General features: G+C 40.5%; 8 protein-coding genes across 18 annotated transcripts; 5 read left to right on the top strand and 3 right to left on the bottom strand.

The window, feature by feature from the left end:
* The first annotated feature begins 28908 nt into the window (after positions 1-28908).
* On the top strand, positions 28909-54268 carry slc38a10 (solute carrier family 38 member 10). Of its 6 annotated transcripts, none has more exons than XM_072666745.1 (18): positions 28909-29125; positions 29324-29557; positions 30239-30356; positions 30514-30559; positions 30647-30740; positions 31024-31167; positions 33345-33469; positions 37693-37795; positions 39626-39808; positions 41352-41460; positions 42410-42516; positions 44086-44245; positions 45782-45970; positions 46170-46595; positions 47180-47299; positions 49382-49402; positions 49894-50058; positions 50664-54268. In XM_072666745.1, the coding sequence occupies exons 2-18, from the start codon at positions 29468-29470 to the stop codon at positions 51728-51730; spliced, it is 3267 nt and encodes a 1088-aa protein (XP_072522846.1). In that variant the 5' UTR covers positions 28909-29125; positions 29324-29467; the 3' UTR covers positions 51731-54268. The 6 variants fall into 6 exon arrangements, with proteins under 6 accessions (XP_072522846.1, XP_072522844.1, XP_072522842.1 ...); XM_072666743.1 differs by having other exon boundaries at positions 41349-41460; positions 45785-45970; XM_072666741.1 differs by having other exon boundaries at positions 41349-41460.
* On the bottom strand, positions 52024-58753 carry ndufaf8 (NADH:ubiquinone oxidoreductase complex assembly factor 8). Of its 2 annotated transcripts, none has more exons than XM_072666748.1 (3): positions 58437-58753; positions 58226-58336; positions 52024-52435 (listed from the first exon to the last, which is right to left on the bottom strand). In XM_072666748.1, the coding sequence occupies exons 1-3, from the start codon at positions 58515-58517 to the stop codon at positions 52412-52414; spliced, it is 216 nt and encodes a 71-aa protein (XP_072522849.1). In that variant the 5' UTR covers positions 58518-58753; the 3' UTR covers positions 52024-52411. The 2 variants fall into 2 exon arrangements, with proteins under 2 accessions (XP_072522849.1, XP_072522850.1); XM_072666749.1 differs by lacking the exon at positions 52024-52435 and adding an exon at positions 56901-57147.
* Positions 58754-58998: 245 nt separating this feature from the next.
* On the top strand, positions 58999-64797 carry tepsin (TEPSIN adaptor related protein complex 4 accessory protein). Its single transcript, XM_072667780.1, has 13 exons — positions 58999-59453; positions 59773-59845; positions 59950-60041; positions 60161-60254; positions 60571-60638; positions 60742-60823; positions 61204-61272; positions 61454-61642; positions 61870-62056; positions 62505-62618; positions 63113-63191; positions 63290-63424; positions 63526-64797. The coding sequence occupies exons 1-13, from the start codon at positions 59415-59417 to the stop codon at positions 64078-64080; spliced, it is 1776 nt and encodes a 591-aa protein (XP_072523881.1). The 5' UTR covers positions 58999-59414; the 3' UTR covers positions 64081-64797.
* Positions 64798-65991: 1194 nt separating this feature from the next.
* On the bottom strand, positions 65992-72833 carry LOC140544307 (protein VCF1). 2 transcript variants are annotated; one of them, XM_072667785.1, is made up of 4 exons: positions 72770-72833; positions 69180-69296; positions 68453-68564; positions 65992-68328 (listed from the first exon to the last, which is right to left on the bottom strand). In XM_072667785.1, the coding sequence occupies exons 2-4, from the start codon at positions 69209-69211 to the stop codon at positions 68074-68076; spliced, it is 399 nt and encodes a 132-aa protein (XP_072523886.1). In that variant the 5' UTR covers positions 69212-69296; positions 72770-72833; the 3' UTR covers positions 65992-68073. The 2 variants fall into 2 exon arrangements, with proteins under 2 accessions (XP_072523886.1, XP_072523885.1); XM_072667784.1 differs by lacking the exon at positions 72770-72833 and adding an exon at positions 69922-70212.
* Positions 70292-75199, top strand: LOC140544305 (uncharacterized). 3 transcript variants are annotated; one of them, XM_072667781.1, is made up of 5 exons: positions 70292-70464; positions 71744-72844; positions 73591-73701; positions 74405-74521; positions 74611-75199. In XM_072667781.1, the coding sequence occupies exons 1-5, from the start codon at positions 70455-70457 to the stop codon at positions 74637-74639; spliced, it is 1368 nt and encodes a 455-aa protein (XP_072523882.1). In that variant the 5' UTR covers positions 70292-70454; the 3' UTR covers positions 74640-75199. The 3 variants fall into 3 exon arrangements, 2 of the variants coding, with proteins under 2 accessions (XP_072523882.1, XP_072523883.1); XR_011978236.1 differs by lacking the exon at positions 74611-75199 and having other exon boundaries at positions 73591-74095; positions 74405-74490; XM_072667782.1 differs by lacking the exon at positions 74611-75199 and having other exon boundaries at positions 73591-73720; positions 74405-74515.
* Positions 75200-75576: 377 nt separating this feature from the next.
* bicral (BICRA like chromatin remodeling complex associated protein) lies at positions 75577-85032 on the bottom strand. Of its 2 annotated transcripts, none has more exons than XM_072667777.1 (11): positions 83913-85032; positions 81248-81293; positions 80859-80910; positions 80646-80711; positions 79158-80555; positions 78980-79040; positions 78805-78895; positions 78469-78614; positions 78293-78387; positions 78032-78134; positions 75577-77892 (listed from the first exon to the last, which is right to left on the bottom strand). In XM_072667777.1, the coding sequence occupies exons 1-11, from the start codon at positions 84097-84099 to the stop codon at positions 77405-77407; spliced, it is 2733 nt and encodes a 910-aa protein (XP_072523878.1). In that variant the 5' UTR covers positions 84100-85032; the 3' UTR covers positions 75577-77404. The 2 variants fall into 2 exon arrangements, with proteins under 2 accessions (XP_072523878.1, XP_072523880.1); XM_072667779.1 differs by lacking the exon at positions 83913-85032 and adding an exon at positions 83652-83810.
* tbcc (tubulin folding cofactor C) lies at positions 82947-86461 on the top strand. Its single transcript, XM_072667783.1, has one exon. The coding sequence runs from the start codon at positions 84858-84860 to the stop codon at positions 85887-85889; it is 1032 nt and encodes a 343-aa protein (XP_072523884.1). The 5' UTR covers positions 82947-84857; the 3' UTR covers positions 85890-86461.
* A 1245-nt stretch (positions 86462-87706) lies between these two features.
* prph2a (peripherin 2a (retinal degeneration, slow)) lies at positions 87707-89744 on the top strand. Its single transcript, XM_072667545.1, has 3 exons — positions 87707-88287; positions 88992-89238; positions 89535-89744. Exons 1-3 carry the CDS (start codon positions 87707-87709, stop codon positions 89742-89744), a joined length of 1038 nt encoding a protein of 345 aa, XP_072523646.1.
* The last annotated feature ends 26103 nt before the right edge of the window (positions 89745-115847 follow it).

The following is a 115847-nucleotide window of genomic DNA, read 5'->3' as shown; positions in this document are numbered from 1 at the left end:
TGCATCCGTATACTGGAAGTAGTCTTTAAAGTTAAATTGCGCAAATTGTGGCCATAAAGGGATGGACAATAGTCATAGTATATCACACTAATCTAAAGGGGAAACAAGGAATGGTAGGTGGCCTGTACTAGTATCCCCTCTCAAATCTCATGTCCTGTTTGTTTGTAAGTTAAAACCTAAACTACCACTTCAAGAGGGAACTAAACTGTGTAATCTTGCTGACCCCCCCCCCCCCCAAACACACCCAATTCTTCCTTATGTTGTATAGGGAGAACGTCCCCAGCCATCACAATTCAAAACCTATGACAAGTCAAAGTGAACGAAAGGTCAGCGGAAATGAACTTGTCTCAATTGCGTCTGACTTTATTGTAAGAAACAGAGCAAGAGGTCCAAGTTTTACACTCGCATACATATGCATGAGGCGTTAGATGCTAAAGTAGCGAGAAAAAAGCAAACAGAGACATCTCTTTAAAAACTCAGTGGCATTCACTACTCTTTACATTTTTTCCAGGGTTTTCAAATAAGCCCTTTTATTGCAGCTGTTAAATACAGCAGCTGGGAGCAAGAGACAAGGTCTGTATTGTGGCCACCCGGCCCATTCTGACGCACTTGCTTTTTGCCCTGACTCCTAAAAAACTGCCCTCCTCACATCTGCAGCGCCATCACGTGGCAGGGCAGGCAGCTCATGTGATCCTGGCGCAGTCACTGCTGTTGTTGGGGAGAAAAAGAGAAGTTTGTGAGGGCATCAGAACGCAGCTGCGGGGTTGGGGAGTACTTCAGTCAAGTGGTGGATGTGCCCAGCCAACAATGAACCATCTCTTTCTCCCTCTCTCTCTCTTCCCTCCATCACACTTTTTTTTTTTTGCTGACTCTTATCCATCTCCAGGCCCTGGGCATCCTTTTCAAAAAAGCACGCAGACAAAACCCAGCGTTCACACAATTAGTTCACACAATGACCTACGCCAAGATCCCGAGACCGCGGCTAAATCAGTTTTGTGAGAACAATAAATTAGCTATTTGTATGACTCCATAAAGATACCATTTGAATCTCGTCATTTGCTCATTGTTCCAAGAATGACTTTAAGCTTATAGTCACCCCATCACCAAAAGCACTGGGCAAGAAAAGCATGCCCTTAAAGTTGCTGCAAAGTGCAGCACTGGCAGCACGGGCAGTTGAAGTTTCTGGGAAACCACGGCATGCCTTCTCTTGCGTAACAAGGTGTAAAACAGATGTACATACAAATGACATTATCTTTACACAGCCAAGTGAAAGACATCAGAATGGGCTGACCTTAACCAGAATCTGAAACTTCCCTCATTCACAAGCATTTCAACGTTTACCCTTCCAATGACAGTATTCTTCATAAAGACTGCTTTATGTGACATGGATTGGTTACATTATATGACGAGTCAAATTAAATACATCCTGTAGGGGGATGAAATTATGGCTTTCATTGTGCCTCCCTGTTCTCTGCAACAGGTGGCCTCTCCTTTAGATTAATTCCAAATCCTGATGGCTGTTTTACCACTGAACAGGAAGCCCACGAGTGATATTTCATAGGGAAGGCTTATAAGGTGCCTAGACATTGAGTTTTACTGGTTACAAGAGCAAACACCGCCCTTGGCTAAAGGTAATAGAGCCATCACACACACACACACACACACATGCACACACACACGCACAGTTACTCCGTAACCTGACAATGTGAGCTGAAGATAAAATTTTAGTACCCATGGTCATAATGTAGCAGTATTGCGGGAGAGACCTGTGGACGTCTGTATACAAGTACACACACACACAGGTATATTTCCCCCATCCTCTATTGTCATTTCTTACCGAATCTTTACTTAACTGTGACAATATATACTGAACCCATAAGTAAACCTGGCATAATAAATTAGATACAGGCAACACACTGTGCTTTGAACAACTGGGGCTAAAAACCCTCCAAAATGAGGTCTGGCCATTTCAGTTCCCATTATTCAAAGGTCAAAAGGTCACTTAAATCAGAATGACCAGTGTTAGGAAAAAAAACTGCTAGTGGCAGAAGCAGCTAAAGAATATGTTACAAAACAGCATACAATTTGATTCGCTAAAAATGACTTATATATGAATAATATGAAATTACCACCTCATACTCTACTACAGAGAGCTCTTTACGGCTCTTTAAGAGAGTCATTGTAGGCTGCTGCAGGGATTCTGTCATTTATTTGGGGGTAAATAACAATGTTTATACAAACTAAATGAGGGATGTGTCCTAAATGAAGATAATACTGAAGCTGTGTAAGTATACATGAGTATTGTATTTATTCTATCAAAAATATTTTACAGCACAAACCCCAGCCTTGTGTTTTTTCTTTCAGTAAGTGCAGTACATTATCAGGAAACTGCAGTCAATTATTTAAATAGAATTAATTATTCAGTAACTACAGTGAATTATCCAGCAACTGAAGTTAATTATTTAGTATTTCAGTGAACTATTCAGTAATTGCAGTAACTATAGTGAATAATTTAGTAATTATTCAGTAACTACAGTGGATTATTCAGGAATCATTCAGTAACTACATTGAATTATTCAGTAATTATTCAGTAACTGCAGTACATTATTCAGTAATTATTCAGTAACTACATTGAATTATTCAGTAATTATTCAGTAACTACAGTACATTATTTAGTAATTATTCAGTAACTACATTGAATTATTCAGTAATTATTCAGTAACTACAGTACATTATTTAGTAATTATTCAGTAACTACATTGATTTTTTCAGTAATTATTCAGTAACTACAGTGAATTATTCAGTAATTATTTAGTAACTGCAGTACATTATCCAGTAATTATTCAGTAACTACAGTGGATTACTCAGTAATTATTCAGTAACTACAGTGAATTATCCAGTAATTATTCAGTAACTACAGTGAATTATTCAGTAATTATTCTGTAACTACAGTGGATTACTCAGTAATTATTCAGTAACTACAGTGAATTATTCAGTAATTATTCAGGAACTACAGTGAATTATTCAGTAATTATTCTGTAACTACAGTGGATTACTCAGTAATTATTCAGTAACTACAGTGAATTATTCAGTAATTATTCAGTAACTACAGTGAATTATTCAGTAATTATTCAGTAACTACAGTGGATTACTCAGTAATTATTCAGTAACTACAGTGAATTATTCAGTAATTATTCTGTAACTACAGTGGATTACTCAGTAATTATTCAGTAACTACAGTGAATTATTCAGTAATTATTCTGTAACTACAGTGGATTACTCAGTAATTATTCAGTAACTGCAGTACATTATCCAGTAATTATTCAGTAACTACAGTGAATTATTCAGTAATTATTCAGTAACTACAGTGAATTATTCAGTAATTATTCTGTAACTACAGTGGATTACTCAGTAATTATTTAGTAACTGCAGTACATTACTCAGTAATTATTCAGTAACTACAGTGAATTATTCAGTAACTACAGTGAATTATCCAGTAATTATTCAGTAACTACAGTGAATTATTCAGTAACTACAGTGAATTATCCAGTAATTATTCAGTAACTACAGTGAATTATTCAGTAACTACAGTGAATTATCCAGTAATTATTCAGTAACTACAGTGAATTATTTAGTAACTGCAGTACATTATCCAGTAATTATTCAGTAACTACAGTGGATTATTTAGTAACTATAGTACATTATTCAGTAACTGCAGCAAATATTCAGTACTTGCAGTAAATTACTCAGTAAATTTAGTGAATCATTCAGTGACAACAGTGAATTATTTGGCAATTATACAATTTACAGAACCAAATAAATATTATGTAGTTATAACTGAGAAACTGAACTAAAAATGTCAGCCACTGTTTGACCTTCTCAACAATAGCACGAACGTTAAGTGTTTATTGTTTGAATAGTTTGGCTCCTGACTGATATACTTTGTGAAAACTGTTAAAGCTATAGAAATAAACGTACTTGTGCGCTCACTGCGTTACTATGTTTTAGCAACGTTACACTCACCATCCCGTATGAATGGATAAAAAGACTTCAGTTCGCCAGTTCATATCTTTGCTCATAGTTATAAAGGTTGCTGATAAAGCATTGTAATAAACTCTAAAAAAAACAAAACAACCACCTTCACTTGTTTTCATCTCTCTCTCTCTCTCTCTCTCTCTCTCTCTCTCTCTGCAGCGGGATGTAAGCTCGCATTCAGAGTGGCTGCGCCAAATGTGCGCCAAATTATCAATTGTCATGTAGTTGGTGACAGACGGGCTCGCAGTAAAGCAGATAAACCCGGGCGTCGAGTAATCACCCCTCTACGGAGTTAGCCATTAATTCAGGGTTAAAGTCTATTTGCATTTAGACAAAGGCAGATCGCCCATCCATCACCAAGTTGAGGGGAAGAAGGAGGGGTAAAATACTTCTCTTGTTGTTCTCCTGGGTGCGTTTACATAGGTGCGAGCTAGAACCCCCCAGAGTTCTTTTTTTGAAATTCGACACCTTCTGCAGTTCATTTCTCTCAAAAACCAGAAATATTACTCCACATTCTTCTGGTTATTTCAGTAAAAAAAACGCAGAGGGGGCACCAGATCAAAACATAGCCCCCATAACCAGTTTCCCATGTTGGAGGCAGTTGAGACGCGGCTCATGGTTTGAGGTGTTCTTGAGTGCACCATTTTCCTAAATATATAAAAAATAAAAAAACAGAAGGAGTACTTTTGTACTGTGCCCTGTGTACATTTAGAGTCTGACTGGCGAAAAGTGATATGTTGTATAGACATGAAATATGCCTGACCCTATATTCTTCTTAATATTATGTAGAATGCTTTATGACATGATTTTCATACTTTTATACAAACAGTTCGAGATGTGTGATTGTTTGGGTCAAAATGAGAAGCCCCACGTGACTAGAGTATGTTTATATATATATATGTTTTAGTCATATAGTTTCATCATTTGAAAATGTCATTGTTATTTATGTTCAGATACACCCAGGGAACATTCAAAGCAGTAACCAACACTGTCAGATATAGGTTAAATGAAATGTAAAACATAGCTATATGTGCTAAATGTAGGTAATACGGTCGCGTTGCTGTTATAGAAATGGCAACAGTATCTCGCGTGTCTTGCGTATGCAGGTCCCCCTTAAATGCGCGCGGTGTTTAGTGGGAATTCCTCCTAGCGTTTTTTTGTGAAGTTGGCCAGGGGCTCCCTCCCTCCTGCTTCTGCTCCCCCTCCCCCTCTTTCTCTGCACCTCCTCGCAGCCTGGAGATCCCCTGCCCGCCTCTGCCGAAGCCCTGCTGGCCGCAGGAGCGGCGCGTTCACGGCACTCCGCACCAAACGGACGATGCAGACGCGGTGGACGAACGACGACGGGGACGACATGGCGAATGAGACGCACATCTGCGAGTGCGGCAGGGATCAAGAGGAGGAAGGTGTTGCGAGAGAGCTCCATCGTTCCCCTCGGGAATGGGGGGAGGACTCTGAAGCGCCGCTTTTCCACTCTTCAGCTCCAAAAGGCTGATAAGGACGCGGTCTGTTGTCATTAACGGCCATCCAGCACATATCAGCGCTCATGGCGCGGAGCTGTTCTGGAAGAAAGCTGCTTGCTGTTGCTAAATCAGCGCTCGGGCTGTTTTTCTCACCAAATCCACGTGGAGATCTCCGTCCTGCTACGTAAGAGCCATGGGAAGCGGCGGAGATTTGGCGCCACTTTCAAACCAGAGTCTGGCTCCCGTTCACACTCAGGCTGGAGGGAGAGCAGGAAACACACGAGAACGGGCTTTTTTTTTGTTGTTGTTTAAAAATGAACACAAAGAAAGATTATTATTTCCAGACGGGACTTTTATTCTCTAGGAATCTGTGTTGGAGATCGCATTTCGCAAAGGTGGGCTAAACCTTTTAACATTTAGACTAATCAATAAATAATTCAGTCAGGCTAAGCGATAAATAATTCATTACATTATTTATTTATTTGATTATTTCTTACATTGCAATTTGAACAGGCTATAATTTTAAGACGGCAAAAACTAAAATCAATTAAATTAAAATCATCAAGGCCCTCGTAAGAATCCACTGTGATTAATTCAGCAAATAATTCAGACCAACAAAAATATTTTTTCATTTGTGTTTCTTTTAATTTATTGAAATAATTGAATTGTGTGACTGACCTGCGAGAATATTTATGATATTCATATGCTACATTTATTTTTATTCTCACTTTTTAGAAAGACCGTCTGCATTGTCATTCTACACGCTTTCGTTTTTGGTTTAGATGTTTTAAAGATTTATTTGTAACGTATTTTTTAAAATTGCCCCACTTTTACTTCGGTATGGCCACAATAAAAGTAGTTATAGTACAATTCAGCGCGTCTTTTAGAGAGCAGCCTTTATTAAATAAACTATATATTCGGTTATTTAGAGCGTAATGTTTCTGTAAATTCACAAACTACAAAAACTAAAAATAACCGCTAAATGCAATAATCAGTAATTGTATTAAATTCTCCTTTAGTTGATTTAACTGTGGCTCAGATCATTTAAGCGACACGAATACTGTTTTTAAAACACCTAGATCCATTTCAGAGTGATTTTGTAAAAAAATCAATAAACATGCTGACAATCAATTTTCTATAATTGCGAAATAAAAATGTTTTATCAAAAGCAGCTTGATTTAATCTTGTATTCCTATTTGAATATTAATTTTAAGCGCATTCACTGCAGTCTTTTGGCCCACTTCCACAATAACAAAGAACATAAGAACATGCGTTTCTGTTACACAGAGTCTTTAGCCTCTCAGATTTCTGCACACTGACTGAAATAAAAAGCTTTATGAAATGCAGTCATTTTTCAGTGGATTATTGTGTGTCGTTTTGATCACTATTCTCTGAAACATATGTACACCTATGTAGGTGGGCGCTTTATTTGTAGAGGCTTAGAGCTACTAATCACTAACCGGTTTAAAAGGACAAACAATCTTCATTTTAATTTACCTACGTTTAACTTTAATTACCAATAATAGTAAATAATAAAAAACACGAGAAATTGAAGAATGACGCATATCTTTGCAAAGCCTGAATGTTGAATACTATAAACAAGACTCCACACAAAATTAAGCACATGAACAGTCTGAAAACACAAAGGCTGATTTTCTGTCCGAAAAATAGGAGTATATAAGAAAAAAATACTGTATATTATGTTTCAATTAAAATATTTATATATAATATTTGATAATTATATTAGCTATATTGTATATTATCAGAATTGTGTTTGGATTTCATTTTCACACAAATAACAAATATTACATTGGTTGTATTAAAGCAGTTTTATGCTACGACTAAATAATACATTTTTAAACATTTTAAATTAAGTAAATAATATGCACCGTTTTTAGCAAGTAGTAGCTGAAATTATTCCCATTTACGTCTGACCACAATTACACAATTCACAGAATCAACCTCATAAATAAGCATGCATCTCGTGTATTTCCTTAGCGACTCTGTAATTATTATTATTATTATTAATATCATCATCATCATCATCATCACTGTCCCGTTGTGTTTCTATGCGCTGTGTGCATGCTCTGACCACAGGCCAACTGAACGCTTGTTATCGCGATCTTAAAAGCGATACGCAAAGCTTTGCAGCCACGTCTTAAAAACAGGAGCAAATGGTCACGCAAACCATATTCATTCCGTGTGCCTGGTGTTCTGCTGCCAGGCTCACGTTGGCCTTAAGCTGGAGAGCAGTGGAGAGGCGCTGCAGTGAGGCGCCCACTCTGTGAACTTAATCCATCCTGACCAGAGCAGGAGGGGGAGCTTTGGAGTGCGAGCCGGAGGACGGCCATAACAACAGCACTAATAATCCTACAGGAAAGGGCCAAATGGAAACTGAATCAACACAGTCGCATTAATAATTTCATTAGGCCTTGTTATGGTTAATATGCGAGTGTAATCTTTTAGAATCCCTCATGGCTGCACAATCACACACTTCCGCCTCCAAACTCTCGCAGTGCAGTAAGTGCACAGGCCACGGGCAAGGCAACCAGAGCAGTGGTCAAATAATGGTTTTCTACCAGTATGTAGGCGGAATTGACGTAAATAAAAAAAAGGATAAAACACAATTAGGATATTTATAACCCCTAAATATCTGGAGGTTAGGAGGATAATGCCGGTAAATGCTCTGACTATTATTTTTAGTTAGAGTTCTGATTTTGTAATTGTGGCTTTTAGTAGCCTATAGTTTTACTGAAAACTCACATTATCAGTTCGGGCCAACCTGTTGGTGCGGTTTTCCGGACATTGTTATTGGGGTCCTGCTCAAGTGAAAAGCTTTTTTTTTTTTTTTTTTAATACTACAATTAGAACTACATTTAATCTACAGTATGTGCTGACGCCATTTGTGACCTTTATTTTGTAACCCAGCATACATTTACAGCAATTTTCAATAAACAGTAATATAAAGCATCAAGTGCCAGCTTTTATATGCTAAATAATCTAAAGACAAGTACATTATAAATACTACAAATAACACCACAGAAAATACCAAACTGGAGTCTGTCCGATAAATTAAATAGCCACTGAAATGAGAAGGAGAACAGACACGTAAACGTCTCAGAACTGGTCAGCAAGGACATCGCTTCAGACGTTCAAACCTCTATAATGATGCAGACCTGGATTTGAAGATTGTTAAAAAGGTAAAGAAGGAAACACTCCTCTTGTTACCCCTAAAGTTGATTAACGCACATCACTCTTCCAGCGTGTATGCGAGAGAGAGAGAGAGAGAGAGAGAGAGAGAGAGAGAGAGAAGCATCGGCCTGCTTCCCAGCTAAAACCAGTATGTGACTGTACTCTGCACTAGGCTGCAGTGACCGTGGTCCTAACCATCCAACACGACCATACCCTGCATGGCGCGTTATACAAGACAGGGCCAGAAGCATAGCTGTCCGTTTTTATTTTACACCTAATATGAGTCCTCGATTTTTAGATCATTCATGGACTGAGTTTGGTCATATACTTTTCAGATTTGTGACACTATGGGCCCATGGTCTTGGTCTGTAACACTTGAACCGTTAGATTATTTGAGGTTTTATAAAAGCTTTTATAACTAAACTACGCGAAACAGTCTTTCTTTTTGCTGCCACCTCGTCCGGCAGCAAGCCCTGTTCTCCGGGCTGAGGCCTCGCTCGCCCCCCTGCGGCAGCTACATGTTCAGCCTGCAAATGAATATAATGGAGTCCAACGAGGGGGAAAGTGGAGCCGCCATTGCATTGAACAGCGTCCTTCATTTGCAGCTTTATTGTGCTTTTATTTTTATTTTAAAGTATTTGTCCTTGTCTATCTATAACACTGTCCAGCTGGTTGATGGCACTGATCCTCAATCAATACAAATGTGTCGCATATTAAAGAGCTTCGCCATTAATGTTAATTAATGTTCTCCTGTTTCTCCTGCTACAGTTCATGAGGTTTAAATACATATATGATTTAGTCTGCAAACTTACAAAAAAGACCAACAGGCTGTTAATGTAGCCTAGATGTGTGAGAAATGCACACTGTAAAACGAAGAAAAAGCTCCATGTTGCAGAAGTGTTTGGCTACAGATAAAGAGTTAGCATTGCTCTACGCTTCGGTTATTTTGGGAAACTCGAATGTCATCAGTGAGATCCGAGCATATTACTGGACTTTCGTCTTAGTTTCCTCACATTTCTCACACGTTTAGGACAGTATTCCCCCATGATTTGGCTCGTAATACCTTAAATGTAGTCGTTTTCACACAGCGTTGCCAATTTAGACGAATAAGAAACAGTAATCCAATCCAGTCCAATTCAGTTTAGCAGTCATCCTACCTCGTTATTCGTGGGCATGCATTAGTTTTATGGCCAGTTAAGTTGTTCAAAGCACACACTGATCTTCATTGCTCCTCATCATGTGGAATTTGCTGCAAAAGACGTAACGTTTACCACAGAGAGGCTAAACGACTGTGAATCGCATTTTCACAACACAAACGGGATTTATATAAGCTAGACATACGGGGATTTTTTAGATGTACCAAGCGGTCGTGTCCGATAACTCCTAATAGTAGTAATAATAATAATAATAATAATAACGAGAAAAATACCACATTTAATAATCTTTGTCAAATCTGATTCCTGACCCAGACTTGGCATGTTAAATCCACAGTTTTTAGTTCCCGCTGGTTGCTTCTTTACCAATGCCATCATTTTCTAAATGACATCCTTTTTTTGTAAAGTCATAAATTGACCGATGTATTAACCACTAATTCACGTTTTTCCTTATTATTTGAGTAAACTCGACATTATACTTGTATTTTAAGATTAACATTTTAATCTAATTTACACCTAAAATATTAGATAACCATCAACTTATTATTTGTGTAGATTATTATTTCTGTTCTTCATAGGGCTGAAATAGGTTATGAATTTTATTATTAGCAACAACCTAAAAATAACTTTTTATTTGCTTCAGCTAAGCCAAGCAAGAAGATGTATGTACTCTGGAGTAGGTGCTGTCCCTCAGTGAGATGCCCACTGTCTCTGCTGAACTGTGAAGGTTTTTAACATTTAGTCAAAAATGGCATCTGGTCAGTCAGTGGAATGAGTGAGGCTTGAACCTCACTCTTATTTTATTTTATTGTTTATTTATATTTTAAGTCAAGTTCTATTTATGGAAATACACTCTGGACAGAAAAGGAATGCACGTTCAACAGGCTAACCTGTGTTGGTTATATTGAAATAAAAGTAAAGTTTGAAAGCAGTATTGGCTGAGGGCCAGTGATGAATCCAGGCAATGATCATGCAGCAGTTGTCTGCCTCTGTGATTCGCTTTTGTGTCTATCAGACTGCAGAGGCCTTGTTGGAGCATCTTTAATATAGGTGAAAAATGTGCTAAATGCAACAATGAAGGGTTCTTTGGAGAAATCATTGAAGAACATTTTTTACTCTCTATGGAACATTTCAGTGAACACATTAAAGGACCATTCTTGTAAATGAAGCATGTGGGTGTGAAGAAACATAAAAATTTACACACAGTAAAAATATCTTTTTCTATTTAGAGGTTGTTCCGAGTCAAGAACAATTTAAGAACCCCGTTTTTAAGAACCCCAGTCTCAGGGCCTGGGTAGTTTCCACAAATTTTAATCAAAGCCTTTCTCAAAAATGGGAAACAGAAGATTTAGAAAGAAATGGAGAGTGTAAGAAAGGCTAGTCATTCTGTCATTGCAATACTGCTATCATGTTGATATTATTGTGATAAAAAAAAGTCCATCAGTAGCTCCTCCCTAACAGCTGGTAGGCAGGCAGTAGATGGCCAGGCTTGTGATTTGCAGGGCTCTGGGCTAAACTGCACTCTCTAGGCTCACTGCAGACAATACCCCACTGACGTGTAGGCTACCGGCCATATCTGAAGTCTCAGCCCCCTTCCTCTGCTCTTTGGTCTGCTTGCTCCACCTCCAGTGGCCCATGGCTATGACTGGCAGACAGAGGCACAGGAGATTTCAGTGGAAAGCGCTCTCTCTCTCTCTCTCTCTCTCTCTCTCTCTCTCTCTCTCTCTCTGTCTCCCTCTCTCTTGGTGAGGAATGAGTATTGAGTAGGGGTGGGACGCAGAGTTTAGGAGTGCAGGATCTGTGGGGGTAGGGAGGAGTTGGATTGGTGCTTATTTAATTGGCTGTCGGACCTCCTGGAGTTTTAGCATTTCCACAAAATAGGATGAGCCCCCTCCCTTACACGCACTTACCCCCCAACATCTTTTCCACCTAATGTAATTACGATTCCCGGGGTATATCACGATGCATCGACTCAATGTGCACGCAAAGAATAAAGAGTAGCACAGTAAAGAACACAGCCAACCTGAGTTTAACCCTCTCTGCATTCAGTAGTATGACATTTAGGGCCGGTGGAGGGCCCATTATCATCTGAAGTGGTGTTGCGGCTGCTGTTTCAGCGTTGAAGCCGTTGTAAAACGAAATTCTTCTAAATCAAAGGGCCATCCCTCAAACCAATACATAAATGACCTTTGGATGACCCAGGATTTCTTAATCAAGTCCCAGTCATCCTCCACTGAGGTATGTGTTTATCCATTAGTGCACTGTTCAGCCAGATCGTTTTCTGTTCATGTTGTATCATGATTTTGGTAAGATGTCTACAACACAACTTCAACAAACGATATTTTATGATTGATAACATCTCAGAGGGAAATGTGCTTAAATGAGCTTCCAAGTTATTTAAAGGTACATTCTGGGATTTCAGACTCAGTTTTCTTAAGAAGAGGTTGGGGATTTTAACACATGTTGAATTAGGACTAACACTTAATGAGATAAATAAAAACTGAACATATGTGATCTAGAATTAACATTAATTAATATTCAGTATAAACAAACTAAACTAAATGAAAGTTGTTGAAATATTGAGGTCCTAGACTAAAGAAACAGTGAGGAGTCGGAATGGGCTAGAGAAGTGTCTTTGTTGTCGGCCCATTTCAAGTCTACAAACAATGACAGTTGAACATTTCTACATAAGAGAAAAACACGTTTTTTTAATGCAATGATAGCATAATGGTTCCATTTCATCTCAACACAAATCTGAATATCATCATCATTGTACTCACATGTCTAATGAATATCAAACTACTTCCAGTGGAGTAACATTTCTTTTTTCTGCTGGCAGCTATGCCAGCACATGTAAATGTATCTTAATGGATCCTAAACCCTCATATTTCCTCAATATTATGAGACACAGCCTGACTGGGGGAGGCTCACTAGGGGGCAGAGTGCATTTCCATGGTCGTTTTTCTCTAAGCTCTGTCTCAGACACTCTAAATAAAGGGTTGGAAAAGTCTTGCCTCTGAAGTGCTGTAAGAGATCAAGAGGGCAGGTGTGTCAGCCCCAGAGGAAGGAAGGGCTTTGGGCAGAGAAGTGGGGTTCTTCATGGAGGAAGAGAAGGAATGAGGAGGGGGGAGGGTGCAGGTACACTCTTAAAAGTAAAGGTTTTGAAGTGGTTTGTGGCCTTATCGCAAATATCTTTAAATAACTAACAGTGATTATTACTATGTTATTGTTCCAAAAAGCCCTTTTAGTAAAGTGTGACACCAACTGCTGTTTCTGAGGCTGGAAAAATCACAGAATTGTCTTCCCTTCACTTTACTTATAGCAGAATGATCATAAATAATGAAATGGGCAAAAAGACTGATGGACATGAGAGTGTATGTGTACAGTATCTTTTATTAGATAAATGCATGAGTTTGCATGTGTAAGTAGGCTGTGTGTGTACCAGAAGCAGCACATATAGGCCTAAGGATGGACAAACCAGATGTTGGAGCAGAAGGGGAGGGGGCGAGGAAGGTCAGGCGGGCTTCCTCTCTCGTCCTTTGAGTCTCGCCGAGTCTTTAGCTTCATCTCATTCTCATTCTCCACCCTCTCCGCCTCCTGTACACACTATGCGGTTTTGTATGTGTGTGTGCCGTGCCTCAAAGCACACAGTAGCCACAATTACACATGCATGTGAGGACATGCGCTCATGACTGGAGTCTGTTCAGCTGCTGTAGTTGATCACGGGCTGTTTACTGAGGGTATGTTCACAATCACTGAAAGTACTGCCTGAAATTTCACCTTTTTTGCAAGATTTACATGAGTCAAAACTATTGAGTTTTGGTTAATTAGGTAATGGCAAACTGATGACCTGGGCAGTTCACTATTAACTAAACAATATATTCCTATTTATCACAAAATATTGGAAATGGTCTTGAGAGTAAACTCAAGTGTGCAAATATACTACTTTCTTTAGTTGCTCTCCATGGCACGAAAGGTTTAGTTAAGGTTGCTGTGATCAAGTAGTGAATCAGTAGTTATTATATAGGTTGTTCTCCAGATGATTTCTGATAGTTATTATTTATTGTTTAGTTGATAGGGAAGTATCCTATTCCCTAGTACTAAGAAATTCATTGTAACTCCTTTAATAGTAATGATTTAGGTGTTAATGCAGCACCTTTCATTCGTTACTGATTGTCCCCGCACAGTTACCTATTAACTGTAAAACAGCCTAACAACATGTAATCCAAACAAAACCCTTTGACTGGATCCCTTCTATAACCATTCACACAAGGTTTTCAACTGATCTAAAGAACACTTTTACCAGGCAGAGAAGAATTTGATAATTGAAAGGATTTGTGTGAAAGAATTAAAAGAATTTAAATGAATAATCAGTAATCATGGTTCTATATAAAACAAACCTTTTAACCTTAACTAAAGACACCATTGAACATTTTTACACTAATTAAATTTACAGTACTTCATTTCTTCATGGCTATTTTAAAACCTCTCTTAATCTCTTTATTTAAGAAGTAAGGGTCGGTGGTTAGAGCACCAGGCTTTGATGACAGAGTTGTGGGTTCACTGTTACTGTGTGTGTTCAATCACTGGGGTGCATGTGTGTGTTTATTGCACAGATGAGTTCAAATTCTAACACAAAATGGTGACAATGGGTGTCTTTTCTTAAATAGCCAGTTTCTGTTGTTGTTTTGAGAGTGATATATGTAAGTAGCACCTGCTCTGATTGGCGTTTTTGTGTCGTACCTCAAAAAACACTCTTTATTACTTCAAATGTAAATAAGTGAGGCTGAGCAGCTGTACTTGTGACTGGACAAGTGGATATAGCTTATGGAAAAGTGTTGGTTTTTATGACACCCCAAAGACTGCTATATTATTTTGATCCCTTTAAGGCTTTAAGAACCTCCACATTATGTAGAGTTCTAGACCAATTCCTCAGTCAAAACAAATTAGGAACCTTTATCTTTTAAGAATATTTCTGGAACAACAACAAAAAAAAAAGTTGGAAGATGAAAATCTGGACAGGGCTTATGTATTGATGCGTTGTCTGCCAAGGTGTTACTGCGCTCCTTAGCCATGGCAGACCTTTTGAAGGCTCCCCCTACTGGCCTGACAGCACACCGCAGGCTTATCAAACACTGACCCACAGTTGATCATCAGATGAAAAAGAGGCAGGAGGTCTAAATTCGTGTCTCCTCCACCCCTGAAATATTTCATCTGGCCACCAATAAAGAGAATGTGCTGGTGGGAGCCCCCATCGGGGCTATGGAACAACACAGGATGAATGGGTTATCATATGCTTAAGGAGCTGGAATAGACTGTTTGAAGTGCTAGATATGGTCTGAATGAACAGGGCCTCTATTGAGCCTAACTGAACCATGTGCTGGACATAGATAACTGAGACAGAAAGGAAAATAAATTCCTGTACAAGGGTATGATTTTTCTTTCTTCAGAAAAGTGTGTGTTTACGTGGGTGGGTGTACATGAGCGCACTGAAAGCCTGAATTGTGTATTTCTTTCTTTTAAAATTGTAAAAACTGTCAATATTTCAATATTTTCTTATTTATATGTATTATATTTATACGGCTTGTTAAATGAGCTTGAAGCAAGATCAACAATAAAGTGATGTTTTTGCTGCCAGATTGTGTCAGTGTTGCTGATATGTAGGTTAAGGCATGTATTCCAGCTAGCTGGACATGTGAGTCTAGTATTAACATTAGACTAACCTTCAAATTGTGCCAAATTATAAGAAAGACTGGCTCAATAGAAAGGTTAGAAAGGTCATGTGGAAGAGACCAGACATACCAGAAGAACACAATCTTCAAAGTCTCATATTTAATGACATTATCAAAGAATCTGTAAGGCTTATCCAACAAAACTCGACATTCAAGTTTTTGCCATCTTGTTCACAAACTGGAAGGTACATGTCTAAACATAGCGGAGCGCACCACACTGTGTCACACAGGCAGAGCTCAGCGGTAAACAGTAACACCTGCTGTATGTATAATTCATACAAGACATACACACACACATCCATACATTCATATACAGAAGACACACACATCTGCAAGAGATTTGTACTGTGAATTGATACCCAATCATAAATAACGCGAACATTCGAAACTCATTTAGTTGGCTGGCAGTGACCTCAGACGGGTTGAGAGGAGCAGTGCTTCTTAAATGGAACAGAGAGGTATAAATAAGAGGGAGGAGGACGCTCGGAGCAGAGCTGAGTGACTCCAAATGAAATGGAAGATGATCTTTATATGGCAGCTGGTTTGTTTAGGACTGGGGGGGGGCTTCCCCTCCAAGCCCCCACCCTTTATGAAGGCAATCATGAATACTTGATGCTGTATTCAAGCAGCCCTCATTGTTTCTATCCAATTAAAGATTCTGATAGCAGCGCAATGGAAAAAGAGGGAGATATCTGCAAGTCATTAACTCAAGGGTCATTATGAGGCATCACTTTCTATAGCTGCATTTGTTATTCCATAATGATAAAAAGGAATGCTGAGGGAACGCCATCCCAGGCACTATTTATCAACAAGTGTGTTTAGAAGTTTAGAAGCCTTAAATGAAGGTAAGTTAAAAAACATAAACATTGGCTTCTCTGTAAGCCGATCAGATGTTGGCCGTACAGAACACACTTTATGCGCAAGCTGGAAAAGTCAATTCAGTGGGAATGCTTATGTATATTCCCATTTCCAGCATGTTTCCAAGAACTTTTCAAGCTGTGCATGTAATACTGTTTGTTCATCCAGACCTGGCAGCACTTAAACTGTTTCTTTCACAAGTCCGGCCCACCAATAAAGAAATTCCTCTCCATACAGACACACCATATACCATGCTTATATATCAAACAGCTCTTTTCACATACCCGCCCATTAAGCCCGCCCATTCAAGCTAAAGTTTTAAGAAAGGCTTATACTTGAACTGTGTTTCAAAACAGTGATAATTTACCTCTTTTGGTCTTAAAGGCACAGTGACAAAAACAAATCATTCTGGTACAGAAAACCATGCAAAGGCTAAAAGTGTACAACAGTTTTCTGTTGTGGTATTGTGGATTACTAATAGGCTTTGCAAATTAGCAAAGCAACACTGCAGCCTCTCTTTGGAAAATACACTAATAAAGGTGCTACAAAGAGTTTTTTTGAGCGATGCCATAGAAAGAACCACAACTGGTTCCATAAAGGACCACTTTTGTATAGAAAAAAACATTCAATTGGTAAATAGCATTTAAGTGACGCTCTTTAAAACATTAACCGCATGGCTTTTTAACATGGTTATTTATGAAAACCAAAAGTGGTTCCTGCTTTGGCATCCTTTAAAGAACCATTAGTAGCACCTTTATTTTGAAGAGTGTAGTGTGGTAAAAGTTTTGATATCTCTAAAGGTAAATGTGATTCTGTCAGTAAGGAAAAGAGACACAAGGTACAGTATCACAGCCCACCTAGGGTTAACTGCATGAACACACCTTATCCAATACTTCAGACAGTCATCCAGTCCTTTGTGAACTGCATGAACTGAACGAGGTGTGCTCTTGCTGCAAAAATACTAAGCATTTTATTGCGGGGGCTCCCCAGAACTGCTTTTGAGAATGACGTCATATGACACACACTGTATATTGCTCAGTTCACACACATCCATTTTGTTTTTTTTTAGAATATCATATATATATATATATATATATATATATATATATATATATATATATATATATATATATATATATATATATATATATATTATACATATATATATATATATATTTTTATTATTTAATTTTTTTTGGTTGGTACATTTTTACAAGCTCCTTCATAAAATGGCCTAATAATTAGACCAAAACTGTAAAACACAGAGATGTTTTTCTTCGCTCTTGTAAAGGGGTTGTTTTGGAGAAATGTTCTCAACAAATCAATGATATTAAACAAATTCTACCACACTTCGGATAATGACATAATTCAAGCTGTACTGATACTGAGAGATCCGACTGATGGAAAGGTTTCTGCACTCTCACCTGTTTTCCCTAATTACCTAGTCTTTTGTTCACAAACACATTTCATTTGTTTGCTTCAGTTGCATCATCAAAGATGTCTTTTTCTTTTAGCAGAGCGTTTATGCAGGTATCTCATGGGGCAGCAGTCATATTCCTGTGGATTTCAGTTCAGCCTGGGCTGTGTGGGCTTAAATATTTTGACAAAGTGCTCTTTAATCTGAATCAGCTTGTTTATGTTCTCGCCTCTGCAAAGGGAAACATACAAGAGGAGCCGCTTTGACGAGATTGCATGTGTTTCTTATCAAGGCATCCAGACACACACATGTCCAAACTGCTCAGAAGGCCAGACGGTGCTGCTCCCCCTGCCTGTGAGAGGTAGAGCTGTAGCTATGTGCATGTTAGGCCAGTGCATTTCAAACCATGTCCTGGACTGTACCAGTGTTTCCCGTGCCCTGACAGGCTGGACCCAAACTGGATGCGTTAGAGAAGGGAACACCTTAGCCCCGTTAGCCTGGTTCAGTATTCTAAACCATCTGTTTTTATTAATCACATGTAATCAACACATGGAGCCAAAAGTGTTTTTTTTTTTTTTTCTGTTGAAGAACCAGAATTTTATGAATGAGAAGAGCTTTGCTGAAAGAAGAACCTTTAAAAGAACCTTCACTGACCTGTTGAAAGTTAATGGTTCTTTGGAGCAAAGTCATAGAAGATCCACTTTTCTTTCCCTAAAGAACCAGTTCAGTTACTGATTCTATGATGAATGACTTTTGCAAATAAGAAGAGCTTCATAGAGAGTGATGAACCTTCAAAAGTATCAGGTATCAAGAACCGCCACATACACTCTTAAAAGAAAAAATGCCAAAAAGAGTTCACTGTCCTAGAAGATCAATTTCTGGTTCCCTAAAAAATATTCAGTGGATGGGTCTTTTAAAAAAACATTTTTTAAATGAATGTGTAATTGTGAAGAAACTTTTTTAAAATTTAAAGAACCACATCATTATGTAAATGTAATAGGAATAATCATTAAACTGATGTAGAACACTTGCATTACTTCTCTTAAATCTCTTGTTCCAACATGGTTCTTTGGGGAATCACCAGCAGTTCTTCCATGGCATCACTCAAAAAAACGTCTGTGACACATTTTGCTTAAGAGTGGATTAAACTAAGCAGGTCAGGGACATTCCAACATTGAGAACGACTACATTGGCCTGTTCCAAGCCACTAAACCCACCTGTTTCAGAGGCTTCATTACATGGTCTCTACATCCTTAAAGGGGTTCTTTGAAACCATGGTAGAAAAAAATGTGAATGTTTAAAGGACTTCCACATAATGTGCATGTCTGGAGCAAGACCCATTTAGGAACCTTTATTTTAAGGAGTGCACTCCATATCATCATTCCAAATTGCTCAAATCATCCTTTTCTTTTCCCAAGTTTTCCAACCGCTCTATCTACCTACACAAGCCCTTCACAGTCTTTCCTGCTCTGCTTTTATTTTCCGCTCCCTCCCATCCTTCTCCCGCTCCGGTCAGCGAGGCTTTTGCTGGGTTTCTGTCAGTAGCTGACTGGAGGCAGGTGGAGGGGAGCCCATGTGCTTTCCATTTGCGCAGGGGGGCTGAAACGGCCGCAATTAAAACCAAATGCGCAACCTGTGGCTCGTGCATGCAGCAGGCAGCAGGCAGCGAAGCAGCACACACTCACACACAGAGACACACACACACACACACAGACACACTGGTGAGGAGCAAGGCAAACGACAGCACTTCAGATTTATTGCTTGGAAATGAAATGATTGCCTGAACTCACCGAGCAGATGCAGGCAAAAGCCCTGCGTAAAAAACTGGCCTGTTTTGTGGAGGAGAGGAGCGTAGAATGTTAAAGTTCTCTTAGTCCGGCGTTGGAAGCCCAGAGGCCAGGGTGAATGAGAGGCCAGGCTGAGGTCACCAGTAAGGTTCAGGAAAACAAAAAAAAAGAGAGAGAGAGAGAGAGAGAGAAAGAAATGGAGAAGTTTATACAAGCGGGTGAAGTTTCTGTGCCGTAGCCAGAATGTCTGCTGACCACACTGTGTAGCTTGAGGACATGTAGGCTGTGATTAGAGCAGAGCTGCTAGGGCAGGGCCGGGGGTGAGGCTGGTCAGGTCAAGTATAAGTACACCCACATGTTTCTGTGCTGCATGTCCATCTGCCCAGTGGGCAAATTCACCCTACTTCTGACATCCCACAAGCCCTTTCTCACCCAACACTCTGACCTCACACTGCTCATAATCATCTTTGATCTGTAACTGCTTTCAATAATCCCTATATAGACCCTCTGACTCATTGTGATTCACTTTTGTCCCTATTAGTGCAGCATGTTGGGCTAGTTAATTAGGTTAGTTTTAAATGATAAAGGGGTGTACGGTAGAGGTAAAGTTGGCAGGAGCCAGTCATGTGCCAATATATGCTGACTGCAAGCCTTTTTGCCATGTAATGTCTTTCTCAATAGCAGCCCTGGGAACCCTTGCAATGTTTTGAGTTTAATAAGGTAAAATAAGACAAAATAAGGTAAAATGAGTTTTTTTTAACTATAACTTCTAACTTTAATACTTTAAATCTAATATAAAAATTGTATACACATTATACAGTATTTTGTCTGTATTTTAAAATAACAGTAGGCTACTTTTATAGGTCACTGCATGCTGCCAATCAACTGTACATATGTGGTTACTTGAGCAGTCGTTGCTTGAAGGGGTACTTTTCTTCTCTCTGAAATAGAAGTACTTCTACCTGGTATAGTTTTTCAGGATTCTTTTGTTCGCCTAGTTGAGTAAGTTTCAGGCACAAGCGGCTCATTGTTTTTATTATCTTGTGGCTGTCTGTGGTCAATTTCCTCCGGACTGATTAAGGAGTAAAGGTGTTGTTGGTAAAGGTGCCTGATTTAGGCAGTGCTGGAGAAAATGTCTTGGTACCAAAATCTCTTGGTGCCCATGGCAGTGCCTGCTCGCTGTCAGGGACCAAGAGGGCCACCCACACTTAACCAGGCATCCAAATATTTGCACTCACTGCGGGCGTTTTTTGCTCTATTGTGTGGTTTTGAGCTCAAAGCTGTGCTGAAAAATGAGGCCTTGGCGCGGGCTGCACACGGCAAAGCAAATAGCTACCATTACAGAAAACAAAAGAGTGGCTAGCTTTTTTCCAGGACACTTCAAAAAACAGGGCAGGGAAGAAAGCGTAATGACAAAGAGAAGGCATTTTCATTCTGTAACCGCACCGGCCGCCTCTGCCACGCCGCTGCCCAAAGCTCTTTACCCTGACCCAGCTCTGTCCACCAGGCCGTCTCCCACAACAACCAGCGCACATCACACAGTGCAAAAAAGAGAAAACACTAAAGAGCTACATTTCAGACAGAGGGGAAGAAAGTGAGAGAGAAGACACTAAGGAACGATATTCCCTTGATAGTGCGTCCAGGCAAGGGCTAAAGGAGCCCACAAAGCCTGCCCTTGATCAGGATAGCATAAGAACAAAGCGCAGATTGGGAAAACAGTGCAGGCTTTCATGTGGATGGTTGTGCACAATGCCAGGGCCATTCACTAAACATTCACACACACATATATACACCATATGATAAGTATTGGGACACCTGCTCATTCATTGTTTCTTTTAAAATTAAAGGCATTAAAAAAGAGTTTATTATCCTGTGTTTGTTGGTGTAACTGTCGATACTGTCCAGGAAAGGCTTTCTACTAGCTTTTGGAGCATTGCTGTAAGGATTTGATTGCATTTAGTGACAAGAGAAGTAATGAGGTCAGGATGTTGAATGATTACCACACCACCTCATCCCCAACTCATCCCAAAAGTACTAGATGGAGCACCATCCTTCCAGAGAACACAGTTCCACTGCTTCACAGCTCAATGCTGAAGGGCTTTATACCCCTCTAGCCCATGCCTGGCATTAGACATGGGGCCCAAAGGTTCATGTTTATCTGCTCCAGAGAGTTTTATTCTATTGGTAATACTAGCTGAGTAGCTGAATGCCTTCATTAGAAGGGGTGTCCACAAACACATAGATTATATACAGAGTGTAGATCATATATATTCAGAGCAAAGACTTGCACTGTATGTATATATATATATATATATATATATATATATATATATATATATATATATACACACATACATACAGTGCATTTCTTTGCTCTGAAAGTTACAGCATCTGAAATCTGATTTATTGGAAATGAGGCGATACTCGGCTTTGTGTGTACACAGCATATATACTGTTTTTCAACAGGACGTATAAAAGTAGCATGTTCATAAAAATTAATTACCGTGTCTAAACTGTATTTATTGCTATTTTAAAAAAAGACATTTCCTGTTTAGTGCAGCATAATGTGTTTTTTCTTTGGCTAACCCCGAGCGCTCCAGCCGCCAGCTGTCCTATAGCAATCTCCTCACATTTCTGAACGACAGAACGAGGGAGGAGGAGGACACAGAGCAATAAAAAGTGAGAGTGAGAGAATGAGAGAGCATGGGGAGGGGGTCTGAGATTCCAGCGTACCGGGAGTGTGTCTGCATGTGTGTGTGTGTGTGAGTGTGAGTGGGAGAGGATGCCGAGAAAATGGATGGATGTTGATTCTAACCTGTCACCACTGTGTGGCCATTTGGGCCAATATAAAATCCCTGATGTGTCTTTGATTCCTGCTCACTTCTACTGCTGGCTCTCTGTGAATGGGGAAAGGCGAGCAGGCAGAGATTACAGTGAGAGATATGTAAACTATGCAGAAAAGGGAAAAGAGTTTGTGCCAAGGTTTACATTGCAGGAGAGAGAAAATGGAGCGAGAGAGGAGAAAACGATTTAGGGATGAAAGAAGAAGAGCAGTTGCTGAGTGTGAAAAGTGTGAGCTTATGCCAGCGAGGCCAGTGCTAGCATGGGGAGTAGGAGACTGTGGCCATGCCAGCACGTCTTGTTTGTTGGTAATTAAGTTAGTTGAGGTTTCTGTCATCACGTGCCAGTGAGCTGTGCACCAGGCCCAGAATAATCCCAGCACACAGCCAGCATCTATCTGTATCTCTACACAAGTCATTTATCCAACCTATTTTACAGTTCTGATAATTCTACTGTTTTGTCAGGGAAAAAAAGACAAAAGCTTTATCACTTGTCTATCAATTTGAGCCTGTGATATTGTAGTCTCATGGGATAATGGATGTAACACAGAACAAAGTACACAAATCCTGTTTTTGAGTACAGATATACTTTTTTGTTTAAATATGGCTCCAGAATTGTATTTTTATTTAAAGTGGCCAAAATACATGTATTGAGAATTAAAAAGTAGTTCTATGATGTATAAATATTTCACTGAAACACAATGTTACAAGCCTATTTACAACCCTGGAATTTTGCCTCAAAATGAAACACAATGATTTCCCTTTTACAGAGGGCATGTGGGGAAAAACTCTGCTTTTATTCACTGATTATTCCACTATGACAAAAGCTGCATATTATGGCATCGTTTTAACATTGTAATTATTCCAGAGTCTTGCCAGAATAAGACTGCTGTCACACCAGCGCAATGAGCTGCTAGAAAATGGTTGGTGTTGTGCAACAGATAACACCACTACCTGCCAGTGAGCTACCACACCATGTGGGAAACTGGGGTTTGATTCTCGGTCTGAGTGACTATGCTGCGCTACACCAATAAGAGTCCTTGGGCACCTCTATAATATGAGTAACTCTGGAAGTCACTCTGGATAAGAGTGTCAGCTAAATGCCGTAAATGTAAAAGTAAATGAAAGATCAATAGATGTTAGCCAGGTTTAGCTTTTAGCCTTGCTCCAACTTACTTCCCTGGTTGTCGAGTCTTACCGGTAAAGCTGGTACAGTTAGGTAGTCAGCTTGTTTGGTACAGCTAGTTTAGCTATTGCCAAGTTTTGGGGTTTTGGAATCAGCTCACATCCAGCATGCTGGATTTTCTTTTGAAGGAAGAGTGTTTGAGGGTCATCAGTTTCAGTCCTGAAGGGTCAGAGTCCAGTTTTGTGATTTCCTGCTCAAACACACCTGATTCAGCTGGTTAATTACTAGGTTTGGTAGACTTGTCCGAGCAGGGAAACCTTTTACCTGTGAGGGGCACTGGCTCTACATGATCTGAACTGATGGTCTAAAGCAACATTTATTTGGACAGATTTCTATCACTTACTAATCCATAAAAGTTTTTAATAATAGAAAATAGCGCATTTCCACAAGTGGTGGCGACATGTCCCAAGCCCCCTAAATTTAACCTAAGCTTGGAATTGCTTAAAAATCCACGTACATTATCTCCATCCTTCAAAAGACAAAGCATAATTTGTAAGTTAACAGTCTGTAAAATGTTGGAGGTTGGTTTGCAAATGTAATGGAGGGAGACACTGAGTGAAAGAGAGAGGAGCTCCATCTGTTCCCCTCAGTCAGAATGAAGGAGAGTCAGAGGCCGAACTCAGGTCACTCTCAGGGCAGCACAGCTACAGACACCATTCAAAAGAAATTCATCTGTGGTACAGAGACAGGGGGCAGTAGATGTCCAACTACATTTCCCCTCACTCCTGACCAGCTGTAGGCCATGCTTCATGATGAAGAGATGCTAACCCATGCCATGCGAGGTTCATGACAGCGTGTCTGTTCACTCACAGTAATTGCCTACACTCTGGGCCTCCCTCATTTGATGGTTAGATTCCTGCACCTGATAGTATACATGATAATCTTTGAGTGAGAAAAGACATGAAAGTCGGTTCCTGAAGGAGTCAAGGCCTACAGGGGTGAACTAACAGCAGAAATAGCTCTAGTGATGAGTGGCGGTGACGGTTCTTCTATGGTACACTAATGGGTAAACCGAGCTGAAATCAAAGCATTTTTTCTAACATAACATTTTGCTTCTAAAAATTTTCATCTGTAAAGTTGTCAAAGATCTCTTCTTTCCCAGCAGTCTAATACCTCCTTCTCACACCACTGCCACACAGTCATGAGATGCCTCCTTTCTTTACGAAAACCCCCCACCAAGGCCGTATATCAAAAAATCAGCCGGGTGTTGGCATTCACACACACAACCGCGCTTCATGGAGGGATTTTAATAGGAACAGCTCAGCAGGACCCTACACAGGGGCTCTTTTTGCGGCGACTGCAGGTAACAGGCCCAACCATTGATGCCACTTTGCATCCCCAGTGGCTGATATATGGTGGGCTTAAGGGGCACGCTGTAAGCAGGCTGAGGTGGAGAGATTATATAGATCAACCCATCTGCACAGCTCTTGTCACCCCTCCTTTTTATGAGTTTGTCTTTTTCTTCAAAGATTTACGGTCAGATTTTTTTTTCTGAGTACTTCATGAGGGTTTGAGTGGGGTAAGTTTAGCCTACTTCAGTATGAAACCCTTACTCAGATGCCCTCTTAGTCCTCATAACCACAGGGTTAAGGTATGGAAAAGCACAGAGCAGAAGGAAGGAAGGAGGGAAAGAGGCGGGGGTTTGAGGGAGGGACGGCTTCAGGCCTGTAAAACAACTGCCTGTCAGGCGCAGATGCCTGCCATGTCTGTGCGGAGAGGCCTTTAATGAAGAGAGACACTTCTGCTTTCTCTGAAACACTAACTTTCAACTGCACTTTATCACACACATGACTTTAGTGCGCTTAGCGTTAAACGACTGATAAATGCACAGAATAACCAATCTGTAAAGAAAACAAAGTTCCTTTTTAATTACCCCCCACCCCTGCACTCTGTGGCAGCCAACATTATAACTGTCAAACACGGCATCTGAATTCACGTTCCTCCCACTATACAGTTACCATCCTGTGTGTGTATACAGTCTTTTGGTCTGAAGGCAGTACAACTACAGATGATGTAGAAGATTGAGTTGTACCAAATGGTGTAAATGTCACTCTGACACTTTTACTGTCCACTCACACATGCCAGGAAGATGTGCAACCCCTGCGTGCGACTCTGAGAAGACAAAATCATGTCAACTGTCTGCCCCTTGGTGAGAGATATCTTTATGACTCCACTCAGTTCTGCTCATGTATACTGAATCTGACTAACTCTGTTTTCTGATCCTTAAACCCAAATCTTATTCAGTATTATTTTTGTGAGGGTCACTTATTTGTGATTAGTTAAACACTCACTGATATATATATATATATATATATATATATATATATATATATATATATATATATACACAGAATTTTCCATTTTTACCCATTTTTGCTTGCTATCAACAGACAGGATCTTTGTTAAATATCTATAACCACCCAGAACATAGTTATTTACATCACCAAGATATATAACTACATGTTTTGTGGGTGGCAAATCCTTCAACAGGGTTGGTGGTGCCCAGTTTGTTTACTCTTGATTTCAAGTGTTTATAAAATACCAGGTAAAATTTTGTCATCCACACTCTTTCCATATTCTTGAATTGGCTATGGTTACAGTAAAATTTACAACATTTGATGAATAATTTGGACAGTTCCCTCCATCAGGTGGCCAATCACAGGGTTTTAGCCAACTTTGAAGATTCAGTAAGTCTAACTGCAATTGATTTTATACCTATATATCTTTTTATATGATTTTATTGTCAAGAAAGATCACAGAGTAAATAGTATATGAACAATACTGGTTTTAATTTATGTGATGTTTTTTGTTCATAGATCAGTTCTTTCTACGGAGGGTCTTGACTGATCAGAACCCCCTGAATAAGGTTATAGTGCTTTTGATTGAATTTGGTACTAACATTCTCTCAGGCTTCCATAATAAATGGTACTGACCTTTGGTTGAATGGCATACCACTCTTGTAAAAAAAAAAAAAGCCTTTGTTCCTTTTATTCATGATTATCAACATAATAGCCGTTATCTGAAGCCCTTTAGCACTGCTGATGGTTACGAGAGAATGCTTTAATAGATTTGAGGAGGACAAAGGTAGGCAATGTTTAGCTGGACATGTCAGTCTTTTTGTGTGCGGAGAAGTCCTGCATTAAAAACCCCTTTCACAGGCCTGGTTGATGTGTAATTAAATGTGATTACTGAGGCAGTTTCTGTGTGTCCTTTTTGAGGTCACGCACACACACACACACACACACACACACACACACACACACACACACACACACAAACACACACACACTCCCTCTCTCTCTCTCTCTCTCTCTCTCTCTCTCTCAAGGATTGCAGCAGGTTTCGTCCCCCTTTCTCTGGTTCCTGGGGGAGTCTGTGAGGTTTGGTGGCTGATGGGAAATTTTGTGCATGCCTGAGCTCACAAAGACTCCCTTTCAGTCGTGCGCATGCTTGACCTCTCACAGTTCAGCACTCCGCTTTGTGCTGGCATGACCCCGCACTGACCAGGGCTTTCCCCTGGAGGTCAGCAGTTCAATCGGGTGCCTGTGTCTAATTTCATCCTGGCTAGAGTGTACCCCTCGAATCTGTGCAGCAATCTGCCCCAGTGGTCCACAGTCCTGCCCCCGTCTCCCCTTCTGCTGCCGGGACCTAATTCCAATCTTCAGGGATTAGGTGTGGAGTGACAAGACCCTCCAGCCAATAAGCTGAATTGTCAGTTTGGTTAGGAGGCCGGCGGTACACAATAGCCAGACTTTTCCTGTCTCCTATCTAAACCGGCCCCCTAAAAACAGCAGTCTCAAATCCTGTCCTCAGAGACTACGTTAATGCTTGGTTGGTGTACTCTGGTCACAACCTCGCTCCTCCGGCTGAACCACTAACAGCACAAGAGGAGCCTGTGGGCCGGATTCCACAAAGCTCCTGTTGCAGATCAACATCCCTCATTCCTGCTTCCCTTTCCTGGTCAAATCTCTGTCCAAATAAAATAACAACATGTTTGATCTGTGCAGAGTTAAGCGATGACAGACAGGGGCTGTGATACGATCTTCACGTTTATACATTCTACATTATGTGTATCAAATGCAAGGTTGTAGGACTCATTGAGGTACTAGCTGTGTAAAGAAAATGAAAATAAACTCTGTGGCCGCATTCTGCAGAAAGCCGAGTAAATAAGATGATTCCATTCAATTCAGTTTAGTTCAAATCAGTTTTACTTACTGCAGACATTGGCCCAATCCAGAGAATCCTAAAGAGCATGTGGCAGGAAAAGCAACCAAAGAACGTGAGGAGGAAAACTCAGAAATTGAGCCTCTCCTCAAAGTTAAGAAAGCTGCTCAAAAAAAAAAAAGGAAGGAAAAAAGGTTCTCGTAACATGATGCCGTATAAGAATCATGTTTGGTTTGCAAGAACCTTAGAGGTGTGGAGGAAGTGTGAGGAACTTCCACATACTAATGTAAAGGTTCTCTTAAGGATTTTTCCTAAAGCCATTCGTTCAAGACAAGCATGATTCAGTAAAGCTTTTTTTAAAAGGTACATTATTAAAAGGTAATTTCAAAATGCCTTTATAACAATAACATTAAAATGTAAACAAAGTCAGTCTGTTAATTTATGGGGATTAGTGATTGGAAGCAGACATCTGAAGCATTTTATGTCAACATGTTAAACGAATTACTTGTGCAAGCGCCACATCTCTAACCTGTGGAGACAAAACTGATTTGGAAGAGAGGGACAACACCAACCGTCTTTTAGGCTTAAACTGAGATACATGGTTTCTGCATGAAAATGACAATATGTGGCCTGAGAAGTTGTTTTACAATAGATTTGATTTTTGAGGTTTAATCTAAAAAAATGTTATTGTGAAGAGGTGAATTCTGTTGTATAATTTAACGTTATTTTACTATTATCAACTTGACATATAAAACTAGCTTCATTGGTGATTTTAAGTTGTAAATACAGTATAATGGCTAATCTTGCTCATACTGTGTGGAAGCGGCGAGCCCTGGTTCCTGTCACCACCACTGTCATATGTTTCTCTACAATGCACCATTTCAAACCAAATGACTGTGAAGGGACTTGTTTACGTGTCTTGGGACACTTATGGAGATGTTTTAAGAAGTTTTTGGAGAACTTTTTGGAGAAAAATCGATAAAATTCCGTTTTAAGAGAAATAATTAACTGGCTAAAGCTAATTTCGCCTCCCGTCCACAAGAGGCAGCACATAATGGTGCCCTGTTCAGCCCGTCGTGTATACTTCCTGCTTCGGGGCTAGAGAAATTGTATTTGACAGGGAAGCGTGAATTTGCAGGTAGATTATTTCGTATATCGTGTGTGTAACTGGGGGAAGATATTCAAGAGCACTTTGAAAACATCACCGCTACCGATGGTCACATAGGACATGAGGGGGGTGAACGAACGGACGCGGTTTGTGCCCAAACTCTGGCGGTAGCTCCAACATTTGACCACCTAGGTAACGTTTACTCAGCCGTTTACTTTGAAACACCAGTAAAACCTACTAAATAATAAATAATGCCAAAACGGAAATGGATACATGTTACACCTGTTGATAATCATACGATATACAGCATGTGGCCTCGTTGTTTAGTGTGTCAGGACTGTATGGCTAACTCTGTGCTCTCTGTGTGTATGTTGTGTTTTGCCTCCACAGAGCGCCACGTCACTAACCTGTGGAGTCCAGACTGGACTGGGAGAGAGGGAGACCGGACTGACCGTCTTTTAAGTCTAAATCAAAGAGAGTGAAACATTTCTCCTCAACGTTTCGGATAACAGCTCACACCTACATAAAAGCAAAATGACGTCGTCCAACTGGGGTCTGATCATGAACGTTGTCAACAGCATTGTGGGGGTCAGTGTGCTGACCATGCCCTTCTGCTTCAAACAGGTAAACAGTCCATGACACACGGGTCGTGGGAAAATGGGCTTTTTGCAGTCTTACAGAGCTGAGCTATGTGCTTGAGTTTGCCATATGCGTAGTGAACACCTTTGAACGTGATCGTATTGATATACCTTCCACATTAAGATATTGTGGCTGCATCAGTGTTTGTGAAGCACTCAAGGCCATTATTTTGTCTTGTGTGCACTTTAGAGAACTACTTTTATGTACACACTTTATTAACAGTACTTTATGTCTTATATGAACGAGACATGCATCACTGTGTTCTCATATTAACGCTCATACATACACAGTATGCATATACAGTTTTGTGCAGAAAACTGGGTTGACACCCAAGCACATTATTTAAAACCATAGATCTTTACCACAAGAGAGATGATGTGAGATGATGTGAGCTAGTGTGAAGAACAAGTCTGGCATCCAGGAGAAATCTGGAGCCCCCAGCCGGCACTTGAATTTGTTCAGTTCCATCACCAGCTCTCCTGATTTAACATAAAACACAAGTTTTAATGAACACAGTGATATTAAAACTTTTGAAAAGAGTCGAAAGTTGAAGAGTTGATTATATTATAATATTAGTGTCTTACCATTTAAATAAACACTTTCTGCCCAGAACTTGTGTGCAGTACATCACCATGTTTCCTGTTCTTGTTATTATTGTTTGTGTAGTGTGGTATTGTGTTGGGCACTCTGCTGCTTTTCTTCTGCTCATGGATGACCCACCAGTCCTGTATGTTCCTGGTCCACACAGCCAGCAACACTAAGCGTAGGACTTATGCCGGACTGGGTGAGAATGACAAGTGCAATGCTGACCTTTTGGAAATGACAGTTGGCTGTATTACTGTGTAGCGTCATTTTTACACAGCATGTTTAATTTTCCTTTTTTCTGACTGACATTATACAATAGTTCTGCACAGAATAATTATGCACTTCTTTTTGTACAGCTTTTCATGCTTTTGGTAAACCAGGGAAGGCTCTTGTGGAATTGAGGTGAGTCAATTAGCTTATGTCATTAGATTATGTTTTTCATCAGATCTTCCTAACGTGGACTTGTTTATTCCATGTGTTTCTCTTCAGTATGATAGGCTTAATGCTGGGAACATGTATCGCCTTTTATGTCGTCATTGCTGATCTGGGATCCAACTTCTTTGCCCAGCTACTAGGTCTGCAGGTAAACAGTTCTGCACCTATTTTTAGCAATCACTCACAATTCATTAATAAACACATTAGTACAGAAAGATATGGGTACTACAGGTATTTAGTGATGTTCTCCTTGCTTACTTTTTTCTTTTTTTGATAATTAACAAATCTAGAGGGAGTACCTTTTAAATGTGCTGTTTTTTATGAGGCCCTTCAAATAATTTTCCTGGCCTGAGTGCCGGTGTGGATTTGTAAGGAGCTGTCTCACTCTCTCTGAAATGTGGGATGTGAAATGGTTTCTGTTACTGCCTCAGGTAACTGGCAGCTTCCGTGTCGTGTTGCTGATTGCTGTGTCGCTGTTTATTGTGCTGCCTTTGAGCCTGCAGAGGAACATGATGTCCTCTCTCCAGTCATTTTCAGCCATGGCACTGATCTTCTACACCCTCTTCATGTTCACGGTGAGTCGCCCGCTGTGAAGCATCCTTTACAGCCCCCATAACCCAAACAGTTGAAAATGATCTGACTTAATCTGCTTATTGGAATCAGTTTAAAGAAAATAAAAGTAGTTTCATTTAAGAAACATTCATGTAATTTTATGTCTGTGTTACACAGTTTAGTAAGAAGTCTTAGAGAAGCTGTATATAATTTTTATATTGTTCTAATATTACAAATCCAGAAGTGTGACTGGAATATGATAGTCAGACCTTTATTATCTTTTTCTTTTGGATTGGAATGACGACGACTTCTATTTTGTGTGTGTGTGTGTTTATGAGATAAAACGTTTGACATGCATCTCCTAGCACACAGGTTTAGAGTTTAGAATAGAATGAATCTACTGTTGACAGCAAAATAAAGTTTTAATGGTAGATGTGAGTGCATTTGCTAATTCTTGGCTGTGTCTGTTAATATCATGACTGCCATGCACAGTACACTGATATTGTATTTCTACACACTATTTTCAGTCTACACACTCTTATGCATAGGTATTTGGATCATCACAACAACAGTAGAAACTCACTCTCCTGTCCTTAAGTTTTAGAGGTGCGCACATATATATATTTTTTTAACTTTATCTATAACAGAGTTTTTGGAAAACAGAAATCACCTTTAGCTGAAATGTTGGGAGGGGTGTAATGCCCCCTTTACTCTCACTCCCCCTCAACCACTCAAACCATCCCTAGCGAAAAACATTATGCATGTATTAGCGCAAGTTACTCTAATTTTCAGCTGAATCCATCACAAGCTAATGAATGTTTCTCTGTCACAGCTAATGCATCTGTTTCATTTAATGTAATGGCCTGGCTTGGCATAAATGACTCATAATTCAGTCTTGATAATGGTTTAAAACTGCTGTAATGTGCCCTGGCGGTGCTGCCAACTGCAATAACAGTGCCGCTGCACTATTTTTACAGAGTTGAATTTGATACTTAATGTTAATGTCATAACATTTTTACGTCTTTAACATAACTGTCATGGAATAATTTGACAGCTTTTTAGCGTGTTAAGTTTTAAAACCTAGATCTGAAACTGTGCCTGTAGTTGCTTCAGAATGTGCAGGCGCTTGAGCCAGCTTCGTGGGGCCTTGAACCTTTCCAGGCCTTGCTGTTGGCCTGGCTTTTAACCCTCTAACCATAATGTGTCTTCCCTCTGCCCTCCTTTCGGACCGCCCCACTCCCTTCCCTGACGGGCGCTACCTCGGCTGCTTCTAGATAGTGTTGTCCTCCCTGCGTTACGGCATTATCAGTGGGTCATGGGTGGAGCGAGTGCACCTGTGGCGCCTCAAGGGTGTGGTGCAGTGTCTGCCAATTATCGCCACTACCTTCTGCTGCCACCCGTAAGTAGCCCACACCTTGGACTGGAGCGCACTACCGTCACGGACTCAACTCGATCACTGCATTACCTCAACTACCCCCCCTCCCCCCCTTCTCTCTTCACCTTCATCCAATCAAAAGTGTGTGTGTGAGTGATGGGGAGAGAGAGTGTTTCATCTGTATGTGTGGTATATTCAGACCATTCAGACTCCCTCACACCACAGTGAGGGCCTTTGGCTTGGTAAACAGGGCTCATGGTTGTGGTTCGGCAGACAGTGGATATTCTGGATTTAGAAGGGAAATGGCTACCCACCGCAAAGGGTTAATCCTTCATCTCTTGACTTTTTGTTTACTCCTTTCATTACATCTTATTTTTCCCTGTGTTTCAGAGAGTCACTGTGTACTTTCTTCAGAGGTCGCATTTCTTTCCTCCTCGTGCTGGTGTCATCAGGTTTTAGGCAGTAGTAAGCAGTACGTTTTCAGAGTAGGCCTGAAGTATTAAAGGCTTTTGTTTTTGTCGGTTTTGACCAGTCCACAGCTGACTGCCAGTACATGAAGCCTGTACATGAAGTACAGGCTCATCCATTTGTCAACCTTGGGGAATTAAAGTTCAGTCTGTGTGGTTATTGGCTGTAATGTGGAACATTATTTCATTAGCCTGCCATTTCTTCTCGCTCCTGTTTTTCACTAGGGGTCTCCTTTCTTTTCACTGGCCAACCCAATGGCCTGGTCAAAGTTCTATCTCCCTCTCGGCCTCTCTCTCTCTCTATCTCTTTCTCTTGATGGGACGTGCTGTAACCCTGCTGCTCTCCCCTCCACCACAGATGGTGCTCTCCTCCTTCAAACACGGCCTCCTCAGTGGCCTGTGGCTCAGCAGGGTCATTTACGTACGCTGGGACGGCGTCTTTCGCTGCATCCCTATCTGTGGCATGGCATTCGCCTGTCAGTCGTAAGTACTCCCCGTACCCCAACTCCATCTTCCTTTGCCTGTCTCCCTGTTGGGTAGTGAGGTTGTTGTTGCCTTAAACAGAGAGATTGTAGCAGAGGTTAACCCAAATGGAGGCTCCATTTTCATTGTGCAAAATGGCCCATGTCAGTGCAATTGTTTAATTTAAGGTATAACACGAGGCAGTCTGCTGTAAGCTGTTGGTTTGTCAAGTGTTTGCACTGAGAAAATGGACCCCATCTGCTAGCTGGGACTGTGCTGAACTCTTCTTGCCGAATTCATCCCTTTTGTTCGCTCTCTCTCTGTCTCTGTCTCTGGGGTTTTACAGTGTGGCACTAATGATACTAACTCTCTCACTGTGGTAAATGATTTCCCCCAAGTATGTCTTCTGACAATTCAGTGAGCTACATTTTGACATGCAAAAAAATGGCCTCCGTTCCTTTTGTGGATCACTTTCTGATACTGTGATAATGTGCCTTTTTTGTCATTGATATGTATACACTTGCTCAGTGCAAGGACATTCTGTTCTTTACATATCCCAACTTAGAAAGCCAGGGTCAGATAGCAGGGTCGGCCATGTTCCGACAAAACTGGAGCAGTAAGGTTAAGGGCTTTTCAATGGGGCAATTTGCTCAGGGGCCCAGCAATGTCTGCTTGGTGGACCTGGGTATTGAACCCATAACCTTGTGATCAATAACCCAGTATTCTAATCATTGAGCCGCCACGGTTCATTTAAAAGAAGGGAAAAAAGTGTTTTTTGTTTGTTTTTTTTGCTGTTGTTGCCAACAAGTAACAGAATGATACTTTGTTAACAAGCAATTTTAATATCTAACCGGGGTGGACCATTCATCAATGGCCAATGTGTTATTCACTAGTAAATGGAAAATTGTAAGAATATTACAACCAAAAATGTGGCATTTTATTTTTGAGCTTATATACATTGAGAGCAGGGATGGCGGCTAATGTACCACTGCTTTAGGGTTTAATATCCAGTCTAGGCTGGTATGCCACTGCTGTATCAAAGTATACACACCATTCATCTACTGTTGAGTGGCTCTACATTAAATTTTCTTCTATACAATGTAAAGCATTTATCTATAAAATATTTTGACAGTTTTACTCCATTAAACTTTTTCTGCAGTTCAAAAAAAACATTGTTGATCATTGAAATCAGTGTGATCCACCATATGTTGTTGGTTATTTTATTGTTTATAGGGTTGGATGGTATAACTGTAATAACATTTACAGCTGTATTTGAACAATTATGACTGCCTCTAAGTGAGGATGGTATTTAAAAATTCACAGCAAATTTCTGTAGTGTGCTTAAGTCCACGGCCAAAATAGCATATTCGTTCCTGTGCATTTAAGAGAGCCACAGGGTGGGGCCGTTGTGGGAGTGTTGTTTGGTAGGTGATCTAGCTAGGTGAGCAAATGCTAGCTTAGCTAGTGGTTTACTGAACCAGCACCAGGGAAGTATAGAATTCAGCTTTCTGTCCTTCCAACAGTAGTCACTCTTGTCTGAGTCATTCTCGTCTAAGAATCACAGATATTCTGTGGTGAAGAAAATGATCATGCTAACTAAGCTACGGCTAACCAGTTTCTCTCTTTTTACTCTAAGCAGTTTAACAACGTACAACAAGTAATTAATTTAATATAGTTTATGGTGTTCACTTTGTGGCCCTCACTAATGCTGTGTACTGGGTAATATTTTGAGACGGTACAAAAAAAAAAAGTGGATGCCACCCAATCTTAATTATGTTTAATGTTTCCTAGTGGTTCATTCCTTATATCTAATAACACCTTTATAATTGCAGATATGGTACATGTTTGTAGTAACTGTTGATCATAGTCTGTAATGCAACTATAAGACCCTGTTCAACATCTACATGATCCTGACCGTTAGTAAGAGACATGGCTTGTCTTGTTTGGGTGAACTTTGCAGCTGTGCGCGTGAGGTCATTGAAATTTATTGCAAAACATCATCATTAAGATCTTCATCAGGAGCGTCTGCGTTCTGCAACAGAAGCTCTTTTCATAGTATTTAGACTTTAAGTGTTTTTAGTCCAGTTGTATACGTTTTGTCAAGGAGACAAACCTTGGTAGAGTCTGTGGTCAACTTGTGGTCAGCTGAGTTTTTATTTTAAAGGGAGGGCAATTCATTCATCTGTTCATCCCTCACTTCTGCCCTCCATCTGCGTGTTCTCTCACAGCCAGCTTCCCTCTGTCAGCATGAGGGGATGTGTGCGCCTGGTGCGGGGAGAGTGTTTGGGTGTGAAAGGTGTGTGTCAGAGTTTCTGGATGGTGGAGTGTGTGTGTGAGGGTGTTAGGGTGGAGGAAGTGTAAGTGGTGGATTACAGTGTTAATGAGTACAGTGATGAAGTAATGCAGCAGACTGTTACTTTCTTTACACACTTGCACATGCGTGCACACACACATGCGCGGGCACACACACATTCTAACACTCACTGAGAGGGTGATGAGTGATGCCTGGCTCTTTTTTTTTTTTTTTTTTTTGGACAGTAGTCAGAAAGTGTGACACACGATGCCACTTAAGCCAAAACATTAGAGTGGAGAGCCTCCGCCATGTGAGGACATCCGACTCCTGATCTGACCACAAAACAGCCCTTTCAGCACCTTCACATATACTTCCAATTAGCTCTACTTACACTAATATGCCCCTTGTTCCACATAAAACATCAAATAATGCTTATTTGAAAGCTAGTTTTCCAGTGAAATAAATATATAAGGGTTGTTTTGCATTCATACTTGGGTCTTGGAGTATTTTGGCAGATTTTATCAAGGTAGCAGTAGATATGGAAAAGGCTGTAAACGTTTTTAACTGACTTAATGAAAGTCTTTTTTTTTTATTGGATGTGGTAAAGTCCAGATTTTAGTACTATGAGGTGTTAGCTTGGCATACAGAAATAATGTTTAATGTGTAAATACCACTGTAATGTGTAAACACTATAATGGTGTTATTTCTGTCATAAAGTTGTCATGACAGGTTATGCAAAACCTCAGGTAACACTTCTCAGAGCAGGTGTCATAAGCATTTTTAGTAGTATCACGAAGTAATTACAGTGTCTACTGTCGTGTGCACCCCCCCCCCCCCCTCCCCCAACACCCCTCTCCGCACACTGAAAGACTATTTCATAAAGGGGGGGGGCCTTTTATAACATAGACGCTCTTAGTTCAGTGGTCTTTCAGTGTATAAAATGATTGCTGAAATGCGCTGACCAGCCCACAGCCTGTAATTCTGTAAAAGAAGGTTTTACTAGGTCATTCTCCATGTCTCATAAGAGATAGTGAGAGTCTGAATGCTGTGCTTGTAGCATGGCTGTAAAAGCTATTGATTGTCAGTACTACTCAGTCGAAGCCAGTCTCTCCTTTTTTCTCCTCCCTCCCCTGGTTTTTATTGCTAGTGGGCTCCAGCTATGAGATTGGCAGGCCTTTGGCTCCAGACCAGGCTTTGGCTAAAAAGCACATAACACAGTGCTGTATATTCCAATAAAACTGAGAATGGGCTGAGACTATGTCTGAGAGACAGAGAGCGAGTGAGCAGCGAGTGAGCAGCGAGTGGGTGAGAGAAAGAAGGCCCAAACAAAAGCCCAGGCTGCCAAGAAACTTTATAACGTTCTAAAATCTGACTAGCACTTGTCGCTAATATATAGCCATTGTAAATTCCCCATTTAATGTTTCATTGGCCTCCGGTTTTATTGGTTGTCCTGATGACACATATGGATTTTTTTTTTCCTCTCTCTTTTTGGGATTTTTCTTCCCCCCCCCCCCTCGTTTCTCAGAGATGACGAGCTCTTTATCATTTGCCCATTCTACTCTTCCCTCCATTTCTCCATTTACCCATTTCTTCGTTCTCTTGTTTGTTCATCTGAGATAAATAATGAGCTTCTCAATCACATTCATGCTTCACTTCTGCTCTTGCATGTGTTCTGTTTCTTACTGGTGCTTGGGCTCACAGTTCACCAAGTAGTGTTCTTCTGTCTGATGTGATGTGTATGATGATATTTTTCATATTAATTATTAATGTTAAATACGAATGACCCTTCTATCTATCCATATCTGTTAGAGGTGTGTGTGTGTGTGTGTGTGTGTGTGTGTGTGTGTGTGTGTGTGTGTGTGATGAGGAAAGGGGGGTCTTTTTTTTTTTTTTTTTTTTTTTTTTTTTTTTTTTTTTTTTTGTACAGTATAAAAGCTCCTCTGTTTTATAGGCAGGTGCTGCCAACATATGACAGCCTGGATGAGCCCTCAGTCAAGAGAATGAGCACCATCTTCACCTCTTCTCTCAATGTTGTCACCACCTTTTACATCACTGTAAGTATGTTTGGGTGTGCGTGAGAGCGAATAACTGAGGGAGAGACCATTCCTTCTGCACTAAATGTTTGTAATTGTTTGTGGACACCCCTTCTAATGAATGTAAGCAGCTAGTTTAAGTTGCACCCATTGTTGACATGCATGCGCAAACGCACGCACACTCAGCTTTTCTAGTCCTCGTAGAGAAGTACTGCCAATAGAGTAGGACTCTCTGGAGAAGATTAACATTAGCCCATTGGCACCATGCCTAAAACCAGGTTCAGTGAAAATGATGGTGCTCCCAATAAATACTTATGGAATGAGGTGAGATGGTAATCATCCACCATCCTGGCCTCCCTTACGATCTTGTTGCTGAATGCAGTCAAATCTTTAGTAATGCTAATAGAAATAATCTAATAGAAAGCCTTGGCCAGTACAGACCAGTACTCCAACATTTCGGATTAAATGATGAATGAGCAGGTGTCACCATATTTTTGTATGTATTTCAAATGATACATTTTATTTGTTGTGATCAGCGATTTTGAATGGGTGCAGCTTGCATCAGAATGATTTCTATATTAGTCTGTAAATGATGTAAACGAGTATTATCTTGTTATGGCACTAAATTGGGTTGACTAGACTGATTGATTGCATGTTTAAATAGCTGGGTTATCTGGATTTATATTGGGAGCTGAACTGAATATGCACCTTGCTGCAGGAGAACAAAATCATCTTAACTTTTAATGGAAGTCGGTTTAAAAAGTATTTAATTCCAAAACATTTTTCTAAAGTTTTCTAAAACATCTAAATTTATTGACACAAATCGACAAATATGTAGGTTTTGTGGGTTCCCTGTCCATTCTGTTGCTTGAGTTAAGGAAAGGAACAGAGGCTCGAGAGAGAGAAAGAAGGTGCAGGCTTGCGTTCACCTCTTGTGTCCTGTGATTTCCATCTAGTCCCGCAGGTGATTAGGCTTTTCTGGCTCACTGTGGCAGTTCCATAGTGCACACTGATACACTGAAGCTCCTTGCCTGTTTCCCCCAGTGTAAACAAAGAGGTAGAGGTAGGATGAGTGGTTAGGTTTAAATGGCACTGTCTCCCTCCCCATAAACATCAACCCACTTTATCGGTCTCAGACGCCACCCTCCATAAAATATTTTCAGTAGAGCTGTGTGTGGAATGCTTTTTAAGAAGCTACCAGATTGTTCTTTGTTCCATTTCTCTTTTCTGAACACCAGAGTACAAACATTACCTTGAGAAGTAATCATGTTTTCATGTTTTTTAGCTGTTCCTGCATTCCCACTTTAGCATTTTTGTATTTTATAGCCCCATGCTTTCTTTCCCTGAACAAATGCAGAGAAAAGGGAGGGGCTGTGAACAGGGTAGCAAAGGAGCTTTGTGGCGCTCTCAAGGACTTCTGTCTGGTGTTGAGGATCCCTCCATTTGCTTCTGTTGATAGATCAAGGCCGATTCATGGAGGGAGGGTCCTGCTGCTTTTTCTCTTTACTGTGGGGATGCAGAGGCCAATGGGATCAAAGAACTGTGTGGGGAGGGTGTTTCTTACATAACTCTGAATCTTTTTAGTCAAATAAACACCATCATTGTGCCATCTGGAGAGGTTGAGCTCATCACTGAGGCATAGCAAGCTCAAGCTTGTGTTGTCGCGTTGTATCTTTTGTGGTTTCTCACCAAGGCCACCATAAATAATAAATAAATCAATCTGCAGTCCAGCAAGTAGATATCAAAAAAATTAGTCAGAAGTGTGGTGGCTTTTTTTTTTTTTTTTTAATCCTGCATTGTCTTATCCCCTTTGTTTCCATTTCTGCTTTAACTTTTCTTCCTCTCTCACAGGTGGGATTCTTTGGCTATGTGAGTTTCACAGACACCATAGCTGGAAACGTGCTGATGAATTTCCCCTCTAACCTGGTGACTGAGATGATCCGAGTGGGCTTCATGATGTCTGTGGCAGTCGGCTTCCCTATGATGATCTTGCCCTGCAGACAGGCTATCAACACCATGCTGTTTGAGCAGCAGGTGAGACTGGGCCTCATCATTGACTCCCACCACCTAGATTTTTTGCTGCTGGTGCAGCCTGTTTTTTAAAAGCTTCCAAGTGAATAGTGTCTTTAGGTTGGGGTTTGTGTGTTAACGTATTTAGTGACTCATGTACCATCTCCGCTGACTTCTCAGCAATGGAATTCTCATAAACTGTGGTAGCAGATCAAAACACAGCAAAATGATGGACTTCTCTTATTTATTCATTTTCATGAAGCTTCTCTAAAACTTCCAAAAGGCAGGGTGGTGCTTATCGTCAAGAAGCTCTCAGTAATGCTTGAGAAGTTTGAACATCATGACATATATAAATAAATATTTATATAAATATTTTGTCAAGCAGACAAAATTCCCCAGTAGTTGCAGATAAAAACTGCTATCCAAAACCTCCCAGACTAAGCGCAGTGATTTTTCTTCTTTCTTTTTTTCCTACTACTTCCAATTATACAGCATAAACACTCTGTAATGAAACGAGCAGTTGGTCAGTATTTGATATTAATGATACACTGTGCTTTATTAAGTATATCACAATAACACAATTGATCATGATTTAATAAAATCTTGTAATATTGCCCACCCCTAGATTGGCATCACTGCCGTCCAGTACTTAATATATCGATATCATTATAAGATAAGAATATTGGGACATCTTCTTGCACGCAGCCATTCCCAGGTACTGCAATGCACTACAGGAAGTGTTGAGGGCAATATAATAATCATTTATAGCATTGTTTTGTTGCCTCATTAGAATCTTTGAAAGCTAGCGATACTGTGGTGGTGGAGGGCACAGTGGGAGGAAGCTGCAGCATACATTATGGTTCAATAAATCAAACCATAGTCAATATATGAATCGATTCTAGAAATAACCATTATTTGCAGCTCTGTACCATCACTATATCCTCTTACTGTGGTGTCTAAAGCTTTTGGAAAAGCAGATCCTTTTAGCTTTCTGAATCTTTGCCCTGTTTCTTAAAGCTTTAGAGACAGTACCAGTTCGTTTGTCTCTCAGTGCTTGATCACCTCTTCTGCTTCATAACTTCTCAGAGGATCTCACCAAGTCCAGTGTCCAGTTACAGACTAAGCTAGTCTGAGGCAGCAGCGTGGCTCCAGACAGCCCATGGCTAGCCAGGCTCGAGGCAGTGCTATAAGCTGTTAGACAGCCACTACATAGCAGACAGATTCAGGAGGGAAATAAAAGCGTGGGATTGATGATGAGGGAGGAGAAAGCTCCTCCATAAAGCTGCCGAGACACTGGCTCTCAGTCTTCCTGCTGCTGTGCTGAATCAGCTTGGATGGCAGTGCAAAGACACATGCTGCCACACACACATGCTGATGGGGTTCGCCCAGTTAAGAAAAATGTTACTTTTAAGCAGGTCACTCTAGATAATCCTAATGTACACTTTACATCAGTGTTTCACTGCGTGTCTGTGAAATACTTGTCAAACCTTTTGTGTAATTCTTTGGAACTTTGCTAATCCATGCATTGGTGTTTCATCCTTCGTCTCTTGTTGCTGTTTTTCAGCAGAAGGATGGCACGTTTGCTGCTGGTGGGTATATGCCCCCCCTTCGCTTCAAGAGCATTACTCTATGCATTGTCTTTGGCACTATGTTAGGGGGTATTCTTATCCCGAATGGTAAGTATGTGCCTATGTGCTTTGTCTGTGTGCTTGAAATTGCTGTAATGTGGGATACCTAAGGTTAATTTTAGTGTCTTCCTCAAATAAATAAGTCATTAAAACTATGGATTAACATAAGCTGTGATGACCTGTGATCAGCATCACATGGCTTCTTAAATGTCCAATCTTAGTTTAGGGTGGAGCTATCTTCAAACAGGCACCCCAGTACAATCATGTCCCACGCTAGGCTAATTCACCCTACTGTCTCCATTTACTCCGTTTACTCCATTTGACCTTAACAGCACTGTCACTTACACTGACGTCACACTCCGCTGTATTCCATTTGTTAAACTACCTCTCCATCAGACACACTATCACGCCATCTCCACCCCTCTCTGCAGTGTTCATTCATTATCAGTAAAGCAGGATAATAAAGACGTGCATTTTTAGGCCGAAGATGGTCTATGTTTTATTCATACTTTGTAGAGATTGGCTATTGTTGGCATGGGTTCTGCTTGGCTCTGTGGACCCAATTAGGCTAATAGAGTGGGAGAGGGTGAGACACACAAAGGGGATTGAAAGGGGAGGCATAGCTCTGTCCTACATGATGGCTCCACTGCCCGCCAGTGTCCTCATGGCCACAAATCCAGCCATAGGGAAACAGACACTGCGGGGCATAAATTTGAGTGAAACAATATGGCTGCTCTTAGGATGAAAGATGCTCCATGGGCCCTGTGCCCAGCCCGGCAGTGTGAGGGCAGCATGGAGAATAGATGGCAAGAGGTTTGTGGAGAAAGCAATGAAAGTGTGGTACTGTGAATCAGGAAATTAGATTAGACGTTTTTCCACATATGGGACTCCCACGATTTTCAGCGAGTTTCATTTTCCAGGATTTCTTGAACAGTCTACCATGTCATCTTGTCTAATATGATGCGTAATACAAATTTTGTTTGTATGTGTCTTCCAGTGGAGACTATCCTTGGTCTGACAGGAGCCACTATGGGCAGTCTGATCTGTTTTATCTGTCCTGCTCTCATCTACCGGAAAATCATGAAGAATGGCCTAACAGCTCAGGTACTGCACACAAATAAGTACATTGAACATTGATACCCTTGAGTAGCACAATATTGTGTTTTGCAATACTGTATCGATGCTCAAGAACAGATTTTCATGGCAGAAAGTGGGTAATTTTGTATTTAAACCCTAACTGCTACATATTAGTGCTGCTCTCTTTAGTGCCCCCTGTTCTGATTGCATAACAAAAATAACCTTCCCTTTTTTTTGCGATGCTTACAGTACTGCAGTGTCACAATACATGAAATCATAAACCTCTGCATGGTAATAATTATTGTATCCCCGGTATCTTGCCAAATCATAGCCCTCCAAATAAGCACAGCTATGCCCAAGCATTCATCTCTCTGTAGATACCTGTGGGCAATTACCACTGTATGTTCATTTCACTTGGTCTAATAGCCTCATTTATACTGTAATCAATCAGCACAGCCTTGATTGAAACCAAAAGCATCAGAGCATCACCATCTCCTGCAACTGCTCCTTAGGAATTGATGGAGCTAGGCAGTGTGGTCTTTTAGCACAGAGCGAATTCACAGGGCTTGCGTACTGCTGTATCGGGCTCACTGAGGCAGGAGCAGCATATAAAATGAGAATGTTTAATGTCTCTGCATGATCTCTGCTGCTGGAATGATGAGACCGTAAGTGCGCAAGTGTGAAAAAATGCATTTACACAGCAGCCGTGTTTTTGTGTTCACTATTTTACTCCACCTCTTTTTAATGTAGATTCTCATTAGCTTAGAGGTGCCCACAGTGTTGACTTTGTGTGCATGGATGGTACTGAGGGTCTGACTTTTGCAGTGATTTTTGCAATGTCTTGTTCTGTTCTTGCCTACATATTTATCGTTAATTACTCATAACTCTTACCAGAGAAGCACTATGAAGTTCATCATAGTGTATTTTAAATAAATGGCATAATTTTTGCCAGTGTTATCCCTCCGATTTTATCCCTTGTCCATGTATTACACTGGGAGTGGTCACTGAGCAGGCAGCACTATGGCATTTATCGCTATTCAGGGCAGCCATGCCGACACGATAACACTGTGCAATGGCCGTTACAGGCTGATGGCCACTCTCTATGCCTCTGCAAATGCCCAATGTCTTTGCCCAGCCAGTGGAGTCTGCCCAAAAGGGTGGTACTCCTAATTTGGGAAATGCACAAAAGAGAATTGGCAATTGTTTTGGGTTTTTTCCTCCCCCTCCCTCCATAATGGCCACAGCAGATGTTTGGGTTGGCATGAGAGACTAATGCCCCCCTGCCAGGATAGTGCCCCTTTTTCATGCCAAGTGGCCTGAAGCATCTTATGCCACTGGTGCCGAAAGAATGCCTACAGAGCCAGGGGACACCGGGCTGGGCAAAACCTATTTTAATAGATTTCACCTCCGTTCAAAATGCTGCTAGTCAGTATGAATAATGAATATGGTTGGCCTGTACTGAGCCTGTATCTGATAGTATTTAGTAGTAAATGACACAGTTGCCATAAATCTAAAATGCTTATTTGAAACATTTTATGTTTATCAGCTTTTGTTTTTTGTTTTTTTCTTTCTTGTTTTTCCCGCCTCTCTTTCTAGCTGGTTTTGTGGGTCGGCCTTGGGATTCTGCTCTTGAGCACCTTCACCACTCTGTCCATCTCCTCCAGTGAGCCGGCTCAACCAGGCCCACCTGCTGCTGTGCCAAAACCGAACGACAAACAGCCTGGCTTTGCTGTGCCAGACCTGCCCAAACACCTTGGTACGTCTGTCCCATAGAGAGCGCGAGAGCGAGAGAAAGAAAGGAGAGTAATGGGACAAATGTAGAGTCAGAGAGAAACGGAGAGCAAGAAAAAGAACATGGAGTGTAGAGAGGGCAGGACAAACAGAAGTAGGCCTTTCAGTGGCGCTGTGACCTGAATGATGCCCTTCAAACCTGAGCGCGCGCCGTCCCACAGCAGCAGCGAGACGGCCGCTGGCGTTTTCCCGTTCTAGCTCCAGTCAGGGGAGGAGGACGGGAGGGCGTCCAAATACAGAAGAGGGCAAAGGAAATGACGGTGGGACTCAAATTCCCCCTACTGTATAAAGGGACGAGGATCATAAAAAAAAAAAAGTGCACAAGGGCAGTTCAGACAGCTTTATGTCCCAACACTTCTTTTCTTTGCTCTTGCTTTTCTCTGCCTCTTACACTCCCACCCTCTCTATCTCCCTTTCTGTCTCTGTGTCTGTCTCTCTCTCTCTCTCTCTCACCACACCCCCTCCCGTTCCCCTGACTGACACTGGCATTTATCACTGAACGGACACCCACTTCCACACCTGTTTCCTGTTTACGGCGTGCTGGTGAGGGCAGCTGTGCGGAAACGCAGGACTCGGGGAATGAGTGCGTGAGTGAGTGAGTGTGAATGGGGGAGTGAGTAGAAAAGCCTGCAGCCAAGTGGAGGTGTGCGACTGCAGGCACAGAACTGCACAAACCCATGCTTTGCGTTTCACTGTCTCGTGTTCTTGCTCGTGTTTTCCGTTTTATTGTCTCCTGAGGCCATGGTTTATGAGGTAGATTCCTTTGGAAGGCTGGATTGTCTTGACACTGGGTTCAACCTTTGTTTAATTTTAGAAGCAGGAATACAACTTATTGTACAAGTGATTAATTAAAGTAAACTTGACATGTTTAGATTCCACATCCATGTTTTTATTTTATTTAAATTTTACAGGCTGACTTACTGGGATGTATGTGTGCACAAGTCATGTAATTACGCAGTATAATTAAATTGTTAAACCGCATTAATAATGGATGTTTATCACATAGCACATTTGTTTTTACACAAATCTATGTCGAGACACTGTTTGAAGATGTGATAAATATGAATCACATTGAATTGAATGGGGCTTTACATGTCTGGTGTGATGCTGTGAAAGAAACTACAGCCCCAGAATAAAGGTAGGTGCGGATAGTGTAAATATTCAAAGGCTATTTTGCTCAGGACAAAAGGCAAGGTTATATGGAAAGCACTATGCATCCATCTATCTCTTATCTCCGCTAGAATTCCAAATGCAGTGCCTGTGCTGCTGTGTGGTCACTCATACTCTGCTGCCCTCTGCTGATCAGTGTTGTGTGAATGCTACTCACTCACTTTACTCTCACTCTTTTCACTAAGACAAACCGATATAGTGGCTTATACATGACCCCCAGCATTTCTTTATATGCTGCACATAATATCCATTGTAATGCCTTGAAATAGTGGGGAAAGGAACAAGCTATAGGGCTTGTTGGAGCATTAATGACTCTGCTCTTTCTATTCAGCAGAGGAAACCCCAGTGGTCCCAGTGCCAGCAGAAAGACTAGACCCTGTTGTGGATATGGTCCCACCTGTAGAGAAGGTTTTGGGCCAAAAGGAAAAGGACCCAGCTGAGCCACCTCAGATAAAAGGGCCCATAGAAGAGCCTGATAGGAAGAACAAAGAAGAAGTACAACTTGACCGTCCTGGGGCAGGTAATACAGCATAAACAAATGACTTACTTCACATCTTTCAGGTCGTTTGACATGCATTGCATCATAGCAAGAGCATGACTTATCACTTCGTATTTTCATTATTTCAGGAATTTTACTAGAACCATGTTCATATGTGCATGAAGTAAAACATGAATCAAATGAAGATGTGCAGTAACTAAAAGATGTGTATCCCTTGCAGAAGTTGCAGTGCCTGATATAGAGGCCCATCGCCATGAGCCGCCTATCCCTCACGATGAGGTAAAGATAGAGGTGCGCAAGAACCAGCAGGAGATTGATGAAGAACAAAACCAGCCTGCCATAAAGGAACAGAAAGAGCTGGACCAGCAGGCAGCAGCACAGGTTCCAGAGGTGCCAAAAGAGGTGGAGAAGCCAGAAGTGGTGCCTAAGAAGCAAAAAAGTGTAGAAGACCATTTGGCCCAGGACATGGGTGTTGAAGCTCAGAAGAAGGAAGAAGAGCAGAAGCCTGCAGAGCCTGTGGTAGTGGTGCGGAAAGACTTGGAAGAGCAATCTTTAGTGAAGGATCAGCAGGCTGAGAAAGAAGTAGCTGTCGATAAGAAATCAGCAGAGAACAATAACAAAGCAGTTGAGCATGAAGACGGAAACAGTGAGTATTTTTGACCACCAAGGCATATAAAGTTGTTCTGAGCAAGGACTTGTGATCGCAAAGGCCGATTTATGCTAAAATCTAGTCCGTAGATTTTATCTGTCGAATCTAGTCCGTAGCCTACGGATAGACATATACCCTACACTGTAGCTTGACGTGCTCCTCCCCAAAAATGCAGCTACGCGCCAGAGCTACGCAGATTGCAACAACTGTTTGCTGCCATTTTTAGATTCAGTTGGACGAACATGGATTGTATATTGTGTGTACACTGATGTGAGAAAAATGGTTTCAGATGCCGACCAACTGAACCATTTATCTGCATTTTCTCGTCCATGTCTATTAGTGACCGAAAAAGCTATTTGCTCCAACATAATCTGTCCAGTTTCACCACCATTGTTTGTAATACACTCATTGCCAGACTAGCGTTTTGGCGGTGGAACTGCAGTGCAGCAATGCACAAGTACAAATGCTCCCAACTTCGTAGGCCACTTTCACAGGCTACAGCATAGACACTGCACTGATTCCACACAGAAGCATCAATCAGCCTTAGGTTTCTTGACCTCATTCATTGATTCACTGTACAGAGCCTGAAGCAGTGGCCCCTGAGGCTAAGGAGCATGACGGGGCGCCTGTTCAAGAGCATAAAGAGGATAAGAGCCAGGATGGGAAAGAGCCCAAGGAGGGAGATGGAGACAAGATGGAGGGTAAGTGTTTTTGTAATTCAGCTGAGAAGTTTAGTAAACTTGCAGAGACATGGCCTGACTCACATAATCAAATGTGAGTCAGGCTGTGAAAACTAGCGTGAGATAGCGAGCTAGCATTATTGCTATTTTTATATGCAAGTGTGTTCAAACCTAAGGCCTAATCCGGAAGTATCTGATCTCATAGAATCTATTCTCATTGAATCTATTCTCATTAACATTGACTGCAGTAGCATTCAGTTCTTATGCTACCAACCAAAGCCTGTCCCTCTATGCGCCTAAATTTATGTTTATCAGAGTCACTGTGTGTGTGTGTGTGTGTGTGTGTGTGTGTGTGTGTGTGTGTGTGTGTGTGTGTGTGTGTGTGTGTGTGTGTGTGTGAGTTATTGAGTGTGAGACTGAATGTGTCATATTTGCCCATGCTCACATGATCTTGCTCACATACAAGAAAATGTGTGCCAGAGCCTTCGAGAAAGAGCCCTTTGTGATGCAGAGAATGAAATAAGAGGCATGTGTCTGTGTTTTGCCCTAAGACATTCTGTTAAAGTCTTAAGATAGACACAGCGCTAACGTTTCAGCTAACTCCCATTTTATGATTGTGTGTGCTCAGAGTAAGACTGTATGAGTGAATGTATAATGAATTATTGTTGTATGTTAATATGGAGCTAATTTATGTTTAAGTTCTGTTGAGGGCATGCTTGCTTTTCTTTGTCCACCATCCTTTCTATGAGGGGAGGCCAGCTCCCTGTTTTAGACCTAAGAAGAGGAGCAGACCAAGTGGAACTCCTTTGTCCTTACACTGATTTTGAATGTCCTTTTTCTCAGACCCTTATAGAAGAGTTCAGTATCAGGGGTCAGGCTCAAGTTACTGAGTGGAATGTCTGTATATACGTGTGAGCTTGAATGCAATTGGGTATAGACACCAATCAGGCCTTACATTAGCACCACTGACAGGTGAAGGGAAAACCATTGATTATTTTCAGTGGCATTTTCATCTTCAGTGGCATCTGTCATGGGGTGGATACATTGGGCCGGAATAAACAGTCAGTTCTAGAAGGTGATGTGTTAAAAGCCGGATAAATGGGCAAGCGTAAGAATCTAAGCAATGTTGAAACGAGCCAAATTGTGATTGCTAGACAACTGGGTCTCAGAACAGAACATCTCCAAAACATCTGGCAGGTATTGTAGGGTGTTCCCAATATGAAGTGTTCAGTACTTACCAAAAGTGACTTTTTTAGTCCAGTTAAATCAGACCCTGATTCGTTTTCAGCCTTGGTATGATGTGCCACACTTGGATGCAGACCAAAACGTCAGAACCAAGATTAATTGAGAAAAGGTGCTCTTGGTCTGGTCCTAAACGAACTCTGGAGTGGTTTGTTTGTGATGAGACCTCGATAGGCAGGTGTTAACCTGGTATATTTCCCAGATTATCACTACAGCTGTGAACAAATGCCATCTATCCAAGAAAAGACAACCAGTGAACTGCTGACAGGGTTCTGGGTACCCAAGGCTCATTGATGTGATCCATGAAGGCCCCACCTCACAACTTAAAGGACTTGCAGGGTCTGCTGCTAATGTGTTTGTGCCAGATACCACCGCACACCTTCAAAGGTCTTGTGGAGTCCATGACCAAAATGCTTTGATCTGTTGTGGCAGCACAAAGGGGGACCTACCTCAGTATTAGGTGTTATGGCTGATTGGTATATATATCTGTTTGTTTTTAAGTTAAATTCACTCTAGGGATATCTCGCTCTCTTTAATGTGGTAGTCCAAGCAGGCCTTTGCACCATTTTTTCCTCATTTTCTTTTCTGCTTCTCTTGCCCCAAATGAGAGATGGTGTTTTTCTGAAGTCCCTCCACTCTGACCATGCATCACAGCTTTTGGTTTATCATGATGAAATATCATGCAAAAATACAGTGCATCTTATTTTTGTTTCTCCTGCTTGGCTTGGTTTTTATTAAAGTACTTTTAAGGCACTCTTTGCTCTGTCTGTTTCTCTCTCCCTTTCTCTTTCTCTGTCTCTCTCTCTCTCTCTGCCTGTCTTTTGCCCCACTGCTCTGTTGCACCATGGACTTCTGCCACAGTGATTAAAAAGATTGTTGCAGGTATGAGTCTTTCTTTTCTCTCTAGTTTGCCGTTCTGTCTCTTTCCTTTGATTTCTAACATGCTGTTATGTTCTGGCTGACAGTAGTGAACTACCTTAGACCCCTGCTGTTATTAACACTCCACTTTTTCTTTCTTGTGTAGTTTTTCCTGTGTACATGTAGGGTACTGTAGCTACAGACGTGAACCCCCCCCCCCCAAATCATAGTAGAGTCCCTAAATGATCATACTTTGACAGAATATTTAACATAAGTACATTATTCTCAAACTTATTCTTGTGTAAATCTGTAAATCCTGGCACTGTTGAAAGGTGAGTTGATTTACTCTGACTGTCATGGACAGTCACTGTAATGCCATGTAAACAACAAACAAACAAACAAGCAAAACAAACAATAATACATTTTAAACAATGAATCAACTCCAATCTGCTGTCAACGTTTCTGTCAATGTTGCACCCTGATGCTTGAGCCATAATAAATGTCTCTTTCTACAGAGGGGGTGCTTGACCACGCCGTGCTGCTGCAGGTGATAAAAGAGCAACAAGAGCAGCAGAAGAGGCTGCTGGACCAGCAGGAGAAGCTCTTGGCTGTCATCGAGGAGCAACACAAAGAGATTCACCAGAAGAAAGAGGAGGAGGAGGAACCCAGAGCTGCAGGAGGTCAGTCTGAAGGCTAATCTGATCAATCTATTCTTAACAAATTAAGTCATACCCTTCTTTAAGAAATACATTGGGGTCCAATAGTCTTTACACCTGTACTTTTTAGTCCAGTTAAATCAGACCCTGATTCGTTTTCAGCCTTGGTAAGATTTTTCACACTTTGATGCAGACCAAAACAACCTCACCAAGATTACTTGAGAAGTGGTGGCCTTGGGCTGGTCCTAAACAAACTCTGCAGCGGTTTGTTTGTGATAAGACCTTGACCCAATACAACCATTAAGTGTACTCTGCATGTTCCTATAGTCTAACCTGGTATATTACCCAGATTATCACTACAGCTGTGAGCAAAAGCCATCTCTGCCGTTGCTCCATGTTAAATTGCACAGAAATACTCACTTATAAATACTTTCTTGCTCCTGTCCCAGACAGGTCTGACCAATAAACCTCTCTCTGCTTATATAAGTATACTTTCTATTAACGGACAAAGAATTTCAAAATAGAAGCATATTTATAGAAGCAACAGTTTTGAAGTTGAGCAAACCATGATAATGCTTGTCTGAATGCAATACAGTACATGTAATCATGTCATCATGTCCTGTGCTTAGCTGAGGCCGCAGCAGAGGTGGGCCGGGGAGTACAGCAGCAGCAGCCTGAATCAGTGGAGGGAGCAGGGAAGGTAAAAGCTGCAGAACAAGGCTCAGACCACCATCAGGAACCACCTGTAGCTGTGTCCCAAGAACAGCAAGCCCATGCTGTGAAGAATGCAGCAGAAGAGCTTGACAAACAAGCACAAGGGGAAACTGTTGTGCATCAAAAGCAGGAAAAGCAGCCTGTCCAAGAAGCACAAAACGTGGATAATGAAGTGCAGCCTGACGAGTCACAGAAAGAGCTGGGTGCAAGGGGTGTTCCACTGCACCAGAGGGAGCCTGACCTTGCCAAAGATAAAGCAGGAAAGCCCAAAGACAACCAGGAGCAGCTAAAACCAGAAGACATTGCAGCAGAAGAGGAAAGAGTTAGACAGAGGCTAGCCCAGCTGGAAGCTGAGAAGGAGAAGATTGAAAAAGAGAGATTGGAAAAAGAGAGGATTGAAAAGGAAGTACAAGCCAGAGTGGAGAAAGAACGGAAAGAGAGAGAGAGAAAAGAGAAGATGATACGAGATCAATTGCTGGAACACAGTCGCCAAGAGAAAGAGCGGTCAGAGATGGAGCGGCAGGAAGCAGAAAGGCTTAAGGTTGAGAGGGAGAAGACCGATAATGAGCTTGTGAAGCTGGCTGAAAAGGAGCAGAAGATGCAGGATCAGATGGAAAAACTGGCCCAGATGCAGCAGGTTATCGACAGCAAACGGGACGGGAGTCAAAACGAGGTTGATCTTAAAAAGGGCCATGCGCCTGACTCTATGAAGAAAGGGGGCAGGGACCTGAAGGAGAATTTGATTTCTGAACCTGAGGAGCCTCAGGGAGTTGAGAAGAAGAGCAGAGAGGAGGGGGAGCTGGACCTGCGGAGGAGGCGCAGGGCACTGGGGGCTGAGGACAGGGGGGTACCTGGACTCGAACCATTGCTGGAGCTGGGGGGGTCAGACCTTCATGCTGCTCTGGAGGGTCAGCTACTGGCTGGAGGTGTTGTCCACTCCCGTCAGATTAAACAGACTCCACAAACAGAAAACGAGGAATAGGAGGACTAGTAATGATGCGTGCACACACACAACCACACACACACACACATTCATTCACTCTTGCCTTTGGTTCACTTTTTTTCTCTACTTGTCAGACCTAAGCCATTTTTCTCTCTTTCTCCCATTAGCATACCACATATCCTTTTTTTCTTTTTCTATCAACAGTTTACAGCCCTGATATTGTGCAATATTAAAACATATTCGGTAAATACATTTATTCCAGGACTGAAAGGTTTATAGTAATTTTAGACAAATATTTAATACAATCTTTGACACAAAATTATATCCCTTATAGTAAATAATTTTCAACTGGATAATTGTTGGGGCATATATTTTTTTATAGCGCTGCTTACACTATACAAGTCCTTGGCACTTGGTTATCCTATTCTCATCCTAAATGATAGCAATGGGTCAAATTATGTCACCAGTCATAAATCATAAAAGATTTATAAACTAAAGACACACAAGGTTTTCTTGAAATTAAGTACTTCCCCATCATCTGGAGATCGCCGGTTCAATTCCCACTGATGCTACAGGCATCCATGGCTAGGATTGTCAGTTAGCACAGCTGGCCTCGCTGGTCTCTGGGTGGATATGGTGGCCCTTCCTTTTCCCATCACTCAGAATTACAGATTCTTGGCAGTGTGGGTGTCTGTTAGCTGTATGTAACAGAGCAGCATTTCAAAGGTTGGTGCTGGGGGAGTCCTGGGAGAAATGTTGGGTTAAAATAAGAAAGTAAACCTTAGTTACATTTACATGTATAGCATTTAGCTGATGCTCTTACATGTTACACAGTTAAGTGAATGTAGTGTTAGGAGTCTTGCCCAAAGATTCCTTGGTGCAGCGTGGTCTGCTTGCCCAGCTGGGGTTTCAAACCCTAGTCTGCCATGTAGAAGGTGGTGTTGTCACCCACTACGCTAACCGCTATTTAGTTTCACAAAAGATGGTCAAGTCTTGAAAATGAGACCTTCCTACTTTCACTCTTGGGTAATTTGAATACATGTTCCACCACTGTAAATAAGGGCCTAAACCTGGCACTCAGCACTGCGGTAGGTCCTATCCTAGAACTGCTTCACTGGCTGCAGAGACAACATTGCTGTATTGTAAACTTCATGTTCTTTGCTTTCCTTTCTCTGCTGAGCGGTTAGGGACCCATCTCCAGTGCGGTGTTCAGACCTGAAGATACTGTTGTTGGGCTTTTTTAAAGAGGTCTGGGCATGGATTTGTAGGACTTTTTATTGCATTCTGTCAGTGTTGCAGGTTATTTGAAAGCATTTCCACTGTCTAAAATGGAAAGCTGAATGTTTTACTTATGTCAGGACTAATATGTGTAAAATATACTCTGAAGTGAGAGAGAACTAAGTGCTAGAGGTGACTGTTTAAAATCTCTACAATTGATTTCAGGACCTAACACTGTAAAATCACCCATGGTGCCAGCTTTGCTCAGTTAAGTAAATTGTTTAGTGAAGGTATTGCTGGTACGTGTCTGCCTAGTACTGTGTACCGTTAACCTAAGACTCCTGTCACTGACAGTGTTTGGAAGGCTAAAAAGCAAAGTGAAGTGTTTTTCTCCTGATCTGCCTCTTATAGCACTCCTTCAATTGTGGCTAATCCATTATGGCTTTGTTGTCCACACAGATAAGGGTTTATTATTGAAAAGGAGATTAGCTGATATGAGGTGCTTGAATAAGAATGTTTTTGGAATGGTTGGAGCACTTTGCAAATGTTCCTTTAATGCTTATAAAAATTAAATGTAACCACCAAAAAAAAGCTATAAAATTGTTCATGCAATGTTTTATGAAAAATTCTATTTTTGTAAATTTAAATGTTTCGTAATTTATTTATCTCCTTTCCAAATGACTTATACTAAACAGCTCTCCCAAATACCAGTAGTTAGTATGTTACAGCTATGAAACTTGGTTTAAGTGTCCAAGAAGTATAAAAGGAGTGTATCTTTTATTTTTGCTGAACAGTTTCCTATTTGATACTTGAGATTTTTTATTACAAGTGTTTTTGTCTGCAAGCTCTGGAAGCTACTGTGAAGTAGGCATTTTCTAAAGGAGCAATTTAAAAAAGTGGACCAACTTTACAAATATAGTTTACTTTTTGTTTTTGAGTATAAAGATTAGTTCAAAACGTATGTAGTTCCCAATTTGCATTTAATGACATGGCTGCCTGTGATTCCATTCTCTTTCCATGATCCATCTACATTCCTTATTCTTGCCTAAAATGTTTCATGTTTCCAGTGCCTTATGAGTGTCACACCCATTCTCTGAGAGTGTGTGAGATTCTTGCTCCTCCAGGTTGTTACCCCATAGTTGTTGTTCCTGTGTGAAGGAGTGATGATTTTTATTCAACCTCATTAGGAATTTCTGATAACTCTGAGAATGACTGGAAGTGAACCTGATCTGTTCTGTACCTGTCGGACTGCAGGTGTTTTGATCATGACACCATGTTCGGACATTTGACATTTGACTTGAATTGCTGTGAGCTACATCTCATGTGTGCTGCAGGAATAAAGTTGATCTGTATAAACAACCGTTTGGTTGGAGTTTTGAATGCTCTACTACACACATGCATCAGATTATCCTCACCACAGGGACGAGTTCAAAAATCACTAAGTGCTAAATTCGGGGGTTTGCTTAGAGATCAGATTACTATAAAGGTTTTCCCCAAGTGCTTGTATTTTACAGTAAGGGAGGGTTGTAACACTAGGCAAAAGAAGGCAGCTGGCTAGAGCCCCACGCAAATGCACATTAGACATGCTGCATGTGTCGGAGCTACAGAGACTGTTCTAAAATGTACACGCATTTTAACAGTAGATGTCATTTCTCCAACAGTACTGAATTATCTTTTTTATATTATATATTTAAAAATAAGTTTCTGCAAGCCTTCCGCAGTAATGGCCTATTTCATGTTTAAGCACAAGAACACGAGAGGGAGTGATTCGTGATTCAATTCCTTCTGCCACAAAGTAGTTCCACAACAAATGACTTACTGTTGTGCAACTCCATCACTTCCAAAAGACCAAGACCGACTAAGTGGAGGCTTGTTAATGTACCTTTAGATCCCTGTATGCAGTCCTAGATAACTGCTGATATTATAAGGTGCACCTTTTGTGGTACGGACCAAGTTCAGCTAGAGACATCATACATAAGGAGACTGGTGACTGGTTGAACTATGAATGGAAGTTCTCCTAAAGAGCGACACAGCACTGATAAAGTGGTATCTTCTCATTTATAGTGGTGGGAGCCTGGCCCTGACTCGAAATTACCGCAAAGATGGCCGCCGAGTAAATAGACTTGCCTATAAGGACTAAAGGTTTAGCCCAGCCTTTTAAGTGTTGACAAAGCGTCAGCAGAGTGATACAGTGTTAATGTGAAAAGGCTGTGCTGTTATTACAAAGATCAGCACGATTAGGATGCTTCTCAACCAATCAGATTGTGAGGTCGGAACTAACTGTGGTATTATCTGTGATTAAACATAGGCGTGACCACAGACCAGTAAAACAGGCAGTTAAGCCATAACTGTTTTCTGGTCGTTAATGTTGGTGTAGATAGTCTCGAACGGCAGACACCTGTAAAATGAAAGGTGTTTTTTATGATAACACTGATTCTGATGAAGATAAAAAAAAAAAAGATGAGAAGCATTTTCAGTAACCAGTGCAACTCTTCAGTTCAGAATATCTGAAAACTGAGGTAAGCTGTTTCACAGGAAAGGCTGTCTTTCCTCTCAAATGCACAAAACCAATCGGATGAGGAGTATTTAATAAGTCAATGAATCCCAGGCTTGCGGGGTCAGGTGCTAAATAATGCTGGCATCTACAAGAAGCCTGTTGCTCTAGAAATGGAAATCACTGATGACAAGCTATGAAATGACTGAATGACTAAGTTTAAGAATGTATGCAGGGGGACCTGGTCCTGTATTTTGCCTAGGGCCCCAAATCACAAAATCTGCCTATATACAGTTGTACAGTGCTAAATACATGTACTTAAACTTACTATTAAAGGAATCATCCTTTAACTTAATATTAGATCTGTTATTAGATTCTAGTACATCACTGAAAATGGTATCTATCAAAAAACAGATAAACAGAATAAATAGTGGTACCAGCTGCACAATCGAGAATAAATACATTTGAACTAAACTTTTTACATCTAATATGTCACTTTGGGGCAAAATATGCATTTTAAAAGGTTTTTTTGGAACTTATTGACAACCCTGCAGCAGTAATCATGAAAATTTTAACTAATCAAATGATTTCCAAATGAAGAACATACTCAAGGAAATTCAAAGGCTCTACCATTAAGGGCTAATGGCCAAGTTTAGCAGAACAAGAGCACTTCCACTGGGCCAGACCCTTTTAATTAACACCTTGCACTGCACTGAAAACGTGTGAATCACCACCACATGAAGACAAGCCACAAACAGTGACTGAGGCAGAGCAGAGTAAGGTTAAGGCGAATTTCCACAACGTGTTTTTTTTTCTATAGATACGTCAAGCAGAGTTGCATAGTTCCCCTGATCCTTGGCTGCAAACGTTTATATACTCGAGCCTGTTGCCCATTCTCTAATTGGCTGTTTGGATTGTATGTTGATCCCAAGTCATTACTGACTTGCCTTTATGGCCACTCCATCAATTAACATCTGGCTAACAAGGGTGTGGGTTCTCCAGCAGGGCGTCAATAATACTGGTGCAGCTTGCATTTCCATATGTGGCAAGCTGACGTGCACAAGCTTTTGGGGTGCCAGTGACATGAAACCCATGGCAAAACATTAATCAGCTTGCCTTTTTATGTTCATCTCCTGCTCTGACTGAGCTACGACCAGTTCTTCAAAGCTTTGTCTTTTAATGTATGCCTTAAAAAACAGATCCAAGAGCAGCAATTAAAGCCGGACGGTGCCACCCTTAGAGCTGTAACACACCTCATTACTCATCCTGCCTGTTTTAGTTTCTAGATCCAGCCAGCTACCCCCTCCGTCTCTCTGTCTAAAACAAATGAACAGTCTGGTTATGGTTAGTTCAATTCTTTCATCCATATCTTCCCTTAATCTATTCAATTAAACAGTGGGGCTGTCAAAATTGCTGGCCCGTTCTTTACTGTGGCTGTGCTTACAATCACCATGCAGTCAATTTCCTGACTCTTCCTACTCGATCGCACACAACCAGTGACACACAAATCTTGTATTTATTATTTTTGGCTCGACGACAATACAAACAAACAAATCCTACATACTCTATTCAAATGTTTAAATAATACAATGTTTCTTCTGATATTGGTAACTTATAAAATACAGCAACTGGTTATCATGTCATACTATAAATATATATTTATTTAGAAAATATGATGGTCAGTATATAGCTTTGTATACACAGCAAGGTTTAACTTCTCCGTCTACTTCACACCCCGTTTTGCCTGCAAAGACAAATCAATACAATTATGGTTGATTAAAATATAAAGCTCCTGGTGTAGCTTTAAAGGCCAAAGCACACAGACTGACCAACACAAAATACTTGAACTTCAAGTTTTCTGTTTTCCTAAGACAACAAAAAAAACCCCAACAACAAACAACTGAAAAACACACTGAAGTGACTTCTGACACACCAGACATCTGCTTGTGTGTCCAAGTGATGTACTCTGGCCTTCAGACACAAATCCAGCTGGTGGTTTGTTTTACCTGAACTACATAAACAGTTTGACAGAGAAGGACTGTGTGAATGTCTTGAATATGCAACCTTAAAAATGGGGTGTCCCAGAACCATGACAACAAAAAGACCCCTTTACACGTTTAACTGGTTCTTAACTATAATGGAAACCCTTTTGTTGACCCTTTTGATTTTATATAGCACTGAAAATGTTAGTTAATTATTGTTAATCTATTATTGTTAAGCCAAATATTTTTTTGTTGTTTCTATATGAAACTCTTAAGAGTGTAGTTTTGATGGTATAATGAGACACATCCACTCATGTGAGCAAAACTGTTTTAAAAGCATCATTTTAGCAATGATCCTTAATTCAGAGTAAGATCATTTGATGGCATAGAGCAGGGGTGGGGGAACTGGAGTCCTGGAGGGCTGGATTCCTGCACAGTTTCGTGCACACCTGATTCAACCCACCTATTACCTGCCACCAACTGCCAGGTTTAGAAGGTGTGTTGAAGCAGGTAAATCAGCAAACTGTGCTGGACTCCAGTTCTGATTTCACCACCCTTGGCTTAGAGAGAAGAATCCTGGAATTTTATTATTTTTGTTCAATTGTGGTCCATTTTTGTTTAGTGAGTTTCTGTACTGTAAGACGTCCGTTTCGTCCATTTATCCCCTTAAACTGATCAGAACACGTCTGGGACATTTCTCACGTTAAATGTGGTGCTTGCCACACTTCAGCTCGTTTGCAGTAAAACTATATATGAAAACAACTGTAATAAAGAAAGTGCCAATGAGGTGTGTGGTTTTATAAACACTATTTTAGTTATTTGGTTACTGGTTTTACTCACAGCAGAGACAAAGCAAGTCTTCAGAGCGTCAAACTCTTTTATGCACAAGTCCTTCTTCACCTCCTGTCTGCCTGTAGTCGTAGCGACCACACATTTGCCATAAGCAGCTGCCTGCAGGACAGGTCAGACAACAGTTAGCCAGCTAATACATGTGTCTTGACAAATGCTGTAAATCAGCTATCTAGGTACCTAGATATCTGCGGAGATGTACCTCTGTGGAGCACTGGGCAAGCAAGTCTGGAAACCGCCTCATCCTCTCTCGGCTCCGTGTCCAAACGTTTGTCCCGGACATGACTGAGCAGCCTCAACTCTCCGCACAACCCAGTGTTATTAACGTTAGCTCACTAGCTAAGCTCCTACTCGCAGACAGATAATAATCATATAAAGATGTGTTATAGCGAACATTCCACTGATTTTAACAATACTACCCAATTATTTAGAAACTATACAGCTGAGCTTTTAATAATCTGATCAAAAGAACAAATCACTCGTAGCACTTCACCTCGTGCTAACCCTGTTAGCGACGAAATGACAGCTCTCCCTGCCTTATCAGCGATTGGTTATGCCCGTGTATGACCCGCCCCTAGAGTTTACCTCTCTTCGCTGATTGGCTATTAATGATACTTCCGTGAAAGTGAAGACCCGAAATGAACCAATAAGACGAGCAACACAGCTTGCGTGATAGAACGCGATGTGGTTCACAGAGTCGATTCTTTCGAACTGTTGTTCAATGAATCGATTCTGCAATTTATCTTTATTTTCGTACAGAAGGAGAGGGGCACTACCGGTCAAGCATGGGCTACTTTATTATCTTACGTCTTAGAAAACATCGACGTTCAGGGAATTAATCGCTAATTCTAATCACTAGTGGAATCAGACCCGTCTCTCTAAACGCAGGGCTATATGGTAGCTAGTTGAATTGATAACAAAAAGAGAAGCCAACTAAAGGCTAAATGGTGAAATTGTAACTTGGGCATATTAAAAGAGTATTCTTTAGCTAGTTAACTTTACAGTGCAATGAACTGAATTAACGTTTTTCAGTTTAACTCGGTTCGAGGTATTTACTAAAGAGCAGTGGTTCAAACGAACGAATCGCTCAGGAGTCGGGCATCGCTAAGTGCACGGTCATCCACCAAGTCACGTATAGCAATGGTACACAGAGCAGTGGACTCAACCACATCGGTCCGAGATGGCTACATTAATGGAGAGGTTGACTTTCCTTCAGAAAGTAGGTATCAGTATGGCATGTTCATATGGGAAACCCGCTGATATTTTCCATTTGAATTTTGCTCTGAAGTGTTTATAGTGTGTTTAGCCGCAGCTAACTGGCTAGCTAGCTATAGCAAACTCCCAGGGATGAATCATAAACATATTAGCTAGCTAGCAGAGCTGGGAAATCCAGGATTTGCCACCTTTGCACACTAGCCTGACAACATTCACATTATTTCGATTTTTCATTTTTCATTTTGTTTAATCCCCTGAAAAGCCTGGTTTTCATCGTTCGTATGCAGGCTGTAAACTCCTGCCTCTCCCTGGCTGCTGTTTAGGTGCCGACCCTTATGAAGGCAACTGCAGATGACGAAGCGCCCTGCCCCGGCTACCTCTTTGAAGACATCAGCAGTATCCGTTTTCCAGCACTGTGACACTGTTGGCTGTAAATTACAATAACTGTAACCTGTAATAATTGGTGTCCGCCGAAGTCCTTAATTTACATAAAATCCCAGAAATCTCACAAGAATCTGTGGGCTGCTGCCAGTGTCTACTTGAGTATCTCCTGGAGCGTTTGCAGGTGGAGTCCTGTCACGTGAAACTGAAGGTGAGACAAACTGGAGGTCCTCCCTCCACACAACATATCGATTTGTATTGGGAAGGAGAAAAGAGGAGTCCATTGGTTGTTCTGATCTTTGGTTTATGACTCCTTCATCTCTGTTCAAGGTTCTGAAGATCCTCCTGCATCTATGTGGCCACGGTCCTACTCACTTTCTCACAGAGCTGAGGAGAAATGCTACATTTATCCAGGAAGTAACTGGTAAGAAGCTTTCACATGCATCTAACCACGTAGCATCAGGGGAAAAAACGAAATCTAATATAATAATAATGATGATGATAGTACATCTAGCATCTGTCAGCATAGGAACTGACTCTGTTCTTCAAGTTTTGATATACTCTTTGTCTAAAATAAACATTTTGGCATTATGTAGTCCGAGATGTATCACACAGCTGTTCACTTAACCAGCTAAACCAGTATAAAAGTTAACTCCCCACATAACACCAAAATGATTTAAATGGAGCATAAAAGCAAATCTTAAAGCAGAATGTGAACTGTACCATTGTGTGTCTCTCAGTTTACAGTGGTCCACCAGACCCCATTCATGGCAATGCTCCCTTTCAAAAAGTCCGGGTCTCAGCGCAGGTGAGATATGAGCTCTGTCTCTGCGAGGACGTCAATCCTGAAACGTCTTTTTCTTTCCTTATACTGCAAAGTGTGTGTGTGAAATGAGATTGTCCCTTTATAGGAACTGGCCAGTATGCTGTTTAATGATACGTTGTCTGCGAACTCTGGGCTCTCTCCATGCAAAGCTGCAACTTCAAGCCTGGGTAAGGGTGTGCTCCTGACATGTGTATGTTTGTTTTCAAAAGGGTGTTGATGTGACGACCCATGATGAAAAAGGCTGTGAATGGCCCTGTGTTGTCCAGTGTATGTGCATGTGTATTTGTTCTTGCACGTCCCTCATCACTCTCACCTGACACTTTATTTACTGATGATAATTTGGGTAAAGGGCAGCTTTAACTTACACATTTATTTTATAGTCAAACAATACAGACATAATGCATAGCATTTGCTAAATATTAACAACAGGATAGTGAGTTTAAGGGTAGGGATGTCTTTGAGTTGTTTCTTTATTTAAGCACTGACTATTTCATCTGCATCAGATAAAAATCTGTGCTTTATTCTGTAATTTTATTCTGTTTGGCAGGAATGGGATCTGAATCTCTCCGGCCAGGAATGCAGGGATTTGGAAACAGCCCTGGAAGGAAACCATCCAGTAAGAGAGTAATCTTCTTCATTTTCAGAAATCACACGCTGTGATTTTACAGCAGCTGTATGATGCCTTCATTTATTTATATATATATATATATATATATATATATATATATATATATATATATATATATATATATATAATATGTATATGTATGTGTGTCTCTATGCTTTCTTTTCCCAAGACAGAGCAACTCTTTTGGATAAGATTCAGAAAGCTGCAGAGGTTGTTGCAAGTGCTGTCCTACCACCAACAGAGCAGCCTGGTATTCGCTTGTATGACAACCACTATCGGGCAGTGGTGGCGCCCTCTGCTGCTGTGGAGGTAGCAGTGCCAGCATGTGCTTACAGTGTGCCCGCTCACAGCCACAAAGGTAAGCCGCCGCCACCACCACTCCCCTCACACAAAACCACTCTTCACCTAAGCTATGAATTATTTAATATTGGAAAACTGTGTGACCTGATGGGGAGCCCTTATGGACTTTGTTAAAGATCTCTGATCTGCTTTTTACTCTTAATTCTCTTCACTTCTGTTTACAATAATAATAATAATAATAATAATAATAATAATGGTCATCACCATCCCTTCTCCTTTGTCTAGTCTCTCACAGGTGTCCAGGGCAGGCAGGTGGAGGTTGGGAGGAGACTGGCAGTGGGCACGGCTCTTCTCACAACTCTTCCCTTGAGATTGAGCCTCTCAGCCACACTTCCAGGGGGGACAGCAGCAAATCTGGTGAAACAGGCAGTCACTCAGGGGCCAGTCGAGAGAGTGGAGACTTGGCAGAACGGTAATGTCCCGGATTAGACTGCTTGGATTGCTTTTTTTGTTTGTTTGTTTGTTTTTTAACCCACTTTATGGTTCAGTAAAAACAAGGCCTTTGTGACAGTTGTCTGATCAAACAGCTGATTTTCAGAAAGCGAGACTGTTGGTCATTGAGACATTGTTTAAATCCAGAAGTTGTAATCATACATGTAGTTATTTATAGCATATTTTGAATTAATATTGTGCCTACAATGTTCATGGTTACAACCTAGTATGAGCTTTATTTATTTTATAATGCAAATATGAGCTTGCATATGGATCCTCATTAACCAGTAGTAATGTTAGCAATTTTGGGTAAAGCATTTCGTTAACCCTCTTTAATTGGTCCTTTCTCTACTTAAGAGATGAAATACTGAACACCAGTCTCTAAAATAAAAATATAAACCATACACGCTCTGGCTCTTCTTTCTCAGTGTGGAAGCCATGCAGTTGGGAGACTGTGGCCAGGAGATGGCACTAATAAGCAGCCTTACCAGTGGTTCCAAAATCTTCCTATCCAGAGATGAAAGCCAGCATTTCATCAAAGAGTAAGCATTTGTGGTAAAAACAGTTCTATAAAGTAAAAGAAAATTGCATATACTGTGTGGACAAAAGTATTGGGACACCTGCTCATGTATAATTTCTTCTGAGAAAAAAAAAGTAGTGAGGTCGGGATGTGGGATGATCGTACCAAAGGTATTGGATGGAGCACCACCATTCTAGAAAACATTCTAGAGACTTTATATCCCTCTAGCCCACATCAGGATTTAGGCATGGTGCCAACAGGTTTATGTTTATCTGATCCAGAGAGTCATATTCTATTTCCAATACTCTACAAGGACTAGACAAGCAGTGTGTTAATTTGCACATCTGTTTTAGCAATAGGTACTTAAAAGTAGCAGAATTCATTTATTAGAAAGGTTGTCCACAAACATTTGGACATGTAATGTAGATTTGGTTCATATTTTATTTAGCATTGTAACTTACTAAATTATAAAATTAGCATTAATAGTCAGTAACGCCACTGTTTCTCTCTTTCCAGGTGTTCTACTTTAAACTGTGAGGTTGTGGTAGAACTTCTCTCTCACAAATTGAAGGACACAGCACAGACTGTCCAAATGGTACACTTCTTTATTTGCTGTACTGTGGCTTGGTTTGTCCATATTAGCGGCCGTTTGAAGAATCAACTGTTAAAACAGGTTATATCTCCTCTCCACAGAGAGCACTATGCGGCCTGGCCTGCCTCATGTCTACAGATCTCCTCTCTTTGGACCTGATCTTCTGTGTCACACATAAGCGCCTAGCCCAGCTGAGTGAGGGAGCAGCAGGACCTGTAGCGAACAAATCAACTAAGGTTCAATATATGCAAATGTGTTTTTGTGTCTTGGGTTACAGCTGATTACAGCCAAGACATAAGTGTATGCATTGTTTAATTCATTTTGTCTCTCTCTGTAGCTCCTCAGGCAGTTTGAAGCTTTATTGGGCACCCCAACAACCGTGACCAAGATCTGTCCAGAGGCATCCAGCCCCTCTGTCTCAGAGCAGCCATTAAATCCTGCCCTTGTCAGTCCACTTCTCCCAACACCACTGGATGTTGAAGCACCATCTAGCATGTCATCCACACATTGCCCACAGACGTCCTTTGTACCTGGTCTGGAGCAAGAACAGACTAATGCTGTTGCTGAAAAATCTGCTCATGGAGCACAGGTAGAGGAGACAGTAGAGGAACAGCAGACTGTTAATGAGGATGAGGACAGATACACAGAGCCCCCTAGACACCATCCTACCCTGTCGCTGTTCAGTGGCATGGAGTTGGTAAACAGAGGAAAGCCTGTGTGTCTGGTTGAGCCTGTTCCTGTGGAGCCAGGTGTCCAAACAGGGGCAGAAGGCTACACAGGCATGGTTGTGGAGAAAAGCTCAGAAAGAACTGCACACTCTTCTTTATCTACTAGCAGTGAACTTCAGCATAGCAGTGAACAAATGTCCGCCTTCTCCTTTGTTAACCTCTGACCTTCCATTGCCTTCTGACCTGAGACTATCGTGCTACAGGGTGTAGTATTATTTAATGACCTAAACTAACTAAACCGTCTGAACCGTTCTTTATTCTCAGCTATTGTCCCCTAACTAATTCTGAAAAATGATAAACAAACCTGCAATATGCAATTTTTTAGGAGGTATACCTGAGGCGTTGGTGCTTGGAGGTACAAAACTTCAAACACTTAATGTACTCTTTGTAGGTATCCAAATGCTGCTAGTGGTTTACAACCAGGGACTGTGCTTGACGGTAACAAAATAACAATGCTGTTTTTGGGCCACGAGTGGTCTAGTAGAATGAGATGCTGTCACTATGACCAGAGCATCTATAGTTGGCAGCTGGGCCCAGAGAGAGCACAACTGGCCTAGCTCTCTCCAGGGTAGGTAGGTAGCACTTTATCCCCCCCAACCCGGTGTAATGCTGGCCGGCACTGGCGCCTACTTGTCGATGCATCAGAGCCAGGTACACATCGCTTTTCTCAGAGCGCGTTGGTTGCTTGGTGTCGTCGCATTGGCAGCAGTTCAGAAAAGGAAGTGCCGGCTGGCTGTGCACGTGTTGGATGAGGCGTGTTGGGAACATTGCATGCGGTAGGGGGAGAATATGTATGGATTGGGTTATTGATGATCCAAATTGTGGAGGAAATGGGTAAAAATTAATACTAAAGCTTAATAAAAATGTGCTTTAAATTGTCAGCAGAATTTTATGTGCATTGAACAATTGACTTTTTTTTATTTGTTATAATTTTAAAGGTTTATTTAAAGAACAGTCATATTTTAAAAAGGGAAAAACTGTATCATTTCACTGCCTGAGGTTTCTAATCTGCATTCTGATGTGATCTTGCTCCTGAAATATGGTGCAGTGCATGTGGTTGAACGGTTTTTAAAGCCTCATGTGTGCTGGGAGTTCTCCCTAATTAGCACAGGTGTAGTTCCCAAATGAAATCACTCTGAACAGTTCAGATCTCTAAATTATCCATATTAGTTAAGCATGCAAAAAAATGGTTTAAAATATGTTTATAGTCTTTTGTGCAGTTATACACAACAATTCACTGTCTAATCTCTGTGTATGTTGATCATGAACAAACTGAATTCAAAAAAGATCGGTGCCTCAGGACTACTATAAGCATTAGGTTTGGATTTTGCACTACAGAGTTGTTGCTCAAAAGCACCTGTGTCTTCCAGTCTTACATGGACAAATAATACAAGCATTGCCACCTTATGCTGATATTTACAAAGCCCCTAAAACAGGGGTGAGCAGGTTTGCTCCTGGAGGGCCAGATTCCTGATTTAACTTGCATGTTATTTGCCACGTTTAGTAGGTTAGGGCAGGAAAATCAGGAAACTGTGTTGTACTATGGACCCTGTTGCCCACCCGTGCCCTAAAGTATCATGATAGAAAATTAATATTTAGAGACAAAATTATTTAATACTTTTTATAAATAATTCCATCAATTTAACAAACCATGCCCTCAGTTGAACAGTTCATTCTGTCAACTTGAGTGATGAGTTGTTCTCTTAAATTAACAATCCATTCCCTATAATAAATCCCTCGATTTAACAGTGTTAATCTTCACATCATTTTCTTTAATATTTGGTTCCTTTAGTTGAATATATACTGTTCCTTCACTTTAGAGTGCTTTAGTTAAATCTGTGAGTATTATTTTCTACTATGATACTTTAGGGGCTCTGTAGACATCAAAGCTCTCAGTCAAGATGCATACTTTTGCCTCAGAAACGGAGAAGTCTTTGCATCATTTAGTTGACTGTGTTATAATGGTGTATTGACAAAAGACGTGACAATAAATGCAGGTTTCAACAGTAATTTCCCCAGTAATAATCCATGGCTCCCATTTCTGTGTTTTACACATGGATAAAACAAACAAAGACTACTAGGAAAAAAAACTTTTATTTTGAATATTGTTAGAGGACAATTTCATAAAATAACAATGATCCAAAATGTAAATATGCTAGCTATATGTTATGTACAATTCTACATAAAAAACATGAAAGTGATTGTAATGATTATCATCGAAAGCTGATAGTCGTTCACATGGACAAAACCACAGTGTTCCAGAATAGTGCACGACAAATAAAGGGCCAAATCTGTGCCCTTTATATACAAGCACAAAACCTTACACAAATTTCACCTGGATGCTTGATTATGGTCAAAAACATGTTACTCGCGCTGTTACCTTGTTGAACGTAAGAGGAGACTGGTTTGGTCAGAATTTGCAAGAGTTCTCTTAATTATTTGCTATGAAGAAAGTCATTTTCAAATGAACTCAGGTAAAACACACAAAATGCATATATTACACCAAGAAACGGCAATGTATAAGTGGCTGAAGCCTCATATACTTGCACAAGTAAAGCCACTAAAACCATCCCACACTGACCGATGGTGTTATTGGAGATCCCGGGTGCTAAGTTAAGAAGGCTAATTTTAGGGCTGAGCATTTCCATGGTCTGTTCCTAGGAGATTTATCATATATACATGGAACCCAATGACCCAAGTGCATTCATTGAGGCTCTTCAAGTTATTTCATGTGTCAAAAATTTAACTGAGCACCTCATCTGAAAACTTCACTTAGCTTTCACTGTGCAAAATGTGGATCAAAGGTAGTTTATTAATCCCCACACAAAAAGAGTACTTTTCACCAGACCTGAGTCTAACATATTGTCACGGTCATGCAAAAACCTTGTATCTCCATTTTTCCATGTGACTCTGAAGGTTTGCCTTTACATTGTGTCTAATGTTTATGATAACTGGACCAATACAAATGTTAAAATATGACAGCCATAGAAAATTAAGAAGCTTTTTGTCAGCTCCTGTAAAAGTTACCATGTTGGAGATTCTATGTTTTTGTGCAACAACAGATTTTAAGATGTTCATAACCCATTAATCACACTGCACTACATTTACAGAGTAGTGTCAGTTTGCATTCAAATGTTGGGGTACAGTGATATAGGCTGTATTAAGCAACTGACAGTTTATGACTAGAAATCTAAACCAGATACTTGTTTCACACAGGTTTGTACTATAGCTAACAACTTACCACCAGCTTGGCTTCATGGCACATATGAATGACATCCTAAAGCCTGAGTTGCTAATATGTGAGATATAATTGAGCTCCAAACGCTTCTTGAATGATTCAAAACACCAGAAGAAATCATGGCAGCACAATTATCCTTCAGATTTTCTGTGAACAGACTACAGCAGACAAAAGTTATTGTGGAGTTATTCAGCACTCTTTTACAGCAGTGATTCCCAATAATGATCCTGGAATACCCTATGCCATGTGCATTAAGTATTTTCTCTGTATCGAACACACCCGATGCAACTAATCAGTTAATTAAGAAGCCCTTCCTGAGTTGAAGTGGGTGCATTACAGCAGGGCAAAAATGTACAGAGCAGGGTGTACTCCTGATCTAAGCTCAGGAACCTGTGTTCTACAAAAAGACTGTAGGAATACTCACATGTGCTTGGGTACACTTGACTACATACTCCCAGAGGTCCTTAGTACAAAGAGTAAAAACACATCACTTCTCCATGCACATCCACTTCGCACTCTGCTCATTGATCATTGGGGCACCACCTACAAAGACCACTTAATGCAATCCTCTCTTCATTGTATTGATTAACATGTAGCACCATGTATATGTGCCTGGGATACAATTACATAATATTACATGTACATAAGATAAGTGCCATTTGAGGTTTCATTCTGTACTGTAGCACCCAAGTGGAGATCATGATGAACATGAGAACAACAAAACTCCACACATTTTTATGAAAATGGGAAAAGTGCTAGTGGACTTTAAAGTAATTGAACCAAATGGCTAGTGAAGAGAGAACCTCATGTTGTTCCAGGGCTGGAGATATACAGTGACCAATGATTCCCCTCCTGAGAGGTTCCCAATGCACTGCCCTTTTTGCCCCTGGGTGTTAGGTGTTAAGAGAGCCGGTGGTGGTCATGTTGGCCCTGGCTGGCCACGGGTTTGCAGGCTACTGAAGTGGGCCTCTCTAAGGATACGGTTGATATGACAATAAGAATCACTTTCATTCAAGGAGAAGGCAGGCTCTTCAAACAAGTGATGAGAACTACTGCTGGAGCTGCAGGAATCCTTTAGGATGCATTTTTCCTTTTGGTCTGTGGTCTGGTTGATGGAACTGGGTCCTGCCAGCCTCTCTGGAGTGCTAATGCCACTGCTATCACTGCTGGAAGACTGGTGTACAGAGCAAAAACAAATGAAGTCTTTCATATCTCTGAGCAAAGGCTGTCTATAGTATCTTACATACAACACACATGTGTGCGTGTTAAGTTGCTGAATATGCGATTTGCATCCTCACCTCAGAATCCCAAACATCACGGCCCAGTTCAGGGAAGAAAGGCTGGCTTGCCAACCTCTTAGCCTGGGGCAGAATTTGCACGTCATCGGCATCACAGGTGTGACGTCGTTTTCTGTTGAGATGAGAGGTCATTTTCAATGGTCAATCAGCTCAGTTAGCACAATCTTACCTAAATAGTTGAAATTCAGCATGGTAGGCCGTGTTATTGTGGATGTAGCTGGGCTAAGCATATTCTTCAGCTTTTTATGCCTTTTAAGCATTTTATGGATCAAACATATAGGACATTTTTGCTGTGTGGTGCTTTGGTATGAATAAGTGCTATGTGCTATGTTCATTCAATCAGCTAAAAAGCAATGCAGGGTAGCTAATGGTCATTAATTATTGTTCCCTGTAGGATTATGACTCAGCTAGCTATTTCAGCATGTTATCATCCACCTAACGACACGAGCTGTCCATAATTTACACCCCGACACAGTTAAAAACAAGACTCGTTAGTGTCTTGTTTAACAAATCAAGCATTGCAAATGGTCAAGCCTAACACTCAGCTCACTGACTGACCATCTAAAAATAGCCAGCTGAGAGCTCTTCGCCGCGTTCACACATCATGCACAGTGCTAGTGTAACATGTGGTAGATACCTGATAACGCAGACCTCCACAGCAAAGAAAATACTCAACATATTTCATATGAAATGTGGGATTCAAAAAAATATTAGTGAGAAATCCTACCTGCTTTCTGTCAGCATCGGAAAGCTGTGCATTTTGCAGGCAGGCAGTGGGGTGGGAGTCGGTGTGCTCACACTCTACGTCTTCAAGCGAAACCGGCAGCTTTACTCAGTTAGAGATCTAACCACACACAGACATTCAGCATTACACCAAACACCCTACGTAAACGTCTTAACTACACCGACACTGATGCTGGATACTGGACAAGTCAATAATCGTGCTTTCAAGTTTTACACAAACAGACCATTTCTAAAATAGAAGCTGTCTATTTTATATCAGTTAGTTTCAGGAGTGTTCAATGTAGATAGCTATGTTATATATGCTGAACAGATGGTCACAGAGCTACTGACACTTCAGAGACACAGCTAGCAGCTAGCTAGCACTACTACTAACGTCCAGTGGTCGTCGTTAGCCACACACAACGTATATATCTACATAGCTAGCTAACCAGCTAGCCCTAACGCCGTCGCCTTTACCCAACGTTTCGTCCGAAGTCTAATGCACAGCAGTTTGACCTATTTCAACAACACATCCAGTGCTAAAAATGCAACTAATGATCCAAATGACTAATTCAGGAACCCAGTTAGCTGGCCGGCTAACTTAAGACAGTTCCGTGCGGTAGTTTCTCCAGGCAGCCCGTTGCCCGGCGGTTGTCCCACACTTGCTTTTCATACTCCAAAATACATTTAACGGACAAAACAAACACTCCCACAGCAACGGACCCTTTAAAAAAGGTAATAGCTACCACTCAATTGACCGACTCGGACACAAAGGGCTTGGCGACTCCTGACAGCCTTCATTTTCTCCACATTAGACAGCACTTAGTTAGTTAGCAGGCGCTGCGGCGGCGACGGCTGCTGCTGCTGCTGCTGTTTACGTGACGTTTCCGTCGTTTCAGCTGAGATAGCAAATGACGTAACGAGATTAGACGCAGTTATTACTTTATAAACGTCATGTGCTTTTAGTTACAGCATGCTCTTATATAGGAATCTGGGCATTTTTAGATAGCATAGTAAATTTTTTTAAAGCAGAAACTTTTAACTATCGCATTTATGCGCAGGCACTGTCCGTACAACCAAACGGGCCTTTCAACTGTCTCTGGAGAAAAACCCCTCACATGCGAGGAGTTCAGCTGCGTCGCATCGCACTGAAGATTATGATGTTATTTTTAAGTTACGGCTGTATGAATGTCCTCATTTTCATTTGTCTTTGGCAAATGCATGAAAGTGCCAACTAACGGCGTTTTTTTTTGTTTTTTTTGCAGACGACTAATTCAAGATGAGCTTAGGTGAGTAATGCCCCAAAGTGTAGTGCGACCTGTTCCCAGGGGTCATATTAGGAGTATTTAACTTTAGAGTTCAGTAGCGTTCAGTACATCCCACAGAGCAGTTTCTGTAAGACTCTCTTACCCTAATATCCCAACTTAAAGTTATTCAACGGAAAGTTTTACATAGGCTTAATCCATCTAATATATCACATAACAAATTACTTAATATACCAATGAATTGTTCTTTCTGCTTGGATCAACACAAGCCTTTACAAACATTATTAACATATTTTGTAACTGTGATTTTGTTTTTATGTCTGAGAAAAGAGATTACTTGTTTTTCTAGATTTTAACAAGCTTATTATTATGATTTCATGATTTGATTTTATATAATACAGATTGTACAAATTTGGACGAGGGTACTGTCTTAGACACATATTCACACATTCATAAAATGCAAACCCCAGATTACAGAAAGCTGAAAGCTGTATTTGCTTCTAAATCTTGGTTTACCATTTGATCTGCCACGAGATGTGTTTGCCATCTTATCTGCTAATAGGTATTTGAAAAAACTACCCCTGAGGACCCCAAGCAAATGTATATTTTTGTGTTTTCTCCTAAGGCTGGGCGATATGATGATTGTTTTACATTTAACAATTAACATTTTTTTACAATACACGATATTAATCACGATACAAGTGATCATAGACTAAATACATCAGTAGTGACAGTGACTGTTAAAAACTACTATTCAGATACTCTTCCGTACTGAGTACAGTGATTTTTACTCAACATCTGCTGCTCATCATCTAATTAAACCAGTTTAAATACACTGTCTGCAATGAAATCCGGAGCTAATCAGTGTTTATTAAGCACTAACAGTATCCTCAATATGCCTAAAAAAACATATTGTGTATCACAATAACAAAATGTATCACTAAATGATAAAATATCGTCATATCGCCCAGCTCTGCTTTCTCCTCAACAGCCGGACAGGATTTCAGCTGGTTGACTCTGTGTTGCCTGTTGTTTGAAAACTTTTGTTTGAGATTGAAAAAAAAACCCCAGACATGTTAATTAAACAGTAATAATTACGTTTCTATTTTTATTCTTATAATCTTAAGTGTAAATTCCATGTTCCAGTATCATGACCTTATTACAAAATATTAGCTTCACAGAACATGCTTTTATAAAATTGTAGTTTGGTATGGAATATGAAATTTACTGCTGGAAAATGCAGTGGCAGTTTCTCATTTTCTTTTCTGTGAAGCTTTTCCTTTCTTCAAATCCTCTCACACAGAACCATGCCCATTCTGTGGAAAACCGTTCAAAAGGCTGAGATCTCACCTTCCTCACTGCAAAATGTCCCCTGTTTCCAAGACCACCAAAAACAATAAAGCTCCTCCAGAATTACCCATGACTAATCCTAAAGACACAACTCGGAAATATCAGAAGAATAAAGCAAACATCTCTGACAAGAAGCTGAATGACCCTTCTTTCTCAAAATCTCAAGGGAAATCTAGCATGAAAGCTGGAAAGGTACATGTGGATGAAGTCACTGTGGCCAAAGTCCCATCAGCAGAAAGAAGTGATATAGACACTGTGAAACCCAGAAGCAAGTGGCTTGCAAAAAGAGAACAAGAGATGGTGAAACAAACTACACCTCAGAAGGAGCTGAATAACTGCTTAATATCACAAACATCAAAAGACCAAGTCAAAGGACCACCTCAAATAGTGAAAAGTGTCCAAGGCCAAAACCAAAAGAAACCTAAAGGGACCACTTTGACCTCACTAGTGACCACCGCCAAGTTTGACATAAGTGTTCCTGACATTTTGCAAGTTCCATGGACTTCAGGCTCTCAAGCTGAGCGAAGCATGCCAACACATAAAGGAAATGCTAATGTCTTTGAGGAGACACAACATAGCCCAAAGGCTTTGAGCATAGATCTAACTTTGGTTTCAAAAATAAGAGAGCAGGCAGATTTCAATTTCTTTCAAACCAAGACCTGTGTGTGGGACCACATTAAACATGGACTTTATGACCGGAGATTAGGTAGTGTGCTTGCATTACACCCCACTGGACCAACACGAGAAGTGTGTATTTCTACATGTGGAAATGGTTCAGTTTCTGTGCACAAACCTCACACAGTGAATAACCAGACTGCTGATACACAGACACCCTCTGCAGCTTTGTTTGCACTTGGCCAAACCTCAGTCCGAAAGTCTGCTGAGCACTTCAACGCTACTTCAACGTTACAAAGCAAGAGTGCCATGGAATGGCCACCGGAGATGGCAGCAGGTTATGATAGAACACTGGTCTCCTCACCTCTATCAGGAATCTCCTCTAATGAAGGTTTAAAGACAATGCATCAGTCATCAAGGCTTCCTCCTCAGTGTCCAGGTAATATATAATTGCAAACTAACTTTATCCTACCATTATGACTCAACCAAATCTCAGCGTCTCTAACTGAGGTCAAAGTCAGCCGTAGCTTTTTTCTTTCTTTTTTTTTTATATTGTATTGTTGGTAGTTTGATTACTAAGGGCGTTTAGTCTGGTTAAATTGGACTCTGGTTCGTTTTCATCCTTGATACGTTTAGTTTGGGTAGGTCAGATGCAGACCAAAACAACTTTACCAAGTCCCTTGAGAAAACCCTTGTGCTACTTTGTCAAAGCATGCTACCATAGTGTATATTTATAGGTCAAGTGCCTAAATAATCCAGTTGTCTGGGGTGTTTTGATACTCTCAGCAGATATTGAGGATAGCGTAAATCATTTTATCAGTGTAAACACAAGGTAATTGAGTTGCTAAGAAATAATTGTTTTCATTTTTTATTTTAATCTCAAGTTCCACTTTTGTAACACTAAATTAAATATTAACAGTAAGCTCAGACTGTATGATGCACTTGAGAAAAGCAGAATTATTCTGAAAAACTGAAATTGGGGGTCCGTGCATGTGCAAAACAAACTCTGGAGCAAAAAAAACATCCCTCAGTTAAAGAAGAAAAACAACATATCACTACTTTTTTTTTACTCTTTTTTCTTTATGATTTAGTTTTTTAGTTTTAGCCATTTTGTACTTGTACATTTGTATTTGTTTAATGCATACTGTGATCACAAATCATAGAAATTCTCATATATCTGTACAGGTCCTGAGACAGTTCAGAGACTAGGAGATGTAAGACTCTGTGAACTTTCTGCCTGGCTTCGCACTCGGACACCAAAATCACCCAGAGAGGCAGTGACTATGTTGAACAGAGGTCTTCTTCTAGTTCACGTGTATATTAACTTATGGAAAAATATCCTTTCATATTAAATGTTAAGGGACAAACGTTTGTGTGTATATATATACATGTCATCTTTAACTTAAAAATAAAGAACATTTTGGGAATCAGGGCATCTTTTACTGTCCTAGGTATTCACAGTAACATATTTTGACCAGGGGTGCCCAAACTTTTGCATGCAGCTGTAAGCTCCTTGGACAAAAAAATACTATGTATATTTAATCTCTGAAACTTGGTTGTGTCCCCCAAGTAACATCAATCCTGATAAGAAAAGATCACACAAGTCTCTTGAGATACTTCCTGTTCATTTTCCCAATCTTCAAAACACTTCACAACTGACATTCCCACATTCCTGGATGACGTCTGCAGGGTACATAGGATTCAGATTCAAAGTTTCCACATGATTAAATCCTAAGACACTTTGACTGACCATCAGAATCACTATAATTCAGTCCTAATTCTGAATTTGGAATAACGGGTGAAATGCCAAACTCTTAACTGAAATGTGCACCTGAACAGACTGATGTGGTCATTAACGCAAGGGAACACATTACCAAATATCAGAAGATACTGTCAAATGATGCATGTAACTGTTTTTTGTACAGTGTTGTAGTATCTAGTATTTTCTATGCGCATGCTATGTTAAAAGTCTGTATTCTTTTGTCTTTGGTGTTGTCAGGTTGGCAGTGGTATTACAGGAAGTACATTGATGTGCAGAAGGGAGGAATTGGTGGGATTGCGATGCTGATTGCTGGTTACTGTGCTCTAAGTTACATATGGTCTTACCCCCATCTCAGTAAGTTTATAGATAGTCTCTACACGGACTGCTTTCCAAGAACATAGGCTGCTTATAAGGAGTATAATTTGTAATCTGTTATTTTTCAGAAAAGGAGCGCTGGAGGAAATATCACTAGAACATAAGGAGGACATGATTATTTCAGTATTACGTATTTCAACCACACTGCCCTCAGGGTATTGTTTTTGTATTGGCCATTTATTTGCAACAACTATTTTCATGTTCAATGAACTTTAAAATGAAGTTTTATACTTTGAATCCATGAATTGTGTCTGTACGTTTGTGTAAACTGTAGCAGAAACCAAAGAACTAAAATAAATTTATTGTAAATAAGATTTTCTTTTGGCTTGTGTTACTTCATGAGTCTGATCCATGACATTTTTGTGGCTACATGCCAGTATTTACTTTAAGTTTAGACATTGCAGTACAATCTGGTAATAGGACTTTTCTTCATTAAAGTTATTTGTACATTTGCTTGAGTAAGAGTTTTTATTAACCAGTGACCTGATATTGGCCTCTCTTAAAACTGATGATGAAACCTAAATCTAAGATTATGCAGAAATAAATCAGGACATAAGTTACTACTGTATTCCAAATGAATTTAATATTGATTTATCTTTGCTGTAGTGAACAAAAAGAGAGTAATCAAGAGCTGACCATATATTTCAATTTGACATAAACATGGTATAACCAAAATAATAAAAATAACTTCCTTTTTGTTTCATTTTTACATTCTTTTCTTTACAAAAATTATAAATATTTTGTGTTTCACATTTACATTGTTTATATAAAACAAATGTTACAAATAAATTGAATAATGTAGAAAATGAAATGTTCAATAAATGGGGAACCTAACTTCATTTCTTTATCCACTGGGTGTTAAGTGAAAGCCACACTCACACAGTAAAATAAAGACTATTCAAATCTGTGTTTTCACGTACACTCTCCTAAGGCAAAGAAGCCCTTCAAACAAAAAGGTCTTCAGAGTGAACCCCCTCCACACACACACAAACACACAACATCTCTGTTTACATAGTTAGACAGATATATAGAACTTGTTTTGCCCATCATATTTGGTTGAACTGCTGGGAAAGACATATGTATGTAGTGTTGCTGATTAACGAAACTGAAACAACAACAACTCAAACAAGCAACATTTCAGCACTGAACTGATGGTGTGAAAATGTACATACACTTAAATTAATCAGCCTTCATTAGATAATCCTTTACACAGAGGTGGTCTAACTGTTCCTTGTAACAGTCTGTTTTTACCTTGCAGGATTAAAGCCATAATCAGGAATTTTGCATTTTAATATAGATTTGTTGTAAATAGACAAAAGACCTTATTAAAAAGCTTTAAAATTCCTGATTATGGCTTGTTATATTCTCAGGTAAAAATAAAATGGAAAAAACAAAATAAATAAAAGGTGCGGGGATGTGGTGACAAAAAATGTTCTCTCACATAACCAAAGGCAAAGCATTAAGTCTCAAGACTGGCTATAGAACACATGGCTAACTGAAAATGACAGGAACATGTTCATGTGTGCAAATGTTAGTTGCTACTGAGACTGGAAACCAACTGTCACTGAGAGAGCATAGCCTGACCAGCAGGGGACACCGTCCACAAAGGAAATGAAGAATGTTTTAGACCGTATCTCTCTCTCTCTCTCTCTCTCTCTGTGGGCTCACCCATATGCATCCTAGGAGTCTATTCTGTCCAGGGCTAGGAGCAGCACAGACAAAACAAAGTCATTTAAAAAAAATGAAGCTTTAAAAAGAAAAAGTAACATTGTACCCTCAATCTGAGGACTTAAGTTTCCCCTGCACAAAACCACTCAGAGTGAGCTTATCTATGCGGAGAGGAGGTCACATACCTGTAAGGTACAAAACTAAATGCTAAATAAATGAAATACAGTGGTATTCAATTCCCCTAACTGGACTGCACAGTTTTGTGTTTCCATCTGATTCACTCATTAGCTAATTTCTGAGCCCTTCTAGAACTGAATCAGGAATGTAAAAGCAGGGAGAACACAAAGCTGTTTAGTGGAAGGGGGTCATTAGACCAAGAATGAATACCACTGCCTTAAATCACTGAAACGTGCCAGTTTACATGCATCTTTTGGTTAAAATCTACCGCAACAGGCTATCATTAGAGGATGTACAGTTGTGAGTGCAAGAAAGACCTGCAAAAAAGCTGCTTTTCCAGACACAGATGAAGCCTAGTATTCAACTAAAAGGAGTTTTCTTGGCTCAAAATGATGCTGGCCAATTGTGGGCCATCTATGGGGTCACATGTCCAGAACTGGGTACTTGTACCCATGCCGCATCTCAAATAAGATGCAGTGATTGGCAAAATAACCCCTAAGAGAGCCCCCACATGCCCATGCAGCTAGCTACAGTAAGACACGCACAGCACTTTATTGGAGAAGACACATTTTGAGGAGCCTCTGTGGACAGTGTAACTTGGTCCAAGAGTAGGATAAATCTGATGCTGGAAAAGCAAATCTACGAATAGGGATGGTCAGTATTGATTTAAGAGCTACAGAGATCACTATTGTTCAGCCATACCTTTTTTTCAGACATCCCTGCCTTGTAGCATATGTGTCTGTGTGTTTGTGTTGTCAAACAAGGCTTTCTAATGTGAACATTTCCAGAACGATAGGCACAATAGAGCATCACTACCATCAGTCTGATTTTTCTCTCCCCTTAGTAACACTCACCTAAATGTACACTCTGTGCACAACCTTCTGTTCTGTTGAAGTGCATTTTCCAATCTCACACACATCACTGGATTCAACTCATGTAGTCACTGTGATGGCATGAAATCTGATCTGTCAAACACACACATACACAAAACAAAAACACAGACAGTAAAATATGGCACTAACATTCTAATATGCTGTTCACTGCAGCTTCAAGCACAGAGTCTGTGTCGGCCAGTGAGACATGACCATGATCTAAGGGCAGGGGCTGTTCAGGAGGATAGAGCTGGGCAGAATTGTGCTGCGACTGGCTGGGGCACGCGGAGTACTGAGTATGATGAAGGCGTTGGTGGTGCTCACTGCTACTACTGATGATGTTACTGGACCGTTTTTTCTTCAAGTCTATGGTGATCTTGATGGCAGTTTCTCCGTGGCGTCCCCCCTGTTGCCCACCCCCTGGATCCTCAAAATCTGGGTAGGATTCTGTCCTATAAGCTGGCTCCATATATATATTCCTCCCCTCTCCACCACTTTCTATGTTTGCGGTCATGTCTTGGCTGGGAGATGTCCCCATTAAACTGGGGAACCCTTCATGTTGAACCGAATCAGTGGCCCCTGAACCTGAGGTCTTCATTTTAGGCCCACAGCAGAAGTCCTCTAGGAAGCCATCTGCAACATATAGGGGGGAAAGATTTACACTTGTTTTAAGCGACATGAAACTGTGTTGAATTTGTGAAACATTTAAAAATAGGCAACCACATAAATAATTTGACTGTCAATATGTATGTTTGTTCTGTTTTGTTTTTACCTGGGTCTACAAGTACCGTTCGTTTGTCTTGGGTCAGGGTATTCCGCTCTTCTTGGTTGAAGGTCCTGTCAATCATCACTATTTCTGATGATGGGCTGGACCGCTGTACATTAAATAGAGAGATAAACATACATGCAGAGGCCTAATTGTGTGTGTTAGAGGTTGTGTATCAAGACTAACTATTTCTTCACCGATGTCTACGATTAGACTGGTATTAGTTTTTATCTGTTTACACAAAGAATGCCTTAAGGGAAAACCTACCTCAGCCTCCACCATGAGCAAGCGTCTGTATTTGTTCACCATTGTTTGTGTTCTTTTCAGCACTTGTGTAGCAGCTGCCTGAAATTCTTCATCCACTTCAAAGACAAAGTGTATTAAGAGTTTGTATTCAGAATTGTCTAGATTTATTTAGGAGTTACAAATGCAGTAAATTGTACCTTTGGTGAAATCCTCCTCGCAAGGTGGTGCTCCTTGGAACACATGATAGGGAAGCAATCTGTCAATGACATCATTCAGTGAACTGAAAGGTGTACGGTCTGGAGACATGACTCCAGTATGATCCCTTCTTAGCTGCTGGAGGATCCTGCAAAAGTAGGATGAAGAAGCTCAGGTCAGTTATACCATCTTTTCGTAGGTTGTTTCAAGGAAACCCTGACTGTTAAGACCTGTTACGTCATGTTTTTAAAATAGTGTACTTATACAATACTGTAAAAGATGTGTATAAGCCAAAAGGAAACATTAAGTAAGAAGTAGAATCGTATTCGGTTACTTACATTCCTCCTCTGGTGAGCTGCTGAGTTGCAGGTCTCTTCGGAGTGGATGTAAGAAAAGAATCCTGGCTAGCAGAAGTTAGCGTTTTTACACCTGTGAATTTGAGAATAAATATCAGCTCACTACTTAAACTTTATTATTACCAACAAAAAAAAATACATCCTAAAATAGTCTTACCTTTGGTACCAAGAAGATTAACCAGCTGTGTCTGCCCTTTCTGTGCTGGTAATGTGGAGTCCTTGGAAATTTAAACATGTTTGTTTGTTTGTTTAAAGATACTGATATGTTTTTCTAAAGACACAGACGTTTGGAAAAAGGGGGGGGGGGGGGGGGCAAGAAAATAGCAATGTCTTACCTGGTTCATTGGTACCTGCTGTTTGTCACACTGCACCTCTTGGCTGGCAACACATGAAGAGTTTGTTGTGTTCTGTGTCACAGGTACTAAAAGTCGTGGTCCTGCATTGACAGATATCTGCTGGTGTGCCTGGAATGCCTGGGCCGCAGAGTTAACCATGGTGAGGCGGCTTGGAGCCTGGGAGGTCTGTACAGTGGCAGGACTTGGCGATGCTTTAGCGGTCCAGACTTTGGCAACGCCTGGTCTCTGGGAGACCTGCACTACAGCTGTAGGGGAAGCTTGCCCTATCTGACCTGCACTAACCATGCCTTGGTTTACTACCAGTTGTCCCCCAGCTGCAAAATTCTGTCCAGCAATAATCTGTACTGCTGCATTCTGATTGGTCAAGATGGAGTAAGTAGTAGTGCTAGTTAAAGACGAGTCACCTACTTGTGTGTTCGTTTGAAGAACCTGGCCATTCACTGCCTGGAAGCCATGGACAGTGCTGCCAGTGGTGAGGGCCAGGGAACTGGGTAGCAGAAACTGCCCCTGAGTCTGTGGCTGCCCTTGCTGTCCTAGTGGAGAATGTACTACAATGCTGGTGCCTTGACTAACTACTTTTACTTGTTGGGTAGCCTGAGGAGATCCATTTGCTGTGTATGCACTATTGGCTGAATTAGCAGTAGCAGTAGTGGTGCTGGGCTGGATTCCTATGTTGCTGATATTATATACAGTTTGTCCACCTGTCTGAAGGGGCTTAGGCTGAATGGACCTGACCAATGTCTGTGGCGCAGGGCCCCTTTGAATGATAATATTTTGCAATGGTATTGCACCTTTATTGACTGACACCTGTCCAGGTGCAGAAGGGGCAAAAGCTGCACCCTGGCCAGTACTGTTCGTCATAGCATTTCCTCCAGGTCTCAAAAGGATCTGAGGTCGCTCCAGGCTGTTTATAGTCATCATGGAGGGAGCACCTCCATTAAATGAGCCCACTAACTGAATGTGTCCTGCTGGTCCATTTGCCAGTGGCAACTGGGGAACTTGCTGGATGAAAGCCTGAGGTTGTGTCCCACCAAGGGGCAATGGGGCCATTACTCCAGCTCCTGTAACACCACCAAATCCCCCAGAGACCAGCTGCTGGGGGAAGGTGGCAGTGGAAGGGGCTATAGTAGGCTGGGAGTCCAACAAGGCCTCTTGAGCCAATGTCTGCTCTGTGATATCTGCCTCCAGCAAAGACTTCTGGAGAATGTCAAATGGTTGGTCCTCACCACCAAGATCAATTTCACTGGGGGAGATGTCTCCCTCAAGCTCATCCTCAATGAACTGAAGACTGCTGGACAGCTGAAGTCCAGCTCCACCACCCTCACCAAACTCTTCCAGGTGATTGCGGCCATCTTTAAGCCTTTCATCTGAGCCACTCTGGGCAAGAAAGCAAAATCCAACTATATTTTAGTGTTACTTATAGCAGAACTAACTGATTATGTGGGTTCTAATACAAAACATACTTACCGCGTTATCTGTAAAAAAGGAGCCTGCAGACCCATAAGTTGCGTTTGTCAGGTCATCCTCCTCTAACTGCTCAAAGAGCAGAAAAAGAATCAGAAGATTCCAAATTTAGCCAGAACCAAAAGAAACCAGGCACTGCGCAAAAATCTCAGACTTTATCCAAATCATTAAAAGTGCATTAGAGTAAAAAACTGACTTTAATCCTGATAAACTTACCGACTTGTTATTGGAGCCATGAAAATCAAGGTCATTCAAATCTTCCACATTCCTGCAAGAAACGTTGTACATCACATAAGCAAGTCAGTATTATAACATCTGTATTATAACAGTATTATAAAGTCTGTGGCATGATGACACATACAGTAATAAAGGCCTTTTAAAGTCAAGACTGATTCATACCACAACATATTACTGGTCCATAAAGTATCATTTTTAAATAAACTGATGCATTTACTCATACATGCTGTCAATGTGATCTTTACAACCACCTCAATGTTGAGTATTCAGTAATACTCAGCAATTAGCTTCATTTTGTGTGGTAATGATATACTTTGCATGTTTTAAATGACGGATTAAAGCACTAGGACTTCAATAATCCACCTCACCCTATAAAATCCAGAAGACGGCGATCGTCTTCATCATCCATGACACCTGTTATTAAAGAATAATGCATTTACATACTCCTGTGACGACCACCAGATAACACAGTTCCTGAAGAGATGTGTGTAGATGAACTGTCAGGTATAGGTTTAGACCATAAATAGAATTTCAACACTTCATAAGATAGAAAAGAAAAATAGCTTTGATATGAGTGTGTGTGTGTGTGTGTGTGTGTGTGTGTGTGTGTGTGTGTGTGTGTGTGTGTGTGTTTGACAGTTATCTAATGAGAGTAAATTGTCAGCTTAGGTCACATGATAACTGTTAACTGTGGTTTAAGAAAACAATAGGGGGGGAAACAAGTGTCAAGTTCAAAACATGGCACTATATCATCACTGTCCAATGAAAAAACATGTATCTCCAAAATGGTGATTTTACAGGATAGAGCAAGCAATTTTAGAGCATTTTATGCTGGTCTATAAATCCAGAATTATTAACACAGTGTATCTGCAGAGTTCAAACCATGGAGAAAACTAAAAACAAAAAAGAAATTGAGAGGGAGAGGCATGGTGTTCACTGGACAGCAGCGATGTGCACAATAAGGTGCAAGTCGTACTGTGATAAATCTGGGGGCATAAATTAGTTGGAAGTGGGCTGGAGGAGATTATATAACATTAATATAACATTTTACACTAGAAATGGCACTGCAGAAGGCTCTGGGAGGATTTTCTTTTATCGTAACTAGATATTTAAATGCATATAAAAGAGTATCTGGGATGGGGCTGTGTTTGTTTCTGTGTATGTATGTTTTAGCAATGCTAGCCGGACACAATACACGGCATCGCCATGCGGAGTGTAAAATGGCGCCTGGGAGCTGAAACTGCGCCACTCTGTTAGTCACAGGAAAACTGTGCAGTGAGCAGCACAGCAGACAGCTCACACACAAGAAGAAGGGAAAAAGCGACTATCTGAATACATGGGGCTAAAGTAAATGTGTAGTGGTGTATAATCGAGCGACCCACACACCCTTTGACTTAACATAAAGGGCTGTGACACGGGACAGGCGTGGGGGAAGGGAAAAGACCTGCTTGTGATTTGAACATTAATTCAGGAGACTGCAAAGATATTTTGACAGTCTCATCGACTTACAGTCTCTCCGACTGAACATCGACTGGTTGTGCGCAAATGTGTTTTGTTATGTTGATGTATGTTGACTTATTAATGTTCAGCACGCAGATCCTTTCTGTAAATTATTTTTATTTCATAATTAATGCCGATGTATGAAGCAGGCATCGCATTTGATGCCATAATTTACAATACAAATCGCACCAGACAAATGCATGGTGCCCAGACTGGACTGACTCGGTTCCTAAAATAATTTCTTATTCTCTGAGCAATTTAGTTTTCCAGAAAATAGAGATAACGTTTGGCCAGACGTTTGACGAAAACCCGAAACCCTGATCCAGCCTAACAGCCCCATGATGACGGCTAATTCACATAGCTGGTGACTTCCATTTAAAGAGACTTCCATGCTCAACTGCAAACGTGAAAGCAGTGAATGAGTGAGGCTTGACTATTACTAGCAGCAATAGTTCAAGTTATACTTTACTGGCCAAATAAGGGAGGAGAAATGTCTCTTTCCCTTCCTCTCTGAGAGACTAGCAAAAGGTTAGCCGTGCGCTTCGATTGTTGAGGCAGGGGGGCGGAAAGGAGACGCAGCAAAAACCATCGACCCTCGATGTACAGTCTAATTTAAACCGAGTCCGAGAGAGGAGAGGACTGTTCACTCAGCAGCTTTAGCTGTTGGGGCTGGACGAGCTCTCGAATAGGGGCGGCGAGAGGCACAAAATAAAGGCTTTATCGTGGTTTAGCTTAGCCGGGGGATTCCCAGTTTCTGCTCTGAGGTAAAAGAGGGGGAAAACGACAATACCCGACTAAAAACGGCCGGTGTTTACTAAAAAAGGAGAGAGAGGACGAGGCAACAGACGGTGGTGGGTAGCTTTGGGGAAAATGATCCCGCACTGCTTTGTCGCTGCGGCGATTCCTCACCGCCGAGGCGGACATGGAGGACAACAGGCTCGGCTATCGCCTGACTAGCGGCCGTTAAGGAGGTTGGTGTGAGCTGGCAGCGCGCAGACGGTCGGCACTTCCGCGAACGTCCTCCTAAACAAACGCGATCTACGTCGACTGCGCCTTGGTTTGCGAGGAGAAAGCAGATGAGCAGACGAGTGGTAGCATTTTAAAGCCTAATGGCCTCCTCTGGTGTGAACGCTAGCTGGCTACAAGGACGTTTCCCCCAGAAACGGGACGAAATCGTCGGCAAACAAAAACGAATTAAACCGGTGCCGGACCATAAATATTTATTTCGATTTGCATAACATAAAGACGACTGAAAAATAGGCAAACCCTTACTCCTGTCTCACTCCTCTTGAAACTCAATATCTCCATTTGGCAACTTTTAATTTGCTCCCCCTCCTTCTCCTCCTCCTCCTCCTTCTTCTTCTCCCTCTCCCACTCATATATTTTTCTCACTGTCCCTCGCTCTGTCTCAGATAGATTTTTCTCTCCACGCTCACTCTTCCCTCCCCGAAGGAAGGGGAGGAAGGAGGTTGTGTGTGTTTTTTCCTTGAAATTTTTATCACAAAATTATAATACACTCAAAGGGAAACTCACCGTCATGAAAAAGCAGTGCCTTGTCAACGGGGTTTCCTCGCCATCTCTGCACGGGCCGGCGAAGCAGTGCCGCTCCAGCAGAAGGCAGCATCTGCAGCCCAAGGGAAACCACCACCGACTGTAGTGCATTACAGGAGACTCTCTCAGGAGCAGAGCAGCACCTCGGACACAGAGACCGACACAACATGAGAGATCCATCTGTAAAAGACAATTATGACCTTTCACGACAATGGGAAATGTCCAGTCGTGTAATCAGTGTACACAACACCGTTTCTTTTTTAAGGACACAATTGTTGAATTAAAGCAAGTACCAGTGACAGGGGGCGGGGTGTTAAGTGCGACCACACCCAAAACAAACACAGGCTTTATGACACTGGGGATATTGTACTTTACAGTCATGTAATACATTAACATTTGTACAAGCTTTTTTTTTTTTGCTTTTGACACCAGAAGGAAGTGTTTAGGTTCATAATTTCGTTTTTTTTTTTTATTATTTTTGAATTTATGTTTCAGTTTTTTATTTTTGTTTAATTTAAAGTCCTATTTTTCTAATATAGAAGGCTTACATGGTGCATCGTACTTTACTATCCATTGCCTAGTATAAAAAAAAAAAACATTGAGCAATCAGATATAGTTTGAACAGCTGACCATATTTGTTGCTGCAAATTAAAAATGTAAAAGTACTCCCATCTCTTCCCCCCATAAACTACAATAACGCTGATTCAGTCACACTTTGAGCAGCAGTGTTTGAGACTATCCCCCCTGTCGTTAACAAACTCTTCACGCCCTTATTTTCATGTTGTCGTCAGCCTGTGTCACGGTCTTCAGCGGACCAATAAAACAGTCGCTAAAATCAGCAGGGTCCTCTTTGTCCAATCACAGAGAGGCTTGTTGAGACACGCTGCTCGATCCTTGCCGGAGAATTAGCAGCGCTCTACTGTCAACATGGAGGCTTCCACGATAGAAGTGGGCGCCTGCGACTCTGTCAGGGTCCCCGAGAGTGTGCTGCGTCGGGACCAGGCGAGGCAGGAGGAGTTAGAGCGCCGGAGAAACGCCAAGGAGAGCCAGTCGGTCTCTGAGGAGAACGTGGCTTACTTTAGCGCGACTTTCAGCGCGGAGAAGGCCGCTATAGAGGAGCTGATATCCGACTGCTCTAACGCTGGCCATGACAAGACCACCAAGGTGTTGGAGGATGCGACCCTCAGAACCCAGCAGCTGCAGAAATTCTTGAACGACAGCACGATGTTCCTCACGCAGTATGAACTGAGGCAGGCTCAGGCCTCTCTGCAGAAGCTCCAGGCTTCAATTGCAGAACTGAAGCCTAAAAAGAAATTCGCGTTCCGGTCTCGTACAGTTGCGGCCGAGTCGAGTCAGCAGCCAGCAGCCGTGACTTCCGGTAGCACGGAGAAACCAGCCACGGGCACCGGTGCTACTGCTGTTGTCGATGGTACGGTCAGTGCTGTGCAGTGTGGCTTCTCTAACATCCAAAATGAAGTTTTGAGTAAACGTTCAGAAGAGATCCAGCAACGGGACGTGCTGCTGTCCCACCTAACCAACTGTAAGGTGAGGATGTTGGGCTCCCCGAGCACCCTGCACATCAAAAACGTCAAAGACTGCCTGATTCTCAGCGGGCCAGTGTCGAGCTCTGTTTTTGTTGATGAGTGTTCAAGCTGCACTCTTGGCTTTGCCTGCCAGCAGCTGCGCACTCACAACACCACAGACACTCAGATATACCTCCATGTCACCAGCCGAGCAATCGTAGAAGACTGTCAAGGAGTCCGATTTGCTCCCTTAACCTGGACGTATGATGGAATGGACAGTGATTTCAGAGTATCTGGACTGGATCCCAAAAGAAACAACTGGTCCCTGGTAGATGACTTCAATTGGCTTGCTGCTGGAACACCCTCACCCAACTGGACTGTAATTCCAGAGGATGAGAGAATATCTTCATGGGACACTGCAGAGACGACCCCATGAGCGGTCTCCTTTTGTTTGTTTGTTCTGACTGAAGCTTTTACTAATATCTTCAACTTTGATGCAGCCAAATTCTGTTATGCTACACTTACAGATCTCATTAAAGGAATAAAATGAACCCTGTAAACGTGACCATTGTGATCTGCTGTGGACTTTTCTACAGCACTTAATTAAGGTTCAGTAAATCAGTTGTTGTGTGTCCTTAGGCTCTGCAGTCATTGATTTACATAGTCATTGTTTTAGTAATAAAACTACCTTTGTGGGTAATGTAGGAGGTAATGTATGCTTCACACGTGACTCATTAGTGAGTTGTGAATGCTTTGTGAAGTTTTTTTTACCTGGCAACCTTGAACTGCACTTTCTCCAATGTCTTCACAGATGTGCCACTGAAATCTAAACACAAATACAGATGTTTCTCTTCGGCCGTTGACTATCTGATCATGCAGTTTCTGTCTTGAATCCTGAAACACAAATGTGTCATAGGCTGCAAATATGACACTAATTTCAATGTACCACAAATACCAAATAAATCTAAGTGTAAGGACTGATCAAAATAAAATATTAATTTCACAAAATATGACTTGATTCTTTTTTCCCCCTGTGTTTAGTCACTATAACTGCAAAATATTGTTTGCCTTTCAAAATATATGAATTGTCAGTGTAATCCCATAAACATGTAATTATTACACAGATCTTGCTTCTGGAATATCTCAACAATCTATATTCCATTCTTATTAATGTTGCATAAAAAGATCATGACAAAGTATGTCTATCCTGATGGGATTAGTCTCCTTAAGATAACTGATTCAGCTCACTTGAAGATAATGTGCTTTTTACTATAGGAAACATGGAGGGACCCATTTCTCATGTAAAGGAAGGGTCTGTTATGGTAGCATTGTGGCAAACCAAGTGGCCTCATGTAAATGGAAGTGTTGCTTAACTACCTATTTGGGTCATAAAATGTCTTTCAGCATGAAACATCATCTAACTTCAGTTTTTTTATGTTTTCTGTAGCATGTGACTATTACAGTATTGCATGCTTATAACATTACTCTCAAGTGTTTGTGTTAATAAATGTATTTTCTGTCAAGCAAGAAATACATTTTTTTTTTACATTTCTTGACACTGGCAAATAGGAGCCCAGATGATGTAAACTCTGCATCAGTATATCTAATCTCACACACTCTCTCAAGTTTCTCATGCACTCCAAGACCCTTCAGCAGAAGAGGTGTGGTCCTAAGTCCTCCTTAGGTTCTTGGTCTCTGGTGTCTTTCGACTGGTGCTGGCCTGACCATGTGACCAATCAAACCAATCACATACTACGACAGCAGCTTACCGATAGGCTCATCTGCTGGCATAGGATTTCTGTAAATGGGATAAGGCTGATTAGCAGGGTTTAGAATGACGTAGTGTAACTTTGGGTTTAATCATTTGAATCCTTGGCCGTTGACTTCCCTATGCAGGAAAAGGGACATTAGCATCAGTACCTGTCAACACTACTGCTTTCCTTGTTGGAAGAAACTCATTTTTCAAGTAAAAGGAGGAGACATCGCTGCAATCTATGCTCACCTTTACATCTGGACTTCTATTATGGGTGAAGCAAGGACCATGAAAATACCTAGCATGACCCCACTTCACTGGAATGGATTACACATCGCTGCTTGAAGATCTGAAACATACACCGAGGGGAAACCAAAGTCTAGTTGTGACAATTTGGATCTAAAACCTGTTGCTGGAGGTTGAGGAACAGTGGGGACAAAACGGTGACCAAATAGTGGGCATTTCATTTGTAATTAGAATAAAGAAACTAGCTGTCAAAGATGGCTCTTTTGAAGGTGAAGTTTGACCTGAAAAAACGGGTGAAGCTGGCGCAGATGCTATGGCTCATGTACTGGTTCTCTATAATGGCTGGAGTCCTGGTCCTCAGCATGGGCCTCTTTTTCAAAATTGAACTGCGGAAAAGAAGTGAACTTATGGACAACAATGAAAGCCACTTTGTGCCCAACCTGCTCATTGGAGTAGGCTTGTTGGCCTGCGGTATCAATGCTTTTGGTGGCAAGATCTGCTATGATTCTTTGGATTCCTCAAAGTTCACCAAGTGGAAGACCGTTATGAAGCCATTCCTTATCTGCTGTTTGCTCTTCAATGCTCTTCTTTTCTTTACAGCACTTTTGTGCTTTACCATGCGCATCCCTCTGCAGTTTACGCTGGCAGAAGGCCTGAAGAATGGCATGAAGTTCTACAAGGACACAGATGTACCTGGCCGCTGCTACATGAAGAGAACTCTGGATCTAATGCAAATAGAGTTTCGCTGTTGTGGCAACAACAACTATAAAGATTGGTTCGAGATCCAGTGGATTAGCAATCGCTACTTGGACTTCAGCTCTAAAGAAGTCAAAGAGTAAGTGCCTCTAAAGCAATCAAAACAATCAAACATTACAATTATACTGTTTTCTTTCCCTTCATGGTCACTTCTGAGAAGCTCTGCTTGGTTAGTTATAGTTGACTGTAGCTGATTTTGAATGCACGTTGATATCTGCACCTACAGTTTCAGAATGTATTCTTAAAACTATTTTCATGTTTTAGTGTAAGTGTAAGCAGTGAGTTGACAGTGTGGAGGTGATCTATGGGCTCGGTTCGCATTGTAAGTGGTATCAACCGTGTGAGCCAGTTCAGACTTAGTTGATAATCTTCTTGGATCACATTTCGACAGTCTTTAGAGCTTAATGTCATTTCCAATAACTTGAAGACCAAGATGATTGACTGGGAATAGATCATGGTGTCACGAGCAGAGCCCTTATGTCTTAATGTCGCAGAACATTTAATCATGTCATGTTTGATATAGTGGTGTTTTTGTGGTCTTGATCTTTGCCTCACTGGTGTGGTCAATAAAGTCTTACAATTCAGAAAACATTCTTAAATCTAGGAATATGTTTCTAATATGGGAAGTATTCGGAATAGAAATTTAGATATACATTTACAGGACATGCGTCTGTCATGATTTGCTTCCTTAATTGATGTTAAGACACATAATATATACTATAAATTGCTGTGGAACAAGTTCTATTGTACCAATGATTCTCATTATGGTTTACTTGTCTGTAGCCGAATCAGCAGCAACGTAGATGGGCAATACTTGTTGGATGGAGTCCCTTTCAGCTGCTGCAACCCCAGCTCCCCAAGGCCCTGCATCCAGCACCAAGTGACCAACAACACAGCCCACTATAGCTACGACCACCACACAGAGGAACTGAACATATGGAAGCGTGGTTGCAGGGATGCACTAGTTTCCTACTATGGAGGGCTGATGAACACCATTGGTATACTGGTGCTGTTGGTTACTATGCTAGAGGTATGTTTAACTGTACCATGCTTTATTCCTCTCATACACTGGTGTTTAAGTAAAGAAAATAAGATCCCCTAATGTAACACAAGTAAAATGTAGGGGGCATTATTTCTCCTATATTTAGTTTTCTTACCCACTGGACTTGACTAATATTGTATAAGCATGTTTAAGCATGTATAAATGTAGACAGGCCCTATCCGTGTTCTACAGTGCAGTACAGTAATTGGGGAAAATTAGGGAAATAGGAGTAAATATGAATCTTGCTTTCCTGCATACTTATGTTTTTTCTGTTTTCCTCTCAGATTGCTGTGATGGTGGGATTGCAGTATGTGAACACTTCTCTGTCCACACTGGTCAACCCAGAGGACCCAGAGAGTGAAAGTGAAGGATGGATCCTGGAGAAAACTGTCAAGGAAACCTTTACTGATATCATGGCCAAAATGAAAGCCATGGGCAAAGGCAATCAGGTAGAGGAAGGGGCAGATGAGCAGGCTGTTGCTACGGTGAGCTGAGCACGCCCCGCCCACTAGAACTTTGGCGTCTCCTGCCAAAGGTAGAGATCAGAAAGAGAGAATTTCTCTCCAGAACATCACTGAGACTGTACAGCATGAACACACCAGTCAACACACAGTCAACCAGTGGGCTAGAGAGGTTTGGTAAAAAGGCACACAACAGGTACCATGTTTTTTTGTTTGTTTGTTTGTTTTTTCTTTCAGTTTAATGGCTTGATTTCATGTGGTTTAATGTATTTATTAGATACAGAAACAACAAACTGAATCAAAATCAAATTTTAATACAAAATATCTAAAAAACTAGCCAATTCTATGAGCTCTACATAAAACTGAACATAAGTGTGGCATATTGTTCAACATATTCTTAATTGATTTGTTAACCAGCACAAATCCAAAGTCTCTTTTAATTGATTCATTATCCATTTTTGTCCTATTTCAGTTGGCTATTGGTGTGCAGCAGGTAACTAGCATCAGCTGGGTCTGTCATAGTAAGATATTTTTTGCTGTTGCTATTTCTGATCAATATGTACAAAACCTAAGTTTGAAAGTATAACAATCATATTGTAAATGTTTTCACTGAATGGAGCTACTCTGCTCACACTTGAAGACCATACTGGAGTGTAGGCTTTCACAATAACTAGCATTTCATTTAGATCCTTTAATTTGGAACATATAATCTCCAAAAAGCAAACCTGACCTAAAGTAGATTTATTTAATTGATTATAAGTAAACTACTTTTGCACTTATTTGACACCACACCATGCTGTCCTAGGTGGTGAATGTTGGCATCCTGGAGTTAGCATGAAGCGAACACTTGGTGAACACTATGGGACTGTGTTCAACAGCCGGAGTGTCATAACCAAGTCACTTCAAAGGCATAGATGACTGAACATGCAGAATATCAGAGAATATCAGAATATCTCTTCTAAAAGAATTTTATTGTATGAAAGTTGCAACATTGCAAGTGAGCTGGAGAAAGAACGTTGTGGCAAGTTGTCATTTCCTAAATGACCTATTATTGTATACTGTAGACATACTGTAGACATTGATCTCCAATCAGGTAAAATTCTATTACACTGACCATGGAACTCTCCCAAACCACACCAATGGTCACCAACCTTCTGCCCTTCTTTCTATATCTTTTCATATCTCCTCAAATGGTACTCAGCCTAGCTCCACAACCAGCTTGTGCCATTTTTCCTCTGATTTTCCTCTGGTATGTTGTTTTAACTGTGGTGAAACACCTCAATGCTAACATAGTTTACGTTTGAATTTCAGTGTACTGATGATTATGCCTGACTTACAGAGAGCCATCAGGCAGGTTTTTCTTTTTCACTTTTTTGACTTTTGACAGTTACAGTAAATGTCTTTTATAAACATATTATCATATTTTTGAATGTTAATGGACAGAGAAGGGGCTGGGAATGAAAAGGGGGCTTTAGGTAATTTGGGTTTTTTTGAAAATCTTTTCATCAAACAGATATTTTTATGAGCTATTGTTTTCAGAACACTTGCTTTTAGATCATTTTTGGAGGCTCTGCAGGTTACACAAACCAATGGCATGACAAGAAACAAGAAATGGACAAAAATGTCAGGTTTTGTAAACCATCAGACACTATCAGACAGTTATGGGAAAGTGGTCTTTTTGCAAATGGAACAAGCTAAAGCAAGTTTAGGAAGGACTAGGACAGTGAAGGCTGCTGATGAGATGCAGAGGGACATCCAGTGCCAGAGCGATTGGGATGCCTGCAAACACCCCTGGAGTTCAGGAGGACACTTTAAAAGTGGCAGCTAAACCGTGACCTCTGACTTCTGCACTGTGAATGACTCACCTGGCGGTTGTTTTATTGGCTGTTTGCAGTTCCCATGCTTAAAGCTTAACAGCTTTTCTCTGCCGAGTCTCCAAGGCAGGACTATACAAATTACTCTATGTTAAAATATACACATATGGAACTGTGTAAATAGTATAGAACTGTTATATATTGTCCTTCATTGTTTTGTAAATAATCGTGTAAACTTTTAATGAATTGAATTATGAGAGTATTTGTGTGTAGCACTTGTTACTGTACATAAAATGTAGCAGAGTCTATGTTATAATAAAATACCATAAGAAAATTGTTTGATTCTCCTATCATGATTTGATCCCCCAAAAGATCAAGAATCTTAGCATTCTAGGAACTCTGCGGGAGGTCTAATTTTGTCATTGGATCAGCATGCGAATTATGTGATTATTGTATTACCCGCAGTCTGTCCTGCTTAGCACATGGCAATTAGAATAGTGGTGGGGACATTGTCACCCAGTGTATGACTCTTGAATGGTCTGTTATTATGCTAGTTTGAAAACCTTTGTGGCTCTGACACATGGTTTTCAAAAAACTTTCAATTGGAATTTGATCTCTACATTTCTTTTAAAGAACCATCTATAAAAGGTTCTCTAGGGTATGATAAGTGGTTCTTCTATGCCATTATTTTTCTTTTTAGAAATGTACAGTACTTCTACATGTACTGCCCGTCTACATTATTTTGGAATCAAATGTATGTGCTAATGATTCACTGTGGGTTTTAGTGGTGTACAATAAAAAGGAGATCAGAGAAGTAAGGGAAAAGTGCAGGAGCAGTGAAGGAGGCTAAGGAGGACAACTTTCCTCAGGTATTTTTAAGTTTGCAGCAAAGCACATAAACAGCGGATGAGCTGATAAAGACAGTAAGCAGCTTTCGAGTGTGTGCGGCTAAGCCCGCTAGCAGGTGATCTGGAGACATGATCTGGAGAGATGCCATTGGCATCCACCTAAACACAGTACTTCAAGGGATACCTCAGGACAGGTACAGGACATTGAAATTGATTCTTCCTTATGGCTTGTGTGGAACTGCGTTTTGAGCCTGCTCTCAATATTTCATCCTAGATCATTTTTTCTTTCTTGACTTTGTTTTAATGATTGTTCAGAATTGAGAAAATGAGCTACATCATCAGGCAATGAGGCCTGGGAGCATTAATCTGGACACCATGTGGATGCTGATTATAGACTGCTGTTATGATGTAAAAAAACAGATGTTGTAGGAGGAGACCAGAATGCATAAGACATGCATATTTATCACTGTAGTGTGTATTAATAAGACAGTGTGTCAGAGAGTATTTAACGCAGAAAGTATTTATGTGAAGGTCATTTATTTCTCAAAAAAAAAAGGTTTAGTCTTAAGTCTAAGTTTAATCTACAGTATCTTATATATTATTTGACAATCTTATAAATGGGTCAAATATCTGGCCCACAGGTCAGGATTCTTGAGTTTATCTGGGGTTAAGTCCTTCCTCCTCTGACCTGCACAGCAGGAGTCAGTGACAGAATTGGGCCAGCGAGAGAAGAAACTTCCTGGAGCTCCAGAGATGTTCTTAACACCAGTACAAACAAGCCTATACGACAGAGGGGAGCGGGTGGTGCATAGTAAGGGGGTTATTACATTAGTGTAGTGTTGCATGTTTTTCTTTTCTGTGGTTACATCCTGTTCCTGTTGAACTGTTACCCCTAGCTGTAATGAAGGAGGGTGGGTAGAAATCTGTCATATCATCAGAAGTGCTTTGTGCCAGATGAATCTCCTGATTGCTACTTAAGCAGAAGTAATAAGATAGTCCTAAGATAGTCCTTTATGAGTCCCGCAGTGGGGAAATTCCCAATACAACACAGTGAGTGAAGCTGAAAACAACATGCAGAGGGCAATTTCATGTGAGCTTTCCAAGCTAACCTTACATTGTTGCTACAGCATCCTAAAAGTGCTAGACTAGTTTACACCTCTTTACCAGCTAATCAGCATAATTAAAAATGCTAAATGTTTTAGCAATCTCAGCTTGCTTTAGCCAAACACTGCCACCTGTGGGAATTATGTGCAGAGCACAATGATGGAACCCAGTTTGACACTTCTTGTATGATAGTAGTGGTAGTGCTATAATATAATAATAAAGTAATAGTACTACAATAGTAGTAGTAGTAGTGGCATTGTAATATTAGTAGTATAATACTAGTATGACTAATGCCACCACTACCAATGCCAACAAAATAACTTTATCCCACTACTACAACAACTAATAATATAAATAATAATAATATTAATAATAAATCATACTACTAGTAGTATAATGTGAAGATCATACTACTACTACTAATAATAAAAATAATAATACTTTAAATTGATGGTCCCCTATAAATGGTAAACTGATGCTCAAATTATTAACAAACTATCAGTTGAAATGATTTCATTCTATAATCTTATTTGGAACAGAGGTTTATTTACAGTATACACTAAATACACATTTGATAAATTCATGGATAAAGAGAGGCAGTAAAATGATTGTGTAATGACACAAATAATGACTACTTTTGGTACATAAACCAATTCACACATCATAACTGGTCTTCAGGGGATAAAATAAAATTAAGCATACATTTTCTTTAAGTAGTCTTGAAAAGAAGGAAGGGAGAGGAAAAAGAATCCTACTCACAGCATTACATCTAAAGTGTCTGTGAATATGTGTCCTACATGTATTTGTGTCCTATGTATTTGTTCTTCTGAATACACATTGTCATCTCTCTCTCTCTCTCTCTCTCTCTCTCTCTCTCCCTCTCCCTCTCCCTCTCCCTCTCTCTGTATAGGCAGTGTTATGATGAATTGTGTGTTCTCTCTTTGGGGGGCTCCTCATTTCAGTCATTTCCTTTCAGCTGGAAAATTGCCTCATCTTTCCTCCGGGTCCACAGGCAGCACTGAACTCCCTTTTCTTGCTGCACACACATGTACTCTTAATATGTCTAAAGGCACACACTCATGTGCTGGCACTGAGGTTTTCTTGCACTTATACACTGTATGCACAGTGATAGCCCAGGGCAGTGTGTGATGACTGTCTCCACTGAAAGATACGTGAATGGGATTCATTGGGGTTTCAGTCCGTGATAAACCCTGGCCTTTCTCTGGCTGTGTTTCACTTGTTGTGTATACACAAAATCATTTACTCTCTCTGGCAGCTAATAAAGCAGAACAGCAAGTCTCCACCTCATCACACAGACATCAGTTAGCTCTGACTGAGAGAAAGCAGCCCACTCACAACACACACACACACACACACACACAGCTAAATGGGATCATGATCTCTGTCTATTTGAATGATACATGAACCACTGAGCGGTGTGTACGTGTGTGTAGCTCATCTGCACACACACAATGCAGTATAGCTTCTACTTAATATACAAGAATGTTTTTTTATCTCTAAATTAGATGCTCATTAAATCTTATCTAATTATGACTGTTATCCAGTGTTGTATCTTCTATAATTAGTCAAACTGAAAGAGAGGCAAAAGTATTGGGACACCTGCACATTCATTGTTTCTTCTGAAATCAAGGCTATTCAAAAAGAACTTTTCCTTCTTAGGTTGGAGTAACTGTCCTTACTTTCCAGTGAAGCCTAGTGCTAGTAGATTCATGTTTAATCTCTCCATACGATTCATCTCCTCCACACAGTATTATTTTATTGGCAGTATAATGCATTCAGCTACTTTAAGTTGCGCACAAACATGTCCACAAACATTTGGACACACAGTATATTACATAGTACGGGGTGCTCTGTGCACTTACGGGATAATCGCCAGCAGATGGCAGTGTTGCTGCTATATTCATTATTATTAGTACTATTATTATTTTATGGTGTAAGGGAGTGTTGCCCAGCTCTGGCGCTGGAGTACCCCCTATTCTGTACAGTTCACTGTTTCCCCTGTTCCTAACACACACACACACACACACACACACACTGATCCAAACAAGCCTATCTTGCGATGAGGTGGGAATGTAAGTCCAGGAAAACTCTAAAACCTGCAGGGTATGAGGTACATCAGGACCAGGGCCGGGACGCTGTGGTCTAACAGGAAGCTCACTGAGAAAGCCAGACAAAAATCAGTCAAAATAGAAAAAAAAAAACAATGTGGGTTTAAACTCGGGTTAAACTGCTTTCCCTCTGTATGAAAACTGTGGGTTGTGTGTAAAACCTATTACATGGGGATCAGGATCAGGGGTTCCACCACATGACCCATGCTGACTGAATCTAATGAAGCTATCAGAACTGGCGTCCATAAAGCCTCAGTAAGAGGGAGTGCTGATCTAGGATTAGATTCCTTCCCAGAGCCTGGTGGTCTTAGTGGCTGAAACAGATCGGATTTACTTTTTGAACGTGTGCTTAGTTTATGAATGATTTCATATAATATGAACTCAACTTAGCAACTTGATATAGCATGTAAATTCAGTTTAATGTTTCAAAACATACTTTTCACCAACTGTTTTGAATGAACTGTACTTGTTAATTTAAAACAGTTATCTGGATATTCAAGATGAAAGATTCAAGATGTCATGAAATACAATGTATTTCAGTCTACAGCTTTGTTAACAGTAACAGCTTTTTTGAATGAAGCACTACAGTCAGTCTGAACAGAGATAGTACAGTAACAAGTCAGTAATTATCCTGTTTCATTTTAATATAATACAGTTAAAACACTCTATAAACCCACAGTTAAAAATAAATAAATAAATAATATAATATATATATATATCCAAAGCCAAACATACCATATCCATCTATCTATCTATATCTCTACAGCTCTCCATCCACCCATCCATTACTCATTAAAAGAGAGGAATCAGCGAGTGGAGGTAGGTAAATGCACCTTAGTGTCATTCCTCTATATATGAGACCGAAATCTGTTTCTGAGTCTCATTCAAGATGGAGGTTTGTATTGGAGAACATTTTAGCATTTCATAGATTTGATCATAACCTCATGTGTATATGTATGTTTTGTATATTACAAAATACATTTCAACATTTTACAATACATTTCAACATAGCCTTCCTCAGGGGGGCAGTGTCTACATGGTTTCAGTTGGACATCCTGCCTTCTATTTGGTAAAACGACACACGCCATAATTGTGTCAGTAGGATAATGCCATAATTCTATTGATTTACTTAGCACCTCTTTGTGTCAGTCCTAGACACCTAATTCCATTCACAGGTAGATCATATGACTAGACAATAATTCATTTTGTGGGCATCAAATATTTACTTGTTCTTGACCCAGACGCCTTTCCTTGTGGTCTGCACCCTCTGCTTGGCCTGAATTCAGGGCTGCTCTCATTCTACGTGACTCAGATGCTAAAGCTAGGACGGAGACACAGAGTGACACTAAGGGAGACTTCAGGGGGATGCTTCATTAAATGATTTACAGCACGGCTGTCTGCGCTGTTCTGCTGACTTAGGCATAACCAGGAGGCTACAGCAATGATACCACAGAGGTGACTCCGGCTTACTCCTTGCCTAGTGTCCCTTGAATGAGGTTTCTGAAATCCTCTAACCTTGCTAGATCAGTCTGAAGAGCAGGTAGTTGGGTGGTGAGCTACAGGGCCATAGCATTAAAAGCTTAATAGACTTAAAAGACTTTGATTAAATTTGTAAACACTATTGAAGTTCCATAACCTACCATTCACCCTCAATCTTTATGGTTCATATATGGACAATAAGCTGCAAAATACATAATTGTGATTCCATTAAACAAAACATTTGCATGTACTCGCCTACACACTAGACAGCAGTTTAGGCCTGCCCACTCGCACTGAAGTTACAAGGAGTGTTTCAGAGGCACAGTACAGGGCAGCCAATCACAACAGACAAAAACAGACAGCTTAATTCTAAGTGCTAAAAAAGGTTGGTATATGTTGTGTCATGTTTTTGGTACACGTCTACCGTAAGGACCCTCTTGAGGGATATCAAATATATGCAAAAAAAGTAAATAAAAATAAAGTAAGTAATATGTTTAACATTGCTGTCCATTTTTTGTCATTTTTCCAATTCAACTGGTTACATCTACTTATATAATAGTTGTACTGATGACGGGCTTACAGTGTTTAAGAAGAAAAGCTGTTGTCATTCATACACAGTAATATATAAGGTGCAGTGTGGTAGCAGTATGTAAACAGGCCAAAGAATCACTTAAGTCACAATAAGGCTATAAGCCTCTAACCCTGGGAATTCTCAGAGGTGCCCAGGAGGGCCCTAGAATTCTATTGGGGTCTAGAGTGTTAAGTCTTTCACTTAGCTTGTTGACCTGTTCAAATAAAATGCTCAACCTTTTTCGACTGCCAGAAGCTGGGTAGGACTCAGTGGCTGGAGAGTTAAATAGCTCAGGAAAAAATGCCTTGCGTAGACAGAAAAGACAGTGTGCAGTCTGTCTCCTGAATTAGTCAGGTAGGGCAATAAGTGACAAAATATTGGAAGAGTGATGCGTCCTCACCGGAGAGACATGCATCTATGCCTTCATTTCTTACATTTGTGTCCAAACAGTGTTTCCCGTCTGTAAAGCCAAGAGATGCTCGCTGTGCGTGAACATCGCTGGGAGTTGTTATCTAGACCTGGACAGCAAGAAGGGCACCACTATCAAATTCCACCTAAGCAGACACACTCGCACACACAGACATGCACACGTAGTCCATTCTCATAGCTCCATCAATCAATCCCACTGGCAGGCTATATGTCCTATTTCACCACCCACATAACTCAGGTTGCCAAGAAAACAATTTCTGTTTGTGTTAAATGGATTGAGAAAGAGAGGATTGTTTGGAGGGGGGTTGGGAGGGAGCGACAGTTACAAATGTATGTAGAGAAAACACTGAGTGAAAGGGCTGTCGAGAGACGGTTTATATCATTTTGGGGAGAAAAAAAAGTCATTCTTTTTGAGTTAAATCAATATAAAACTGTTAAATATCAATATTGGCTCTGATGTAACCAAAACACTGAATTGACTTTGCAAGAAATGCCCAATAAATTAAATGTATGTTACTATTTTTTTATAGATTCATTCATCATGAAGGGTTCACATAATATTAAGGGCAGTCAGCATTTTCTAATGGTCAAATGGCAGAATGTCTATAAAAAAAAAAGTTACATGAGTGTTTTACAGTGTCATTCTCCTGTACAGTGGTTTGCAAGCATTCAGACACCACTGGTAATTTTTTTTTTACTGTGGAAAGTCAAGTGAGTAGAAAATAAACTGATCTCCAAAAGACAAAGTGAAGATCACAGTGTTTCAACATTTTAAGCAAGATTGGTGTAGGTGGTCTAATATGCTATGGCTATAATATGCTATGGTTCAAATCCTGAGCCATGCCGCTTTGCCATCAGTGGCTGGAGTCTGAGAGAGCACAACTGGCCAAGCTCACTCCAGGTGGGTAGATCACTGTTAACAGGCATCTGTTAGCTGGTGTGGTGGAGCTGGAGACCCAGCACTTTTCTCAGAGTTGGCTGCCCGGCAATGCCGCAGTTGGAAAAGAGGCGTTGGCTGGTCTGACATGTTTCAGAGGATACAAGTCCTTTACAGCCTAGTGTCAGGAGCAATGCTAGTGCTAAGGGGAGTTATGAATGGGTGGGTTAATTGGCAGTACCAAATTGTCAGAAAAAGGGAAACAGCCGACAAATTGGTTTATTATTTTTCTTTTGTATGATTGTATGCAAATGCAAAAGCACCCCAAATGACACTGAGCTCTCATAACGTTTACCAAGGATTTAGGACCTTAATTAGCTTGCTAGAGCTATGGCTTTTTACAGTCATCACTATATCTTTATAAATATTCATACCTAATAAACACTCAAACCTTGTCCCAACAATCAGCAGCCACAGGCTCCTTCTCAGGTAGATGTTTCCACAGGTTACAATAGAATTGTTTAGAAAGAAATGGGAGTTAACAGGAACTTGAACAATCAAGTTAAGGTCTGGAGGACTAAGAAAACTTTCCATCTACTTGAGAACTGCTAATAATCAAAATTGCTTGAAAGGCAAATTAATATTTACATTTTTATAAACATATATATATATTATGTGTTTAACAAGAATGAGCAAATTCCACCAAACAAGGAATGGACCCAATTCCACCAAACAAGAACTGAATGGTTCTTAGCTGGCTACAATAGCATTTACAAGCTGTGATATATGCTGAAGCCTTTAATGTTCATTAATGGATGGCTGTAATGGGTATATACACATATATGTATATGTGCATGAGTGTGAGTGTGCGTATGTGACAATGAAGTTCAATGGCAGGCTTTTTCAGCTTCACTGCATTCACATTCGACGGCCAATCTCAGGCAACAAAAAGGCAACATATTTATCTGAAAATCAATTTCCTGAAGTTTCCTTCTGATCGCTCTGAGAGTGGGGCGGTATGTGGGCGAGGAGGGAAAAAGTAGTTTGATGAAAATAAAAACACAAGGCCCCCGGCCTGCAGCTAGAGAGTGCTAATGGGAAATATTGATCTGTCTGCTCTACTGTAGACCTCCATTGTGTCTTATTAGTATGAGACACCATAGAGCTTGTGCTTCACAGCTGTACGAGTGAGTGGGTTTATAGAGTGTCTGTGTGCGTATGCGTGCTGCTGTCTCATTGGTGGAGGGAATCATGCTTCTGCATTAAACGGTCACAGGGGCCCCAATGGTCAATGCACATTCTCATACATCTACTGTACATTGTTTAAGCATAAAGCCACTGTTGTTACAAAGCCTTGAATCTTTAAAATGGTACTTTGGTAACTATGCATTTAACGTCATTGAATGAATTTTGACCTATTTCTGTTCGCACAAAGGTAGCTTTAATTTGACAGGAACATCATTCTTCAGCAAAAATAGTTTCATAACCACTTCAACAACTTTCAAATGTCTGAATTAGTAGATACACAGTCTCATACATGTTATTGCATGAAGGCCTAATCTTTTTGACTTTAGGCCAAACAGGCAAATACTGGAAACACACCAAGGCAAAGTGATGACAGAAAGCCAAAGCAAGTATCAACAGCAGTCCATTGTGGTCAGCTGGCCTGAATCACATGCAGTGTCTGCCTCTCTGACCTTCCCTCACCGTGCTCAGAGTGCGCCTTGTCCCTTGGAGACAGTGTGTCCTTCTCAAATGTACCATTGTTGGAACAGCAGGAGAACAATAAGCCTCCTCCACCCAGAGATACCCTCCATACCAGCTGGTCGTGACAAACCCTATCGCCACCCCTAAACCCCTCGTACACCCGTACGCCCAGCAGCCAGATAAGACCACCGTTGTCCATAGCTGGTCAATGGACACTTGGATCGATTGTTCACACACCAGCCGTGCATGCTGTAAAGCCGGCTCTGGGGGTGGACAGCGGCCATGATGAATATTCACATCGCCACATATTTGTCCTGGCTTGCACAAAAGAAGTACACAGTGAGACGCAGTTGGGCAGGACAAAGGCTGGACAGTGAACAAATAAAGACGCACAAAAAAACAAGAGCATGTATACATCAGAACATTAGAGCCTTACTGTATAGAAAAATCCGTAATGGTATGCATATAATCATCATGCCTAAGAAATGCTGAATAATGAATCATTGCATATTTAAAAAACAACAAAACATTAGTATTTGGACACAACACAATTTTTGTAATTCTGGCATTGTGCAATGCCTCAATGGGTTCGAAATGAAGCAATCGAGATGTGATTAAAGCTTAGACTTTGAGCCTTAATTTAAGGGGTTTAATAAAAACATTGCATTTCTCGTTTAGGATTGACAGCGATTTTTATGTAGTTCCCCCATTGTAAAAAGCAAAAATGAAAAAATAACTATTTTGTGACCAGGTATAACCGTGGCAGACAACCAAAATAGATGGTCGCCAAAATCCCACCACAAGCAGCAACTGAAAGCAGCTGCAATAAAGCGGAAAACTCAGCATTTAGTGATGTCTGCGGGTTCCAGACTTCAGGCAGTGATTGACAACAAAGCATTTGCATCCACGCATTAAAAATAGTCCTCTAATTACTTTTGCGCCTGTGCAAATGGGGGGACTATGGAAAAAATGTCTGCAATTCCTAAATGGTTAATGTCATGACAGAAATGTGTCAATGTCCAAATACTTATGGACCTGACTGCATATTGTTATGGTCATAATATGCAATATTATTATAAAATCTTCTTAACTTTAATATATGTTTAAATTTTTTTATTTCATGTAATTATTGAGCATTTGGTCCATTCATCAAATGCACACAAAGCAAAGGTTGAATAAAATGAAATCTGTGAAAACAGTGTTATATACAATTGTCAAACAGTTGTATACAATAGCTATCTATTTTTGTAGTGATTTTGCCTCCAGCCTTTCCGCAGGTCATTATTTCATATTCTTGGCATTCCTGTAAGAGGTGGCAGCAGTTCTGCCTGAGTGGTGCCCTACGGCATGTTCATACTGCACTGTGAGTGTTCTCACAAAGCAGTCTAAGATAATATTTTTTTTCTATGATGGCAATGAGTGTACTGACATAATAAAATGTATAAATACAATATCTCATCATTCTGTTCTTCCCTTTTTAACAATATGAGAATACCAGCTGCATTTAAATATTTTGTGAAATTTTAAATGATAATTAAACCAATAGAAATCATCCAATCTTTAGTGTGAATTACTGCCAGCAATATCTCCATTACTTCTACAGTATTTATTTACAGCGCTCATACTGTATTATAAAATGATAATACTTTACTCTAGCTATAACTAAGGTAATATGTGCAGTATCCACTCCCCCAAACACACTACTGTATTTCTAATGTATAGCTTAGATGTGCTCTGATGTGCACCTTCAGTTGTCTGAGGGCCCTCTGTTTTGCCACATGATGTAGTACAACATATAAAGCTACAGGCAAACACAACAAATCTAGCTAGCTAGCCTGTAGCAGTAAATGATTAATGCGAACTGTTACACAGCTAAGACACTGATCATGCTATTTTCTCTCAACAATTCTATTCATCAATCACACCATGTCCCAAATGTCACCATTACAACTAATCTAAACTAAAGCTGGTAGTAATCCACTGTCTGTTTTAATGCAACACTATGGGATGAAGTAGTTAACTGAAACATAAAACACCATCATGTTTAGAATAGTAAAGGATGGGGAAAATAACATATTGTTACAAAATAATTGTGAAATTAACTGGGAATCTCCATCCTGATCACCATGTTATTTAGAGAAAGTTACACTTATGGCATTTGGCTGACACTCGTATCCAAAGTAACTCACATCTGAATCATGTTACACAGGTAGACAAAAGTAGAGTTAGGAGTGTTGCCCAAAAACTCTCATTGGTGTGGCATGGTGTGCTTGCCTGGTTGGGGAATCAACCCCCGGTCTGCCACAGAAAGGGTAGACGAAGCTACACCAACTGCTATAACACACTTACAATGGAAGTCACTGCGTGGGTGCTAAAGCACTTATTATTGGCTTCTGTCTACTCTTACATTCATGCCATTTAGCTACTGCCCTTGTTCAGAGCAACTTACATTTGATTCATGTGACACAGGTAGACAAAAGAAGAGTTAGGAGTCCTGCTCAAGTAGTCTTACTGGTGTTGTGCAGTCTGCTTGCCTGTGCCACAAGAAAGGCTGTGTTTTTATCTACTCTATTACACTAATTGCTATCTAAAGCTAAGGGCTGCAAATAACTGGTGCCCCAATATGTTTTTCTAATAACAGTTAATTAACTTAAAATCTGACAGTTTAACTTAAGAAGCTTGACTCATATCTCCTAGAACACCCTGTCTTTTGCAGAAATGTATTGTATTGAAGTGTTTCTGAAATTAAAATCAGGGTATAAAATGTCTATGTTAACATACTGCAAGTTCAAAATTATTTGTAATGTAAGTGTTCCTAATGTAAATAAGGATGTGACCATTGTAACCACCATAGTAACACACACTGGAACAGAAGCGCCTCAATATGATGCTCATACGGAGCCAAACGCCTGAATTACAAACTAGCCAAGTTTGATTACTGTGGGCTGTGACATTTGCTCTTTGGAAAAGAGTCTGTTTTCTGTGACTCATGTCTTCTAAAGGTTGAGTATTAATTCTGAGTCCCCAACAATGAACTCCTTACAAAGTGAAAATGCCATGCTCTGTTTCAGAAAAGTCTACTGTTGTGAATATTTTTCATCCACCGCTTTTCCTTTCCCCCCTCCGAAGATACACAAGCCCAGTGATTCCTATAAGACTCCAAGAATGTTGAGAAATGCTGTGTGAATGGCAGTGCTCATGAACATCAGGCATAAAGAACTGTAACTCAGAAGTTATAAGACTTCATATGAATGCATCAGAAGCTACTAGGCCAGGTAGTTATTGGCAAGAGCGCATGTTAGGGTCGATACAGCATTGGCCTGTCTTATAGAATCCATTTAAATCTCCACTTGTTCCTCTCTTCCTCCATGTTTTATTAATTATCTCAAGCACTGTTGCAGTGCAGCCTATTTCCTTGTACACCCATTTGGCATCTGTCTTACACACACCTTCCTCAATATATAAAATCTTCCTGTCTGTATATCACATGGCAGCATTTCCACCACAGTACACAAAGGCATTGGTCATCTCTTTTCATAATCAGCTGGCACAGAGGCCGTCAGAACGGCTTTGGACTGTGTTCTTCTGGAGCTATGTTGATAACAGGCCATAATAATTAGGACTGAATACAAATAATGCATTTAGTGAGTATTGCAAGGTGCTCTTCAATGTATAAATAGTAAGCATATGACATGGGTTTGGAGTAGAAATGCTCTGATGCTACGTTGCAAGCCTATTTATAACCCTATTATTTTCCCTCAAAATGAAACATGCTGATTTTCATGAATAAAAACTTTAGGTTCTGGCTGGTTATTGGCTGGTTAACGGCACTGGTGGTGGCTCACACCATGGTAATGTTTAAACAATGCAACAGTGTCTTCTCAAGGTTTTTGCCTTGCCTCCACTCTCCTCCCCAGGTTTGGTTTACTGGGGAGCTAAGGTAGTCAGTTGAGGTAGCCCAGTTTGTGTTTTCGAGGGAGTGGATGCTGAAAAGTAGAGAATGAAAAAACTGGTTTGCCTAGTGTTAACTTTTAGCCTAACCTTATGGCACAGGAAAAGCAATGGCTCACAAGACCTGCTTCATATAGCAACCTGTATTCCTATAACTACCAGAGTCTGGTGGTGATGAGCTGCTTTCCAATATTAACAGCACAGTATTCTTCTCTCGTAACTTTTTGCCAGCTTTGACTAAGCCTTTTGCAGGTGGGCTGGGTTTCTAATGCAAATTTGGGGGGTGTAAATATAACAAGGTAAGACTGTTATGAAACTGTTTTGGTTTTCCCAGATTTTGTTTTGAAAGGTAAAGGTGCATGTATTTGTCACTGTACAGTGTACACTGTACAGCAAAATGTGTCCTCCGCATTTAACCCATCTGGTAGTGAACACACACTCACACACGTGTGTTAGGGGCAGTGAGTACACACACACACACACAGAGCAGTGGACAGCCAACTCCAGCGCCCGGGGAGCAGAGAGGGTAAAGGGCCTTGCTCAAGGGCCCAACAGTGGCAGCTTGCCGAGCCCGGGAATCGAACCCACAACCCTGTTATCGATATCTCGGCGCTCTAACCGCTGAGCCACCACTGCCCCTAAGCAAAACACAGCAGTGTTAAAGGTTCATGTTGTGAAGGTTCCACGTGTCGAACTCTAGGACTCCATTAAAGTGCATTTAACTAGATCATTTAGGCTTTGAAATGTGTTTGATATCATTTTTGATAGACACTTTACCGACTCTCTCTGCCCTGCATGCTTCACTACATGGTGTAACATGTCGTGCTGTGCACCCTAGTAGGCTAACATATGAGTGCTATAGTGTGCTATAGTAGTGTTTTATTAACTGTGCATGTAATATCCAGTGAGATCAGTACTGTGGCATGAGAGAATCTGACTCTAGCAGATGGCCATGACGTATTGGAACCTAGAGATATTTCCTTCAACGAGTGTGTGTAATGTGTAACACCCCTCCGCAGAGAGGGAGCTCGTGCCAAAACTGCGCTGAGCCTTGGATTAGTCTTGTGATTTTGAGAATGCCCATATGTTTCAGCTCTGTTGTTTCAAAGTGGATAACCCTGGAGACAATGCAACATTCCAAAGTATCTTTCTAAGTCTCTGTCTACAAGCAAATACTGAGATCTGAGTACATTGATACCCTTACAGTCTCTTTCACAGTTTATATATCACCACTGTCTTCTCTTTAAAATGGTAACTCTATAGGAAAAGGAAATGTACCTCGGTGTATGTTAGTGTCATTTTTGATTTTGTCCAAGTAATTTCTACTGGTCCACTTTCAAACAATATAAAAGGCAGCTGGTGTTTTCAAACTGAAAGAATGTGTCTTCTTCATTCACACAGCTTGATGAAGTGTATTACAACATGCATAGCTGATACACTTAGTTCTCAAATTCCCCTTAGTAGATGTTCAGTTTGGTCAACTCAACTATAAAATCACTAGACAAAATTCCAAATGACTTGGCCAGGCTAACTGCTATAGGAATGTAGGGCTGTTAAAAGTAACCCTAGTAATACAATGTGATACTTACTTAATGATCCTTATAATCTTACAATATTCTTACAATAATCTCATAATCAGAAAATAATACATAAGCAGACCCCTGACACTTAACCACTTTGTACAAAACTGCTAATAAATATGATTTTGATGTATTTCAAAATCCCTCTATTAAAAAAGATTACATTTCTGTATGGGGTCTCAGAGACTTAAACAGTAGTTAAATGCACATGGTTTTCATGCTTTTATTCAGTGATTGATGTTCTAAACTTGTCAAAAATAACTTTACTATTATGTGCAAAAAATAAGGTTATCTCCAAAAACCTTACAAGAGAAGGAAAGAAAAAAACTTTCAGTGGAAGTAAATGTAAAAAATATTTTATTGCAGGTAATGTTGGGCTATTTCTATTGGTCCATTTATCATGGAACTTTAATACAATGCAAAGATCTGCTGCCAAATTCAAATTATTTAAAAGTAAAAAACAGCAAAAACAGGGATATTGTTTTTTACACAATCATGTAAACACACAAAAAATAAGAGCAATGGCATGTCCATGGCCAAACTGCATGTCACATGCCATTAATGAAATTAGCTAGGCCTAAACATCTACACCACTGAATAATCTATGACAGAATAAGTCAGGCTCTTTCAAATGCTTTAACATTATTTTTGAGTCTCTTCTAAGCTTCTGGGTGAAACGACACATTAGTTGGGTCACACTGAATAAATCCCTCATTGTAGCATTGTTTATGGTCTCTACGCTTCGCAGAGTGGAATTATGTAATAAATTAGGTTTCTAAACTTAAATACCTTAATAAATACCATAATTTGTTATTGAGATTCCACACTTATTACAGCAGGACTACAGATTAACACAAAGGCAAGATTCATATGACTTCTTTTGTCTTCAAAAACTCTGCATCATTACAGATTTACAGTCTGTTGCAATATTTCTTCATTTCTTGGCAACAGTTTCAGATGAGGAATATGAGGGTCTTGCATGAGAGAGTAACTGGGTAGAGAGTTTAAGGAGGATGATCTATCGTGCCAGATCAGTGTGTAGGCTGCGGCAGTGATATCATCCTGTGAGAGTGTTAATGCAGTTTAATAATGCAGTTAGCTATAAGACCTGGCTTTAAATAGACTTTACATGGAGCTAAAGAAAGACAAAGGAAAAATGAGTTCATAAAGAGAAAAATATACTAGATATGCTTAATTTAGAGTTTGATATTCCATGTAAATATTGTTACATTTGGTAAATATACTCCATAGTTCACAATGTAATGTTTGTGATGTCACAACAATATTTATTCTAAAAAATAAATATTATAAATATTAATTTCTTGAGACCCCCTGCATCTTCATATGGGGACATTACATTTCTGATTTTGCACCATGATATACTTAATTTTTTATACTTTGACCCTTTGGCCTCATATGAGGACGACATCCTGTACAAAGACTAAGTTTTTATACTGGTTTGGTCCTACTAATCCCAAATAGGACAAATTAAAAATGCACTCCAAGCAAACGTCCGGGTCTCAGGAAGTTAAAACACAGCTCTGTTAAAGTAAATCATCAATCTAATGCAAAAACCTTTTTTTTCTCCTGTAAAGTTGACATTTTGGAGATCTTTGGAGACAAGGATTTTTTTGACAGCAACAAAATAAATCTTTGGGTGAGGTTCTTTTCCCAGGGCTCAGAGGGTTTCAGTCCAAACTTCACTATTTGTTTTATAGATTCACTTAGGGAGGGGCTAGACAATCAGAACAGAGACCTAAATCCTACATTTTGTTGTAATTTGTGTATTTCAGTGAGGTCCACCCGTGTTTATGGGTCTGTGTACTAAAACCAGTCATAATTCATTTCTACATGATCATTTTCCAACCTTCCTTCAACCCTTTAAAATTCAACAGGCTGGCTTTAAGACTGATAATCAGCATGTAAACTTCTCTTGGATTGTAGACTGTGTCCTGGCCTGTGTCTTGTCCAGATATCACTCTGTATAAAGTAATGGTTGGGGCTAAACTTAAAATCTCCAGCATTAAATCAATGCAAATGGTTTGCAATGTAATACATTTTGAGTGAGTTGGTTTCTGGTGTTTGTGCAGATTGTAGATGAAAGTCTAAAGGCAAGCTTGAATTTTCTTTGCCTTTGGATCAGCTAGTAGAAAGATCAAATGACCACCACCCTCTTCTATCAGCCCAGTCCCTGTCTGATATCTTGGTGTGTTGTCACATTCTCCCAGCCCCCTATTAACAGCCATCTGTCTCTCATTTGGGTTTGTGACAAGGGCGCTGGGACCTTTGGTCTTGTGTGACGTGCTGCTGAAGTCAGGTGCTGATGTTTGGGGAGGTTACAAAAAGCTAAGTATAGAACCTCTGTCAATTCTCCCCCACTCCCCACTCCCCTAAGTAGCCAAAGTGTCAACTGGGACACGTTGAACTCACACTGTTTCCAATATATCACCAGTAATTTTTATGACTTTGGCAACACTTCAGTGGAGGCTCCTTCTCATAAAGTCCTTTTAAATGAATCATAAAGTTAACAAGGAACAGGACAGTTCATATCCACTCAAGACAATTTATTTTAATGCTGTTTAAACATACACAGCTTTAATATTCAGCCAAATCAAGAGATGGCCACCTGGAAAGAGCTGGGTAGAATGTCTCATGAAGTCAAGAATGTTAAAGAATATATATTTAAAATGTTTTGTTTCTGGGGAATAAAGACCTGATTTTTTTTTTATCATTGTCAACAGGCTCGCATATGTCCATCAATTACAAACACCAACTGCCCTTTATGTAGCCTACAAAGGTTTGGGCACCCTGGTCTGAATTTCTGTTGCTGGGTTGCTAGCTAGGTGCATAAAACATGACCGGATTTTTAATGGCATGAAGTTAAAGATGACACATTTCTTTAATATGAAATAATATTAAGCCAGTTTACTTTTTATTTCTAAAACAATAATGGAGAACTAATAATGGAAAAGAAAAAATGCCAGAAACAAAGGTTTGGGAATCCTGCATGGGTAGTACTATTGCATGGGTAGTAGTAGTAGATATAACCTCCTTTGACAAGTATCACAGCTTGTAAACACTTTTTGTAGCAGCTAAGAAAAGTATTTTAGCTCTTGTTTGGGGGATCTTTGTCCATTTGCCCTTGCAAAAGTCTTCTGGTTTTATGAGATTCTTGGGCCTATTTGCATGCACTGCTCTTTTGAGGTGTACCTAATGTTTTAACTCATGGTAAATGTATTAATATGTAGGCTGAACAAACACAGTAAGAAGAACACAGGTTTGGCTACTGACCTTCCAGCAACTGTATGAATGTGTTCAGTTGCACCAAGAAAGTCTAATTAGATAAACTAGGAGTTGAATAATAACTGTGAAGTCTGGTCTTCCTTGAGGAGAGCTGTGAAAATTATTTAGCTAACAAACACATCACACACATAAAATAACAAAGCATTATTTACGCTAAATATTTATTTGAACTCATAAAATAGCTTTACAAATAAATTTCCCACACATACGTGGACCACCACAGATTTACAGCCTAAGATCATTCCAGCTTATTAGCATTTAATGAACTCACTCTTTTTGGGAATCACTCTGGGGCACTCTTGCCTTTCATGACCTTCTGGTTTTGTTGGAGGAAAAAAAAAGGAAGAAGTGGACTGTGTGGGGATATAGTTGCAGGGCATGGTGGTGTTTCTATTCCAGGGTGGCGTGTTGAGAGGCCCGTGGGTTCCTCTCCTCACCCTGCCTCTCAGCCTAATGTTCAATGCACTTAAATTCTCTCTCCTCCCGCTGTGAGCCAGCGCATCAGATATGTTACATTACCCACTATGCATAATGGATTAGCAATAAATCTATTTCTGTAACGGGGCTATGTCTCCTGCATTATGTCTCTGCGGTCTTTATTAGTGAATACCAATGATTCTGCGCACAGAGAGAGACAGAGACAGAGAGAGAGGTAAAAGAGGGTGAGACAGAGCTAAACCGGGTGAGAGAGGAATGGAGAGGATTTTATGAGATAAGAAGAGACATCGGAGTAGTGTTTTATTGTTCTGTACATTACTCTACACTGAGTTTGTGTCTACATCCAGTACCTTTTTATTTTGTTGTGTCTAGATATGACTTTTGTTTCACTTTTCAAAACCTGTATTGATGCTGCGGCTGTGTAGTTGTTTCTGCCATTGCTTCTTAAGTAACTCATAACTCAAAGCACCGGCACTTTTAGGTTTCTAGGCGATGTGAAAGCACTGAAGAAAGAATCCAAGCTACAGCCTCACAGAACAAACACGGCATAGATCAATTTCATTGTCTTTTTCATTAGGAGCTGACAGTAGTGGCAATATTTGAAGAAAAAGGATAAGAAAACTATATTGTAGCAATATTGTTTGCTTCATCAATACAAATGTCGACATAAAATGATTCGGTTTGGCAGACATCTGACAAATTAATCACCTATATTGTAAGACCATGCACTCCTTGGCAATCATCCTGGGGCTTCAGGTAAAAGTCCAGCACTGTCTTTAGAGGTTACAGAGGATGACAATGTGATGGCAACCAATTTTGTTTCTTTCATGTGGAAAATGTGATGGTTGTTGTTGTTGGAAGTGTATTTGTGCAGGACAAATTGCCCCACACCTTGCATTATCCTGGAGAGAAGGCCGTCTGCACTGTGTTTTCCTGAGTGACAGATGATGCCCAGCTGTATCTACAACTGAGGTCACTGGAGGGAGGCTTTTTAGCACATTTATTTTACTATCAGTCCATTCATCACGGTTGTAACCATATGCATGTTAGTATTTATGTCGTTCAGAGATTAAGATCTCAGAAATGTAAAAAATAAAAATAAATAAATATATATTGACATACTTACCTACTTATCTACTTATCTTTCTATCTATCTATCTATCTATCTATCTATCTAAAATACATTGTAATGTAACATTTCTTTACATTGCCAGCACAAGCACCATTTTTCTTCAAAATTTGATTCAAACATGGCATTTATGGATTACCAGTCTAGTGAAAAAATTATGCAAATGCAACTAAAAGACCATTTCAGAATTCATACAATATTTTCTAAATATAAATAGTTACCGACACAACCCAGACACAAATTTGTAACTTAACCTAACCCTAAACCTAAAAACAGTAGAAAGTGACAGTTTAAATTTTTTTTTCTGGAGTTCCCTTCCATTAATATCTTTTTAGAAGCTGGAGAAAAGTAGCATGATTTTAGCTGTAGTGGATGCTGTAGTGCGAATTCCAGCCTGTGTTATAAATGCAGGGGTCCTGTATAAGGGGGTGGGGGGCTGTGACAGACAGGGGCCTTAACATATGTATTCTCATATTGACCAAGTATGACAAAACTGCATACCCTTCCCCAAGACACACTCTGTATTATCCAACCAAGTGCATGAGTATACATACAAACACAGTCATTACATGTAAGTACACATGCTCATACTGCAATTTGATGATCCTGAGTGGATAACAGCTTGTCTACAAATGAAGCTGAAATGCTGAAGCAGGTGGGGACGTTTCTCACAGGCGTGTGTGTTTGCCTGATAGTGCTGCCATCTGTCTTAGCACCTCATGCAAGAGGAGACATGCAGAGGATCCCACCTTTTAATCCTCCTCATCACTGCTTATCTCAAGGCCCTTCCATATGCATAGTAATTGTATGGATTGTTTGTTTATAAGGCTGCAAAGAAAATGTTGTGTGATAGTTTCTCATTGCTGGATTATTGGAGCAAGGACATTTTTGTGTATCCTTAATAATTAATCAATAAATGCTTTTATTGACAATCAAAGTTGTTGTGTTTCTGCATGTAAAAACTCCAGATCACATTAGAACAGAGCAGGTATCAGCAGCTTACCTGATTGAACATCATTAAGCAAATTTACCAAACCAGATGTTGGATGAGAACTATAAATAATACTGATGTTACAAGGAGAGGCATAAAAAGGTTTATAGTAACATATTCAAAACTATGTGTTTTGAGATTAGTGTTATTTGTATTTATTGTAATATTAGTGTTTTACTGACCACAGGCAGGTCAGGGTGCCAATGCTTACCCCTGTCTACCGCAGTGCGCACCTACAGTGGGCACATGAGCAGATCTGCGCCATGGAACATTGGAAGACGGTGGGCTGGTCTGTTGATTTACATTTTCTTTTACATCATGTGGATGCAGGTGCAGGTGCGTCGCCTGGAGAAGAGAGGGCATCAGGATGCACTAGGGTAAGAAGGTATGCCAGTGGATACAGTGTGATACTATGTATGGGCAATGTCCAGCTGGGAAACCTTGGGTCCTGGCATTCACGTGAATGTTCCTTTGACAATAAAACCTACCTTCACACTGCTGCATACCAAGTACCTCCCTTTTCAGTATCCCCTATTAGCAGTGGCCTCTTTCAGCAGGATAATGTGCCTCACACAGCAAAAAATGCTCAGGAATGGTTTAAGGAAAATGACAAAGAGTTTAAGGTGTTGATTTGGCCTCCAAATTTCCAAAAGCTGGGAAATCTGGACAAACAAGACTCCATGTCACACCTTACAGAATTAAAAGGTTCTGCTGCTAATGTCTTTGTGCCAGATACAACAGGATACAAGATGCCTTCAAAGGTCTTGTGGAGTCCATGACAGGTCAGAGCTGTTTTGGTGGCACAAAATTAAGGCAGTATGTTTTAAAGTTATGTCTGAATGGTGTGTATAGTATTGTAGGCATTACACATTTTTTAATCAATTAAAATCAATCACTTTTTGCATGAAGCATTGTGAATAACATTCCATTTTTGACCAGTTTTTGTACATAGACACTTTACAGTCACATAATTTCTGAAAGTGCTTATTTGTGCCTGATTGAAATGATGACACTGTAGTTCAGTGTGAAATCAGCTCTGAAGATTTTGCTGTGTATATAACATGACAGTATGGTGTTGACTTCACAGCTACAGAGGAGGACTGAAGGAAGGAAGGAGGGAAGAGGGGAAGGAAGGATGTGAATCTATTCATTTGCTAATCGCTGTCACTTCAGCTTGTCAGCTTACAGTAATTGCAAAGCATGAAGCCATGAATAGGGAACACAGCTCAATGACTCATAGATATTGCTCTTCTTTTGTGCCTTTTCAAGTCTCTGATAATCTCTTTCAGAGTAAAGTCTGCTAAATAAACATCTTCTTTCTTCCACATTTACACGTCTTTAATGCCATCACTTTGCACATTTGGCATTGTCTCGCTCGTTAAAATCCCTGTGCATGGCTGTATGTCTCTCTATTTGTGTGTGTGTCTTTCTCTCAGAAGATGCAGCAGTAATGAAACACTGGCTGTCTTCTCAGTCCTCTGTTAATTACTTCTCTATTTATTTAGCAGTGGTGCTGTGGTGGCGGTGGGGGCTCGGGGGATTGTCTAACTCTCGTGTTAAATAGCCCGCATTCCGATCCTCTGATGCCCAGCCTAACACCATCCCCTTTTTCATCTCCACAGCCCAGCAAATTAGCGCCCAACTGAACCCCCCTCGTGAGTGAGTGTGTGTGTGTGTGTGTGTGTGTGTGTGTGTATGTGTGTGTGTGTGTGTGTGTGTGTGTGTGTGTGTGTGTGTTTGTGTGTGTGCATGAGAGCGAGAGGAGAGCATCCTACAACAAATATTGTAACCACTGAGAAATCAGTTTGGTTTCTGTTGGAGCCGTGTGGCTGCACTATGATGACAGCGCATTTCTTAGCTTGTGAATTGACATAACATAACGTAGACTACTTTAAGGGTCTATTGCTGCATTCCATTTGAACTGGGATGTCAGAGTTTCAATAGGAACTTTCAACTGGATCACCCCCTGCAAGCCAGTTTGCTTCTGGATTGGATAAACCCTAGCTTAAAATTCAAGATGGCTGCACTGCACAGCAGTAATAATAATAAAATCAGTACTGGTACACAGTTTATTAGCACTTCTATCTGTTTTCATGATGTTTGGATGTGCGAACACACTCATGATGTTTAGGTATTACAAACAATGCTAACCTCGGACATAAAACATGGGGCATATTTTGGTTATATATGCCATAAAACAGGCATATATATATTTGAAATAGGGTCAACCCGGGTGTAATTTCCAGCTCTGACTACAACATTCGACTTTCAAGGTAAAAAAAAAAACACAACATAAATCCTACATCTTTCCCAGTCATATAACATTTGTGTGGGTTTATGTATCAACATATTTTTCAGATTACCATTTTCTAGTCTCTTTCTGTTGCAAATAAACAGGTTACTTTGTTACTGTGCCTTTAAGACTAGAAAAGACAAGAAAAAACAAAAACAAAAAAAAACCTAGACTGAAACACCCTTTACAGTTCCAATGATAACAGTAATAAGTAATGGGAGGAGCTTGATTTTAGGCTAAAACAAACAAACAAAAAAAACAACAACAGCTGGATAATATAAATGTCCAAATGTTTGTGGACACCCCTTTCTAATGAATGCATTCAGCTACTTGACACATATGTGCAAATGCATAAACACAGCTTGTCTAGTCCCTGTAGAGAAGTATTGCCAATAGAATAGAACTCTCTGGGGCAGATAAACATGAACCTGTTGGCACCATGCCTTTTTTTAAAGGTGTGGGTTGGAGGGGTATAAAGCCCCCAGCATTGAACTGTGGAGCAGTGGACCTGTGTTCTCTGGAATAATGGAGCTCCATCCAATGCTTTTGGGATGTGTTGGGGAGATGGGTATGAGGTGGGGTGATGATCATTCAACATCCTGACCTCACTAATTCTCTTGTTGCTAAATGTGATCAAATCCTTACAGCAATGCTCCAAAAACATAAGACAGCCTTCCTTGGACAGTAGATTCAGTTACTCCAACAAAAGCAGGATAAACTATTTTTAATACACTTGATTTCAGAAGAAACAATAAATGAGCAGGTGTCCCAATACTTTCATCCTTTCATATAGTATATGTAATACTATAGTATATGCAATAGTTTTTATGATGTCACAAAAACAGTAAATTCAAAAAGGGATGTTTCATATAACTATAACAGTGTTTATATGCTACATTAAACTCTTTTATTTAAATAAAGATTAGGATAATAGGGTCACTTTGAGGCCTAAGCACTAAGGTTCTGTTGTTGGCACTTGTCTTTGCAATTTTCCCCAAATAAGTCAAAAGAAATGAACAGTTATAAATGGGGGGGGGGGGGGGGGGGGCACTCTAGAACACCATAAATCAGTGAGAACATTCTGAATCACTCCCAACAATCACATCCGTCTATGGCACATCACCCCAACGATTGGACTTGTTAGAAAGATGAACATTTGGTCAGTGCGCTCTGGCCCTTAGTTCAAGCCATGAATGCTGGCATGCACCAACTGCATTGGAGGTCCTTCGGTCTCCCACTGTTCCCCTGTCACAAAGGCAGGAGGTTCACCAGGGCAATGAGGCTGATCCTGCTTCATGAATACAGACGACTCCACCAGGGTAACATAACCTGCCCGTTGTTACTGTTCTAGGTTCAGTTCTTTAGTCGATTTACTTTGCTTTAGTTTTGGATGAAATCTGCATGGGGCAAATCTGATCCAAACACAGCAGGGTGGAACATTTTCCTGAATGGGAGCCTCTCACTTAGAGCCAAGCTCCAAAAACAAGACGAGC

The sequence above is a fragment of the Salminus brasiliensis genome, chromosome 22, assembly GCF_030463535.1.
Source record: "Salminus brasiliensis chromosome 22, fSalBra1.hap2, whole genome shotgun sequence".
Taxonomy (NCBI): domain Eukaryota; kingdom Metazoa; phylum Chordata; class Actinopteri; order Characiformes; family Bryconidae; genus Salminus; species Salminus brasiliensis.
Note: the sequence above shows the minus strand (reverse complement) of the source record. Positions and strands in the feature narration are given on the sequence as shown.

Coding starts and splice junctions, on each gene's coding strand:
- slc38a10 (XM_072666741.1), top strand. CDS start 29,468: ATGACGTCGTCCAACTGGGGTCTGATCATGAACGTTGTCAACAGCATT. Junction 31,168..33,344: donor ACACCCTCTTCATGTTCACG/GTGAGTCGCCCG, acceptor CCTCCACCACAG/ATGGTGCTCTCCTCCTTCAA. Junction 37,796..39,625: donor TCACCACCTTTTACATCACT/GTAAGTATGTTT, acceptor CCTCTCTCACAG/GTGGGATTCTTTGGCTATGT.
- ndufaf8 (XM_072666748.1), bottom strand. CDS start 58,517: ATGTCCGGGACAAACGTTTGGACACGGAGCCGAGAGAGGATGAGGCGG. Junction 58,337..58,436: donor TTGCCCAGTGCTCCACAGAG/GTACATCTCCGC, acceptor CCTGTCCTGCAG/GCAGCTGCTTATGGCAAATG. Junction 52,436..58,225: donor AGACTTGCTTTGTCTCTGCT/GTGAGTAAAACC, acceptor CATTTCTCCCAG/GACTCCCCCAGCACCAACCT.
- tepsin (XM_072667780.1), top strand. CDS start 59,415: ATGGCTACATTAATGGAGAGGTTGACTTTCCTTCAGAAA. Junction 59,454..59,772: donor GGTTGACTTTCCTTCAGAAA/GTAGGTATCAGT, acceptor GCTGCTGTTTAG/GTGCCGACCCTTATGAAGGC. Junction 60,042..60,160: donor CCTGTCACGTGAAACTGAAG/GTGAGACAAACT, acceptor TCTCTGTTCAAG/GTTCTGAAGATCCTCCTGCA.
- LOC140544307 (XM_072667785.1), bottom strand. CDS start 69,211: ATGCACAGCTTTCCGATGCTGACAGAAAGCAG. Junction 68,565..69,179: donor CCGATGCTGACAGAAAGCAG/GTAGGATTTCTC, acceptor TCATCTCAACAG/AAAACGACGTCACACCTGTG. Junction 68,329..68,452: donor GTGATGTTTGGGATTCTGAG/GTGAGGATGCAA, acceptor TCTGTACACCAG/TCTTCCAGCAGTGATAGCAG.
- LOC140544305 (XM_072667781.1), top strand. Junction 72,845..73,590: donor GCTTCCTCCTCAGTGTCCAG/GTAATATATAAT, acceptor ATATCTGTACAG/GTCCTGAGACAGTTCAGAGA. Junction 73,702..74,404: donor AGTGACTATGTTGAACAGAG/GTCTTCTTCTAG, acceptor TGGTGTTGTCAG/GTTGGCAGTGGTATTACAGG.
- bicral (XM_072667777.1), bottom strand. CDS start 84,099: ATGTTGTGTCGGTCTCTGTGTCCGAGGTGCTGCTCTGCTCCTGAGAGA. Junction 81,294..83,912: donor GGCACTGCTTTTTCATGACG/GTGAGTTTCCCT, acceptor CTTTAATAACAG/GTGTCATGGATGATGAAGAC. Junction 80,911..81,247: donor CGTCTTCTGGATTTTATAGG/GTGAGGTGGATT, acceptor CGTTTCTTGCAG/GAATGTGGAAGATTTGAATG.
- tbcc (XM_072667783.1), top strand. CDS start 84,858: ATGGAGGCTTCCACGATAGAAGTGGGCGCCTGCGACTCTGTCAGGGTC.
- prph2a (XM_072667545.1), top strand. CDS start 87,707: ATGGCTCTTTTGAAGGTGAAGTTTGACCTGAAAAAACGGGTGAAGCTG. Junction 88,288..88,991: donor AGCTCTAAAGAAGTCAAAGA/GTAAGTGCCTCT, acceptor ACTTGTCTGTAG/CCGAATCAGCAGCAACGTAG. Junction 89,239..89,534: donor TGTTGGTTACTATGCTAGAG/GTATGTTTAACT, acceptor TTTTCCTCTCAG/ATTGCTGTGATGGTGGGATT.